The following is a 121,548-nucleotide window of genomic DNA, read 5'->3' as shown; positions in this document are numbered from 1 at the left end:
AGTGGGATGCGGCCCATTTAATTAACTGTTCAATAAAGCTGTGAGATCTTACATTGCACAGAAAGTTTTTCTTTTATCAGATCCTAAACTACATCAAATCTTTTTCTTTTTATCAAGATACTTGTATGGCAATATCATTTATTTAATAGGGAGAAAATGAAGGGGTCAAGCGAATGGAGTGCTCCCAAAGTTGAAGAACAAATATGGCAGATATTAGACTGTGAGAGAGAAAGTAAAGAAGGTTCTCTTTAGAAATGGGTAGGATGCAGGACTTAAGTGGTGGGAAAAGGTCACTGGAGATGAGGAAGTCAAGGAGCGAAGAAGCCAGGTGCTTTAAGGATTGTCCCTGAGAATGTCAATGCCTCCCAGAATCCAGGGCGACACGTGAATCACGTGACAGATCCCGCATGATTGGTTGAAAGTGAAACAGAGGTGAGAAGATGGCGGCCCAGCAGGAAACTAATAGGAGCAGGTCTGTACACAGTGACACACAGTGTACAGGAAAGTGATGAGGAGCAGGGGAATTGCTGACCCTTCCTCCTTTTTGGGTAACGACAAAGGGGATGTAAGAAGGGGAGAGAGTCTGTGTGGTCTGCAGAAGCTGGCTCCATCTCTGCACTAACAGCGAACTAGGGAAAGGGCTGTAGTGCGGCAGCCCAGATTGAATTGATCTCTTGCCACAAAATTGTTCCGTGACCCCTGTTTGAACCTCGGTTTCCTAATATGTATGAAAGGGGCCGGGTTAGAGGTTTTAAGGCTCCTTTCAGTGACAGTAATCGAGAACCGCAGGAGGGGTAAAAATGGCGGATGCAGGACGCCAACACTTGACCGGCTGGGCAAGACCAGGCAAGGCCCGGTTGGAGGCGTCGCTCGTCTCCATGACGACGGCACGTGTGGCCCGGAAGTGGCGGTGCTCCTCGGGGGGGCGGGGCGTCTCTGTGACGCCAGGGGCTGGGCCTAAATGGCGAAACCCGAGCGGCTCACGGGGGGGTTTGAACTGGCCAATGGGCGAGCTGCCGACCGGGTGTCGGAAAAGGAGGCGGAAGCGGGCTGGAGCCGCCGCTGGAGCTGGACTGCATCCGCCGCGGCGTCTCCATGGCACGACCCTGGCCTCCGACTTCAACGACTTCATAAGGAGGCGTTTCTGGGCACAGCCGTGTCGCTCCTGGTGAGAGGCCGCCGGCAGGCAGGACCCAGGGCGCTCCGGGCGCCCCGCGGCCGCCGCCGAGCCCAGTCCCCACGGGCGGAACCGCCCTGCCTCCCGTGCCCCGGCGAGGTCGCCCCCCGCCGGAGTCACCCGGTCCTCCGGTCCCCACCGGGTCGCCCCCTCCTCCAGCCCTGGCGCGCTCGTCCGCTCCTGTCAGAATGTGGCCCCACCGCCCCGCCCACTGGCGCGGGCCTTCTTCTCCCGCTAACGGGCGGGCCGGGCGGCCTCCCTCCTCTCCCGGCCACCAGCAAGGCTCTGCTCCCTCCTTTGCTGCCCTCGGGCAGGGCTTCGCCCTTCTCTCTATGGGCAGAAAGTGGCCCCCACCTGCCCACTGGTGGGTGGTCGTCCCTCCCCTTCGCCGACGGAGATTGGCCCCAGGCCCTCTTGCTCGCCGGTGGGATTCGCCCCTCTCCGCTTCTTCCACCCTGCTGGCCTGCGGCCCGGATGTTATCTTCGCACAGCAGTTATTTGCCCGCTCCTCCTGGGCAGCGCTGTCCCCCGGGAACCGCCTCTGGGAGCCCCAACCCCGCCTCACCCGGGGAGCCTCACCCGGGAATCCCGCTCCGCTCCCTGCACAACCCTCTTTAACTTGGGTATTAAATCCCAGCCGGCCCCTGCTGCGCCCGGGGCAATTCGCTTCTGGTCGGGGGTGCCCACTAGCTGCCGAGTGCCCATTTCCCCTGGAGCCGCCGCTCCTCTCTCCTCCAAATACTATTGGTTCTATTCTGCCGGGAACGCCCCTTCTCCTAGGAGACAGTTGCTCCGGCCCCGCCCCCAAATCCCTCTGGTTCCCTGCGCAGGTTCCGGCCCCTGGGGGCCCACTTGGGGGCCTATCGGTTCTCACCGGCCCTCCAAGCACGCCTGCCAGCACCTCAGGTTTTCCCCTGGTAGCCATCCACCTTCCCTCCTGGGTGGGGCCTGGGCGTGGGAGTCCTTTTCCTCTCTGCTTGACCCGGTCCAACCCTGGGGAGGGAACTCCCACCGCACCCCCCCCCACCCCCCCCCCCGTCTCCCAGCCGCCCTCCCACCATCCCGCAGGTCGCTCAGCTTCTCCTATCTCCCCCCACTTTGGCAGGACAGTTGCTGTGCGACTTGGACAGTAGAGGAGCGCCTCCCAAGTTTTCATCCAACTGCCACCCCCAAAGCTTCCACCCTCCTCCCCTCAGAGAGGACGTTTGATGCCCGGCCCCTGAGATTCTCATTGACAAGCCCCTCTGGGTCCCCCTGAGCAGAGCCTGCTGACCCAATTGCCCACCTTTGCGGCTTTGATGCCTAGCCATGTCTGCCTCATCCTCAGGCGGCTCCCCCAGGTACTGCCAAGGTGGGGGGCACCTCTGCTGTAGGGCAGGGAAAGGTGGTCAGGGGCCCCCAGGCCAGGCTCACTGGAAGCTTCTCTTTTCAGCTTCCCTGTTCTGTGTTGTGAAAATTTGGACCAAAACATTAAAAAGTCATATTTTAAAGGGAAGAAACACACATGCACAATCCCAGGCCAGCCTCCCTCCCTTCCTCTCCAATCTTCCTCTCCATCCACCCTCCCCAGGTACCACAGCTTCCTGAGAGTAAACAGAGTCACCAAGGAATGGCTTGTCTCAATAGAGTATTAGGCTTAGTTCCTTTTTGAAAGGAGGCCAGGTGTAGATAAATAAGAATGACGTAGGAGCAATCAGCAGGGTATTGATGGAATCAAGGTGGCTTGATGGGAAGCATATTGAAGGATTTACCAAATTATTGACTTAAATGAGCAGAAATGTTATGAGAGAAAAAAGCAAACAAAACTTCTCAGATTTGGTATCCTTTGACTGAATTATTAATAGGGTTCAAATAAATTTTCTCTTTTTCTAAAGGTGTATATATATATATATATATATATATATATATATACAGCAAAGTGCATGATGTATTTAAGTATTTTTGTGTTGCATTGTTTTACCCAAGCAGTTGTGGGGAGGGTTGGATGATATATGGAGGCTATGAGGAGGAAGAAATAGATGATCTTTCCACAAGTCCCTTCCCAAACTGGAATTCTTAGATGTATTACTGCCAAAATTTTGGAGCAGTTTATAATTTTGCTATATTTACAAGTTTGGTGGAGCCTGTGTATGCATAAGCAAGGTGAATTACACATGGCATGAAAACAAAAAAGGGCAGCAAATGGTATATCTTGGGAAATAGGTATTATTTTTCATGCTCTTAACTGAATACTTAGACTTACTTCTTAGGACTTCTAGACACAATAACATTCTGTTCCTGCGCCTAATGCTCTCTTATGTTAACCATTCACTGATCATTCTCCAGGGCCTCCTCTGCCCCAGGCACTTTCTGGGTTGTTCCCCAGCAGATAGGATGACAACTGGGCTTTTCAGCAAAAGGTCACAATATGTGTGATGCGATAGCAGGTTAAAAGGCCAGCCATGCGAAAGCTCATCACCCCGTTTCCATCCCACAGCTGGGCACACCATGCGTGTTTATTGCTCATTTGAAGGGAGCCAAGTAATTCCAGACTGGTTCTCCTAGCCGTGAACTTATTAGCCGTCATATGCAGTGTGTAATTTAGGGACATCTAAGAAAAAGGAGAACCTTACTTTTCTGCTTATAATCTGGTTCTTGTGCCCGGATGCAGGTTTCCATCGTGTGGGAAGAACGGAGTAACGAGTCTCACGCAGAAAAAGGTCTTGAGAACACCTTGTGGCGCGCCCAGTGTAACTGTGACGGTAGGTGACGCACACACATGGACTGCCGTTCTCCAATCTGTGCCCTGCCATAAATGTTTGTGCACATTTTCTCCGGGCACTGCCTTACCCTGCGGGCATCTGGTGTGGCCTGGGTTGCTGTCTTGCTCAACCTTAATTTTTTTTTTTTATGCGTGGTAAGCTGTTGCCATTTATGAGGAAGTTGTCTTCACCTTATCCTCCTAAACAAATTCCAAAAATCTTTAGCATTTAAATCTTTAGAATAAAAAAGGAAAGAAAAAGAAAAGCAATGGGAGTAGGGACTGGCAAGGGTGGGGTTGGTGGTTGTAGCTGGGTTTCTGTGCTGCCTCCTTATGTTTTCTTTAGAATTTTTAAGACCTTCTCATTCTTGGCATTTCTTCTAGCTTTGATTTCATCATCTTTTTTATCTGCCTGCTGCCTGATTTATTTTGCACCTTAACCATTTTATGTGTTTCTCACACTAATCTGCATGCCCAGGTCAGATTACAGTGTAGAAGCCTTCACTCGCTCTCCAACTATGCTGCACTAAATCCAAGGAGGAGCTATGCATTCCAGCAGGCTTGAATGGAGATTCAGCTCTGAGTCCCCTGGTTCCTGGGTTTTGGCTCCTGTAGAACCAGTGAATCTTGCAGACCCCTCTCTAGAGTGGACCTCGCTCTCCCTGGTGGCCCTCAGCTGGGATCTCTGCAGGAGCCTGCTGAATGACACTCTCGCCTTGGTTCCCGCCTGCATGTCTTTAGTTGGTAGCTGTCCTGCTCGCTTGGTGGCTAGGCTTTCATTAGTCTCCAGAGGCCATGAGCTCTGTTTTTTATGCCCAGTTTACTCATCCACAGATCAACCTTTTTTGTGTTGTCCTTCCCTGCCTGCCAGAAGCGAATCATGAAGGACCGCTCTTCAACTCCCCCCTTACATGTTCACGTGGATGAGAACACCCCTGTCCATGTCCACATAAAAAAACTCCCGAAACCATCAGCGACCAACAGCCAGGTAGGAGCATGCCAGTGGGGCAAAGTAACGGCTGTGAATTAGGGCAACACCTCCAGCTCAGCCTCCTCGCACTGCTGACTCCAAAAGTTTGGGAGACAAATGCACTGCCTTTTGGAAGTCATTTGCTCAGTTAGAAGGTAGGCAGGCCTGAAGCGGCAGCAATAGCCTTAGTCATAAGAGGCTCCCCTGTGGAGTTGGAGGTGGATACCACCAGAGTGACGCCGTGGCCAGGTGTGCATGGAAGTGACCCTGGGTTTCTCCCTTTCCCCAGAAATCGCATAAGCGCGGAATGAAAGGGGACACCGTGAATGTACGGCGGAGTGTCCGGGTGAAAACCAAGGTACCTTGGATGCCCCCTGGAAAATCATCTGCCCGGCATGTGGGATGCAAGTGGGAGGTAGGCTCATTCTTGTTCAGGCTTTTCTTCTCGGACTGGTCAGATTCTAGCAGGCTTCAAAACTCGGTATGATTCAGGGTTGGCTGTAGCTATTGGAGACATGCTAATGGGCCCCTATTCACTGAGCACCTTGCTAAACCCTAAATGTGTATGAATCTTGAGTTCTTACAGCCCTGTTCTGTGATAGGTTCTGCTATTCCAATGTACAGATGAGGAAATGAAGGCTCAGAGAGGTGAAGTCTCAGAGCTAGAAAGTGGTAGGGCTGGGATTAGGACCCAAGGGTATTTCATTCCATAGACTGTATTCTTAGCCACTCTGATTTTATGTGAGGAGCCATCTGTCTTTTCCCATGTGACTACTAAAGGATTTGAAGCATACTTAAAATAATATACCAGAATGTACATGTCCAAGAAAGCATTGCCTCTTTTGAGGTAGTCCCCATAAGAGACCATGCACGTATTTCATAGATGCCATCAGAACTAGTTTTGGCACAGTCTGCTGGGGAATTATTGCCTTCAGTATTGTCAAGATTTCCAAAAGAACTGGTGTCTTTTTTAGCCACATTTCAACACATATTACTTGTCCATTCATCTATCCGTCCATCCATCCATCTACCCATATATCCTAAGCCATGCAGCATATAGTTATTGAATCTTCTATGTGGCAGACACTGCTGGGCACTAGGTTTACAGATGCAGACCAGGCTGACTTGCCCTCATTTTGCTTACCTTTCTAGTCAGTTATCACGCTAAAATTCAGTGATGAAACAAGCCTGAAAGCCTTTAGGCCATGTTTTATATGAAGATCTCATTACTGGGACAAGTAAAAGACTCTGGCCTACTTTAAAAATAATGGTGCTTGGTCTCTTTTGAAAGATTTAGTCTTTTTTCTTATAATACATTACCTTTAAAAGTAGAAATAAAAAATAAAAATAATTTCCCTGAAATGTATAGTCACACTTCATGGCTTACCAATTTATCCCTGAGAGACAAAGGGATTAGGGAGTATTCTAGGGAATAAATGGAAAGTGTTTGACCACAATATAAAGTACAAGAAAGAAAGACTGGAATGAAAATGCTCATAGACATTTTACATGTGAACTTCACTAATCATCAGTGAAATGTAAATGAAAGACAACAATAAATATTTTATAAACACAATGAGCTATCATTTTTATTGAATGGGTAAAAGTTTAAATGATTACAATTATCTTATGTTGGCAAGCATATGGGATGACAACAAACCTTTTAAGTCATTTTAGGTAGGACCATGAAACCTGTTCAACTGTATTAGAGGGAGTTTGGCAGCAACTGTCTTATCGTTGATTCTGCAGTTGTACATCTAGAAATTTATCCTAAAAATGTCACAGGACTGCGTAGATCTGTGTATACAGATGTTTACTGCTGCATTGTTTGTAATACAAACTAGCAGCAACCTAAATGTCTATCAGGAAGGTATTGGTTAAATTACAATACATCCATACAATGGAATACCATGATATTTATATATGAAAATGAAGCGTGGAGCTGTGTAGCATGTAGAGTTTGGGTCTGCTTGCACAAAAAAGGATATCTTTGTGAACTTATGTGTGTATGCATTTGCTTTTATTTGCACAACAAATTCTGGAAGGATATACAGAAAATGATAAACAGTGATAGCCTCTGGAATGTGGAATGTGGGGAAGGTTTTTATGACCTGTTTGAATTTGTAAGAAGCATACATTTCATAATTTAAAAAGTGAAAAGACTTGGTAGTTTCAAAGTGTAAAATCGAAATTGACTTCCTGTTGATTTGGGTTGCCAGAAGCTATAGTCTCCTCCGGAGGCTCAATGCCCATCCATTTCCAGTCCTGAGGTCACAGAATCCTAGAAATGGAGGGACCCAGAGAGGTTACTTGTCCAAGATCTTTCAGCAGTTCATCCAGTAACTATCTTTTATGCTCGCTCTCTTGGGGCAACCCCTTCATTTCCTAGTGGTTCCCTGTGTTCCTGAGAGACTTTAGCCTGACCCTTTCCATAATGTAGACAAGGAAAAAAAGGTCCTAGGAGGTGGAAGTTTGGAGTGGAGCTGGAAATGGAGCACAGAAGCTGCATGTGTGTGATTCTCGTTTGATATGTAAGATTGTCTTTGGGAGGAAGAAAGTCTAGGTTTTTTCTTCTCCCTCTTATTAAAGGCCATCTGTTTGAAAAGTTGGAAATACAGGAAAATAGACAATCCCTGTAATCCTGTTACTCAAATCTGGCTGCTATTAAGTTTTAAAAATGTTTTGTTGAAAAGTACAGAAAAGTACATGCATCATAAGTGTATTGCTCAGTGAATTTTTATAAATGAAATACACTTGTGTAACCACCACCCAGCTCAAGAAGCAGAACATCGCCACCTTCCCCAGAAGCTCTCCTCTGGTCCTGTTCCTCTGACTACCTCTATCCTTCCTCCCTAGAGCATAACCTCTGTTAAAATTGTGGTATATTTACTAGCACACTTTTTCCTACACACAGCTTTTTTTTTCCTTTAATATAATTGTAATCATACTGGATATAGCTATGTTATGTATAATTTTCCTTGTAAAATGTTAAAATAACCTCTTTTCTTAGAAAAGCAATACATAGTCATGTTGAAAATTTAGAAAATCCAAATCAGCACAAAAAAGAAAGTAAAAAATACCTCTAGTCCCACCACCCTGAAGACCCATGTAAACTCGACGTGGAAAGCCTTCCTGATCTTTTCTTATGAATAGACTCATTCTTTTGATTCTTGTAAAAGTGGGATCGTATTTTACTTATTGTATAACTTTTTTTTTTAATTTAGCATATTTTGGTTATATTTACATTGCACATTGTTTTTGTAAAGTATTCCATTGTGTGTATCTTGGTAATATTACATACTCAACCAATACTGCCTTGTGATACATTTACCTATAGCTTTGTCTATAAATATAAATATAGCTTTGTCTATTATAAATTTGTCTTAAATTAAAATATTGATTCACATCCTTATTTTGAATAACTCCCTAGAAATAGAATTGCTGGGACAAAAGGCACATGCTTTAAAAAAAAAATTTTTTTTTAGTTGCATCCTATGAGTCCTACTTGTTAAATTTAACAGTTTTATACCCTTATTAATTTTTCTTTTATTCCTTATAGGCAACATATTCCCCTGGAATTTTTACACAAGCTCAGCAACTTCAGCTTAAGAGGGGCAAAGAACTGTACAATAAGATGTGTAAAAATAATAAGAATAAATTTATAGAATGAGAGAGTCAAGCTCAATATATCAGAAAATCAGTGGAAACCCTGGTCCCCAGATTATAATATCTTTCTTAATGGAGTAAAAAACATACCATTTTCTTTACACCAGATTTGTCCATGCTTTAACCCATTATCATATTCATGTTCATTTAAAAAAATTCTAATGACCTTCCCGAGGTATATGAAAACATCTCTTTACCTCTTCTTTTGCCAAGTATGGGTATTGCTACTATTTTAACCAATTTGTTATATCTTTTTTTAAAAAAAACAACACCATTACAACACAAGCTTTTCATTTCTATGCTAGAAATTCTTCAAAAAGATCACTTAAAAATGGATAGGTATTGTTCCTTCAAGTAGGTGCAGTGTATCCTCCTTCCCTGGGTCCCTGTCTTTGGACATTTAGCTGTTTTTAATTTTTTCCTGCTTAATAAATAAATACATTTCCAGCGGTCAACCAGGTATCATGGAACTGATGGTTGAGGTTTTTCCTTTGAGTTCATGTGTCTCTCCTTCCTCTATGTCAGAATCCAACTCATTGCCTAGAGATCACTCCACCATCTTCAGAAAAATTGGTCTCAGTGATGCGGTTGAGTGACCTCTCTACAGAAGATGATGACTCGGGTCACTGTAAAATGAACCGTTACGATAAGAAGATTGACAGTCTAATGAACGCGGTTGGTTGTCTCAAGTCTGAGGTGAGGGCGGTGGGAGACTGGGACAGCTAGTGCCCTGAGGCTGTGTGGGAATACCCAGGTGGATCTCTGGTGGATGCATTCCTCAGTCTGCCTCTCTGCTGGCATGCCCAGAACTACAGATTCCCCAGGGAGGAAGCTGGGGAAACCTGGGGTACCACCACACTGGTAAAGAGGCCCTTAAGTGAGCACTTACCTCAGGGCTTACACTTTACCCTGCCTGGTGCTCTAATGGATGGCCTGGTTTGATTGTTTCATAAGAGCAAATGGAATCAGTGGTTTTATTGTCCCCATTTTAGAGATGATATGGTTGGGAAACTGGGGTCTATATTTTCCTATTTACAGAAAAGTTTAACAACAGAAAAGCTCCAAAGAGGCAAAAGAAGTTTGTTCTAAGTTGCTTAGCTGTGTCTTTGGGTGGGATATAGTGACGGAATTGGAACAGAACCTGCAAGTTCAAGGTCCCCAATTGGGAAGTTGGTAGGGCTGGCACTAAAATCCAAGTCTTGACTGGAAACAAGGCCTTTGTCTTTAATTCTCTACTCTGTGGAGATTCTGGGACTGGCTGCTTGATAACAGTCCCTCTTTTCCCCATAGCTCGAGCTGCAGGGGCCTTTTTTGCCATCTTTCCTCCTCTGGTGTCAGCAGAACATGGTTTGCATTCTAGCTCTGCCCCAGCCAGTCACTCAGCCTCTCTGGATTCAGTTTCCTCATCTATAAAACAAGGAGAGAAATAGTATCTACCCAGAGGGTCTTTATGAGAATTAACTATGCCATATAGCACCCCAGCCCAGGGCCTATGTAGCTACATAGCTCTCAATTGGAGGTGCCCTTATACTTTGGTCCCAAGCAATGGACACAGCAATGTGGCAGAGAGGAAGAGCTTCCCCTTAGTGGCCCTTGCCTGCATGCCCTTGCGTAGGTCAAGATGCAGAAGGGTGAGCGCCAGATGGCTAAGAGGTTCCTGGAGGAGCGGAAGGAGGAGCTGGAGGAGGTGGCCCATGAGCTGGCCGAGACTGAGCATGAGAACACAGTGCTGAGACACAACATCGAGCGCATCAAGGAGGAGAAGGACTTCACCATGTAAGGCAGCGCCTGGTCCTACCCTGCCCCACCACAATGGAGTTTATTCCTCCTGCTAGGCTGCCTAAGCCCTGAAAATGTAATACAATGGAGAAGGCAGGGACGGGCACTGGCCTTATGTTTTGAAGCACAATCTAGCCTGGGAGACACTGGTCAACACCGTCACACAATTACCTGATTGCGCTTGTGATTCACACTGAGGAAAAGAACCCCCCAGAGTGCAGTGGCCGGGAGGGGTGGTCAGGGAAGGCTTTCTGGAAAAAGTAATATTCAAGTGGAATACTGTAGGATGGTTACAAGTTAGGCAGGTGGGCGGAACATCTCGTATGAAGACCCCAAGGTGGGAAGGTGTTCATGATTGAAAATTGAGAGCAGGCCAGAGTAGGGGGTGGGCAGAGAACAAGGGGTGACACATTCCAGGGGCAGGGGCCAGCTCTTCGAGGCCATTTTAAGGAATTTCCTTTGAGGGCAGCCACTGAAAGGTTTTAAAAGCAGGGGTATGGCATGACCGGATGACTTGTCTTCAGTGTGGAGAGCAGATGAGAGGGTGCAAAAGCAGATTTGGAGGTAGTGTTCAGGAGGCCGTGGCAGTGGCTGGGGACAGAGGTGACGGTGTGAGGACTAGGATAGTGGCTCTTTGAGGGACCAGTAGGGCCACAGGTAGGATAATGTCACCTGGAGTAGAGGCTTTGGTCTGGTGCCCACATGGGGGTAACTTCTGGCTCTCATCCTTCCAGAAGGCCCCTCGGGCCAGAAGGATTGTCCCTTTCCCCTCCCCCACTGCTCCCTGACCAGGAGGTGAGCCTCGCAAGGCATTGTGAGGCGAGCCTCGGAGCTCTGGGCAGGCAGGGGCCTGGGAGGGCTCACAGAGCCCTGTTCTTTCTGGCCCCAGGCTTCAGAAGAAACACCTCCAGCAGGAGAAGGAGTGCCTCATGTCCAAGCTGGTGGAGGCTGAAATGGATGGAGCTGCCGCTGCCAAGCAAGTCATGGCCTTGAAGGACACCATCGGGAAACTGAAAACAGTAAGTGGCAGCAGAAAGACCCCAGCCCTGGGCCTGGACCCTATGAGGAGACAGCCCAGGCTGGGGTGGGGTCTCTATGCAGTCATCAGGCTGACTTTATGACATCTCAGGGCCAGGGGAGGGCATACAACTCCTCAGCCCCCCTTCCCCCCATTTTTAATCTCTTCTCTGGATCCCTGACCCTCAAAGATGACCTCTGGTGGCCAGGGCATCTGAGGAGACCTCAGGATGGTCACCTGGGTTCACACTGAGTCAAGGCATGCAGTTGATTCCTGCAAGTATCAGCCACCATGTGTCTTCCCCCTCCCTCACCTCTTCTAGGAAGCCTACCCCAACTGCACTTGTCCACACTGAGCTCTCCAGCCCTTTTTCCCACCTGCTGCTCTCAGCAGGCTTTGATTCTGCCCATCCTTCCAGTTCCAGCTCCTTCAGGATGCCTGCCCTTGACCACCTTAGCTCTGTACACAGTCCACTTTTGAACTGCCCTGGCTCTTGTCTGAGCTTTTTGGCACCAGCACCTCTTAAGGCCCCCATGGAGCCTGCCTCTGCCCTTTTCCTGCTGCACTCGTAGAGACTACTTGATTGTCTTTCAGGAGAAACAAATGACCTGCACGGACATTAACACCCTTACGAGGCAAAAGGAACTTCTCCTGCAGAAGCTGAGCACATTTGAAGAGACCAACCGCACCCTCCGAGACCTGCTGAGGGAACAGCACTGCAAAGAGGTGGGCTCTTGGCCTCTGCCCCCACCGGGGGGGAAGGTGTGCTTGAACTCGGCTCTGCCCTTCCAGCATTGTGTGTCCATCCTCTCTGCCAGCCCCCGATCTGTAGAATGGAGATTATTTTGTAAAAAAAAGAAAGAATATTGGCACCAGATCCAAGAGGGCCTTAGAGTTAATGAAATCATTCATATAAAATACTTGGCACCTAGTGGATGAGGACTTGTCTTAGTGGTTATTGAAGCTTGGCCCGGTGCCACGTGAAAGACCTTAGAAACCAGGATAAAGGCAGACACAGATTGTGTGGGATCATTTTGTTTTCTTGAAAGGTGTTCTCTGAAGTGTATTTTATGCCAGCAAATGATTCTGAAAAGACTTGACAGTATAAACAATCATATTCTTGTTTGGTTCAAATTGAAGGGATGCCAAGTGCTTCAAAATGCCAATGTTGGTTTTTTTTTCCAAATAACATTTTCAGCCTCTCGTTTTGTTTTTAAAAGTTATTTAAAATAGGTAATATAATGCAAAGTGAAGTCCACTGCCCAGCTTTCAAAATAAAACATTGTCCTCATAGTTAAATCTCTCTTGCATCTTCTTTTGTGATAATTTTATCTCCCTCCCCTCAGATAGAAACTTTGTCTTGAATCTGATGGTTTTATCTCTTATATATGAATCCTTAAGCAACTTAGTCTTTTTTAGCATATTTCTTAAACTTTATGTAAGTGATATTGTTTCATGTATTCTTGTGTTTGTCTTTTTTCACTCAACATTATTAATATTAATATTTTTTAAAGATTTATTTTATTTCTCCCCACCCTGTTTGTTTGCACTTGCTGTGTCTATTCATTGTGTGCTCATCTTCCTTTTTTTCTTTTTAAGGAGGCACTGGGAACTGAACCTGGGACTTCCCATGTGGGAGGGAGATCACTACTTGCTTAAGCCACCTCTGCTCCCTGCTTTTTTGGGTCTCTCGTTATATTTTCCTCCTTGTGTCTCTTGTTGCATCATCTTGTTGAATTATCTCATCATGCCAGCCCATCACGTCAACTTGCTGTCTTGCTCGTCTTCTTTAGGAGGCACTGAGAACTGAACCTGGACCTCTCATGGGGTAGGCGGGGGCTTAATTACTTGAGACATATCTGTTTTCCACTCAACATTATTTTTGAGAGTCATCCATTTTTATCTTTGAGATCTAAGATAATTTTCGCCACTATATTTCATTTTCTGACTATATCACAATTTATCCATTCTTCTGTTGATGGACAATTTATATTTTTCAATTGTTTGCTGTTGTAAGCAATGTTACTTGAAGCTTTCCTGTACACTGACCTGGTATACTTGTTTGAGAGTTTCTAGAATAATATCTATCAATTCTACTGGTTATGGCCAAATTATTCTCTTAAATATTTATACTTATTTCATTTCTGACTTGATGATCTTGGGCACGTGCTTTTTACCTCTCTGGATCTGTTTCCTCACCTGTAAAATGGGATTAGCATCTTCCACCTGGGGTTTATGTAAGAATTAGAGATGGTCTGTGGACAAGGGATCTGTGTGTTGCCTAAGACATAAAAGGTGCTTGCTAAATGGCAGGTGCTGCTGCTCTTTATCCTGGGACTGGTTACTTCAGGAAACCTCTCTACCCAGTTTTTCTCCTTTTCAACCTTTGGCTTCTACCATCCTGGAATCCCACGGTCTCCAGTTGCAGATGAAGGGTCCACCAGTTAGGACTCCCCCCACAACAGGTGTTCCCTGTTCAGGTCACGGCTCTCTTATTAATGCACATTTAGCACTTGGCACCTTTGCCCCACCATCTTGGTGTTCATTAGGGAGTGTTCAGCCTGGTGGAAAGTTGCTCAGGCTCTGACCCTGTTGGTGTCCACCTGGCACTTGTACATACACCCTGTCTCGGTGTTCAGAAGCAGCTCTGTTAAGGCCTGGCTCTGACATTTCCACGTGTGTACCTTTAGGCGGCTTGGGTCACTTTTCTGACCTTGCTCTTCTCATCTAAAATCAGTTGGTGATAGTGCATGACTCTTAGAGTAGGGGGATTTGGTGAAGACATACAGGACAGCAGAAGAGCCAGGCGGCAGTTTGGTTGTTTAGTGTCCCTCTGAAGCACAGGAAGGGCATGGTATAAGGGACAGTGAGACCAGCTTTAGGCTCTTGTTGTTGGTAGAGAAACCACAATGCTGTGTTCTGTCAGTTCCTACATCCCCAAGAAACTTTGGGAACCAGGGAGCCTTTTTCTCTTGGCTTGTGAAGGGACCTGTGGGACTGAGAGGGGAAGGGTGGGTGTGTCTCCTTCAAGGAATATTCTGTTTAGGTGCCTTGGAAGAAGACCAGGCACTGTTCCAAAGGTGTAGCCCAGTAGGAAATGGTCAAGGATGTGAGCAGACAGTTCAGTGAGAGGGAAACTCAAATGGCTAATAACATAAGAAAAGATGGTGAGCCTCACTGGTTGTTAGAGAAGGGCAAATTAAAACAGCAGGTGGAGCACAAAAACTGGCAGTAGTCTTCTGTCCTTTGCTGGTGAGTGTGGGGAACTCAGACACTCATGCCCTGCTTATGGCCATGTGACCTGGTAGAGGCATTTGCAGGGCATTTCAAAAGGTTATAGTACAGTCACAAATCACAAACCTTCCAATCCAACCATGCTAGAAAGCAGTGTCCTTTGCTGCAATATTTGTAGCTGTAAAACCTAACAATAACCTCAATGCCCATAAACAGGGGAGATGTGAGAAATGCAAGGATCTATCCATAGGCTGGAAGGCTGTGCAGCAGCAAACAAGAATGAGGTAGATCAATTTTTTTTTTTGATATGGAAATAGCTGCAGACATATCATTAGGAGGAAAAGTCAAGTTGTAGCACAAAAATACTGTATGAAATAATTTTTATAAAAACACACATTGGGAAACGGATTTGGCTCAACTGATCGAGTGTCCGCCTACCATGTGGGAGGTCCAGGGTTGGGGTGAGCTGGCCCATGCTCAGTGCTGATGCACACTAGGAATGCCCTGCCACACAGGGGTCCCCCGCGTAGGGGAGCCCCACGTGCAAGGAGTGCACACTGCAAGCAGAGCCACCCTGCATGAAAAAAAGTGCAGCCTGCCCAGGAGTGGCGCTGCACACATGGAAAGCTGACATAGCAAGATGACACAACAAAAAAAAGAGACACAGATTCCCAGTGCCACTGACAAGAATGCAAGTGGACACAGAAGAACATACAGCAAATGGACAGAGGGCAGAAAAGGCTGGTGGTGGGAGAAATAAATAAAAAATAAAAATCTTAAAAGAAAAAGAAACAGAAAACACACATTAATCCCTCCCCAACCCATCCAACCCCACCCCCCTAAAAACGGTATTTCTCTAGGTACAGCCATATGTAAATGCATAGCGAAAGGATGGGAAGGAGGCTCATCAAACTAACTGTAGGGTAGGATTTTGAGGTGAATGTGAGAGTGTTCGCTTTTTTCCAACGTTCAATAAATATTTTATAATGAATTTTTTTTCTCTTTTATAATTACAAATAATATTTTTAGAAAAGGAAAAGAATCAATAGAATGTAGGCATCTGGGTTTATGGCTTGATGACTTGGCTTTCCTTTTGCCTTCCCTCAAAGGATTCTGAAAGGCTGATGGAGCAACAAGGAACATTGCTAAAACGGCTGGCGGAGGCAGATTCAGAGAAAGCGGTAACAAAATTGTCCATTGCCCCCTGCCCTCTCCACCACCCGACTCCCCCAACCCCAAACCCCCACTTTAGTTGATGGGTACGGGTGTCAGGAGGGCTTGGTGACAAAGCATAGAGGTGCTGAGTTGAGGCAGGAGGGCTGATGCAGAGCCCCTGCTCTGGCATTTCTCTGGGTCTTAGTTTCATGATGGATTGGTTTTACAAGCCCTGCTCTACTGGGCTTGTCTAGTTGATAACTTGAGAGTTTGAACCACAAAACTTGGGTGTTGATAATGATGATGGATTTATGATGATCAGGATATTGTTACCTCAGTTTTCTTATTTGTATTATGGATTAAAAGCCATAAAAAAATACATACCTTTTGGCTCATCAAATTCCGATTCTGGGAATTTCTACCTAGGCAGCCTGTTCTAAAGTCTATTCTGTGGAACTCCAAGTTCCTCAAGATGTTCGTGGGTGCAAGAAAGAAAAATGGGTTCTGCATGACATTGCAATGATGGATACAGGCCATTATACATTTTGTCAAAACCTATAAAATTTTGCAGGGCAGAATGTAAACTATAAACTATATTCTGTGTTAGTAGCACTGCTTCAATATGTGTTCATTAATTGTAACAAATGTACCACACTAGTGAAAGATATTGTTAATGTGGGAAAGTGTGGGAGGAGGTGGGAGTGGGGCATATAAGAATCCCCTATATCTTTTTTTGTTGTTGTTATAGCACAACTTATATATTTCAAATGGACAAAAAATTAGTAGCATTTACAGTATCTTAAAATAAAATGCCTTTGAATGGGAATTTCCTTTGCAGAACTTTGAGGCCTATAAGACGTATGTAGAAAATTTACTACTGTGCAAAATGAAGACTGCTTAAATCAAATGGGGTGTGGGGAGGGCCTGTGGTTTTTCTTTTTGATTAATTGCTGGAAAACTGTCCTTCAGGTGGCTGAGGGAATTTCATATATTCTTTAGACATCATTAGGCACTGAAGCTCTTGCAGGACACCTTTGATGCTATATGAATTCTGCCATTTTGCTAGCACTGATATGGCTCTTGGGTCTACCACTCCATTAGAACTATTAACTCCATTCATATTAATTTTCGTTACAAATCTTACAAAGGGAGGTGCTTCTGGGTTTTAGGTCCACATTCTATTTTAAGGCTGTATATTCAGTTTTCATAAATTGTCTGAGCCTGTGGTGGCTGCCATCATGCATTGCTGGTGCCCCTTATATCTTTGATGTAACATTTATGTAATCTAAAGCTTCTTTAAAAGTAAAAAAATATATATATTAAAAAAATGGAGTTCCATGGCCAAATAAGTTTGGGAAACTACTGGCTGACCAGTAGTTAACATGTAGTTAACATGTTTCTTAATTATAAGACGTTTTGGAACCTTTGATGTATTAATGCCTATTATAAATTTCTAAGATGGAAGGAAGATGAAGGCCAAGTTTCCCAAGGTTTGGCCTTTGGCCCTCAATGCATGGCTAAACTTCAGAGTGGGAAATGCCAGCCTGAGGAAGGAGTGGAGATTGAGCAGTAATGGTGATAATTCCTAAATCTGCATTCCCAGCTCAAGAGGCCTTGTTAAACTATGATAACATCAGTAAATCAAAATATTAAGCAGCTCATTCAAAAGTGTAGAAGATTTAATCACATTGTGGTAAATGTGAGATTGTAGGTTATGGAACAGAACATGCATACTACTTTTTAAACTTGGATTAATTGTGATTACCTCTGTGGGGGGGAATTATAGGGATTTTTTAGAATTTTGCTTGTGTGTTTTCCACAATTAACATTACTCTTTGTTGTTGTTGCAAAATAAATACATGCTCATTTTAGGGAAAAAAAAAATTAACAAAGACATTAGGTGCTCTCTAGTGGGTCTCAGTGGTATAGGCCAATGTACTTGGGATCTTGGGCCTTGGTGGCTACCCCACAGGAGTCTTCTCTCTGGGTAAGGCCTGCTTGCCCTTCCCAGGGAGTACATGATGTTGTGTATTCTTTCCCAGCGCCTGCTGTTACTCCTGCAAGACAAGGACAAGGAGGTAGAAGAGCTACTCCAGGAAATTCAATGTGAGAAGGTACCATCCCCTCTGTTTGCTCCATTTTATGATCCAATAGAACACAATGGTTAGAGATTATGTTCTGGAGTTGGAGAGCTGGGTTCTAACTCTGACCGCATGCCTTTCTCTGTCTTTCCGCAGGCTCAAGCAAAGACAGCATCTGAGCTTTCTAAGTCCATGGAATCCATGCGTGGACATTTGCAGGCTCAGCTTCGGTGCAAAGAGGCTGAGAACAGTCGCTTGTGCATGCAGATCAAGGTACCTGCTGGTCCCACAAGTGAGGAAGGAGGAGGAGGCGAGGGCCTGGCAAGCCAAGGCGAGCTTCTCTGCCTGGCCTGGTCGTGGGTATTACAGGTTTATGGGGCAGCTGCTACCAAAGCACTCATGCTTCAGAGAGACTCTGGGGGCGGTGGCCAAAGCATAAACAACCTTGGGTGCCATACCTCGGGGCAGTCACTTAATTCCTTAGGCTCTTAGTCTAGTTAACTAATGTGGAAAGGGTATGATTTTAAATATCCCTTACATCTGTGAGCCCAGTGATCCTCTGAGGTCACAGCCTCTGTTTTTTGACTGATGCTAGCCCTGCTGAGTGAGAGGCAGGGCAGGCAGCTGGCTCTTGAGTTGGAATCTTTCCTTCATCCTTGCCTTCATCCCACACACTCTCATTGTAATTCCTGCCTGGGCTAGGTGGGCATTCACATGTGGACAAGTCAGTCATGGCACATGCCCTCCCCTGGGGGAAACAGAACATAAGCCAGTGATTACAACTCCGTGTGAAAAGTGCTGTGAAGGAGAGGAATGCTTGGGGGCTTTCCTTGTCACCCAGCCCAGAAGATCAGAGGATTCTGGAGAAGCTCTGTCCTAACATTAAGACCCAATGAGTTGGGAGCAGATGTGGCTCAAGTGGATGAGCGCCTGCTTACCACATGGGAGGTCCTGGGTTCTCAGTGTCTCAAAAAAAACAACAACAACAAATAACAAGCAAAACAAATGAAAAAGAGGAGACAATGATGAGAAGCAGCGCCGAATTTAAAAAATGGCCCCAGGAATGAGAGCAGTGCAGAGCCCACAGGAATGTAGGAAACGGGGAGTAATGACTCAGAACTGGAAGCTGTTGTAAGTTAGACCTCTCAGATAGGCTGTAACCCCTGAAGTACCCAATCAGTGGGGAATGGGAGGGATCTGCACGTCAGGTTTAGATTATAAATACCATTGTTTCTTGTTGTTTGGTACACCAGCCATTTTATCCAAGTCAAGCGCCTGTTCTTGGAAGATGATTAATAAAATTCTTTTCTCTTCCACACACAAAAAATGAAAAAACCAACTTGGGAGAGCTGATGTGGCCCAATAGTTGAGCACCAACTTCCCACAGACAAGGTCCTGGGTTCAGTCTCCAGCCCATGGTACCTCAAAAAAAAAAAAAAAAAGGACCTGGTGGGTTAAGAGATCTGGGAAATCCTCTGATCTTTTGTAGTTTCTCTTAAGCTTGAATTGAGAAAAAGAGAGATTGGGGGAGGTGCTATGGGGAACCGTATCTGTGGTCCACATCAAGGGAGCCCAAAGCCTTCATGTGTTTGACCTGTTCTGTTTTCTCTCCCTCCCTCTGTCTCCTCTTTCCCCTCTCTCCCCTTTTCTCCCTACCTTACCTTTCCCCTGCCTTTTTCGTCCTGCTCTCACTCTCTCTTCTCTTCTCTCCCTCCTCCCTCTCTCCCCCTTTGTTCCCTCCCTCCCCAGAACTTGGAACGCAGTGGGAACCAGCACAAGGCGGAAGTAGAAGCCATCATGGAGCAGCTGAAGGAATTGAAGCAAAAGGGAGACCGAGACAAAGAGACCTTGAAGAAGGCCATCCGAGCCCAGAAGGAGCGAGCTGAGAAAAGCGAGGAGTATGCTGAGCAACTGCACGTGCAACTTGCTGACAAGGTAGCAGCCTGGGGATGGCCTCAACCTCTCTCCCACTGAGGAGTATTAGATGATGATGGAGGTGGGGAGGTGGGGGGGTAGAACAGATGGGGAGTGGGTGAGTGGATGAACAGAGGTGGTTTGGTGGCTGGGCAGTGGGTGGAGGTGGCAAAGCTGGATAGAGGTGGCCACGTGAATGGATGGAGGGACAACGGTTGTGGAAAGAGTGAAAGAACTGGTAGGATGGAATGGTCAGGTGGAGAGGAAGGGAGTTGGGGGCATTAAATGGATGAAAGGATAGACACAGGAGAGGGTAGGTAGATAGATGGCTGGAGATAACTAGAGGGTTTATTGAGTAATTTAGCCATGTAAATATTAGAATGGTGTTAAGGAAGGATTTGCAAAACAGGATGTGTAAGTGATTGCTGGAAATCTATAAACGACAATTGGGTTCCACTATTATTCTTTGTGCTCTCTAGAAAATATGAATTCCAGGAGTGAAGTTTCAGCTATTAGGGTGAAAGATTGTTTAGGTTGAGCCCTACTCCTGTCTCTGAGTCCTCGGTTCTGACCACCAAGCTGACAAGCCCTATCATCACCTTTATTCTAGGATCTTTATGTTGCTGAAGCTTTATCCACTCTGGAATCATGGAGGAGCCGCTACAACCAAGTTGTGAAAGATAAGGGAGATCTCGAGTTGGAAATTATTGTCCTGAATGAGTAGGTCTTTGTGTTAGGAGAGGGAGGGTGGGACCATTGAGGGACGTGGCCAGGTTGAAGGAGACTGGCCATCTGAGGCAGGCTCATGTGGCTCTCAGTCTCTGCCAGGCAGGGGCTGTGCTGGGCTGAGATGTGAGCTGGACTTCTGGTTGGATCTGGGGTGCAGGTTCTGGCCCCTGCCCCTGGTTCCTACCCCACTGGCAGTCACCATGGAGGGGCCAGGTTTTTCTGGTCACAGAGGCCGGGGCCTGCTTCCAGGCTGAGGTCTGAGCCTGACTCTGAACCTGTTGCCTTCTATCCCCAATCTGCACAATTTGGGATATGGGTATACTGGGGTTCTCATTCCTGTTTCTGGGGGATGGGACAGCTGGTGATCCCTGTGTCTTCTAAACATTGTCTATGGTGACAAAAGCTGTTTTGTGAATGCCAGCCAGTCAGTAGGTCAGTGCTATGGCATGGGAATAAGGTGGGCAAAAGTGGCCTCAAGTTGCCCTTGACTGAACTGATATCTTACCACTTGTGAACAGTCAGCAGTGACCAGTCATTCTCAGTGTCATTCCTAGACTGACTTTTGGTCCTTCTTTCATTCAAAAAATATTGAGCAAGCAGGGTAGCAAGAAGTGTGACATGATTTTGGTAGGAATACTTTTGCCCCTCCACACAAGACTCTAGCTCCACAGAACCTGAGTAATTGGGTCTCTAAGTCTGTTTTTACTTTGTGGTCTTCCAGCCGGGTGACAGATCTTGTAAACCAACAACAAACCTTGGAGGAGAAGATGCGAGAAGACCGGGACAGCCTGGTGGAGAGATTGCACCGTCAGACTGCCGAGTATTCTGCATTCAAGCTAGAGAATGAGAGGCTGAAGGTCTGTAGTGGGATCTAGGAATGGTGTGGTTGGATGGAGATAGTCTGATGGCTTTGCACACACGGTTTCCCACCAGAGATGGGCAAGAGGGCCTGCAGGATGAAGAGGGAGGCTCTTGAGTCAGAAAAGCCCAGAGTCAAGTCCTGACTACTTCCTAGCTCTGGGACCTGGGCAAGACCTTCTTTCTTTCTTTCTTTTTTGAGGTTCGGGGGCCAGGGATTGAACCCAGGACCTTGTAAGTGGGAAGCCAGCATTCAATCGCTGAGCCACGACTCGCCTAAGTTGGTTTATTCATTGTTTGCTTATTGTTTGTTTTTAGGAGGCACCAGGGTACAAAATCTGGGACCTCCCATGTGGGAAGCAGGCACTCAACCATTTGAACCAGATCCACTCCCCAACATTTCATTTTTTGTTTCTTCAGTTTCCTTATGGTGGGAGGAATGAGATCCCTGTTAGAATGTGGTAGGGCCTGTGAAATGCACTATGAGTTTGAGGTTAATGTTTATGCTCCTGGGACACTCTTCGCTCCTGTCACATGCATTAATTCTCATTTCAACCTCCCGACCTCCTAGTAATGTGATTCTCATCTCCATTTTTTTTTTTTTTAAGATTTATTTTGTTTATTCCCCCACCCCACCCCCTGTTGTCTGCTCTCTGTGTCTATTTGTTGTGTATTCTTCTGTGTCTGCTTGTATTCTCATTAGGTGGCTCCAGGAACCGATCCTGGAACCTTCTGGAGTGGGAGAGAGGCGATCATTCTCTTGTGCCACCTCAGCTTCTTGATTTGCTGCTTCTCTTATTATCTCTTCTCTGTGTCTCTTTTTGTTGCATCATCTTGTTGTGCCAGTTCTGCCTGTGTGCCAGCTTGCCACATGGGCTAACTTGCTTTCACCAGGAGGCTCTGGGCATCGAACCCTGGACCTCCTATATGGTAGATGGGAGCCCAATTGCTTGAGCCATATTCGCTTCCCTCTCATCTCCATTTTATAGAATAAGGAAACAGGCTTAGAAGGAGGTCAGGTTTCTGGCTAGACTCCGCCTTAGGAAGTTGGGATTGTAATCCAAGTCTGACCTGGAGCCCTTGTTCTTAACCACTTGGTTTACACCCTTCCAGCATGCCAGGGGCATGCCAGGATTGATCTTGTTTTTTTTTTTTTTATCTGTACAGTAACATTTAGGCTTAATTTTTAAATGAATTTTTTGGTAACAAAGATTGATTTTAAGGAATTGCAACATTAGGAAAAGTTCACAAATTTTAGAATTTTCATTAAGTGAGCACATTTTGTATATCAATCACATTGGTCAAAAATAAATCCTAACTTGTTAAAGCTGTATACCCCAGGACAGTTTAACCTAAGGGCTAAGTGTACCATTGATCTTTTTTTTAATCCAGTGCTACTCATGAATAATGTAAATGCTTGTTTTCTTTATGAGATAAAGAGAGCCCTAGGGTGCTCTGAATCTGTACGTGTTATTGTCATAAAATGCATACTGTCAAAACAAAAAAAAATAAAAAATAAACCCTAACTTTTGCCTAAGCTCAGCTTTGGTAGACATTGCCGAACAGTAGAGTATTTGTGCCAGCCCCACTCCTGCTGAGGTAGCTCTCACCCTTCTATCACCATGGATTGGTTTATTTCTTTATAGACAGATTTTTATTGTAGCTACATTTGTATAGTTTATATACTCTTGTTGCTGGTTTCTTTTGTTCAACAATACGTTTGTGAGAGACATCTATGTTATCTGCAGCAGTTTATTCATTCTCATTGCTCACTGATATCCCATTATATGGATACACCATAATGTATTTATCCATTCAACTATTGCTGGACATTTGGGTTTTCCTCATAGTGCTGTTATGATTATCTTTTACATCTTTCAGTACAGGGTATATATATGCATTTTAATTGGTTATATACTTCAGAGTAGAATTGTTAGGTCATTAGGTAGCATGCATAAGTTCAAATTTATACACCTTTCAGCAATTTGTGAGAGTTACAGTTGCTCCGTGTCTCCTCAGCAACACTTGGTGTTATCAATCTTTTTATTTAATTTTAGCCATTCTGGTGGGAATGTAATAGCATCTCATTTGTATAGTGCAGTTGGATAAATTGAAAACAACCCTCAAGTCTAACAATAGAATATTATTCTTTTCACATCAGTGAAGTGTAATGTATTGTGGCCATACAAAATGACACTTGTAGAAGTGTATTTTCTTAAGTATTATAATTGTAAAATGTGCTTGTGATAAAAGTTTAAAACACTATAGAAACATATAGAAGTGAAGGTCTCTGGCAATCCCATTTCCTAGAGATAGGCACTGCTAACAGTGATGTGTATTTTTCTAGTTTTTTTTCCTCTCCAATACTAAAATACATACATACTCAAGCACATACATATCCATCCATCCATTATTCTGTAGCTTTTTCTCATTTAACCACATTTAATGGTCATATCTCTTAAATGACTGCTTATTGTTGGTTGCACTGTATTGAAATCCTATGATTTATTTATTTATCCATGTGCTAAGGTGGGCCTTTTGGGTTATAGGATGGTATATTTTCACTTGCGTAGAAGCTCATCACATATTTTTCTTTTAAGATTTTATTTATTTATTTATTTCTACCCCCCCACACACACACACAGTTGTCTGCTCTCTGTGTCCATTCTCTGTGTGTTCTTCTGTGACTGCTTCTATCCTTATCAGCAGTACCGGAAATCTGTGTTTCTTTTTGGTGTGTCATCTTGTTGTGTCAGCTCTCCGTGTGTGTGGCACCATTCCTGGGCAGGTTGCACTTTCTTTCATGCTGGGCAGCTCTCCTTACGGGGTGCACTCCTTGCATGTGGGGCTCCCCTACACGGGGGACAACCCTGTGTGACATAGCACTCCTTGTGCACATCAGTACTGCGCATGGGCCAGCTCCACACCAGTCAAGGAGGCCCGGGGTTTGAACTGCAGATCTCCCATGTGGTAGGTGGACGCCCTATCCATTGGGCCAAGTCCGCTTCCCACATATTGTTATAAAAATAAAAAAACAGCTACATAGCTATAGCTCTATAGCCTTATAACAACGCATTATGTATTATGATTTGTTTTTCTTGCTCTCATCTCCATTTTCTTTGGTAATTATGTATTGTTTTTGTAATAAGCTAAAAAGAAACTGATGTCATTTACTTTTATCTATCTTTACTTGAGTTGGTCATTTTTGGAGTCTAACCCTGTTGCCTCTCTGAGGAAAAACGTTGGTGTGGATTTGAATAGGGGGTGTTCCTCTGACAGCCTCTTGGGGTTGAGGGTGGGGTGACTACCTGATGCCAAACCTTCCTGTTGGTTACTCATGAGCCACCTCTTCTAGGCTAGTTTTGCCCCAATGGAGGACAAACTCAATCAGGCGCATATCGAGGTCCAACAGCTGAAGGCATCGGTTAAGAACTACGAGGGAATGATTGACAACTATAAGAGTCAGGTAAGCCTTTCAGGTACCCCGGTCCTTTGAGGACGGCATTACCCCTTGTTCTCAGGCTGGGATGCTCACCATGATTCCTCTCCCAGGAAGGGGGGTTAGGTGTAGAAGGTGTTTTTCACCAAAACTTGGCTCTGCCCAAGATGGCCTGATGCATTGTTGGTCCCTAGGTGATGAAGACCAGGTTGGAGGCTGATGAAGTGGCTGCCCAGCTGGAACGCTGTGACAAAGAGAACAAGATCCTTAAAGATGAGATGAACAAAGAGATTGAAGCGGTACTGTTAACCTTCCTTGCTTTCTTCCCCTACCTGACAGAACTGAGTCTGTCCCTTTTGTTTGCCTTTGATCCTCCCGGATTCAGATAACAAAGATTTAACTGATTTTCTTATTGGTGTGCTGATGCACTCTACCAAGTGGGTGCTTTCTCCTTTCTCTCTTTCTTGTCTCCTCTCTGGTCTCTCTCATGTGGCTGTATCACATTTTTTCCCTCATGGTTTTCTTCTTACTTTAGTTAAAAAAAAACAAAACAAAAAAACTCTGCTTAGATCATCCAAGTGGATTCACTTCCTTAGGTACGCCAGGTCTTAGGTGAGTCTACTTAATTCTGTGTTGTGCCTTTATTTTGTGCCAACCAAAAAATATGCCTCCCATTCCTTTCCCCAAAGAGGCTGCTTCTTCCAGAGATAGTTTGGTTGTCCAGAATCAAAGGGCTTATCTTCATAGCAACCTTAGAGATGGGTTGAGTCCAGATGTGACCACTAACGTATTGCATAACCTTGGACAAGTTATTGCCCCTTATTAGTCTTTGGTCTCCTTGTAAGTATGAGAATGGAATAAGATCAGCTATTGTTTCTATCTTCGCCTCTGACATTCAATTTGGAAACACCATAGCATGGTGATTGTGTTCCTAGGGGTTTTGGAGTTAGAATAGATTTTAACCCTCCTCCTACCAATTTCTAGCATTTTTAGGTGAGGGAACTTGGGCAAGTGACTTTGCTTCCTTGATCCTTAGTGTCCTTAGATATGGTGATAACAGCACTTATAAGTAGATCTAAAAATTAATTGACACAATGCCTGGGCCCTGGTGTTTACCTCATGGGTTGTTATCTGATGACTGAATGAGTGCCAAGTGGCAAGTCAGGCCCAAGTATGTCCCCTCAGAGCAGCTGGATACCTGCTCCTGGCATACAGGGAGCACAGGGTACATTCCTGCCTGTACATTTCATAGGATCCCCTTCTCAACACTGAGGGCAGCCTTGCCCTAATGCCAATGGACTCTGCCTAGCCCCACCAGCAGCTGGGCCCTTCTCACCGGTGGGCTTTTCTCCCTTAATCCAGGCACGTAGGCAGTTCCAGTCCCAACTGGCTGACCTGCAGCAGCTGCCTGACATCCTCAAGATCACGGAGGCCAAGTTGGCAGAGTGCCAGGACCAGCTGCAGGGCTATGAGAGGAAGAACATTGACCTTACAGCCATCATATCAGACCTGCGCAGCCGGGTAAGGGACTGGCAGAAAGGGTCCCACGAACTGGCCCGAGCAGGGGCCCGCTTACCAAGATGAGCTGCTTGCACCCCAAGGGAGGACTACTTCCTTTTTCTTGGCTGCCGCTTTCTGAAAGGAGTGAGCTATCATCAGTGCTGTGAAATAAAAGTCTGGTGTGCCAAATGTTTTGTGTTTGCACATAGTGATTATAGTTATAGAAGCCGTCACTCGTTTGGAGTTCTTGGGCCCAGCCCTCCTGCTTTTGTCCCACCCCAGAGTGCTCCAAGTCTTCACTTGCCCTCCTGCCTTTTATAGCATTGCTGCTTTTCTCAGCTGCATACCCCCGGGCCATAAGACACAGCACACACCAAGCCATAGATCTTTTCTTCCAACTTTCCTCTTGCTTTAACTGCCTTTACTTACTCTTAACAGATCCATTGCCTGAGATTCTGTCCTGAAAGAGGACTCCCTTTCTCCCAGAAGCAATCTGCCTGTGGGTTACTGGAACCATGTCTGATTTGTCTAAGAAATTATTTGCCATTCATTCACAGTGTAACCTTGGGCAAAGCCCTTCTCCTCTCTTGACCTGTTTCCTTGTAATGATAATAAAGTAGCTACCAATTTTTGAGCACCTACACTGTACTTCATACTGAATAAACAGTTTACCAGCATTATCACATTTAATTCTCCCAGGAACTTTGTGAGGCGTAGGTATTTTTATCATAACCATCTTGTAGAAAGCAGCCCAAGGCATAGAGAGGAGAAGTAATTTCCTAAGGTCACAGACCTAACTACTTAATCAACAGGGACTAGAACCCAACCGGCTCTGTCTGGTTCCGAATCCCATGCTCTCAGCACTCTTAAATTGCCTGCCGCCTTTGTTGAACTTGAGCATTCCCAGGGCCTTTCAACTCTATTGAGACTTCTGCATAAAGATTATCTGGATATCTTCAAGATTTATTTTTTATTTCTCTCCCCTTTCCTGTCCCCCCCCCAACAGTTGTCTGCTCTCTGTGTCCATTTGCTGAGTGTTCTTCTGTGTCCGCTTGCATTCTTGTCAGAAGCATCAGGAATCTGTGTCTCTTTTTGTTGCGTCATCTTGCTGCGTCAGCTCTCCGTGTGTGCAGCGCATTCCTGGGCAGGCTGCACTTTTTTCACGCTGGGTGGCTCTTCTTACGGGGTGCACTCCTTGCGCGTGGGGCTCCCCTACGCGGGGACACCCCTGCGTGGCAGGGCACTCCTTGCATGCATCAGCACTGCGCATGGGCCAGCTCATCACACAGGTCAGGAAGCCCTGGGTTTGAACCTTGGACCTCCTATGTGGTAGGCGGATGCCCTACCTGTTAGGCCAAATCTACTTCCCTAGATATCTTCTTAAACTTGTTAGTTTAAAAGTATCAACATATTTCCTATTGCCTTGCCTGTAGTTGTCCCTAGTTAAAAAAGAATGAAATCAGCAGTATTGACACATAATCAGTAAAGACACAAACTTCATGGTGTGTTGTGGGCTGGTTAGGTCTACCATCTGCTTCTGCCTTCTTGTACCTGTCCTGGGAGGCCTCTGAGTGGCCTCACCTGATCAAGAAAGTATCATCGGGGTTCCCCACCATCAAACCTCACTTCTCTTGCTGTGGGAAAGCCTTCAGTCTCGGGAGTTGGGCCTAACCTATCCCTGCTCTCCTCTCTCCTCTAGGTTGCATTGAGACTTGGATGCCTGCTGAGGGCAGCGTGCCTCTTGCCTGGGTGTGGATAACAGGTCATAGGGAAAAGGGAGGGCTGTACTGGGAAGTTCTTTCAAAAACCAGTCTGTGTTCCTGTCATTTTAGATCGAACATCAGGGGGACAAGCTGGAGATGGCGAGAGAAAAACATCAGGCTTCCCAGAAGGAAAATAAACAGCTGAGTCTGAAAGTGGATGAATTGGAGAGGTTAGAGGCACTTGGTCCCATCTCTGTCATCTTCCTAGGACCTGAGACTTTCAGCCACTTAGCTGCTTTGTGCTTAGTGTGCTAAAGTATTTGAGGGACTCAAGGCCCTGGAAGGTACTAGGCAGACCTCAGAGGAAAAGCTGTTTCCATTTCAGTGGTAAGCATTATGGGAGAGTGGATGGTGGTGTCTTGGCTGGGGGGAACGCTCCATACAGTGTCATCAAGATCAGACCACCTTTAAGCATCAGAGAGATGTGCTTCGTCCAAGCAGGGCCTGATTTGAATGGAGCAACCAGAACACTGTGGTGGGGACAATTCCCACTCATTCTGCCCTTTGTTTCTGATCCTTCTTCCCCAGGACCTTTTGGTTCTGACTCTTCTCTGTTACTTATGGATTGTTGGAGGCAGTCCAAAGTGAAGAGTACATCTTTAGTAATCAGAAGCCCTGGCCTTGAGTCCCAGCTCTGCCACCTAACCTGCGTTGTGATCTTGAGCAAATCATGTAACCCCTTTTTGAATCTTGGTTTCCTCATCTTGATAAAGGGATCAAGGTAGGAATAGTAATGTAGCTCATGGGATTATTATGAGTCTTCAACTTATATTCCTTGTAAAGTTCTTAGCCCACTCCCTGACACAGAGAAATGCTTAATATATGTTATCTGATATTATTTCAATTTTAAATATGAGGAAACAGGCTCCAGGGGAGGTTATGTGACTTGCCCAAGGTCACACAGCCAATACCTGTCAAAGCTGCAACTTATACCCATGCCTCTCTTCCTTAAAAGTTTGTGTTAGCATCTGTAAAATAAGGGCTAGAGACCTCTGACACAAATCCCTCCCTCAGTTTCAGAGCTGAAGGGCTTGAGGTCCTAAGCGACTCACCACACTGTCCAGGATAGTGTGTACTTGAACCAGGTGATCTCTTTCTGGACTCTACCTCTACTCTACACTGCAGGCTTTGAGGATGCAGCTGGATACAGCAGAACTTGCAGAGCTCCTTAAATTAGAAGGTGTTCTAGAAGCACAGGGGTGGGGGACAGTGTGTGCACATTGGATAGTCACCATTGCTCCATGGCTGGCCATATAAGATGCTGAGTGGCCTACAGAAGTCCCTTTGCTGAGGGTGGCAGCAGTGAATGGTAGAAGTTGAGGGCATGGGTTTTGGAGACGACCTACCAATTGTGATGAACCTTGGGCCAATGGCTTCACCGTTCTGAGGCTCAATTTCTTCATCTGTAAAATGGGGAAAATAAATAGTACCCATCTCCTTGAGCTGCAAGGTATATTCCTTGTAATGTTTTGCATACTTAGCACAGTCCACAGTAAGTTTATGCTTGGTTTTCCCACTCTTCATACTCTAACCAGCTGCTCCAGTTGCACGGTTCCTTGGCTTTCTTGCTGATCTGCTGATCTCTTTGGATTATTCCTCTGGCTCCTTGGAGATTGTCGGCATGATGAGAGCCCCAATCCAGGGTGGCTGGTGGCCCCCTGATGGGGTGGAACAGGACAGGTGGGGGCTGTGAGGAAGATCTGATTGAGTGCTTTCACCTAGGAAACTGGAGGCGACCAGTGCCCAGAATATCGAGTTTCTACAGGTGATTGCCAAGAGAGAGGAGGCAATCCACCAGTCCCAGCTGCGGCTGGAGGAGAAAACACGGGAATGTGGAGCCCTGGCAAGGCAGTTGGAGAGTGCCATTGAAGATGCCAGGAGGCAGGTTAGTCTCAAGTTCCTAACTAACAAGCTCTGTTACCCTGTGTAAGTTATCTAACCTCTCTGAGCCTTTTTTCCCCATCTGAAAAATGGGCATAGTGCCTCATGAAATTGTTGTAAGGACCAAATGAGTAACTATTTTAAAGCATTGGTCTCTTTAGTTTCCTCCTGCCATGAGCTTCCAGAGGAATTTTTTCACACTGAGATATGCAAATCTGTGAGGCCAGATAGAGTGGCCCAACTTCCTTTTTGCAAGGTGCTCCCCATATTGGGTAAGACAGCCCCACTTCTTGCTTTCTATATAGGTGGAACAAACCAAGGAACATGCACTCTCCAAGGAGCGAACAGCCCAGAACAAAATCCTGGACCTTGAGACCCAGCTGAGCAGGACCAAAACTGAGCTCAGCCAGCTGCGGCGGAGCCGTGACGATGTGAGTCATCCTGGTAGGCTGGGGACTGTAAGACAAGGAAGAGGACTAAGATTTTAGCCATCTTTGGGGTCTCAGAGCAATGTATTTTGTTGTTGCTTTTATGACTATGACATGCTTTTATGTTCCTCCAATTTCTGTTGCTTGAGGTTATCTCAGGCAGATCATTCCATTTTTTTTAAACAGCTTTTTAAAGATACCATTTTCATATCATAAAATTTACCCACTTAAATTGTACAATTTGGTGACTTGTAATATATTCAAAGTTGTGCAATTATCACCACAGTCTAAGTTTAGAATGTATTTATCACCCCAAAAAGAAAACTCAATTTCCATTAGCAAGCACTCCCATTTATTCCCCCAGGTGTTGACAACCCTCTTTTTTTTTTTTTTTAATGTATTCATTTCTTTAAAAAGTTTATTTATTTTTTATTTTTTTGGTCTTGAGAAAATTTGATCCATAACTTTAAATAAAGCTAACATTTTTTTTCCACTTCTCAAGTAAATGTACTGCATACATATAAAATTTTTTTTGACTCATACAATATGTTACACATTATATTTGGTTCATAGTAACACATATAGTAAATCATACAGTATTTGTCCTTTTGTGTGTGGCTTGCTTCACTTATAATATCCTCCAGGTTCATCAATGTTGCCATATGCTTTACGATTTCATTTCTTCTTACAGCTGGTGAGAATACACCACAGTTTGTTTACCCATTCATCCATTGATGGACACCTGGGTTGTTTCCAACTTTGGGCAATTGTGAATAATATCTCTTTGAACATCTGCATGCAGATGTCTGTTCGTGTCACTGCTCTCAGTTCTTCTGGGTATATACCCAGTAGTGGTATTGCAGGGTCATGTGGCAAGTCTATAGTCAGCTTCTTTAGGAACTGCTGAACAGTCCTCCATAGTGGCTGTACTTCATCATTCCCACCAGTAGTGAATAAGTGTTCCTATTTCTCTACATCCTCTCCAACACTTGTAATTCTCTGTCTTTTTAATAGTGACCATTCTTTTTTTTTTTTTTTAAAGATTTATTTATTTAATTCCCCCACCTCTCCCCCAGTTGTCTGTTCTCTGTGTCTATTTTGCTTCGTCTTGTTTCTTTGTCCACTTCTGTTGTCGTCAGCGGCACGGGAAGTGTGGGCGGCGCCATTCCTGGGCAGGCTGCACTTTCTTTCGCGCTGGGCGGCTCTCCTTTCGGGGTGCACTCCTTGCGCGTGGGGCTCCCCTACAAGGGGACACCACTGCGTGGCATGGCACTCCTTGCGCGCATCAGCACTGCCCATGGGCCAGCTCCACAGAGGTCAAGGAGGCCCGGGGTTTGAACCGCGGACCTCCCATGTGGTAGACGGATGCCCTAACCACTGGACCAAGTCCAATTTCCCCAATAGTGGTCATTCTGATAGGTGTGAAATGATATCTCATTGTAGTTTTGATTTGCATTTCCCTAATCATTAGTGATGTGGAGCATTTCTTCATGTGTTTTTTTCCATTTGTATTTCTTATTTGGACAAATATCTATTCAAGTCCTTTGCCCATTTTTTAATTGGGTCATTTGTCTTTTTATTGTTGAGTTGTAACATCTCTTTATATATCCTGGATATTAAACCATTATAGGATATATCATTTCCAAATATTTTCTCCCATTGAGTTGGCTGCCCTTTCACCCTTCTGACAAAGTCCTGTGAGGTGCAAAAGTATTTAATTTTGAGGAGGTCCCATTTATCTAATTTTTCTTTGTTGCACGTGCTTTGGTTGTAAGGTCCAAGAAATCACCACCAGTGTTCTGTATATGCCTGTTAGGTCTAACTCATTGATCATATTGTTCAAGTTCTCTGTTTCCTTGTTGATTTTCTGTCTAGTTGTTCTATCTAATAATGTGAATGGAGTGTTCAAGTCTCTAACGATTATTTTAGAGATGTCTATTGCCCCCTTCAGTTTTGCCAGAGTTGTCTCACGTATTTTGGGGCAGCCTGGTTAAGTGCATAGATATTTATGACTGTTATTATCTTCCTGGTGGATTGTCCCTTTTATTAATATATAATGGACTTCTGTATGTCTTATTACTTTTTTGCATTTAATTTGTTTTGTCTGATATTAGTATAGCTACCCCTGCTCTTTTTTGGTTACTATTTGCATGGAGTATCTTTTCCAACCTTTAACTTTCAGTTGTTTTTTAATACCTGAGTCTTAAGATGAGTTTCTTGTAAGCAGCATATGGATGGTTCATGTTTTTTTAATCCATTCTGTCAGCCTGTATCTTTTGATTGGGGTGTTTAATCCATTTACATTCAGTGATATGACTGTAAATGCACTATTTACTTCCACCATTTTATTCTTTGGTTTTCATATATCATATCATATTTTTGTCTATCTTTTTACTCTTTCAGTTATCTTCTGAGGAATTTGGACTGGAATCCTTTTTTTTGCACTACAGTATTTTTTATTTAGTTTACAGATAGATTCTATGAAGTACAGTTTGCAGAAAGAAAATGTTTAGTGCTATTTACATTTGTTTTAAAACTCTGCTCCATATAAACCTAATTCTGATCAGTATAAACATGTATTTTCCTAGGTCTACTGCATATAAAGCCTTTTCATCAAAGCATTAACAATGAATAACCTGATTACAGTTAAACAAAGCTGACTGTCTGAAACTATTTATGCTGACTGTTCGCAAGGGCCATGGACACTCAAATACAGAACATAATGTCAGCCTGTAACTTCATTTTTATAAAGGTTAAAGTTATTTACATGGACTATTCTATATATTACAATACTACATGCCAATCTGTATTTATGTTCTATAGTTAGGTATGTTCTAAGTTTTTCATTAAATATATTCTACACATATTTTAATTTCACTCAGGAAATATCCTCGCCAACACATTATTATTTCATAGCCATCCTAGTGGGTATGGAGGGGGTGACATCTTGTGGTTTTGATTTACATTTCCCCAGTGACTAATGATGTTGAGCATCTTTTCATGTGCTTACTGATTATTTGCATATCTTCTTTGGAGAAATGCCTATTCAAGTTCTTTGTTCATTTAAAAAATTGGGTTATCTGCCTCTTTATTGCTGAATTGTAAGAGTTTTTAAAAATATTCTAGATACAAATTTCTTAACTGATACATGATTTGCAAATATTTTCTTCCATTCAGTGTGTTGTCATTTCACTTTCTTGATGATGTCCTTTGATTTTTTTCTTTTGTCATTTCTGTTTTTAAAGTCATTGCTAAGAATCCATGCCTAACTTCAGGTCACAAAGATTTATTCTTTTGTTTTCTTCTCAGAGTTTTATATTTTTAGCTCTTACATTTGGGTCTGTGACCCATTTTGAGTTAATTTTTGTTTATGATTTGAGATCGGGGTCCAACTTCATTCTTTTGCATGTGGTTAGCCAATTGTCCCAGTACCAGTTCTTAAAAAATTATTCTTTCTCCACTGAATTGTCTTAGCATCCTTGTCTAATATCAATTGACCATTAATATATAAAGGTTTATTTCTAGACTCTCAAATTTATTGCATTGATCTATATGTCTGTCTTTATGCCAGTAGCACAGTCTTGATTATTGTAGCTTTGTAGTGAACTTTAAATTGGTTAAGTGTAAAAAAAAAAAAAAAAAAAAAATTGGTTAAGTGTGAGTCCTCCAAATTTTTTTCAAGATTGTTTGACTATTCTGGGTCTCTTGAATTTCCATGTGAATTTTGGGGTCAGCTTATCAATTTCTGGAAATGAGCCAGCTGAGATTTTGATAGGGATTGTATTCAATCTGTAAATCAGCTGGGGACTATTGGCATCTTAATAGTATTAAGTCTTCTGATCCATGAACACAGGACATCTTGATATGTATGTAAGTTTTCTTTAATTTCTTTCATCGATGTTTTATAGTTTTCAGTGTAAAAGTCATGCATGTCTTTTGTTTAATTTATTCCTAAGTATTTTATTCTTTTTGATGCTGTTTTAGTTTTCTGGCTGCTAAAACCAACACCATGCAGTAGATTGACTTGAACCACAGGAATTTATTGGCTTATGGTTTTAAGGCTAGGATAAATCCAAAACCAAGGCATCATCAAGGTGATGCTTTCTCCCTAAAGTGTGACAATGGGGGTCTGACTGCCAGCACTCCTTGGTCGTTGGCTTTTCTGTCCCATGGCAGTGCTCATGATCAGTTTTTCCTGGCTTCTCTTTTCTCTTCAGGGTTCTGTTGACTTCTAGCTTCTAGTTATTCCCTATGGCTTTCTCTTCTCTCTGTGAATGGGCCATATCTTAACTGAAGTAACCTCATCAAAAGGTCCTATTTTTAAGAGTTCCCACCCAAAAGATGAAGTTTAAGAATATGTTTTTTTTTTAAGGGTACATAGCTCTAAGTCACCACAGATGCTGTTGTAAGATCCTATATTATCATTTCAGTTTAAACCTTAATTTCATTTTCTCTCATCCCCTCAGCTCGGGCTTGACCTGAGACTTGAGATACTTGCATGGCAGAGGTTCTATGATTCACTCTGCCTCTCCTGTTTCCTCCTGGTTATAGGTCCTCCAGGTGTGGGGATTGGAAGGGTGATTGTTTTACCACTACACTCTACCCTCTGGACCTCAAAAAGACATGTTCTTTCTATATGCAAAATACATTCACTCCATCACAGTATCCCAAAGCCATTTCAGTAACAATATAAGTAAAATAAAGTCTCATCAAAATCGGTTATAGGTGTGGGTCTCTCCTGGAGCACATTTCCCCTCAGTTTCTAATATACAATGGATGGACAGTCATAGGATAAACATTCTCATTCCCATAGGGTCCCAAACAATTCTGAAACCCTGTTGGGCATATCCATTAGATTTCAAGGTCTGAGAGTCATCTATAGATGGATGTTTTGTCCTTTGGGTCTGATGGAGTGGCAGCCCCCACCCTTTTCAAGTGCTTGCTTAGCTGCCTTGCCTTCCCCAAATACTGGGATGAAGGTTCTATTCTCTTCAAGCATTGGAATGGTGGCCAGACTCTAGGCTCTACTGTAATCAAGGCATCTGAGAAAACTGGGTAGTAATACTCTTCCTGAATAGCACAGTGAAAGACCCACCCTCTCCAAGTACAGGGACATACTCACCCTTTCCACACATTGGTGGGCTCACTCTCTTGGCCTGAGAAGATGTTTTTGGTTCAGACCTCAGCTTCCATGGTTCTGCCTTTGAAGTCATTTTTCCAGTCTGTCCCTTTAGTCCAGGCTAGCAGTTAGGTTCGCATGTAGTACACAGGGGTCCAAATCATCAGAAAAAACTTTCCACAAATACTTTCTGGATAATTGCATTTCCAATCCTGACTTGCACTAAAAAGTCTGAATGGATCTATGTTCAGTTAAAGCCTCAGATGGAGCACTATTCTCTGGGGACTTGCTTTCCCAAGTGGCACTTTTTATATTTAATTTGGAAATTTCACCTAAATACCCAAGCTTATTACATTCAAATTCTACTTTCCATCTGACATCAAGGGCTCAAATTTGCCAAGTTCTCTGCCATTTTTAAAACCAGGATCACCTTTCATCCAGTGTACAATGATAGATTCATCATTTCTGTCTACAGCCTCATTGGAAGTACCTTTAGCATCCCTATTTCTACCTTCAGAGCAATCCAGACCTTTTCTGTGAAGTACCTCTTATTCTTCCAGCCTTTACCTGTTACTGGATGACTCTGGTTTCTGGGCTTCTAGGTTCTTGGCTTATGTCACATAAAAGAATTTAAGGACACATTATAGGGTAGGCAACAGAGTGAAGAGTTTATTAAGAAACAAAATGAGAAAAGTACACAGTCTGAGGCATGGACTGCAGGTGCACTGCAGGTGCACTGCAGGATGAGTTGCACACACAGGGCCTTTTTTTTTTTTTTTTTGCGCTGGGTGGCTCTCCTTCCAGGGCGCACTCCTTACGCATGGGGACACCCCTGCGTGGCAGGGCACTCCTTGCGTGCATCAGCACTGCGCATGGGCCAGCTCCACACGGGTCAAGGAGGCCTGGGGTTTGAACCATGCACCTCCCATGTGGTAGACGGATGCCCTAACCACTGGGCCAAGTCCGCTGCCCACAGGGCCTTTTTAAAGTCTTTGGTCCTCTCCCTTGATGATGTTGAAGGGAAGCCCCAGCTGTTTGCTTTTCTGATTGGTTGCCTCACCTGTCAGTTCTAAAGTGCCAATGGTGAGGCCTTTTAGGGTATCTGGGGCTTTCCTTCTTGTTCCAAATGAGAGCCTCATGGCTGAGGTCTCATGAGATCCCTCAGGAGGTTTCCATGAGAGGTTTCACAGACATATGGTTTGTCAGCCATGTTGTCTGTCAACCTCAATTGCCTTCCCCCTTTCACTATACTAACTTGCTTCATACCCATTACCCAATTACAAAGCCATTTCTACATTTTTGTTATTTGCAATAGCAGCATTCCGCTCTTCTGGAATCAAAATCTGTTCTAGTTTGCCATGCTGCTGAATGCAGGTAACATGAAATGGGTTGGCCTAACAATGGGAATTTTTTTTTTTAATTAATTTATTTATTTCTTCCCCCTGCCCCCATTTGTCTGCTCTCTGTATCCATTCACTATACGTTCTTCTGTGTCCACTTGTATTCTCATCAGGCGGCACTGGAAATCTGTGTCTCTTTTTGTTGTGTCATCTTGCTGTGTCAACTCTTCGTGTGTGTGGTACCACTCATGGGCAGGCTGTGGTTTCACGCAGGGCAGCTCTCATTGAGCAGGGGCCACTCTTTGCGTGGGGGGTACCCTTACGCAGGGGCATCCCTGCATGGGCTGGCATTCCTTGCGTGCAGCACACTGCGCGTGGCCCCGCTCGCTACACAAGCCAGGAGCCTCTGGGTATCAAACCTTTGGCCCTCCCATATGGTAGGCAGACACCCTACCTGTTGAGCCACATCCACTTCCCAACAATGGGAATTTATTAGCTATAGTTTTGAGGTTGAGAACAACATCCAAATCAAGGTATCATCAAAGCGGTTCTTTCTTCCCAAGACAGGCTACCAGCAATCCTTGATGACTCTGCTACATGGCAAGACACTTGGTAGCATCTCCTGGCTGGTCTCTACCTTCTCTTTCTGGTTTTGTTGCTTTCAGCATCTTGCTCCCATGGCTTTTTCTCTATCTGAATTTCGTTCTCTTATAAATGATTCCAGTAAGAGAATTAACACCCATCCTGGATGAGGTTGGTCACACCTTAACTGAAGTAGCCGGATCAAAAGATACTACTTATAATGGTCCACACCCACAGGAATGGATTAACTTTAATTAAGAACATGCTCTTCTGAGGTACACACAGTTTCAAACCATCATAGAAAATAAAGGGGACTGCCATGTCTATATTTCACTGATCCTACAATTCACCCCTCCAGTGTCTACTACTGACTGCCATTGATACCCTCCATGTGGCTTAGCTCCTTGGAGACTCAGCAGGGCCTTCCTATTCTACCTTGTTGTGGGAGATTCAACCCTGTCCTGATTATCTCTTGCTTCTCTCCTGCTGTTACTCTCATAACCTGTCCTTCTGGCCTCCCTGGCAGGCAGGGTTTTCACCCTGTTTTTACATGAGGACATGGACATAGTGATTATTAGGAGCTTGAGTGTTTTAAATGGGGTGAGTACAAGTAATATCCCCTTTTTACAAATGAGGAAATTCAGGCTAGAGAACCCAGATAGTGTGATTGAATAATTTACATGAGTTATAACTGTATAATATATAATAGCTCATTCAACTATATGTATTGAATATTTTTACCATGGTCTTAACCTTTCTGACTGTGAGGCAGGCCCATTTGAGAATCTGATGAAGTATGGTGCTTACCTCCATCCCAAGTACCAGTTGGAATGGAGGTAAACACCAGTTTTGCTTGTAATTTCAGAGGATTATACATCCCACATTAAAAATCCCTGGTAGGCCAGGCCTTGGGAAACATGGAAGTTAGAGGTGAAGAAGCCCACTATCTATGGGAAGGGCCAGAAAATGAAACTGACCATGCCAATCAGTGGCTTAATGAATGCTGTTATGAGGGCAGGCACCTGACCTATGCCCACATCCCTTCCACTCAGCCCATACTCTCATGGTTTTTCCTCTTAGGTGGACCGCCGCTACCAAAGCCGGCTACAAGACCTGAAAGATCGCCTGGAACAGTCGGAGAGCACCAATCGTAGCATGCAGAACTATGTCCAGTTCCTTAAGTCCTCATACGCTAACGTGTTTGGAGATGGTCCCTACACTACTTACCTGACTAGCTCTCCCATTCGTTCCCGCTCTCCTCCTGCCTGAGAATATCTGTGTTGGGCCAGGAGCCCTGATTGATGCAGTGGAAACCATGGAGTTGCCAAGTCATACCTGGAGAACCTATTGGTTTTCCCCTCTCTTTCAGTGATGAATGTTTTCAAGGCCTTACTGGTTCCAGATAAGTCCCTGAAGCAAACGGGGATGAAGCAGGAACCTTTGTTTCTCTCCTCTCTGAATGATAAAGTCACCTGATGGGAGTTTTTAAATTACCTTGACAGGGTTTACATTTACTACAATTTAGGTACCAGATTTTAACACACATGATGTTGCTCATTTCTTTTCTGAGAGAACCTTTAGACTGGGTCTATTCCTCTAGTCACGGCCCTGCCCTTTTTAGGAATCTCTCCTGGGTTTTCTCTGACCTGAACCAGCAGGAACTATTTAGCTAGAGGCCTGCCTTCTTCCCCATGACCCCTCTTGAGCTGTGAGCATCTTCACTTTTTTTTTCCCCCCTTATTTTATGGGTGCTGTGTTTTCTCCAAGGGTTCTTTCCCAAGCTCAGTGGAATCCTCTTGGGCCTGAGTTTTCTTAATGTCATTTGCTTCCAAAGCACTTCAGAATAGATATTTGAGGGCTTATGTATAGTTGGTCTTGTAAAAGTGTAATCCTAATCTCATTGAATTTTGTTTCTCTTTGCCTGTTTTGTATCTATGGAATGTTTTTGTTCTTGAAATATTTTACAAAAAGCTTTTATAATCAATATTTAAGGCTCCTTTGGATGATTTCCATTACCTACCCCCCATCTTCTTTTAAAAATAATAAATAAAACCTTGGGAACCCTATAAAGAGCAGTAGGAGAGCCAGTAAACATTTGTAAAGTACTTGGTACATGGAACATTTAGGCTTGTCATTTATCTTGGCCCAGGTTGGTTCTTTCTTCTTTATGTGCTTTTACATTAACTCTGTGAGATGTCTGGAGGAAACAAATTTTGTAAGGCATTGCTCAGTATTTGGGGGCCGACCACTTTAGCTGTTAGAAGGAAAATATATAAATAATATATATATATTTTTTAATTTATTTATTTTAAAGATTTATTTATTTAATTTAATTCCCTCCCCCTCCCCCGGTTGTCTGTTCTCTGTATCTATTTGCTGCGTCTTGTTTCTTTGTCCGCTTCTGTTGTCGTCAGCGGCACAGGAAGTGTGGGCGGCACCATTCCTGGGCAGGCTGCACTTTCTTTCGCGCTGGACGGCTCTCCTTACAGGTGTACTCCTTGCGCGTGGGGCTCCCCTACGCGGGGGACACCCCTGTGTGGCAGGGTACTCCTTGCGCGCATCAACACTGCGCATGGGCCAGCTCCCCACGGAGCAAGGAGGCCCGGGGTTTGAACCGCGGACCTCACATGTGGTAGATGGACGCCCTAACCACTGGGCCAAGTCCGTTTCCCTATATTTTATTTTTAAATGTTAGTTTCTGATAAGAGTATAAGCCATTTTTGTTCCTGTCACACTTTCCTGTATGTAAAAGTTGAAACAAATTCTTTACAGAGAGAACACATTTGGTAAGCTTTCCATTCTAGTTGATTTCCAGTCTTGTCCTCTCTCAGCCACTCTAACCCAAGTCCAAAACTGATCATTCCTCTATGTCCTTGAAACCAAAAGGTCCCACTATAGGATCAGTGACCAGACATTTGGTTTTCATGGAACAGAAAACACATACACCCTTCCCCCCATTTTAGGGGCATTTGGAGTTTCTAAGCATTTAATTTTGCCAAAAAGTCATTTAAAACAAAACAACTACCAGCTACTGTTACCATAAAATCAGTCACATTTTCACACCTTTAAGTTAAATGGCCTTGAACTTATATCTGAAAGACCTACCCAAGAAAGGAGAGTTGGCAAACTTAAACCAACATATATGTATATGTATAACTAATTCTTATTTTCACCAAATTAGTAAAAACTTCCACAGCAAAAGGCATTGGTATATGACTGCATGTGTGGGAAACCTTTCTTGGAGTATCATTGCTGGGTCTTTTCCAACAATGTTCTATTTTTCTTTGTCAAAAATTTTGTCACAAAAATGTCTGGGGAGTTTGTAAAAAATCAGAGAAGATTGAAACACGTTTATATTGCTTCAAGCCCTGGAGAACTTTCCTACCTCAAACCAAGGTTCCATGAAATGGTGGACAATAGTAGGGTCAGAAGGTCTGAGATCCTAGTTAAAGTTGCTTCCAGGAAATTGTGAATTATTTCTTTTTATTGAGATATTATTCACATACCATAAAATTCGCCGTTTTAAGTATATATTCAGTGGTTTTTAGTATATTAAGTTGTGCAACCATCACTGCTGACTAATCCAGAACATTATCACTCCAAAAAGAACCCCATATGCATTAGCAGTCATTTCCATTTCCTCTTCCCCTCTGCCTTCGGCAAAAATAAATTTACTTTCAGTCCCTATGGATTTGCCTTTTCTGGACCTTTCCCATAAACGGAATCATGTAATATGTATCCTTTTGTGACTGGCTTTTCACTAAACACAATGTTTTCAAGGTTCATGTCACACCGTGTTATAGTATTTTGGTCCTTTTTATGGCGGAATAATATTCCCTTGCATGGATAGTACCACATTTCATTTATCTACTCACCAGTTAATGGATATTTGAGCTATTTCCGCTTTACTATTATGAATAATGTTGCTATAGACGTTCGTGTACAAGTTTTTGTGTGACGCATATTTTCATTTCTCGGGTATATATACCTGGCAGCGGAATTGCAGGGTCATAGAACTATGTTTTACCATCTTGAGGCACTGCCAGACTGCTTTCCACTGCGGCTGCGCCATTTTACAGTGTATGAGGATTCCAATTTATCCACATGCTTCTCAACACATATTCACGTTTATACTACCTGGAGGCTGGATCCTTCAGAAACCCGCTTGCTACTGAACGCTTCCTCACAGCGAAAACTGCGCCCGGAAATTGACCGGCTGGCGGTTACGCCGGTGGGCGGGACTCCTAGCAGGAGGCGGAGTCGCGCAGCTGTTACTGAGAGGCGGTGCCAGGTGCGCCCCGGAAGCGGAAGCTGGTGCTTATCTCCGGGCGGCTGATTCGAGGGCTTGTTTGGTCACAAGCGACGCCTCTGAGGGCCTGGAGCTGGAGGCGGTATGCCGTCGGAGGGTCGCTGCTGGGAGACCCTGCAGGCACTGCGTAACTCCGACAAAGGCCGTCTCTGCTACCACCGTGACTGGCTTCGAGACGAGGTGAGCGGGTGATCCTTGAGGGTGGTAGGCCCACCTGCCGCTCGTGACGCTTCCGCCCTTAGCGCAGGACCCTGCCCTTTCCTAGACCTTGGCATGTCCTGTTCAGGGGATTTCGTGCGTTCTTTCTAACAACTCACATTTACGTCTTGACTCCTGTGTTTTCAGCTCCCTGTTCTAGGGTTCCGGACCCCAGCCTATTCTAGCTGTTCGGGAAACTCCCTTAGTTTTGAAGGCTTCATTGCCTTAATCTAGTTCGGTGACTCCTATGTTCTCAAAGCAACCTGGCCACTCAGGAGCTCAGTTAATTTAGTGCGCGTCTCATTTAACAGGTTTTGTGCCAGGAGGGGTGAACGATTAACACGGGGAAACCTATTGCTAACAGTGAAATGACCCCATTCCTTTTTTTTTAATTTTTAAGTTGAACTTTGGGCGAGCCTGAGAAGTTCACGAGGCGCGGCCCCTGTACCTACTGTATTCAAAGCCCTTTACTAGACAGCAGGGGCGAGAGGTTATAGAGACAGTTAAGGCATAACTCCTTTTCCCGAGTTGCTGGTAATCTAGTTATAGATATGACATTGTCTATTAAGACTTGTAAATGGAACAGTTCTAAAATATTTCCGTCTTTTATGTCATTGACCGTTTTAAAGACCAGTTTGGGCCTGTCTGATGTGTTCAAACAAGCAGACTCAGATTATGCATTCTTGGCAAGAATACCACAGAAATGATTCTGTGTTCTTAGTACCTTATATCAGGAGGCACACAGATTCTAACCTTGATCACCAGGACACGTTGGTGTATTCCATTTAAAATTCATCATTTTTCCCTGTGGTTGATCAGTATTTTGTGGGCATGTATTCTGAGATTACACCAATATCCTTTTCTCATTAAACCTTCACCCACTAGCCTTAGTATTCATGGGCAACTTCTGTCTAAATTAGTCGCCTCAGTGATGTGGCAAACGGTGTTTCTTTATATCCATCATTACTTCTGCATTTGTTGTCTTTCTACTATAAGAAAAGACTTTCTTTTCTCCACTGTTTAGTTATTTATATCAGTGGGAATTCATGGGTTCCTGTTACTTTCATTGAATTGTAATCTGTTACTCTTTTTTTTTTTTAAAGACTTATTATTTATTTCTCTCCCCTTCTCCTCCCCCCTCCCCCAGCTGTCTGCTCTCTGTGTCCATTCGCTGTGTGTTCCTCTGTGTCCGCTTGTATTCTTGTCAGCAGCACCCGGAATCTGTGTCTTGTTTTGTTGTGTCATTTGTTGCGTCAGCTTGTATTCTTGTCAGTGGCACCCGGAATCTGTGTCTTGTTTTGTTGTATCATCTTGTTGCGTCAGCTCTCCATGTGTGTGGTGCCATTCCTGGGTAGGCTGCACTTTTTTTCACACTAGGCCACTCTCCTTACGGGTGCACTCCTTGCGTGTGGGGCTCCCGTACATGGGGGACACCCCTGTGTGGCATGGCACTCCTTGCGTGCATCAGCACTGCACGTGGGCCAGCTCATCACACGGATCAGGAGGCCCTGGGTTTGAACCAGAAGCCCTATCTGTTGGGCCACATCCGCTTCCCTCATCATCATTTTGGTGCTCATATAATGTCCAACATTTGGCCACTAGGAACCTCCTCAAACTTGCTCCTATGTCTCTTTGACTTAGTTCTGTTATTCATTAATTTGTACTTTTCCTGTCCTTGAATCAACTATTTCCCCAAAAAGCCCAGTTCTTTTAAAATGGAGGATGGTATTTACAAACCAAGACCTGTGAGCTCAGTGTGCTCAATATCTATATGTACATATATGTTATGAAACCATAAGTTCATGCTGATAACTGCCTGTTCCAATATAGTACCCAAAGATTCTTTGTAATCTTCTAGCCATGTTTGTAAACATGTTAACTGGCATTGAGAAATTTGCTCCCATTATTTTCAATGTGTTTACTTATTTCCTGTCAATTTACTTAATTTATTTTAGCAATCCTCCAATCACACTGGTTATTTTCTCTACCAGCCTCTTCCATAGCTCCTTCTTCTTCTTTTTTTTTAAAGATTTATTTATTTATTTAATCCCCCTCTCCCCCGGTTGTCTGTTCTCTGTGTCTATTTGCTGTGTCTTGTTTCTTTGTCCGCTTCTGTTGTCAGCGGCACTGGTAAGTGTGGGCTGCGCCATTCCTGTGCAGGCTGCACTTTCTTTCGCGCTAGGCGGCTCTCCTTACGGGCGCACTCCTTGCGCGTGGGGCTCCCCTACGCTGGGGACACCGCTGAGTGGGGCAGCACTCCTTGCACGCATCAGCACTGCGCATGGGCCAGCTCCACACGGGTCAAGGAGGCCCGGGGTTTGAACCGTGGACCTCCATGTGGTAGACGGACGCCCTAACCACTGGGCCAAGTCCGTTTCCCACCATAGCTCCTTCTTATCCTACCCACCCACCTTCCTGTACCTCAGCTGCCCTGCTGAGTTTTCCATGCCAAGGGAAAGAGGGAAGGGCCTCATTCTTTGAGCACTTCTTACTTTCTGGCACAAAAAGATGTTCCAGACACATCTTATATTTTTCAGCCCCAGTTCTGTAACCTGCCATTTCTGCGAGGACCCCTAGTTTCTTTTACTGTAAAATGTTACTTAGAAGCCAAGATCCAGGTATTAGATGTGTTTGTTGCTATTACTAAGATGCCATTGCTTCCAGATCCTCTGAGGGTCAGAGTTACAGGGGCACACCTATATCTACTTCTATATCTATGTATATGTGTGTATATACACACACCTGTATTTCTATATATTGAGATACATACATATCTGTATTTCTCATATCTGTATATGTAAGTATATAAATGTGTGTATATATATAAACATGTCTTAATTTCTATATTAAAAAAACCATAAATTCATGTTGATATCTTCAATTTTTATTTAAAACCACTGGGTTCATTTTACTCTTCTCCTTTTCCTTTTCTAACAGTGAAAAACTTGGCTCCCCTGTTCATAATATATTTATTTCCTTCAGTCTAGAACACATAGAAAATAGTTTCTGAATTTCAGAATTTAGAATACCCCTGTGAAAAACAAATTTACTAACTAGAGTTTAGTATTTATTTACATTTCTCTTTGTCTTTAGTCTCAGAGTTTATAGACAAAATACTGTGCTCAAAAGTTATTTATGTTAGTTTCACTGCCACTCCCACCAATGTGGTATTTATTTTGAGCATGCAAAACATTAAGATGGTGGGAAGCAGATGTGGCCCAATAGATAGGGTGTTCGCCTACCATATGGGAGGTCCAAGGTTCAAACCCAGGGCCTCTTGACCCGTGTGGAGCTGGCCCACGTGCAGTGCTCATGCATGAAAGGAGTGCCCTGCCATGCAGGGGTGTCCCCCGTGTAGGGGAGCCCCACGCGCAAGGAGTGCGCTCTGTGAGAGCCGCCCAGCATGAAAAAAGTGCAACCTGCCCAGGAATGGCGCCACACACATGGAGAGCTGACGCAGCAAGATGACACAACAAAAAGAGACACAGATTCCTGGTGCCACTGATAAGAATACAAGCAGACACAGAAGAAAACACAGTAAATGGACACAGAGAGCAGACAAGTAGGGGAGGGGTGGGCAAGGGGAAATAAATAAATAAATAAATCTTTAAAAAACAAAAACATTAAGATGGTTACAACATTAGAACTATACCAGAAAGTTTACCCAGAGAAATGTTACTCCCCTCCTCCCTTCCATATGATCTCAGCCACTCACTCACTCAATATAGATAACAATCTCATTAGTTTCTGATTTATCTTTCCTGTGGGTGGTTTTTTTTTTTTTTTGCATAAATGAGCAAATACATATATGCTTTCTTATTTCCCCTTCTTTGCACACAAAATATTTTAGATAACTCTTTTGCACTTGTAATTTTTTTACTTCATATATCCTGGAAATCACTCTATCCATATTTTTCTCCAATTGTATAGTATTTCCCTAAGTGGAGATACCATTGTTCGCTCAACTACTCTCCTATGAATGGGTATTTAGATTCTTTCTAATGTTTTACAATTACAAGCAGTTTTACAATTAATAACTCTATGTGAATGTATTTTCATTTTATGGTAAGTTATCAGTATTAACCCCTAGAAGTGAGATTGCTAGGTCAAAAGATGAACACAGGGAAGCAGATGTGGCTCAAGTGATTGAGCTCCCGCCTACTGCATAGGAGGTCCCTGGTTGGATTCTCAGCCTCCTAAAGAAAACAGGGAGCTGGCGCGATGGGCAGGCACAGCAAGCTGGTCCAACAGGAAACACAAGAAGGAAAACATAATGAGAGACACAACAAAGCAGTGAGTAGAGGTGTCCCGGGCCCCTAAAAGAGAATGTGCAAGACAGAGGGTTGGCATGACAGGCCAGGTGTGGCAAACCGACGAAACAAGATGACACAACAAGAGACACAAGAAGAAAAGCACAATGGGAGACATAACAAAGCATGAACAAATTCCACTCCATAATGGATGAACCAGTTTGCATTCCAGTCAGCCATGCATGATCATGCCTGTTGATCCACAATTTTGCCAACAGTATATTGTCATCTTAAATTTTTGTGACTAAGAATGGAATCTCAGTATAGTTTTTTTTTTCCTTTCTTATATATTTTCAAACTTACAAGATACTTGTAAAAATAACATAAAAACCCATGCAGAGAACTCCAACATATCCCCCACCCAGATACCCAAATCCAACAACTTTTAATATTTTGCCATATTTGCTATATCATTCCATCTATATGTCTGTCTATAGATCCATCCATTTATTTCTCTTTTCTAAATATTTAAGAGTAGGTTGTATACATAGTATTCCTCGAGCCCTTAATACTTCCATATTTATTTCCTAAGAACAAATTTATTCATGTATAGAATCTCATTGTAATTTTCTTGTGCATTTCTCTTACTTTGAGTGAGGTTGAACATCTTTTCAAATGTTTAAAAGCGAGTCTTGGGAAGCGGCTGTGGCTTCAATTACTTGGGCTGCCTGTCTACCATATGGGAGTCCCTGGGTTTGTGTCCCAGGGCCTCTTTGTGAAGGCAGGCTCACTCACATGCCGTGGAGTGCCCTCTGGCCCACAAGCGCCACAGAGAGCCGACTCAGCAAGGTGGTGCAACAACAACAACAAAAAGGAAGAGAAGCAAAAAAAACACAGAGGAGCATGCAGCGAATGGTCACAGAGAGCAGATAGCAAGCAAGCTGCAAGGGGGGAGGGGAAATTAAATAAATAAATACAGACACAGAAGAACACACTGTGAATGGACACAGCAGACAGCATGCAAAAAAAGCCATGGGGGGGGGAATAAAACATTTTTTTAAAGCCAGTTTTATGTCTTTATTTTGTGAATTGCCTGTTTATGTCTTCTGCCCCATTTTGCTACTGGAGTTTTGGTTGTGTTTCCCTAATTTTTAGGAATTCTTTATGTATTAGAGATAATAGCCCTTTATCTGTGATCTATATTACATTTTTTTTCCAGTTTTTTAATTGAAGTTTTTCTTTGTTATGGGGTTCTTTTACAGTGTGGGTTTATTTTTTACATTTGAAACCTTGCCTCAGGAACTTATTTTGGTGTAAGGAATGAGTAAAAGATACTATCCCAACATTATTTCTAATACTTTCTTTTTTTTTTTTTTTGATCGCTTGTGCTACATCCACTCTCCTCATTGAAGTTTTTGTTTTTTTGTCTTTTTTATTTCTCTCCCCTTCACCCCCCAAGTTGTCTGCTCTCTGTGTCCATTCGCTGTGTGTTCTGTGACCGCTTCTATCCTTATCAGCGGCACCAGGAATCTGTGTTTCTTTTTGTTGTGTCATCTTGTGTCAGTTCTCCGTGTGTGCGGCGCTATTCTTGGGCAGGCTGTACTTTCTTTCGTGCTGGGCGGCTCTCCTTACGGAGCGCGCTCCTTGTGCTTGGGGCTCCCCTACACGGGGGACAGCCCTGCATGGCAGGGTACTCCTTGCGTCATGCATCAGCAGTACATGGGCCAGCTCCACACGGATCAAGGAGGCCTGGGGTTTGAACTGCGGATCTCCCATTTGGTAGGCAGATGCCCTATACATTGGGCCAAGTCCTCTTCCCTCTAATAAGTTTTTTTTTCTTCTCCCCTTCCTCCCCACCAGTTGTCTGTTCTCTGTGTCCATTTTGCTGCGCGTTCTTCTTTGTCCGCTTCTGATGTTGTCTGCAGCAGAGGAATCTGTGTTTCTTTTTGTTGCATCATCTTGCTGGGTCACCTCTCCGTGTGTGCGGCGCCATTCCTGGACAGGCTGTACTTTATTTCGCGCTGGGCGGCTCTCCTTATGAGGCGCACTTCTTGCGCGAGGGACTCCCCTATGCGGGGGACACCCCTGAGTGGCAGGGCACTCCTTGCGTGCATCAGCACTGCACATGGGTCAGCTCCACACGGGTCAAGGAGGCCCGGGGTTTGAACCACGGACCTCCCATGTAGTAGGCGGACGCCCTATCCACTGGGCCAAGTCTGCTTCCCTCCTCTAATACATTTTTAAAACTAACTTCATTACTGTATAAAGGGTGCATATCAATGTTTGCTTCTATGCCCAGGTTGTAAACTATGGTTTGCCTATCTCTTGACTTTTTTACTAATGTATACCTATGATCTAGATCAGGGTTTCTCAACCTTGACTGTAATTGGCATTTTGGGCCAGACCAAATAATTCTTCGTTGTGGGGGACTGTTGTCCTGTCCATCATAGGATTTTTAGCAGCCTCTCTAACTTCTACTCATTAGATGCCAGTATCACCTTCCCAGGTTACAACAAAAAATGTCTTCAGACATTCCTAACTGTCCTTGCTTTAGAACCACTGATCTAGATAAAATAATAGCTTGTGGTTTTTGAATACTTAATATGTGCAGGGCACTGTAATAAGTCCTTCACATAAATGGCTTATTTAATCCTCTCAGAAACCTTTGAGATTTTGAAAAAACAAAAACTTCAAGGTGGGTCCTTTATTATTCCATTTTAGAAGTGATAAAACTGAGGCATATGGAAGTTAGATAACTTGCCCACAGTTCAACGGATAAGTGGAATTCAAACCAAGAAAGACTGGTTGCAAACTCAGTGCTCTTAACCAGTATTAAACTGTTTCTTCTTAATGTTCCTAATATTCTGTTTTCCTGTGGTATTTCCTGACATTAAATAAAGATCCCTGCCAAAATTTGCCGTACACTAAAATGATATTAGCTTCTCTGGTTTTAAAAGCACTGTGCATCAAACATATAAAGATAATAGTTAATGATACAGTTGAATAACTTGTCCACACAGATGTTGGAGAGTGTCTAGGACTTGTTTTGTAGTCTTTCTAGTATAAATCCCATTTTATTTATTTATTTTTAGATTTAATTATTTCTCCCCCCCAGTTTGTTTGTGCTTGCTGTTTGAATCGCAGACCTCCCATATGGTAGATGGACGCCCTAACCACTGGGCCAAGTCTGCTTCCCTTAAACTTTATTTTAAATTCTTCTAGTGTTCTTTTCTATTCCATTGTTTATTTAGATTGCTTTTAAATATGCCTTAACAATTTTTGTGCATTGTTCCTTTTTTTTTCTGTAGTTAGGGTTATTTAGTGTGATATTCTTCAAAAGAATAAAAATTAAGGTCATTAATTAAAAACCACTAATTTTTTTTCATCTCTGATTATTATGATGATTACTTGGGGTCTTAGTATTTATTTAGGTCCTCCTCTTTTCAATAAGGCATATAGTGAATTGTAAGGAGAAAATTATTTTTGATTGCTTAGAATTGCTTGACATGCAGATTGGGCTTAACCTTTGTTTTCTCTCTAGGATGTTTTAGAAGAATGTATGTCTCTCCCCAAGCTCTCTTCTTATTCTGGATGGGTGGTAGATCATGTCCTACCCCATATGCAAGAGAACCCACCTCCCTCTGAGACTTCAACATCATCTGGCTCTACCTCAGTCCTAGACCAACCTTCATTTTTTCCTAAATCTCCTGTCAGAAACCATGCATTCTCATCAGGCATCCCTGCAGCACCACCAAATGGAACCAAGGTAAGGTTTTAATCAATTTAACACAAAAAGACATGACTGCAAAATTGAAGGATTTAATATTATCATATGGCCATTAATTTATCTCAGGGAAAATTAGGATTGCTTTTCATTGCAGCTGTCTATAGGAACACAGCATCCAGTACTCTTTTATAAAGACCCAGAGGGAGAAATTTCCCTCGTCTTAATACCAACAATGGCAATAAATTTCATGAGTAATTTGGATTGCTTTTTCTCGTGAACATTGCAACTACTTAAGTGGTAAGATCTCCCTTTTTGTGTTGGTTGCTGGAAGGCTGACAGTTAAGTTTATAGCCTGCTTTAAAATGTAAATATTTTATCATTGGTTCTGTATAAGTTTTTACCCTATTGCTGGCTCTCTTGTTCTGGCCCTTGTTTGTTGATTCCTCCTTCTGCATCCCCACTGCCCACCTCTGCTTTGCAGGCAGAGTTACAGAAGTGGTGTACATTTGTTTTTAGGCATAATCAAAATGTATGTACACTCTTCATATTCTCCTTTTTCTGCCTGATATTATTATTATTTGTTCATGTTATTACCTTTGTAAAAATCATATTTAGTGGATATATATTACTCTGTAATTATGAACTTGCCTCTTATTAAGCATTTAGATTATTTCATTGCTTTTAAAGATATATAGTGAGAAACTTTCTACAGATACACATTTTTTTCTTTTAATACTGTTATAAATTCTTAAGTAGATGACTGTGTCAAAGATTAAAAATTATTGAATGGGGGGAAGCGGACTTGGCCCAGAGGTTAGGGTGTCTGTCTACCACATGGGAGGTCCGCGGTTCAAACCCCGGGCCTCCTTGACCTGTGTGCAGCTGGCCCATGCGCAGTGTTGATGTGCACAAAGAGTGCTGTGCCACACAGGGGTGTCCCCCGTGTTGGGGAGCCCCACACGCAAGGAGTGCGCCCCATAAGGAGAGCCGCCCAGGGCGAAACAAAGTTCAGCCTGCCCAGGAATGGCGCTGCACACAGGGAGAGCTGACACAACAAGATGACGCAAGAAAAAAAGAAACACAGATTCCTGTGCCGCTGACAACAACAGAAGTGGACAAAGAACACGCAGCAAATAGACACAGAGAAGAGACAACTGGGGTGGGGGGAGGGAGAGAAAAAAAAATTATTGAAGGGGAATAAAATAATTAAAGACAAATAAAAAGAAAAAAGGAAAGAAAAAGTACTAAAGGAGAACCCCATGTGTTCTCTGGGTCCTTAACCCAATGCAGAGGGTAATTATACATCAAGATTGATCATACAAGAGGGAATGTTTATTAAGAAGCCAGCTGAGGCTAGGAGACAAAGTCTGAAATCTTCCTCCTCGAACAGAGGGGGCAAGGGTTTTTATTAGATTCAGACAAAGAGAAATGGGGATACAGATGCCACCTTATTGTCTGAGTCCACCTGCAAACTGGGGTCTCTAAATGTGTATCAGGAGGGGGAGAAAGGGTGAATTCATAGGTGTTGTTTTTGTGCACTTTGTGCTCCTTGGAATGTCCTGGGTTCCCAGGCTTTTCTGACCGATGAATGATTTATTAGGTTTCAGATAAGAGGAAAAAGAAAAATAGGAGCTCTTTAAGGAATGGGAAAAAGTCAGAAACCTGCTAGGGAGTGAAAAATAGGAATTGCTATGGGAGTGAAAACAGGAACTTGCTTTGTTTACTAAAGAAAGTTTTCATTAATAGGTAACAGCGTACAGCTATGTGCTGTGGGTTACAGGAGTGACTGTTCATTAGTCAAATTTAAAATTAAGGCTAAGGTATACCATATATCCTATGATTGCTTACATGTACTATATGGCTTTGTTAATATATATCATGACTGTTTTAGTTTCTCTCTCAGTATGAATGTGTTTTATGGCTCTTGATTTATGTTGTTAAATTGCTTTCCAAAGGGATTATTCCAATATATTGTTTACATACTTCTTTTAGATTGGGATTTCCAAAGATCCTGTAATAGACTTCTTTCTGACTTGCTGTTGTAAAGTATGTTTTAGATAATAGAGTATAAAATGCTGTATCCTTCCTTTAAATTTTGAAAATGTGAAAATAGATACCTTAAATGTCATTTAAATAATATGGATTTATTCAGTCCATTATTCATTCATTAACTTAACTGAGTTTAGTTCTGCTAGTAAGTGCCAGTGCCTGTATTAAGTGCTGGGACTACGACAGTGAGCAAGATTAGCACTGGTCCACATTAGAGTTTACACTCTCCCCCAGTCGACCCAGTGGGCCATGGGAGGACATGCAATGTCCGTAACTGTCTCTGCAATACCACCCAGGACACCTCCAAGTCCTGAAAATGCCCCCACATCACATCTCCTCTTCCCGTTCCCACCCTCAGCAGCTACCATGTCCACTTTCTCCATCTCAGTGTTACATTTACTTCCACTACTAATCACATTAGTTCCAGAATAGAGTATCAGTAAGTCTATTCTAATCCATACTCTATTCCTCCATTCTGTGGACCCTGGGATGGCTATGTCCACTCCACCCCTCTATCGAGAGGGTGCCTCGACTCCACTTGGATGATGGATGCAATTCTCCTGTTTGCAGTTGTAGTCACTCTTGGCTCCCTGATGTGGTGGTTGACCTTTTTCACCTCCCTGTTGGTTGACTGGGGTAAGTCCAATAAACCAGAGGGTAGGAGTTGCAAGTCTCTTGAGACTCAGGGCCTGGCTATCACATGGACAGTACAGAGATTCAGGTCCCCCAAGGATACACTAAACCCCAGCGCCAACCACAGGTTGGGTAAAAGTGACAGGAGAGGCTTGTGAACAAAGATCACACCTGAGTCCAACTCCATCACACTCAGGACCACAAACTCCAAAGTAGGCCAGCTGACATGGGAAGGAAAACAATTTAAAGAAAACTATAATACACTCCTTAAAGACATGGCATATTGAACAAATGGGAACATATACTGAATTCTTAGGCAGATTCAATATTGTAAAGATAACTTTTCCTAAGTTAATTTATACATTTAATATGATCCCAAAAAATAATTCCCTTTTTTTTGTGGTTGTAAACAAGTTGATCATAAAATTCATAGGGAAGTTTGAACAGAATAGCCAGGAACACCTTGGAAAATAAGAACAGTACTGAGTTCTGGCACATTATAAAATCTTTATAATTAAAGCATTGTGGCACTGGCACATAACAGGCCAAAAATTAATAGAAAATATAGAAATTTAGTTCATGATACAGTGGCATTTCAGATTAGTGGGGGAAGAAGAACTTTCCCCCACTAATCTAAAATAGTGTTTGGGCAATAAGATATGGGAATGTTTTCCATATGGAAAAACATAAAATTGGATCCCTTCCATACATCATATACCAGGATAAATGAAAAATGGCTCAGAGATCAAATGTAAAATTAAACAATAAATGTACTATGAGAAAACATGGGTGAATTCACTTATGTCCTAGGAATCAAAATACTTCCCCAATTATAACTTCAAATTGAGAAACACTAAAAGATAAATCTGATTACATTAAAAATCAACTTCTACATCACATACATACACAAAAGCTATAAGCAAAAGCACATATTAAACAGGAAAAAACATTGCAACTTATATAAAGAGAAAATATCCACAGTATATAAAGAGGTCCTGAAAACTGAGCAAAGTCCAATGTCCCATTTTTTAAAAAGTAACAAAAGAAATATATATAATGGCTCATATAAAAGAAATACAAATGGCCCTTAATATATGAAAAAATACCTTCAGCCTTCTAATAATAAGAGAAATGTTAATTAAAGCCATATTGTCATCCATTTCTCATCTTTAAAATTGACATATCGAAACGTTTGATACCATATTTTGTTGGTGAGGCGAAGGGGCATGCATTATTGTATATTATTTGTAGGAATGCAAAATGAAATAGCACTTATTAAGGGAACTTTACACTATCTAGCAAAAATTACATGTGCTTATATTCTTAGACGCAGTAAACGCACTTTTAGATATTTATTCCAAAGATACAGTGGCAGAAAACAAAATAATACATACTTAAAGCTATTCATCATTAATTGTACTAGCAAAAGGTGGGAAGTAACCCAAGAGTCCATCAATAGGGAACTGGTTAAATAAACTTTGGTACTTCCACAATGTTGGAGTACTGTACAACTGTAAAAAGGAATGAGAATAGAGGCAGAAATTAGATTCAGGCTTACCAGGTGCTGAGCACAGGGATGAGGAGTTGTTGCTTAATTGGTCCATAGTTTCTGGCTTTGGTGATGAAAAACTCCAGAAATAGATGGTGGTGGTGGTTTTTCAGCATTGAGAATGTGATTAATGTCAATGAATTTTGCATTTAAAAATGGTTAAAATGGCAAATTTATGCTATATATATTTATCACACAAAAGGAATGAGAAGGGTACTACATATTAATATGGAGTGATAATGTAGAGTGAAAAAAAGCAAGGTGCAGAACAGTATTTTTAGAATTATACTTCCTGTGCCAGAAGGGGTTGATGTATGAACACACACACAAAAACACTCATTTGTTTATTTTAAATAATAAAGTATCAACAATAAAAAGACAGACAATCCAGTTTTAAAATGGACAAAGGACTAGAATGGATATTTCTCCAGAGAAATACAGATGGCTAATAAAAACACATGTAAAAATGCTCAGATTCATTAGCCATTAGGGAAATGCAAATCAAAACCACAATGAGGTTTTCCAACAATGAGCTCTTGATACTGATGACTATGCTTATGAGTCTGTGTACCTGAAATATGAACTAAGCCTAGAGCTGCAGGGTGCCTAAGAGTTACCTCCTGAGAACCTCCATGTTGCTCAAATGTGGCCACTCTCTAAGCCAAACTCAGCATGTAAATGCATTACATTCCCCCAGCGTGGGACATGACTCCTGAGGATGACCCTCTCTGGCGCCGAGGGATTCCTAGCAAGCATCAGCTGGTGGTGTAAATAGAAAAAGACCTTGAATAAAAGGGTCAACTCAGACCAGCAGAATATCTCAGCCCACATGTAGGGTCATGTGTTAAAAACTGCTTTTTGACCTTGAATAAAAGGGGGAAATGGCAAATCAAATGAGTTTATATGGCTAAGAGTCTTTAAAAAAGAGTCAGAAGGTCATCAGAGATCATGCTTACGTACTCCTCAGGAGGATCCCAGAAACAGCCAAAGAGGATACAATCCCACATATGGTTCTCCTGAGGGCTACGGAGACCCACAGGGATATTGTCATGGCAGATAGCTCTGGAGCTCAGTACCATGTCAGTGGTCCCTACTTTGGAATTTGTGTCCTTGAGTGTGATGGAGTTGGACTCAGATATGACCTTTCTACATGCCTCTTCTTTCACTTTTACTGACCCTTTGGTTGGTGCTAGCATTGGTATATACTCAGGATACTTGAATCTCTGGACTGTCCATGTGCCAGCTGGGCCCTGAGCCTCAGCAGAGTTGCAACTCCTGCTCTCTGGTTCATTGGACTTACGCAGGTCAGCTAACAGGGAGGTGAAGATGGTCATTCACCACACCAGGGGACTGAGAGTGCCTACATCTGCAAGCAGGAGAATTGCATCCATCATACATGTAGAATCTAAGCCCCCTCTCAGTATAGAGGTAGAGAGGACATCACCATCACAGGACCCACAGAATGGAGAAATAAAATATGGATTAGAGTGGACTTACTGATATTCTACTATAAAACTTTTGTGACTAAAAAAATAACAACTGAAACAAAGAAAACAAAAACAAAACACAATGAGGGGAAGCAGCAGTAGCTCAATCAGTTGGGCTTCCGTCTACCATGGGAGGATCAGGGTTCACGTCCCGGGGCCTCCTTGTGAAGGCAGGCTTGCCTGTACGCTACAGAGTGCCGCCTGGCCTGCAAGCGCCACGGAGCACCACCCAGCCCACACAGAGAGCCAACTCAGCAAGGTGACGTGACAAAAAAGGGAGACAAGCAAAAAAAACACAGACGAGCACGTAGCAAGTGGACACAGAACAGACAGCAAGCAGTTGCAAGGGGGTAGGGAAAATAAACGCACAGAAGAACGCATAGTGAATGGACACAGAGAGCAGAGAGCATGCACAAAGCCTACAGGGGGGCGGGGAAGGATTAAAAAAATACACAATGAGATACCATTTCACACCAACTAGAATGGCTGTTATTAAAAAATGGAAAATAATGTGTTAGGATGTGGAAAAATAAGAATACTTGTTCATTGTTGGTGAGAATGTTAAATGGTGCAGCTGCTATGGTTCCTCAGAAAGTTAAGTATAGAAGTACCACATGACCTGGCAATACCATTTCTTTGTATATACAAAAAAGAATTAAAAGCAGGGACTGGGAGAGTGGATGTGGCTCGCGCAGTTGAGTGCCTGCTTCCCACATGGGAGATCCTGGGTTCGGTTTCTGGTGCCTCCTCAAAACAAAAAAACAACAAGCAAACATGAAAAACAACTCAGGGGAGCCATTGTGGCTCAGTGGTTGAGCGCTGGCTTCCTACATACAAGGTTCTGGGTTCAGTCCCCAGCCTAGTATCTTAAAAAAAAGTAGGGATACGAACAGCTCTTTGCACGTTGACCTTCATGGCAGCCTTATTCACAATTGCTAGAAGATGGAAGCAACTCAGGTGTCCATCAAATGAATGGATAAACAAAATATGGCATATACCTATGGTGAAAGGGGGAAATTTGGGGTTGTGTTTATGTTACTATAATAATTTTTTAATGTGGCATTTACATACAATGGAATATTATTCAGCCATAAAAAGGAATGAAGTTCTGATACATACAACATCCTGGATGAACCTTGAAGACATCACATTGAGTGAAATAAACTAGACACAAAAGGACCAATATTGTATGCTTTCACTTATGTGAAATAATTAGAATAAGCAAATTCATAGAGTCAGAAACTAGAATACAGGTTGTCATGGGCCATGGTAGAGGTAAGGAATGGGAAGTTAATGCTTAATTGGTGCAGAGTTTCTGTTTGGGGTGATGGGAAAGTTTTGGCAGTGAAAGGTGATGATGATAGTACGTTATTATGAATGTAATTAACACCACTGAATTGTGTATTTGAAAGTGGTTAAAAGAGAAAATATTAGGTTGTATGTGTTACTAGAATTAAAAAAAAGATCCGTACAACATAAACAGTGAACTCTAATGTAAACTGTGGGCTATAGTCAGTAGTATAATTAAAATAATATTGTTACATTAATTGTACTACAAGTACCACACTACTGCAAACGTGTTAATAGGGAAAACTGTGTGTGAGGGTGTGTGTAAAATGGTATTTGTATTAGTCACAGTTCTCTAGGGAAACAATCAACAGGAGATTTTTAAAGATTTATTTTTTTAATTTATTCCTGCCCCATTCCCCCCATTGTCTGTTCTCTCTGTCCATTCACTGAGTGTTCTTCTGTGTCTGCTTGTATTCTCATTAGGCAGCTCTGGGAACCAATCCTGGGACCTTCTGGAGTGGGAGAGAGGCAATTACTCTTGCGTCACCTCATCTCCCTGTTCTGCTGTCTTTTTATTTTCTCTCCTCTGTGTCTCTTGTTGTGTCATCCTGCCACACCAGTTCTCCGTGTTGGCAGGCACTCCCGTGCAGGGCGGCTTTCACATATGGGGCATTCCCATGCAGGGTGGTACTCCTGCATGGGGCCGCATTCTCACGTGGGCTGGCATTCCATGTGGGCCAGCTTGTCGTATGGGCCAGCTTGCCCTCACCAGGAAGCCCTGGGCATCTAACCCTGGACCTCCTATATGGTAGATGGCATAGTATGAGGTTTTATAAGTCTGTCACATGATTGTGGGGATGCAAAAGTCCAGGTTCCGCAGGCAGGCTGCAAACCAGGGACTCTGATGAAAGTCCAGTGAAGGTCCTTGAGAAGTATCTGGGAGACATTGGCTGTCCAAAGACAAGCTGGGAAATTCTCTGAATGCTGAAATCACATCCCTTTTTAAGGCATTCAACTGATTGGATAAAACGTCACTCATTGCTGATGACAGTCTCCCTGGTTGATGGTAGATGTAATCAGCCATCTATGCGGTAAACTCGCTGATGACTAAAGCCCATAAATGTTCTTGTATTGCAGTTATCCTAGTGCTTACTTGACCAAACAACTGGGCACAATTATCTGGCCAAGTTGACACATTAGCCTAACCATCACAGTATCTCATTACGCTTTCTGGTTACCTTTTTTCCATCACCCCTCTCAGTCCAGCAAAACCACAATGAGATTATCACTACATGCCTAAATAGTGCTAAAATAGTGATGACATTAAATGATGGTGAGTTTTCAGGGAATCTAGATGATTCATACATTTCATGTGGGAATAATAGAATGGTACAGCCACTTCAGAATATAGTGTGGCAGCTTCTTGTATAAGCAGCACTTACTGTACAGCCCAGTCATTGCATTCTTGGACACTTATCCCAGAGGAATCAAAACTTAAATTTGCACAAAAACCTGTACATGAATTGCATAGCAGCCTTATTCATAATATCATCAAAACTAGAAATAACCCAAATGTCCTTCAGTAAGTAAATGGCTAGACAAACCATGGTACATGCATACCATAGGAATACTACTCAGAAATAAAATGGAATGAATTACTGATATGTCCCACAAATTGGATGGATCTCAATGGCATAATGCTAAGTAAAAAAACACTAATATCAAAAGGTAGCATACTACATGATATCACTTATTTAACATTTTGGAAACAACAAAATTATAGAAATTAGTGGTTGCCAAGGATTAGGACAGGAGTTGTGTGTGACTATAAATGAATAGCATGAAAGAGCCTTGTGATGGAATGGTTTTGAATCTTAATTATAGTGGTGTTTACACAAATTTACACCTGTGAAAAAAATTGCATAGAACTATACATATATGTGAATAAGTGCATGTAAAACCAGTGAAATCAGAATACATATCAATTGAATATTTTTTATATTTATGAAAGATGTTACTATTGGGGGAAACTGGGTGAAGAATACACGAGACCTTCCTGAATGTTTTTTTTTAATATATATTTTTATTGAAGTATATCATTCATACCTGAAGTGCATAAACAGTAAGTGTGTAGTAGAGACTGTGAACTTAAAATAAACATATATAACATCATACAGGGGTCTTATACATCACCCCTCCACCAACACTTTGCATTGTTGTGAAACATTTGTTACAACTGTGTAAGAGCATCATCAAATTATTGCTACCAACCATAGTCGTTACCTTATATTCGGTGTATTTTTCCCCCATCCCACACTGTTTTTTAACAATTTATTTTTTTATAGAGGCTGTGAACTTGGAAAACAATCATACATGTGTTGATTTCCCATACACTACCCCTTCACAAACACACCACACCATGGTGGAACATTTGTTACAGATTATGAGATAGTATCATCAGACTGTTAACACCAGCTGTGGTCTATAGCGTGCATGTGGCACTCTTTCCATACACCTCCATTATCAACACAGTACATGTTTGGCATTGATGCAAAAGTATTACAGTATTGCTGTCAACCAGAGTTGATAGGTCACACCAGTCATAGTTTTCCCATGCTTCTCCATATTCCCACCACCTTGCAATAGTGATGCACATCTGCTCTAGTTCACAGAAGGAAACTCTTGGATTTGTACTCTCAACCACTATCCTAATACACCTCTGGGTTCATGTGTTATTCAGTCTCTAGATTACTCTTTTTTTTTTTTAGATTTATTTTTTTATTATTTCTCTCCTCTTCTGTTGTCTGCTCTCTGTGTCCTTTTTAAAAAAAATTTATCCCCCCCCCAGTTGTCTGCTCTCTCTGTCCATTTGCTATATTATGTTCTGTGACCGCTTCTATCCTCATCAGCAGCACCGGGAATCTGTTTCTTTTTGTTGCATCATCTTTTTAAAAGAATTATTTATTTCTCTCCCCTTCCCCCCCACCCCGGTTTTCTGTTCTCTGTGTCTATTTGCTGTGTCTTCTTTGTCCGCTTCTGTTGTCAGCGGCACGGGAATCTGTGTTTCTTTTTGCTGCGTCATCTTGTGTCATTTCTCCATGTGGGAGGCACCATTCTTAGGCAGGCTGCACTTTCTTTGGCACTGGGCGGCTCTCCTAACGGGGTGCGCCCCTTGCGCATGGGTCTCCCCTACACGGGAATACCCCTGCATGGCACAGCACTCCTTGTGCGCATCAGCACTGCGCATGGGCCAGCTACACACGGGTCAAGGAGGCCCGGGGTTTGAACCACGGACTTTCCATGTGGTAGACGGACACCCTAACCACTGGGCCAAGTCCGCCGCCTGTTGCGTCAGCTTGCTCGTCAGTTCTCCATGTGTATGGCGCCACTCCTGCACAGGCTGCACTTTTTTCACGGGGCGGCTTTCTTTACAGGGTGCACTCCTTGCGCATGGGGCTCCCCTACATGGGGGACACCCCTGCATGGCAGGGCACTCCTTGCAGGCCAGCTCATCACGAAGGTCAGGAGGCCCTGGGTTTGAACCCTGGACTTGGACTTCCTGTGTGGTAGGCAGATGCCCTATCCGTTGGGCCAAATCCTCTTCCCTCATCCTGCACATCTTTACCTCACATGCACATCTGGTAGCTGGACTAAACTGCGAAGGTCCTCTCTAGGTGTAAAATCTCATAATCCTTGGATGGTTTTATATAATGTGTTATTGTTACCACCTAGGAATTTTTGGTGTTTAAGTGACAGAAGCACAATTTACATAAACTTAAAGCCAGGGTGCGGGGTGTGTGTGTATGAATTGAAATCAGGCAGAGCTAGCTCTAAAAAGTCTACCTTCTTTTTGTCTCTGCTTGATGTTATTTCTAACTTGATCTAGTGATGATGCAAACTCAGGGTTTTGCCTGTTTTTGCCTTGTTTTGCCTGTTTTGCCTTCTTCAGCTCTGCCTTATACTTCTGGGTTTAATTTTTCCAGATAGACTCTATGGTAAAATGGCTCTTAGTTGACATTGTTTTATGCCTCATTCCTAATAGATACTGGAAAGACTCCTTTGATTGCTTGGCTGGTTACATGAGGCTATGAGGGTAGAAGAATTGGGGATGTGTGGATTCAGCTTGACTCCATCTAAACTACTCCAGGACAAAATGGGCCCAGAAGAAAGGGGAAAGATATGCTGACCAGAGCAAATAAGCAAGGGAATAAAAAAACAAACAAACAAAACAATAACAACAAAAAATACCCCAAGCAACAAACTTTAATTTACTAAGGGAAACAATTAGAACAAGGTTAATATTATAAAACACACACTAGTTCTAACCTTAATTGTTTTTGGGTGTTATTGTTTTTCATAAATAGGGGTATAGTCTTTGTCTAGAAGGGATAACACTAACTTTACCACCTTAAAGTATTTAATTCTTTTTATATCTTCTGTCTGTATAGAGCAAACATAAGACCCAACCTACAGAATCTATGGTACTTCAGTCCTCCCGAGGGATCAAAGTGGAAGGCTGCATCCGAATGTATGAGCTGGTACACAAAATGAAAGGAACTGTAAGTAAACCATGATGTAAGGCAGGCTTAACCCTGATAAGTCAGGGTTCTCCAGAGAAACAGAACCAAAAGGAAGTGTGTGTGTGTAGGGAGATTTGTTTTAAGGAATTGGCTCCCATGATTGTGGGGGTTGGCAAGTTCAAAATATGCAAGATGGGCTGGCAGACTATAACTTCAGCTCTAACTCAGATTAGAGTTAAAGTTGTAGTCTTGCAGCAGAATTTCTTCTCCAAGAAACTTCAGTTTTTGTTTTTATGGCGTTCAACTGTTTGGATGAGGCTTATCTAACATTATTGAGGGTAATCTCCTTCATGTGAAATCAACTGTACATGTTAATCACATCTACAAAATCTATAAAATAACTTCACAGCAACATGAAGACTAGTGTTTAAATAAATGACTGGGCACCATCGAAAGCCCAGCCACATTGATATAAAATTAAACACCCCTGATTGGGATGTGAGAAAAAGGCAGGAGTGAAGGATAAATGAATGACTATATGTTTTTGGCCTGAGCACCATTTATTGAGATAGGGAAGACTATAGGAGGAACAGCTTCAGAAATCTTAAGTTTCTATTAGATTTCTGAGTAGAGATTTAGAATAAGGTAATTGGATATTTGCATCAGGTTTTCAGGGACTACTATACCCAGGCTGCAGGTACATATTTTAAAATAGTCATAAATGGTATTTATAAGCTGTGAGATGGATGGTATCACCAAGTAAAGGAATTTAGATAGAGAAGAAAAGAGGTTAAGGGACTGAGCCTTGATACTAACATTTAGAGGTGTGTTTGGGGGTAGGGGGTTGGGAAAGGGGATGATTAGTATCCTGAAAATGTGACTGAGAAAGAATCGTAGTTGTGAAATCCACATTATAGCATGTAACAGAACTTCATTCCTTTTTATAGCTAAGTAATATTCTGTTGTCTGTCTGTATAGACCACATTTTGTTTATCTGTTTCTCTTGATGGACACTTGAGTTGCTTCTACCTTTGGCTACATGAGTAGAGGAGTAAGAAGGAATGTGTATAGCATGTTTATGGAATTAGAATAAGAAATTACCAGGATTCCCTCATAAGAATACACCAGATGAAGGCTTAAAGTGCATGGCTGTTCTAAGTGCTATGTTCTAAGTGTTTGTCCATTCCCAGCTTATATTGTAGTGATATAAGCCATGTGGGACCAATTGTAAAAAGCCTCCTAAAACTGAATTAAAGATTGGCCAAAAGAGGAGGGATTACTCCTGCAAAGGTTCTGAGATGGAAGCAGATGGTTCCATGCCTTTGAGTATCTCTGTTGGTATTAAGAACTGCTAGGGGAAACAGATGTGGCTCATATGGTTGAGCTCTTGCTTCCACATGGGAGGTCCCGGGTTTGGTCTCTGGTGCCTCCTAAAATAAAAACAAAAACCAAAAAAAAACCATAAGCAAACAAATGAAAAAAACAATTCAGGGGATCTGATGTGGCTCAGTGGTTGAGCACTGGCTTCCCACATACAAAGTCCTGGGTTCAATCCCTGGCCCCAGTACCACAAAAAACAAACACCCACTAAGAGGGTAGTCCACAGGGTAAATGAGCAAGATGGTAAGTGTGTGATGGTCCTTTTTAGGAGGGCCTGAGACAGTGGCAGGAGGAGCAGGAGAAGAAGGTGCAAGCCCTTTCTGAGATGGCGTCTGAACAACTGAAGAGGTTTGATGAAAGGAAGGAACTGAAGCAACATAAAGAATTCCAGGACTTACGGGAAGTGATGGAAAAAAGGTCAGTCACCCTGAATTATGACTGGGAATGTTGGTGTGTTCAAGGGCAAAGAGGTGAACATCTGAATCCTTATATAGCAAAATAAAATAGCTCTAGAGTTTATAATCTAGATGTTGCCAACCTTGGAAGGATGACCAGTGTGAAACAAAGAGAGAACTTTTTAGGAGAGGTAGAACAATTTTAGGAAGTATTACTGACTATTCTTCCCTGTTGTTTCCTTTTTTCCTTTTTTTCTTTCCAATTTAAAAACAGTTTATTGAAGTTTATCATTCATACATGAATGTACAGAAACAGTAGTGTATAGTAAAAGTTGTAATCTTAGAAAACAAACATGCATAACAGCATACAGGGCTCCAATAAACCACCCTCCCACAAATAGCTTGGATTATTGTGAGTCATTTGTAACAAATTATAAAAAAGCATTGTCAAACTATTACTACTAACTATAATCATCTTACATTTGGTGTATTTTTTTCCCCAAACTCACCCTATTATCTGTTAATAAACCATATAATTTCTCTAAAGTGTACAATCATTGGCATTTGATATAATCACCATGTTGTTCATTCATCATGTCAATCAATATTAGCGCATTTTCATTACTCCAACAAACTAAACTACTGTCATACCCATATGTTAGCGCTACTAATTACAAATCCTATAATGTGCTTTCACCATTTACAAATAACTTTTTACCAATTCTGAACAGAGTAAACCTCAGCCTTCTCTAACCACATTCTTCTGTTCTCCAGTAACTTAATATTCTAGCGAGTAACTTCATGAGTTTGCTTGTTATATTTAGTTTATAATAGGAAAATCATACAATATTTGTCCTTTTGTGCCTGGCTTGCTTCACTCAACATAATGTGTTCTGGGTTCATCTGTGTCGTCATATGCTTCACAACTTCATTTCTTCTTCTTTTAACTTTTCCATTTCTTCTTACATCTGCATAATATTCCATCGTTTGTATATACCACAGTTTGTTTATCCATTTGTTAGTTGATGAACAGCACTTGGGTTGTTTCCGTCTTTTGGCAATTGTGAATAATGTCACTGAACCAGTGTGCGGATGTCTGTCTGTGTCACTGCTCTCAGTTCTTCTGGATATATACCTAATAGTGGTATTGCCTGGTCAGATGGTAGATCTTAATCTTACTTCCTTAGGAACCACCAAACAGACTTCCACAGTGACTGTACCATTCTACATCCCTGCCAACAGTGAATATGTGTTCCTGTCTCTCCACATCCTCTCCAACACTTACAGTTTTCTGTTTTATTGATAGTGGCCATTCTAGTAGGTGTGAAATGATATCTCATTGTAGCTTTGATTTGCATTTCCCTAATATTCAGTGATGCTGAGCATTTTTCTTGTGTTTTTTTTTTTTGTCATTTGCATTTCTTCTTTAGAAAAATGTCTACTCAGGTCTTTTGCCCATTCTTTAATTGGGTCATTTGTCTTTTTTTTTTAAATTTATTTCTCTCCCCTTCCCAACCCTCCCATTGTCTGCTCTGTGTCCATTCTATGTATGTTCTTCTGTGTCTGCTTGCATTTTTGTCGATGGCACTGGGAATCTATGTCTCTTTTTATTGCTTCATCTTGCTGCATCAGCTCTCCGTGTGTGCACCACCACTCCTGGGCAGGCTGCACTTTTTTTACGCTGGGCGATTCTCCTTATGGGGTGCACTCCTTGCCCGTGGGGCTCCCGTATGCAGGAGACACCCCTGTGTGGCACGGCACTCCTTGCGCACATCAGGACTGTGCGTGGGCCAGCTCGTCACACGGGTCAGGAGGCCCTGGTTTTGAACCCTAGACCTCCCATGTGGTAGGCGAACACTCTATCTGTTGAGCCAAATCTGCTTCCCTCATTTGTCCTTTTATTGTTGAGTTATAGGATCTCTTTATTTATCATAGATATTGGACTCTTTTTGGATGTGTGATTTCCAAATATTTTCTCCCATTGACTAGGCTGCCTTTTTACCTTCTTCACATGTTCCTTTGAGGTGCAGAAATGTTTAATTTTAAAAAGATCCCATTTATCTATTTTTTTTCTTTTGTTGCTCGTGCTTTGGGTGTAAGGTTTAAGAGACCCCCACCTACTCCAAGGTCTGGTAGATCTTTCCCTGCATTATCTTGTAGGAGTTTTATGGTCCTGGCTTTTATGTTTAGTTGATACATTTTGAGTTGATTCTTGGACAGGGAGTGAAATAGAGGTCTCTTTCATTCTTTCGGTTATAGACATCCATTTGTCCCAGCACCATTTTTTTGAAGAGTCTGTTCTGTCCCAGAAAAATGGACTTGCGGACGCAGATGTGGCTCAAGTGATAAGGCCTCTACCTCCTAAATGGGAGGACCCAGGTTTGATCCTGGGATCTCCTAGTGAACAAGAAGAAGAGAAAGCGTGCCTATGCAGTGAGCTGAGTGCCCTTGTGGTCAGCCAAGTGCCCATGTGAATGACAGCATGGTGAGCCAGTTCAGTGCAGTGAACCAGTGTCAGTGCGTAGTGAGTCATGGAGCAAGATGATGACACAACAAAAGAGAGATAAAGGGGAGTGTCAAAGTGAAGCACAGCATAGACCACGAGGTGAGGTGGCACAATTAACAGGGAACCTCTCTCCACATCAGAGGCCCCCAGCATCAAATCCCTGTGAATCATAGAGGAGAAAGATGAGAAGACAAAAGAGAAATAGATACAGAAGATCTAACAGTAAATGGACAGACAGCAAAAACAGCAGGGGAAGCGGACTTGGCCCAATGGATAGGGCGTCCGCCTGCCAACTGGGAGGTCCGCGGTTCAAACCCTGGACCTCCTTGACCTGTGTGGAGCTGGCCCATGTGCAGTGCTGATGCACACAAGGAGTGCTGTACCATCCCTGGGTAGGGGAGCCCCACGCGCAAGGAGTGCGCCCCGTAAGGAGAGCCACCCAGAGTGAAAGAAAGTACAGCCTGCCCAAGAATGGCACTGCACACATGGAGAGCTGACACAGCAAGATGATGCAACAAAAAGAAACACAGATTCCCAGTGCCGATGATAAGGATAGAAGCGGTCACAAAAGAACACACAGCGAATGGACAGAGAACAGACAACTTGGGGGGGGGGGGGCGGAGGGAGAGAAATAAATAAAAAATAAATCTTGGTGGCAGACTTGGCCCAGTGGTTAGGGCATCCGTCTACCACATGGGAGGTCTGCGGTTCAAACCCCGGGCCTCCTTGACCCGTGTGGAGCTGGCCCATGTGCAGTGCTGATGCGCGCAAGGAGTGCCCTGCCACGCAGGGGTGTCCCCTGCATAAGGGAGCCCCACATGCAAGGAGTGCGCTCCATAAGGAGAGCTGCCCAGCGCGAAAGAAAGTGCAGCCTGCCCAGGAATGGTGCCGCACACGGAGTGCTAATGCAGCAAGATGACGCAACAAAAAGAAACAGATTCCCATGCCGTTGGCAACAACAGAAGCGGACAAAGAAGAAGCTGCAAATAGACACAGAGAACAGACAACTGGGGTGGGAAGGGGAGAGAAATAAATAAATCTTTTAAAAAAAAAAATCTTAAAAAAAAACAGGGTAGGGGTGGGGGAAGGGAAAATCTTTAAAGAAAAAAGAAAGAAAAGTGGACTTGGTAGGCTTATCAAGGAAATCATTTGACCATAGAGGTGAGGGTTTATTTCTGAACTCTAAATTCCATTGATCAATGTTTCTATCATTATGCTAATCCTGTACAGCTATTTGTTTATTATTGTTTTTTAGGAGATACCAGGGATTGAACCTGGGGCTTTATATATGCAAAGCAGTTGCTCAGCCACTGAGCTTTATTGCTCCTCCCATGCTGTTTTGTTTTTATTTATATTTCTCCCTTTGTGCTGTTTTGACTTTTGTAGCTTTATAATACTCCTCAGGGTCAGGAAGCTTGAGCCCTCTGACTTGCTCTTCTTTTTTAAGATGTTTTTGGTTATTCAGATGTCCTTTCCCTTCCAAATAAATTTGGTAATTGACTTTTCTATTTCTGTAAAGTAGGCTGTTGGAACTTTGATTGATACTACATTCAGTCTAAATCACTTTGGGTCGAATTGACATTTTCAGTGATATTTAGTCTTCCAATCCATGAACACAGAATGTCCTTTCATTTGTTTAGGTCTTCTTTGGTTTCTTTTAGCAGTGTTTTGTAGTGTTCTGTATACAGTTACTTTACATTCCTGGTTAAATAAATTTCTAGATATTTAGTCTTTTTGTTGCTATTGTAAATGGAGTTTTATTTCCTCCTCAACTTGCTCATTTTTAATAGAAATGCTGCTGATTTTTCCATGTTGATCTTGTAATCTCCCACTTTGCAGAACTCATTTATTAGCTCTACTAGCTTTGTTATAGATATTTCAGGATTTTCTAAATATAGGATTGTGTCCTTTGCAGATAGTGAGTTTTTCTTCCTCTTTTCCAATTTGGATGCCTTTTATTTCTTTTTATTGCTTAATTGCTCTAGTTAGAACTTCTAGCACAATGTTGACTAACAGTGGTGACTGACTTGGGATCATTGTCTAGTTTCTGATCTTAGAGGTAAAGCTTTCAACCTTTCCCCTCTGAGTACAGCATTGGCTCTGAGATTTTCATGTATGCTCTTTATTATGTTGAGGAACTTTCCTTTCCTTTTTTTTTTTTTTTAAAGATTTATTTATTTTTATTCCTCTCCCCATCCCTCCCGGCCCCAGTTGCCAGTTGTCTGTTCTCTGTGTCTATCTGCTGCGTGTTCTTTGTTTGCTTCTGTTGTTGTCAGCAGCATGGGAATCTGTGTTTCTTTTTGTTGCGTCATCTTGCTGTGTCAGCCCTCCATGTGTGCGGCGCCATTCCTGAGCAGGCTGCCTTTCTTTCGCACTGGGCAGCTCTCCTTACAGGGCGCACTCCTTGTGCATGGGGCTCCCCTACGCGGGGACACCCCTGCGTGGCACGGTACTCGTTGCGCGCATCAGCACTGCGGATGGGCCAGCCCCACATGGGTCAAGGAGGCCTGGGGTTTGAACCGAGGACCTCCCATGTGGTAGACGGACGCCCTAACTACTGGGCCTAGTCCGCTTCCCTCTTTCCTTTTTTTTTTAGGAGGTACTAGGGAATTAACCGGGAACCTCATACATACAAAGCAGGCATTTAAGTACTGAGCTATACCAGCTCCATTATACTTATCTTTTGAAATGTTTTTATCAAGAAGATATGCTAATTTTGTCTAATGCATTTTCTACATCAATTGAAATGATTATGTGTTTTTTTCCCACTTCATTTGTTAATGTGGTGTATTATGTTATTGATTTTCCTATGGTGAACCACCCTTGCATACCTGAAAAAAAACCCTACTTGTTCATGGTATATAATTCTGTTAATATATTGTTGGATTCTATTTGCAGGTATTTTCTTGAGAATTTTTGCATCTTTGTTCTTTAAGGAGATTTGGTGTGTAATCTTTTCTTGTAGTTTATCTCGCTTTGGTATTAGGGTGATGTTGGCTTCATAAATATGTCAGGGAAAAAAACAAGGGAAATAAACCTGGAGAATGTATATGGAGTATAGCTCAGTGATTGAGCACCTGCTTTGCATGTATGAGATCCTAGGTTCAATTACCCTGTTACCCACAAAAAAAGTTAGCAAAAATAAAATGTGTTGGGTAGTTTTCCTTCCTTTTCAGTTAACTGGAAAAGTTTAAACAGGGTTGGTTTTTTGTTGTGTTTTGTTTTGTTTTTTGTTTTTGATTTATTGAAATATATCACTCATACATAAACATACATAAACAAGTGTATAATAATAGTTGTGAACTTAAAAAACAAACTTATATAACATCATATAGGACTCTCGTAACTCACTCTACCACCAATAATTTGCATTGTTGATAAACCTTTTTAACTAATGATTAAAGAGCATTGTCAAAGTACAACTACTAAACAAAGTATTTTCCCCCCAAGCAATCCTATTATTATTATCTTTATATCATTTATATATGAATATACATAAACAATTAAGTGTATAATAAAAGTCATGAACTTAGCAGACATGCATAACATCACACAGGGGTCGCATACATCAACCCTCCACCAACGCCTTGCCTTGTCATGAGATGTTTGTTACAAATTATGAAAGAATATTGTCAAAATCTTACTACTAATCATAGTCCTTATCTTATATTTGGTGTGTTTTTCCTGCAACCCACCCTATTGTTATTTTTAAAATATATTTTTTATGACAGAAGTTGTAAACTTATAACACAGTCATGCACATGTGCAGAATTCCAAAGCAACACCCCTGCATCATCACAGCACAATGTGTTGTGTCATTTGCTACAGATAAAATGGTATCATCTGATTGTTACCATGTCCATAGTGTACATTTGGCTCATATTTTCCATACTGCCTCAGTATCAACACAGTACATCTTTCACATAGATGCAAAAATATTATCTTATTACTACTAACCACAGTCCGTAGGTCATTCCAGCTATATTTTTCCCATGCTTCTCCACATTCCAACACCCTGCAGTACTGATATATATTTGCTCTAGCCCACAAAGGACACTCTTGCATCTGTACATCAACCACAATTCCCATCTACCTCTTGGTGTACTGTGCTATCCAGTTCCTAGATTATTCTCTAGCATTCTGTCAATTGGCATTTACATAACTAGACTACCATCTTCAGTCACATCCCCATTTATAAACTAGCTGTTATTCACTGTGTTACCATCCACTCTATACATTTCCATACTTTTACAGTAAAGCTAATGAAAACTTCTACATAAACATCAGTAGTCCACTCAGTCCTCCTCTTATCTCCTTTAAGAATCTACCACCTAAAACAAGGGCTTGAAGTTATTTTCTGATAATTTCTTCAAGAAGTTTTATGGTTCTTTTATTTTTAGTTTTTTGATCCACTTTGAGTTAATTTTTGGATAAGGTGTGAGATAGGGGTCCTCTTTCCTTCTTTCAGCTATGGATGTCCAATCCTTTCAGCACCATTTGTTGAATGGATTGTTCTGCCCGAGCTGTGTGAATTTGACAGGCTAGTCAAAAATCACTTGACCATACCTGTGAGGGTCTGTTTCTGAACCATAAATTTGGTTCCATTGGTCTATTGTGTCTGTCTTTAGGTCAGTACCATGCTGTGTTTACCACTATGGGTAGGTATGATTTAAAGTCTGGAGATAAGGGTTTACTCTTCCTTTTTATAGTGTTTCTGGCTATTCAGGGCTCCTTACCCTTCTAAATAAATTGAATGATTGTGTTTTCAATTTTTCTTTAATGCTTGTGGAATTTTTATTGGGATTGCATTAATTCTGTATATCAATTTGAGTAGAATTGACAACTTAAAGATATTTAGTCTTCCAATCCATGAGCATGGAATGTTCTTCCAGTTATTTAGGGCTTTTTAAATTTGTTTTAACACTGAGTTGCAGTTTTCTGAATACAGTTGCTTTACATCATTGGTTAAGTTTATTCCTGACTGTTTGAGTTTTATCTGTCATATTTTATTTTCACCACTCTTTTGACACTTTTAATTACTTTTATTGATATAATCTTCATTTCTAGACTCTCTTCCAGGCCCCTCTCTCCTGTCTTTTCTTTTCAGTCTCTAGCACACCCTTTAGTATTTCCTGAAAATCTGGTCTCTTGCTTAGAAATTCTCTCAGTTTCTGTTTATCTGTGAGTATTCTAATTTCACCCTCATTTTTGAAAGACAGTCTTGCTGAATATAAAATTCTTGGCTGGAAGTTTTTCTCTTGTAGTAACTTAAATGTATCAGACCACTGTCTTCTTGCCTCCATGGTTTCTGGTGAGAAATCAGCACTTAATCTTATTGGATATCCCTTATATGTTATGCATTGCTTTTCTCTTGCTGCTCTCAGGAGTCTCTCTTTGTCTTTGGCATTTGACATTCTGATGAGTATGTGTCTTGGAGTTGGTCTATTCAGATTTCTTTGGGAAATTTTCAGTAGGGTTGGGAAATTTTCTACCATTATTTCTTCAAATATTCCTTCTGCCCCTTTTCTCTTCTCTTCTCCTTCTGGGATACCCATGACATGTATGTTTACGTGCCTTTTGTTGTCATTTAGTTTCCTGAGACCTTGTTCAATTTTTTCCATTCTTTTCTTCATCTGTTCACTTTTTGGAGGCCATTTCTTCAAGCTCACCAGTCCTTTCTTCTGCCTCCTCAAATCTGCTATTATATGATTTCAATGTTTTTAAAATTATATTTATTGCACCTTTCATTCCCATAAGATCCACTGTTTTTTTATGTATGTTTTCAAATTTTTCTTTGCGTTCATCCAATGTCTTCTTAATATCCTTAATCTCTTTAGCCATCTCATTGAATTTATTAAGGAGATTTGTTGGAACATTTATAATTAGTCATCCCAACTCCTTTATGTCATCTGAAGGCCTATCTTGTTCCTTTAACTGGGCCATAGCTTCTTGTTTCTTGGTGTACATTATAATTTTTTCTTAGTGTCTTCACATCTGGCTTACTATTTTTTTCTGGGCGCAGTTTTTCTCTTTAGTTTAGGGATTCCTATCCTTTCTCCCTTGCTGGTTATGTAGTAGGACCCAAGCATGTAGTTGGTGCTGTAAGCTGTGGAGGCTGAAAGTGCCCTCATTACCCTAGGGACCAATGAAACTTCTTCCAGTTTTCTCCTTTGCCAGGGGTAGGAACAGAGTCACAGCTGTGTGGAATAATCCAAGTGCAGGCCTAGACTGTAGTTGCCCAAAGAGACTGATCAAGCTTCACATCCCTTTCTCCCCTGCCTGGGGCAGAGATGGAGCTGCAGGTGTGGGTTGCAATCTATGCATTGCAGGTCCAAGATGACCGCAGTTGCCCTTGTAGATTTCTGATTTTCAGTCTGTGCCAGCCAAAGTTACCTGCAGTTACCTGTATAGGCTGGTGCAGGGCTCCTTAGCCTCCTCCCTGCCAGAGGCAGGGCTGAAGCCTAGCCTGGGGCTGCAGGCTGATCTGTGTGAAAGAAACTGGTTCCTGTTACACTGATAGTTACAGTCAGCCCGGCTTCCCCTCATGCTGGAGTCCAAGTCAAAATGGCAGCTACTGGCCTCTTTCTGACTTGAGCTGATTCACACCCCAGCTGTTCCTAGGGTTATATCTTAGCCAGCCAAGTCTGCTAATCAGTAGCCGAAATTGGCAGCCAACTGTTTCCTCCTCCTGTTTTTGGGAAATGGAACTTCTGATTCCAGCCACAGAATAGCTCTTGGGGCGGCTCATGTCGCCAGAGTAGGGTAGTCCCCGGCCTCTGTGGCTTGACCAGTAACCTCCCAGAGAGGTTGGCACAGGTCCCCGCAGCTTCTTCCCTGCTAGAGGTGACACTGGGGCCTAGGCTAGAGCCGCAATCTGATCTGGATGGAAAGAAACCAGTCCCTACCAGCACTGGGATTTTCGGTCTGCCCTGTTTCCCCTCGTGCCAGGTGCAGAGTTAAGATGGTGGCCCCCAGCCTTTCTGACTTGGACAGGCTCAAACTTTAACTGTTCTCAGGATTATACTGGAGCTCGCTGAATTTACTCATCAGTAGCTGAAATTGTTGCCCAACCCTCTCTTCCCTGACCTGTATTGGGGAAGTGGAGCTTTCAATTCCAGCAGCGGAACAGCTCCCGAGGCGGCTTGTGCCTCCAGTGGAGGATGGGCTCCGGCCTCCGGGGCATGGAGCCCTCTACTTATGAGTCTTCTCTGTAGATGGGCATTCTCCTCCTTCCACTCCTTCAAGGATGTTGCAGGATGTTCTTCTGGTCTCCTGGAGCCCCCAAACAGGTGCTTCAGCTAGCTCCAGAGAGCTCTGGGTGTTTGCTAGCTGCCCTGTAGCAGGAGCTGACTCTAGGAGCTCCTTACTTTGCCACCATCTTGCTGGTTCTCTTAAACAGGGTTGGTTTTAATTCTTCTTGAAATGTTTGATAGAATTCACCTGTCAACCCATCTGTTCTGGACTTTCCTTTCTTGGGAGATTTTCGATGATGTTTCAGTCTTTTTAAATATAATTGTTAGAGCCAATGTGGCTCCGTGGCTGAGTGCTGGCTTCCTACATAGGAGGTCCCTGGTTCAGTCCCTGGCCCCGGTACCTCAAAGATCAAAAGAATATAAGAATACAAAAATAAAAAATTATGATCCTTTTTATTTCTGTGGGTCATTTGTAATGTCTTCCCTTTCCTGATTTTATTTTCATCTTCTCTCTTTTTTCATTGTTAGTCTTGCTAAGGGTTTGTTGATTTTATTGATTTTCTCAAAGAACCAGTTTTTGGTTTTGTTGATTTTCTCTATTGTATTTTGTTCTCAGTTTCATTTATTTCTACTCTACTCTTTGTTATTTCTTTCTTTCTGCTTGCTTTGGGATTGGTTTGCTGTTTTTTTCCTAGCTTCCCAGTTGTTCAGTTAGATCTTTGATTTCAGCTCTTCTTTTTTAATATAGGCATTTAGGGCTATAAATTTTCCTCACAGCACCGCTTTCTCTGTATCCCTTAAGTTTTGATAAGTTGTGGTCTCGTTTTCGTTTGTCTTTGAGATATCTACTGATTTCTCTTATACTTTCTTTTTTGATCCATTGATTGTTTAGGAGTGTGTTGTTTAGCTTCCGTGTATTTGCAGTTCTCTTTTCCGCCTGTTATTGATTTCTAACTTCATTCCATTATGATCAGAGAAAGTACTTTGGATAATTTCAGTCTTCTTAAATTTATCGAGAGCTGTGTTGTGGCCCAACATGTGGTCTATCCTGGAGAAACATCCCTCTCCTGGGTGGTGTCTCACCTTCCCCTGGTGTCCTCAACTCCACAGCAGCCCTCCAGATAGTCTCTACCTGTCCTCTAGCTATTTTTTTCTGGGAGAGAAGTGATCCCTTTGCCTCTCTAATACTCTGTCTTCTCCAACACCCTCCCAATTGTTTTTCATTTAGTTCCAGAGAAGCCCTGGGACACCAGGAGAAACTAAAAGCTGAGCACCGTCACAGAGCAAAGGTCTGTGGGAGATTTGGTGTGGGCGTTTTGATGTCTTTGTAACCTGCTTGAAGGGTCAGGCTCTGTCAGATAGTGGTCATGGAGGATATGGCCCATATCATGCGTCTTTGTTCTTGCCCTTGGGAAGTCCCATTTCCCTCCTTCCCCCAAGATGGCTCCCTTGTCTGTTGGCTCATTTTTTTTTTGCTCATCATTTTTTGTTTTTTTGTTTTTGGGTTTTTTTGCTATATTGTTTGTGCTTGTTGTCTGGTTGGGTTTTTTTGCTCATTGTCTCTTTTTTTCTTTAGGGGGTACAGGGAGTTGAACCTGAGACCTACCATGTGGGAGACAGGCATTCAAATGCTTGAGCCATATCCGCTCAATTTCCCTCCTTTAGAAGCCCATCAGCCCATCTGTGAAAATGTCTAGCCCATATAGGATTTGAGAGATATAAAAAGAGAAAGTCCAGGACCCCATTAGAGAGAGGTAACTTGATTGCTCTTCCCATAGATTCTCAACCTGAAGCTGCGAGAGGCAGAGCAACAGCGCCTGAAGCAAATGGAGCAGGAGCGTCTTCGGAAGGAAGAAGGACAGATCCGTTTGCGGAACCTCTATGCCCTGCAAGAGGAGGTACTGCACCTTAGCCAGCAGTTGGACTCCTCTGACCAGCATAGAGACCTGCTTAAGATAGACCTGTCTGCCTTCCGGACCCGAGGCAACCAGCTGTGCAGCCTCATCTCAGGGATCATTCGGGCTACTTCCGAGGTGAGGGGAGCTTCAGAGCAGCTCTGTTCAAAACAAAATCATTTCCTGATTTAAGAGTTATGCATCCTTGTTGTAGAATATACCGAACATTACTTGTCATCTCTTTACTTAGAGGTAACCACTGTTAACATTGCGGTATGTTTATTTTCTGGCAGGCATGTTTATGTGTGTGTCTGTGTATGCCAGTGTTATCCCCACCTCAAATTGGACTCATGAAATTTCAAATCTTGGATTAAAAAATATTTGTTTCTTCTGATTGCAAAATAATTTAGTTTACCCAATAATGTATGCCGAATATCTAACGTGTATTATGAAATTAAAATTTCACAGAAAGGTATATCACTTTTTTCAATTAACATTATATTTTGAATATGTAACTACTATAATCATTAAAAATATTTTGATGTTTTTAAACTAATGCTAATAGCTGTAAGTGATTGCCTTGACACATGGTAGGTATTCAGTAAATATTTGATGAACAGATGAAATTGGATGCTTCCAACGTATAACCATACAGAAATTTATTGGGGGAAAAAAACTATTGTTGAACTTTGTTTCCGTATTTTCACTATCATGCATAACACTGCAATGATACAATTTTAAATATATTTTATTTGTATTTCTGGTGATTTCCTCGAGAGAAATTCCTAGAAACAGATATACTTAGTAAAAATTTTGAAGTTCTTGATTAAAAATCGCTTTCCAGAGAAGTTGTACAGTTCATACTTTCAACAGCAATGTCTGGGTGCCGTTTTTATTGTGTATTTGATAGTATTGGATCTTATAAATTCCTTATATCTTTGCTCATTTAATAATACTTTTTTGGTTATAATATACATGTCTTGAATTACTAGTGAGGCTGAAATATTTTTCATGTTTCATTAGCCTTTTATAGGCTAATAAACATTAGCCTATACGTTTATGTTTTTAAAAATCAACATGAGTTTTATATATTAAGCACTGTAAGCATTGATCATGTTTATGGCAGAAGTTTATTTTTATAGTTTATTTTTCTCTTTGAATTCTTTTTAATGGCTTTTGTTATCCTTTTTTTTTTTTTAAGATTTATTTATTTATTTACGCCCCCCCCCCCCCCCCCCCCCCCCGGTCTGTTCTCTGTGTCTGTTTGCTGTGTCTTGTTTCTTTGTCCGCTTTTGTTGTCGTCAGTGGCACGGGAAGTGTGGGCAGCGCCATTCCTGGGCAGGCTGCACTTTCTTTCGTGCTGGGCGGCTCTCCTTACAGGGCGCACTCCTTGTGCGTGGGGCTCCCCTACGCGGGGGACATCCCTGTGTGGCAGGGCACTCGTTGCACACATCAGCACTGCACATGGGCCAGCTCCACACGGGTCAAGGAGGCCCAGGGTTTGAACTGTGGACCTCCCATGTGGTAGACGGACGCCCTAACCACTGGGCCAAGTCCGTTTCCCTTATCCTTTCTTTTTGTAGAATTTCAAACTATACAAAAGTAAAGAGACTAGCCTAGTGAACTTTTTTTTTTTTCATAATGAACTTTTATATACCTATTACCAGCTTCAACAAGAATCAACATACAGCAATCTTATTTCTTATATACCTCAACCTGTGCTCCTTGCCCTGGATTGTTTCACAATAAATCTCAGATGTGTTAATTTATCTGTAAAATTCTTTGGTATTTTGTCTAAAACATAAAACTGTTAACATAACCAAAATGCCCATGTCACACCTAAAAATTAATTTCTTTAATACAATCAAATACCTAGTCAGTTTTTACAGTCAAATACCTAGTCAGTTTTCTTTTTTTTTTTTTTAAGATTTATTTTTTATTTATTTCTCTCCTCTTCCTTCCACCCCCCTCCATTGTCTGCTGTCTGTCCATTCACTGTGTGTTCTTCTGTGTCCCCTTGCATTCTTCTCAGCGGCACTGGCAATCGTTGTGTCTTTTTATTGCGTCATCTTGCTGCATCAGCTCTCCGTGTGTGCAGCGCAAGTCCTGGGCAGGCTGCGCGTTTTTTGCGTGGGGTGGCTCTCCTTGCATGAGAGGCTCCCCTACATGGGAGACACTCCTACATGGCACAGCACTCCTTGAACACAGCAGTCCTGTGCATGGGCCAGCTCACCACACAGGTCAGGAGGCCCTGGGTTTGAACCCTGGACCTCCTCTGTGGTAGGCAGACACTCTACCAGTTGAGCCACATCCACTTCCCCCTAGACAGTTTTCAGACTTCCTAGATTGTCTCAAAATTTGTTTACAATTGGTTTGAAAATTAACATCCACCCAAGGTTCAAAATACTGTGTTTGATTGGTATATTGCTTCAATCTTTTAATCTTTAAACTCTGTCTCCCTTATCTTTATCTTTCTTGCCATTTGTTAGTTATGAATCTTGGTTATTTGTTCATGTAAAATTTCCCACATTCTGGAAAATTGCAGAATGCAGTTGCACCCCAGTGATCTTTTTTAATATGTTCCTTTATTCCCTGCATTTCATGTTAACTGGTAACTTTATGGCAGTAATGTCCAATAGAATTTTCAGCATGATGGAGATGTACTATGTCTGTGTTCAATATGCAGCTGTTGAACACTTGAAATGTGGCTAGTATGTTTGAAGAACAGAATTTTAATTTTTAAAAAGCATTTAATTAAATTTAAATAGCAACATGTATCTGCCTTATTGGACAGCACAGATCGAGAGCCTGGATCAGGTTCAGGTTCCATTTTTTTTCTTTTTTTACAGTAGTATATCATAGTTGGTGCTGTATACTTGTTTTTGCATCACATCAGGAGGTGCTTAATACCTGATTGTCTTTCCATTTGTGTTGTTAATTAAAATTGACCAGTGGCTTCATGATTTGTCATCCTTATCTCTCATAATTAGTATTCCATAATAATTACGCTTTTGCTAATGGTTTAGCAACCACTACTGATCTTTGCTTATATCTGTTATTTTATTAGGGATAGTAAAATTTCAGTTTTTCTAATCCTGTCATTCTCTCTGCATTTAGTAGCTGGAAATCTACAAAAAAGAAAATTTCCCCATAAACCATCTTGAGGTACACTTTGTACAAGAAAGGTAGAATGATTGATTCTTCATCAGTTTTCAGCATAATAAGTTGGTTTTATAAGCATTCTCCTAAGGGCTCCGATGAGGGTTGTGTTTTGTTTTTTTTTTTTTTTTTCTCTTTAAAATGACATTAAGAAATAAGGGATTTTTATGTATTTGATTTATAATATGTTTCACTCTATTACAGTTTTGTTGTTGTTTTGATGTCCCCAGGCCAGTAGGAGGCCTTTCAATTTGGCCCTTCTCTCCTTTTTTTTTTTTTTAAAGTATCCTGATTTTATTACTTCTACATATTTTAGAGTATTTCATAGTTCATAGTTAGCATGGCAATATTACTTATTAACTCTAGGCTTTTTGGGGACCTAGGTACAAGGAATTAGAATTTACGGTTAAGTATTATTCACTCAATAATTATTATATTGTATTATCTTTAAATTTATTTGAGGACAATCCCAAGTTGGTTTGTTTATTTTAGTCCAGATTATTCTATCAATGCTTGAAACTAGGTGGTTTACTCTATATGCAACCCAGTCTTGGATATTGCTGGTGGCCAGAGTTTGTGTCACTTTTTTTTTAAATCAATTTTATTGATACACTTATTTACTTTTGCCTTATTGTCACATTCCCAGGCTCTTTAGGAATAACAGGATGAACAAACAGTTGCCTTTTCTAGGTCTCAGTATTACAGAAGAGTCATCTCTGAAAACAAGGAAACCCCCACCTTTCTCACACTACTTCTGCATAACTCTCAGATACAAGACCCTTTAAACCTGTGAGAGAATTATTAATAAAGACAGGAGGACCTCCTCCTCTGCCCTTTTGACATGGCCTCGGTAATATTTGTTGTAGTAAAAAGCAAATAAGCTAAAATGTTCCTACCGGATCTTGTACATTTTCTCTTCCAGACCTTGATCAGGTATTTCTTCAAAGACCCTTAGTATATTTTAGTATGAAAAGTTGTTTAGAGACCATAGCGTAGTTGCTAGGGTTGTTGTATTTTTCTAAGCCATTTCAGTGGACAGAACTAGGAAATGTGTATCTTTTTAAGTGAAAGTACATCATTAATTCATACTGACCTTTTCCATTCAAATATAGGGTTACACTGTTTTTTATTTAACTTCTTTGATTTTTATATTTGTATCACTTTTCTCCTACACCAAAAATTTTAGTTCCTAAAGACATTAACATTATTTACTTTATCCCATTATATAAAGTATAATTATATACTTATATAACGTATGTGTGTGTGTAAATGTATAATAAAAGTATATGTAACTTTTGAATAGTAGTAACTATTATCAGTTTGATTGCTGAAAACAGTTTAAGATTTCTTTGCAGTTCCTTTTGCTTTATGACTATATCCCACTAGGAATGTACAATTAAGTTACAGTTTCATTTCATTTGAAATAATCCTTTTTCTTGTTAAACCACCAATTTGATAAATAGTTGAATTCATTTGTTTCATTTTTGCTTTTGATTAAGAATTTTTTCCCACTGGATTTAATTTCTTTTTTTTTTTTTTTTTCACCTAGCCCAGCCCCATAGGCCTGAGCTCCTGGATTTAATTTTTTAAATTAGGTAAAACATTTACATGGCTCCAAAGTCAGAACTACAAAATAAGGTATATTCAGAGAAGTCTAGCTTTCACCACTTTTGCCTCCAACCCTATTCTTGTCCTTTATAAATGATGTTTCTTTTAGCTTTTGACTTTTGTGTCCATTGTAAATGTATACATGTATACATTTATCTCCCCTTCCCAAGTGAGATAAAAAGTACCTTACTAAATGCACTATTTTTGGCACTTAACAGTATATCCTGGAAGTCATTTTTTTTTTTAAAAGATTTGTTTTATTTATTTCTCTCCCCTTCCCCGCCCCAGTTGTCTATTCTCTGTGTTCATTTGCTGCGTGTTCTTTTTGTCCACTTCTGTTGTTGTCGGCGGCATGGGAATCTGTGTTTCATTTTGTTGCATCATTTTGCTGTGTCACCTCTCCGTGTGCATGGTGCCATTCCTGGGCAGGCTGCACTTTCTTTCGTGCTGGGCGGCTCTCCTTACGGGGCGCACTTGTTGTGCGTGGGGCGCCCCTACGTGGGGGGCACCCCTGCGTGGCACTGCACTCCTTGCACGCATCAGCACTGCGCATGGGCCAGTTCCACATGGGTCAAGGAGGCCCGGGGTTTGAACCATGCACCTCCCATGTGGTAGACGGATGCCCTTTCCACTAGGCCAAGTCCTCTTCCCTGGAGGTCACTTCTTAACAATATATAGTTTTTCTCATTTCATGTAGGCACTGCATAATTCTTATCTGTAGTTTATGACATTTTTGATGTAAAGAAGTTATGGTTTTTTCCCCCTTCATAAAATAAGATAAAGATCTATCATTGCATTTTATGCATTGCCTTTTAGATCCTGTAGGAAGTAAAAAGTGGAGTTACAAACTAAAAATACAATAGTGCTAGCTTTTTTTACATCCGAATTTGAAAGTTCGTACTCACTGTGTATATATATATATAGCATCTCTGGGGTTAATTGAAGTCTAATGAGTATATTGATGTTCCTAAAGAGCAGCCTCATTTTGAATGAGGCATAGCTGTCTTTTGAGAGGCCAGTTGGCTATGAAGTTCCTTCCTGAAGGCTCATGCCATGAGGTTATTTTTGAAAAACTGGCAACGAAAATCAACCAGAAAAAGCCCTTCATTTTACAGGCATGGAAAGGAAACATACACACGTGATCTGTTTTTAGTAAAGACATTGATTTTTTATTTTGTAAGTGGACAATGAAACAACCTTATGCGGATTAATATGTAGATAAAATTCAAACCTTATCTATTAACACTACCCTAGAGTCACAAGCTATTAATTTGGTAAAGGTGAGAATCTAGTACATATATTGCCACTTTAAAATTCTAGTTTGAATAAATTTGAGATGCATGCAAAAAAAAACACAAATACAATAGTGCTGGCATTTATATTTACCACATCATCACCCTTACTGGAGATTTTATTTGTTCATGTCACTTTTGATCTATTGTCCTTTCAACCTGCAGAACTCTTATAGGGTCAATCTAGCATTTCTTATAAGGGCTGGTGTAGTAGTAATGAAGTCCCTTAGCTTTTGTTTATAGGGGAATGTCTCCCTTATTTTTTGAAAATTTGTTGGGTATAGAATTCTTTGGTGGCAATTTTTTGCTTTCAGCTCTTTAAATGTCATCCCACTGCCTTCTTGCCTGCTTGGCTACTGATGAAAAACCAGTACTTATTGAGGCTCTTTTTTACATGACAGGTTTCTTAGGTTCTGTTCACTTCATTTTTTTCTTCTTCTCGGGCTGAATGAGTTCAATGGTCTTATCTTCAAGGTCACTGATGCTTGCTTTTGCCAAATCCAATATGCTCTTGAACCCCTCTGGGAAATTTTTAATATCTATTACTGTATCTTTGGCTCTGTTTGCGTCCTTTTCATTATTTTCATCTCTGTTCTCATCTTTCATTTTCCTGATTTCCTTTAGCTCTTTGAGCATATTTTGGACCATTTTTTAAATGTCTTTGTCTGGTATATCTCAGATCTGGTCCTCCTCATTGATGGTTTCTAATGCTTTGATCTTATCATTTGCCTGGGCCATTTATTCTTGTTTCTTTGTATGTATGCTTTGTAACCATTTGCTGAAACCTGGACATTTTGATATTTAATGTGTTATCACTGAAATGTAGACTCTGGAGCATCTGTTTCATAAGCTTGTATCCAGCTTCTCTATCTATTAAGACTGAATTTTCTGCATGCTAGGGGCTAACAACAAAAAAGAAGGAAAAAAAAATACCTTTACTGGTCTTCTCAGATTGACCTGTTCAAGTGTTCTCCTTCAGGGTTTATCCATACAATGGGTTGTATGATAGTATTTCCAGGCCAACGTGCAGGCACCTTCTTGATCCTTTCTGCCCCTTAGGCCTCTTATCTTGGGCAGTCACTTGTGGCCCTAGGAATTCCCCCCTTTTATACAAATACAAATTTCTCCTCTTCCTTAGGAAACAGCTTCTTCCCTTTTATGTCCTACAACCAGCAATTCCTGTCCCAGGCAGGGCAATTTGACTGCTCTCCCACAGTGTTCTCTAGGAGAGCTCAGTGAGCTACCATCTATTCACAAGCCAAGTTCTGGAACAGTGAGTCCCTCAAACCAACGACAGATTGCACCCAGCATGTCCTCTGGAACCCAGACTGGGGATCTATACTGGGAGCATGGGCCATCTCTGTGCTGAGTGGTGAGGGGATGAGGGAGGGCCAGCCAGGGCTCCATGAGATCCTAGTCTTTTTTTTTTTTTTTTTTGCTTTATTTATTTTTGTTTGTTTTCTCTTGATCCTATTTTTTTAAAGAAGGCTTTTTCTTGATTTGGCACACACCCTGTTACTCTAGTCCTTTAACTGTTTTCTGGAGCCCTGAAAAAGATATTACTGCCAGATTTTTTTCTGGGTTTTACAGAATGATCCTATTTTAATCAATGTGGCTTTATAATAAATTTTAATATTAAAAGGAAGAAGGCTTATCATGAACTAATAGACCAATCCACAGACTAGAATTATGAGACTAGAATTTTTTTTCTTTGTTTTCCTACTACCTTGGACAAGTTGTTTTAAAATGAGGGGCCTTGGTGACTTAACAGGCAAAACTATCAAACAGCATTTATAGAACAGAGTGTAGAAAACAATGAGGACTTCTTGGTTCATTTTAAAATCCTGATAATTAAATTCTGACAGAATAGTACACTAAAGTCAACCTTTCTTATGTACCATCTCATTTATGAGCAGAATTTCTAAATAAAAGATCAGGAAATCAAATTTTTCAGTGCATCAAAGAATAATACACTATAACCAAAGAGTTGTTCTAAGAATAATGTAAAGCTCATTCAATTGTTATGATATCTATGTGTGAAATTCATTTCACTTATAGGATAAAGGAGTAAAGTCATCTGTTTTCCTCATCAGATTTTGTAAAAGTATATGCTAAGATTGAAAAAACAACTTGTAAACTAAGATTAAATCTCATTAACAAGATAATGAATATGTATCTAACACTGTATTTAAGGTATCCCATTAATGTTGTGAAAGAAAAATATGTCACATTACTGCTGCTGTTCAATGTTGTTAGAAAAGTTTTAGATAACAGAGCAATAAAAAAGTGACAAATATTTCAGTGAAGAAATGTAATTACTGTTATTTGATGACAATGTGATTGTCTACCTAGAAAGCTAAAAGAAAAAAAGTTGGAAACTTTGTTTTGTTTTGTTTTTTAGGAGGTTCCAGGTTTGAACCCAGGACCTTGTACATGGGGAGCAGGCACTGAACCACTGAGCAATATCCACTCCCCCCTATTAGATTTTTTAATGAGAATTTAGTGATGTTGCCAGAATTCAAAATATGCCATCAAAAATAAGTTAAATATATTGTGAAATAGAAAATACCTAGAAAAAGAAGCCCAAAGTCAGTGTGATTTATGTGAAGAAACGTACAAAGCTTTATTGCATTTATAAAGTGATACTTGCATAAATAAGAATTTATCATATTCTTGAAACTTTAATAAACTGTTAAGTTTGCTCAAATAAAAAACGGTGAAATTCTGATAAAAATCTATTGGACTGTTTACAAAAGAAGAATAGTAAAAAAATAATTTATAAAAGAGGACTAGTGTTGGGAACTACGTTATCAAATTAAATCCATTTTCTAACACTTTAGTTAAAGGAGTTTGTACTTGCCTAGGAATAGACAGCAAGATTAGTGAAAAAGAAGAGAAAATTCAGAAAGAAATTTTATGTGGCTAATTAATGAATTATAATGGTATCATTCCAAATCAGTGGTGAAAAGATGGATTATTTAGAAAAAGGGCTAAGCATAAAACTTAAGATGAAATTTATACCATATCTTCATTTTATTAATTCCTTATTACTTAGATATTTAAATGTACAGCAGAGGGACAAATGAAATAAATTACGGTCAATAGAAAAATCTACATGAATATTTGAATTAAGGTAAGGAGAACCTATGTGAGCATATAAATAAAGGCAGAAATCATAAATGGAAAAGATGGATAGATAAGATTTCATAAACGTTAAAAACATCACCAATTAGGAAACATTTTCAACATATATAGAAGATCAAATTTTAATATCCTTGGGAAGCAGATGTGGTTCAACAGATAGAGCTTCTGCCTACCACATAGGAGGTCCAGGTTTCGATACCCAGGGCCTCTTGACCCATGTGGCAAGCTGGCCAATGTTGGAGTGCTGCCCCATGCAAGGAGTGCCACCCTGCACAGGGGTGCCCCCCACATAGGAGTGCCGCCCCACGTAGGAGTGCCCCCCACACGAGTGCTGCCCATTGCAGGAAGTGCAGCCTGCCCAGGAGTGGTGCCACCCACACGGAGAACTGACAGCAAGACCGCAACAAAAAGGGACAGAAGAGACAATATGGGACACAATGAACCAGGGAGCCGAGGTGATGCAAGAGAATGATCACCTCTCTCCCACTCCGGAAGGTACCAGGATGGGTTCCCAGAGCCACCTAATGAGAATACAACAGACATAGAAGAACGCACAGCAAATGGACACAGAGAGCAGACAACTGGTGGGAAGGGGGTAGAAATTTTTTTTTTTAATTTAATATCCAGGAAGCGGTCTTGGCCCAAAGAATAGGGCATCCGCTTACCACATGGGAGGTCCGCGGTTCAAACCCCAGGCCTCCTTGACCCGTGTGGAGCTGGCCCACGCGCAGTGCTGATGCGCGCAAGGAGTGCCCTGCCACGTAGGGGTGCCCCCCGCATAGGGGTCCATGCGCAAGGAGTGCACCCTGTAAGGAGAGCTGCCCAGCGCGAAAGAAAGTGCAGCCTGCCCAAGAATGGCGCCACACGCACGGAGAGCTGACACAACAAGATGACACAACAAAAAGAAACATAGATTCCCGGTGCTGCTGATAAGGATAGAAGTGGTCACAGAAGAACACACAGCAAATGGACCCAGAGCAGACAACTGGGGTGGGGGGGGGAGGGGAGAGAATAAATAAAAAATCGTTAAAAAATTCAATATCCTAGTTAAAAAGAGATAGCTTACAGTTATGGGGGAGAAGAAGTAGTAAATAAGTCACTTTTTATTTCCATCCCACTAGGGGAACAATGTGCAAAGGACAACGATAGGCAGCTTATAAAAGGAGAAATGTAATTGTTTAATACATTCGAACATAAGTTCAAGATCCCCATTAATATATGGAATGTAAATTAAAGCAGTATTGTTGTAATCTAGCATGTTTCAAATATATATTTAAATATAATCATTCATAAAATTCAGGATCCCTATATGCAACCCAAGTAATACTGACCATCTATCTATCTATATCTATATCTATATATATAGATATAGATTTTTTTTTTAAGGTACTGGTGGCTGGGGATTGAACCTAGGACCTCAGAAGTGGGAAGCTGAGGCTCAGCCACTGAGCCACACCCATCTGCTTCCCTGAGTTGTTTTTTTCATTTGTTTTTGTTTTTTCAACAAAACAAAGGACCTGGGAACTGAACCTGGCTCCTCCCATATGGGAAGTGGATGCTCAACTGCTTGAGCCACATTTGCTCCCATATTTTAAAAAATTACTCATCTCAGTATTGGTGAGAACATAGAAAAATCCATACTTGGATACTGTGGATGTGATTGTAAATTGGTATTACTTTTAAGAGAACAGTAAAGCATTAAGTATAAACATGAGTAGTCCAACAATTCCAAAATTCCTTACTTTTGGAATTTTTCTTAAGGAAATAAATATGCCGAAAGTATATGAAGATTATTTGTTTTAGTGGTATGGTAACAAAAATTAGGGGAAAAAAAGATTGGAAACAAATGCTCATCAGTAAGGAGTTTTTTAAGTCAGTTTTGGTATATTCATACAATGACTTACAATGCAGCCATTAAAAACTATGGTGGTGGGAAGCAGATGTGGCTCAAGTGATAGAGCTTCTGCCTACTATATGGGAGGACCTGGGTTCAGTCCCTGGGGCCTCCTGGTGGAAAAGAAGAAGAGAAATCGTGCCTGCCAGGCAAGCCAGTGCCCACACAAGTGCCTGCATAATGAGCCAGTGCTCGCATGAGTACCCATGTGGTGACCCAGTGCCTCAGGCAAGTGAGTCACACAGCAAAATGATGATGCATTAAAAGAGAGACAAGGGAAGAGTCAAGTTGAAGTGCAGCAGAAACCAGGAACTGAGGTGGTGCAATTGTCAGAGTACCTCTCTCTCCATCAGAGGGATCAAATTCCAGTGAATTCTAGAGGAGAGAAAATGAGAAGAGAAGAAAACAGCATAAACAGGAGGGGGGAGGAGGGGAAGTGGGGTGGGGCGAAGATAAATCTTTTAAAAACTATGGTGGTGGTAGTGGTGGTGGTGTTGTGTATGTATACAGTACGTTTATTTTCTTATCTTTGAATCTGCTTTTTAATAATTTAAAAAGTTACAAAAATTATCATTGGTACACATACACTCCCAGTTATCATTTACATCAAACTTCCCCCTCCCTCACACCCCCTATTCTTCTAAAGTCAAAAATTTTAAAGATTTTTTTTCCTGGAATACATGCACATCTTTAAAACCTTAACAAATTCACAACTTCTCTAATAAAAGATTAAAAATTAAAAACGAACTTTAGCAAATAAAGGTATGCACAAAAGCCAGGGGTAGGAGTGTATGTATTTGTGTGTGTGCACACAGATAGAAAGGCAATCAACCCATAAGTTCTGTTCCATGATTTGTGTTTCAGTTAAAAATGTTTTTGACCATCATATATGGATAGTCCACAGAATTTTCTTCAGTGATTACATGGTATCCCTTAATTGTGCTATGTGATATTAACCAATCCACTATTTTACAGGCTGTTTCCATTCTTTTTTGCCCTTATTTTTAAAAAGCCTGTGGTAAACATCTTTGAAGCTAAATTTTGGCACACAGCCAGTATTCCTTCCACAGGGTGAGTTCTTGGATGTAGACTTGTGGGATCTAACAGAATTAACATTTTTTAAGAATTTTGATTTCTTCTGCTGGATGGTAACCCTACTACCCACTCCAAAAGGCTGTATCCCTGCTTCTTTCCCAATTCAGTCACAAACATTATGTATTATATGTTTTTCATCTTTGTCAATTTTACCCATGAAATTCATAGCAATGCTTGTGAATGTCGTATTCTGAAGACTATACATATATAAAAAGCTTGTGTTTAAAAAAATCATAGATCTAAATGTAAAGGCTAAACTTAAAAGCTTCTGAAAGAAAACATGACCTTGTGATTTTAGGGTAGGCAGAGATTTCCCAGGATACAAATGGCACAAACCAAAAGTGAAAATTGGATAAATTTGACTTAACAACAAAAAAAAGTGTAGCTGTGTATACCATCACTAAAGTGAATATGATAAGCCACAGATTGGAGAAATGTTTGCAATGTTTTTTTTTTCCCAGTAATTATATATATATATATATTTTTAAAGATTTATTCATTTCTTTATTTATTTCTCTCCCCTCCCCCCTACCATCCGCTCCCTGTGTCCACCCGCTGCGCACTCTTCCGTATCTACTTTCACTCTTGTCAGCAGCACTGGGAATCTGTGTCTCTTTTTGTTGCGTCATTCCACTGCGTCAGCTCTCCGTGTGTGTGGCGCCACACCTGAGCAGGCTGTACTTCTTTTCACATGGGGTAGCTCTCCATGTGGGGCACGCTCCTTGCATGTGGGGCTCCGCTATGCGGGGGACACCCCTGCATGGCAGGGCACTCCTTGCTCACATTAGCACTAGCATGGACCAGCTCACCACATTGGTCAGGAGGTTCAGGATTCAAACTCTGGACCTCCCACATGACAGGCGAATGCTCCATCAGTTGAGCCAAATCCGCTTCCCATATATATTTTTTTAATTTGATAAGTTGTGAGTTTATAAAACAATCATGTATACCTCAGGATTCCAATACGTTACCCTCCCACCAACAACTTACATTGCTGTGATACATTTATTACAATTGATGAAAGAATTTCATTATATTACTGCTATCTATAGTCCATAACTCATATTTTTCCCACAAACCATTGTCTTATTAACACCATATATTAGTATTGTATATTTATTAAAAGTTCATGAGAGAACATTCTCATATTTGTATACAGAACATTTATTGACTTGTATGAGGTATGAGTGAGCCCCACAAGGCAGCCTAGGAAATGGCCACTAAGTTCTGCCTGTCACTCTGACAGAATGGCTTTCCTACAGCAGAGGACCACGCTGTGGCTGAGGGAGCTCGGCAGGAAATGCGAGACCTCCTTACAGATTTGCAGCAGGAAATCACCCAAGCCTGTGAAGACAAGCGGAGGCGGGAAGAGGAGGCCCAAGTAAAGCAGAGAGAGTCACAGACACACCAGGAGCCAGAGGCCCACAAAGAGTCCCTAGCTCCCAGCCAGGGCCCGAAAGGAAAACAAAATGAAGGTAGGTTTTGGTGTGGATGCTGGCCTTTAAATCCATGTAACTCAAAATGTAAAAAAAAGACAATATATTTTGAATATCATGTTAAGCTACAAGGCAATTAAACAGGTCTTTTACATAATATATTACTTTCAGTTTTGGTTGATGTGGAACCTGACCAGATTCCAACACTTTCCATGAGGACTGAGATTCTGTATAATTCCAGTAGGATGTAATATTTTAAAATCAAATAGATAAATAAATAGATATAAATGTATTTTAAATAGAGTTACATGTTCATTTAATACATATGAGAATAAATATAGCATAGTGGTTGAGAATACCGGCTCTGAAAATAGTTGAGAATCCCAGATCAGTAAGAAACCAGTTTTTCTTATTAGCAGTGTGACCTTGGGCAAATGACAACCTTTTCTGTAAAATGAAGATGATTATATTATCTATCTGATAGGGTTGCTTGTGACAGTTAAAGCATCTAATACATCCATAAAGTGATTAGAATAGTGCTTTGCCTATATTAAGTGCTCAATAAATGCTAGCTTTTATTAAAACCTCTCTTGTTTCTCAGACCTCCAGGTGAAGGTACAAGACAGTACAATGCAATGGTACCAACAGCTGCAGGATGTTTCCAGTCAGTGTGTGTTGTCATTTGAGGGACTGACCGGCAGCCTGGACAGTCAGGTAGAGAGTGGTATAGCAAGAATTCTTTGAGACTAATGGTACTCCCCACAGCCTTGTGCCCCAAAGGAATGTAACTAGTGTGTCACATTCCCTTAACCTAAGTAGCACCTGTTCATCTCTTCAAAACACTATCTGCCTTCTCACTGTTCTCTTCTGGTAGGTCAAAAAGATAAAGATGGACCTACAGAAGGCTGCCACCATCCCAGTAAGCCAAATCTCCACCATTGCAGGTTGGCCCTTCTTCATTTTGTTCTCTAAGACTCTAAATCTGCTTATCTGTAATGTTCTTATAAACAGTATATTTGAGCAAGTGTAGACAGTTGGAACAGGTACTATAAATAATACATTCTATTCTCCTTTGTGTCCTCTTCAGCACATAAAAGGTAATCAATATGTTTGTTGATTCATTTTAATAAGCTGTATGTTAATAAATTATTTAGGATGGCTCTTAACTTAGAAGTTGAAAGTTACTGCTGAAAACATAACTAAGGGTACCTAGGATATATTTTTCGCTTTTTTCCTACAACATTAACTTTTCCAACAAGCCTGCCTTTTTATTTTTATTTTTTTTAAAGATTTACTTTATTTATTTTACTCCCCTCCCCGCCCCCCCGCCCCCCCGCCCCCCGCCCCAGTTGTCTGTTCTCTGTGTCCATTTGCTGCGTGTTCTTCTCTTTTTTTGTCTGCTTCTGTTGTCAGCGGCATGGGAATCTGTGTTTCTTTTTGTTGCGTCATCTTGTGTCAGCTCTCCGTGTGTGCGGTGCCATTCCTGGGCAGGCTGCACTTTCCTTCGCACTGGGTGGCTCTCCTTACGGGGCACACTCCTTGCGCATGGGGCTCCCATACACAAGGGGCACCCCTGCGTGGCACAGCACTCCTTGCGCGCATCAGCACTGCACGTGGGCCAGCTCTACAAGGGTCAGGGAGGCTCGGGGTTTGAACCGCGGACCTCCCATGTGGTAGACAGACGCCCTATCCACTGGGACTTGTCCAAGCCTGCCCTTTTAAAACATTAGGACTTACTTCTTTTCTCTCCAGAAACTGGGGTTTAGGGAGTAAAAACTAGACAGGGGAAAGATCCTTCTTCCTCTTCTTTAGAATGAAAGGTTTATTTTTTTCCCGGAGTTCTAGATGTGAAAGCCTCCCAATTCCTGACTATGCTGCCAGGTGGCTAGGGGAGTATATAAACTGGAAAGCTTCTCTGACTTACTATGGATCCCAAATCCTTGTTTAATTTGCATTTGTTTTTGCCTGAAAAGCATAGGAAAGTTGCAGTTCCTTCCCTTAAGTGTCTATATGACAATACTTACATATTTCATTTTACTGCCTGAAATTCTTTCTGGAACAGGGCAAGGTATAAATAAATAAATGTATATCACTTTCTGGAATTTAAAGTGCAGTGTCCTTTGATTGCAACAGCATAAGGGGAGATGATGACTTCATAGCCACTCCAGATGTTCACTACTCTCCTCAGGCTTATCCTCAGTATTTAGTCCCTTAGTTGACAGTACACAACCTTACCTCCTATATCATCAGGAAAATTGAGACATCAAGTGAGAGAGATCATCAGGTGCCTGCCCCTTCCCACTATACCCAGCTGTATTTTCATACCATCTGTTTTAAAGCATGAGGTGTTCCCTCCTGCCCTTCATCACTGCTCTTGATCCTATCCCATCCCTTTTTTTTTTTTTTTTTTGGCTTAAATGACAAACATTGTCTCACAGTTTCAAAAGCTACAAGTCCAAAAGAAAAATGTTGGCAAGGCCATGCTTTCTGCTTTTTTTTTTAGTTAGGCCAGTGAAAAGAATTTATTGGGAAATGGGGGGAAAGAAAAGAGCTTGCTGAGAAATGGGAGAGAAAGATGGAAAGACACCAAGATTTGGTACAGGCTCCTCTGGACAGAAAGCCTACAATTACTCCTTTTAACAGATTCCTTTCCTTCTTCCTTTAAACATATTCTAGATTATGATTGTATCTCTTTTCATTCTATTCCAATCTCCCTCATGTTTGCATTTGACACTATTGATAATTCCCTTCTTTTTGAAACTCCACTGCTTAGACTTCTGTGGCTATATTACTTTTCCCAGTTTTCTTCCTACCTCTCTGACTCTTCTTTTTCCTTCTTCATATAGCGGCCTTGGTGTCCTTCCCACACCTTAATTTTAGGTGTTTCCTGTGGATCTGCTTTCACCCTACAGTTTTTCATTCTACATATCTCCGAGCTTCAAACATTACCTGTGTACTGACAACTCCCGAATCTGTCTCTACTTCATTCCTTTCTTCTGAACTCTAGATTCTCTAGCTCTAGCTGCCTGAATGTCTCTCAGATACCCAAAGTTAATGTGTTCAAACCTGAACTTACCATCTTCTTTTTATTGTATTGTATTTTTTTAAGCTCATCTTCTTTTTTTGTTTGTTTTTTAAAGATTCATTTTATTTATTTACCTTCCCTTCCCCACCCCGTTGTCCTTGCACTCGCTGTCTGCTCATTGTGCACTCATCTTTTTTTTTTTAATGTTACATTAAAAAAATATAAGGGGTTCCCATATTCCCCCCACCTCCCTCACGCCACTCCTCCCACATCAGCAACCTCTTTCATCATCATGGGGCATTCACTGCATTTGGTGAGTACATTTTGGAGCACTACTACACCACATGAATAATGGTTTACATTGTAGTTTACATTCTCCCCCAGTCCACCCAGTTGGCTGTGGCAGAACATACAATGTCCAGCATCTGTCCCTGCAGTACCACCCAGGACAACTTCCAAGTCCTGAAAATGCCCCCACATCATATCTCTTCTTCCCTCTCCCTACCCTCAGAAGCTACCGTGGCAACTTTCTCTATATCAATGCTACAATTTCTTCCATTACTAATCACAATAGTTCCACAGTAGAATATCAGTAAGTCCACTCTAATCCATACTCTGTTCCTCCATCCTGTGGACCCTGGGATGGTTATGTCCACTCCACCTCTATATCGAAAAGGGACTTAGATTCCACATGGATGATGGATGCAGTTCTGCTTGCAGTTGTAGGCACTCATGGCTCCCTGGTGTGGTGGTTGACCTTCTTCACCTCCCTGTTACCTGGCTGGGTAAGTCCAGGAAACCAGAGGGTAGGAGTTATAATTCTGCTGAGGCTCAGGGTCTGGCTATCACATGGACAGTCCATAGATTCAGGTCTCCTGAGTATACACCAACCCCAGCACCAACCACAGGTCCAGTAAAAGGGATAGAAGAGGCATGTGTAGAAAGGTCACATCTGAGTCCAACTCCATCATACTCAGGAACACAAACTCCAAAGTAGGGCCAACTGACATGGCACTGAACTCCAGAGCCATCCACCATGACTGTAGAACCTGTAGCCCTCAGGAGAACCAGTACCTGGGGTTACATCCACCTTTGCTGTCTCTGGGACCCTGCTGAGTCGTGCATAAGCGCGACCCTCCCAACTCTTTTTGGTGATTCATAGCCATATAAACTCATTTGTCCTTTCCATTTCCCTCTTTTATTCAAGTCAAAGCAGTTTTTAACACCTGATATTACATGTAGGCCGAGATACTCTTCTGATCTGAGTTGACCCTTTTATTGAAGGTCTTTTTCTAGTTACATCATCAACTGGTGCTTGGTAGTAACCCCTCGGGACCAGGGAGGCTCATCCCCAGGAGTCATGCCCCACACTGGGGGGAAGCAATGCATCTACATGCTGAGTTTGGCTTAGAGAGTGGCCACATTTGAGCAACATCGGGGCTCTCAGGAGGTAATTCTTAGGTACCCTGCAGCTCTAGGCCTAGTTCATATTTCAGGCACACAGGTTCATAAGCATAGTCATTGGTATCAAAGGCTCATTGTTGGACCATCCTTTATTGGTCTTTGCCATTACACGTGGGGGATTGTTGCTGTTACATTGAGAAATGTGATAGAGCTCCCCAGGCTAGAAACTCAGCACTCCCTCTGTTGTCATTTTTAACTGTAACTACTATGAAAATATCCAAACATTTTTATGTACTCTGTGTACATGCCCTGGAGAGCTCCCTCCCAACCATGTGCCCCCCATCAATAACACCGCACACCAGTGTTCCTCCCCTGCCATAGTTGAACCTCTTTGTGATCCAAAACTTCTTCAAAAATGAAGCCTACTATATTGCCAAATTCCATTAATAGTAAAATGGGATTTAGTGTTGGGTTTAAAGGGTATCATCTTCTTTTTAGGAGGCGCTGTGAACCGAACACAGGACCTCCCATGTGGGATACAGGTATCCAATGGCTTGAGCCACCTCCACTTCCTCATTACCTTTTTTCTTTTTAAAAGATTTATTTATTTATTTACACCACCTCCCCCCCCCACAGCTGGTTCCATTCTTTGCTGTCTCTTCTCTGTGTCCGTTTGCTGTGCGTTTTTTCTGTATCTGCTTGTCTCCCTTTGTTGCATTAACTTGCTGTGCCAGTTCTCTGCGTGAACCCAGGCCCTGCCGTACAGTAGATGGGAGCCCAACTGGTTGAGCCACAGCTGCTTCCCTCCTCATTATCTTCTTTATGCTTTATATTTCTTCCCATTATCTACTCTGTCACTTTATTTAGAAACCTGGGAGTCATCCCAGGACTGCTTCCCTCTGTTTCACTTGCCACCTTTAATTAATCTCTAGTTTTGCTGTTTTTTATTTCTTTACATATTTCTTGACTATGACCCTTTTGCCCCATTATTACTTTCTGTAAGAGCAAGGGCTAACATGGGAGGTCCGCAGTTCAAGTCCCGGGCCTCCTTGACCCGTGTGGAGCTGGCCCATGCGCAGTGCTGATGCGCGCAAGGAGTGCCGTGCCATGCAGGGGTGTCCCCCGCGTAGGGGAGCCCCACGCGCAAGGAGTGCACCTGTAAGGAGAGCCGCCCAGCGCGAAGGAGGGAGCAGCCTGCTGAGGAATGGCGCCGCCCACACTTCCCGTGCTGCTGACGACAACAGAAGCGGACAAAGAAACAAGACGCAGCAAAAAGACACAGAAAACAGACAACCGGGGGAGGGGAGGGGAATTAAATAAATAAAAATAAATCTTAAAAAAAAAAAAATTAAAAAAAAAAAAAGAAAAGAAAAAAGAGCAAGGGCTAGACCTTATCTACCTTTTTAGTCAGTGCCAGATACAGAGCACACTGGAGAGTTAGTGATCAGTAAATACTGAATAAGTGAGAGAAAAATGTGATTTGTTTCCTATTTCCATTCTTTTTAAGAAAAGTGGGCATCCATGAGCAGATAAATTTGGAGGAGAATTTAAATAAGGATACAGTATTGATGTGACAGATGGAATGTGGGAGGCCATTTCATGCGTAGAGCTGGGAGATGAGTAGAGAGAGGCACTGGGTGGGGAATTCAGCCAATGAAGTCCTTTGAAAGCATCTGTAAACTCCTAATAGACTGTAACTTAGCAAGAATATGAGCTGGGTAAATCTTTATGGAAATGAATACCTATTTTTAACATTTCAGTGAGATTGGGTCTCTGTTTCCATTTTTCTGGAATTCTTAGCCTTCTTGGAGTTTCTGTGGAGTCTAATTATTCAATTCTTCGTTCCTTCCTGCTTTTCTTACTTCCCAAGAAATGTCCCTGGCCTTTTCTTTTTGTGTGTGTGTGCTGAATGGGTGGCTTGTGGAGGATATTTCTGAGATTTTTATAACATTTCTTGAAGTTATTAGGCACTTGGCAGTCTTTCTAAACTGAAAATGTATTAACTATAAATTTGATTTAGGTAATGGAAAATAATTCAAGTCTGCTTAAATTAAAAAGGGCATTTATCCTAAAGATAAAGGTATTTCACAAAACTCAGTGGTAAGAATGGGCCAGGTCTCAGGCGCTAAAAACTTGAGAACCTTTTTCCCCTCTCATCTCATCTTCCCTCTGTATACCTCCATTTTTATTATATATAAACTGTTCTTTCATTCCCATGGCAGACTGCTCAGGAGTGTACATGTTTCAGGGCCAGCCACTTCAAGTTGATGCTCAGTCAGTTAGTTGATTGACTTAGCTTTACTACTTCTAATCTTAACTGTAGTAAGTATGAGAGTGGGATATGGGTGTGGAGCACAAAGGATCTTGTAAAAACAAATAAAGCTACTAGGAATCCCTGTATTTCTTTTTTTTTTTTTTTAGATTTATTTATTTATTTTCTTTCTCTCCCTTCCCCCGCACCCTATTTGTCTGTTCTCTATGTCTATCTGCTGCATATTCTTTGTCCGCTTCTGTTGTTGTCAGCAGTACAGAAATCTGTGTTTCTTTTTGTTGCGTCATCTTGTTGTGTCAGCTCTCCGTGTGTGCGTCGCCATTCTTGGGCAGGCTGCACTTTCTTTCGCGCTGGGCAGCTCTCCTTACGGGGCGCACTCCTTGCACGTGGGGCTCCCCTACGCAGGGACACCCCTGCGTGGCACAGCACTCCTTGCTCACATCAGCACTGCGCATTAGCCAGCTGCACATGGGTCCAGGAGGCCCGGGGTTTGAACCGCAGACTTCCCATGTTGTGGAAGGACGCCCTAACCACTGGGCCAAGTCTGCTAACCAGTCCATATATTTCTTCGTGTGTTTCTGATGATGGAGGAAGGCAGTGTCCAGAGAAATGGGGGTGGGGGTGGGGGAGGGAATCATTGTGACTTAGGTTAAGTTCCTCTTCCTTTGAGTATATCAGTCACAGTCCTTGGTATCAGTTACGTACAATTTAACACCTATTTCTATACTGTTTATCTCTTTGTTTCATGTGTCAGAATTATTTCATTCCCAAATAGGTTGTAACCTTCTTACAATTATGTACTTACACATTCCCAACAGCATATATTTGATTGTCATATATTTTTCTGCATTACTGTTTTTGGTTTTAGGCCCAGAACTTCTATCGGGCTACATAGATACCTTGCTGTTATTTGGATAGATACCTTGTTATTACAAGGATGAAAAAGAGATTGATTTGGAATTTTATCTTTTAGTTAACTTTGTCTCTCTCTTATCCAGGCTCCAAGCTAAAGGAAATCTTCGACAAGATCCACAGTCTTCTCTCTGGAAAACCTGTTCAATCTGGTGGGCGCACAGTGTCTGTCACACTTAACTCCCAGGGATTGGATTTTGTCCAGTATAAACTGGCCGAGAAATTTGTGGTGAGAAACCTTGTTGCCAGAGGTGTGGGAAGAAGAGGTTGGTGTACAAAATTTATACCTTTCACTGGTATTAACTTAAAATGTACCTATTTCTGTGTTCCCAGAAACAAGGAGAGGAGGAAGTGGCCTCTCATCATGAAGCAGTGTTCCCCATTGCAGTTGTGGCATCTGGGATCTGGGAGCTCCATCCCAGAGTGGGGGACCTTATTCTTGCTCATCTACATAAGAAGTGTCCTTACTCTATTCCTTTCTATCCAGCTTTCAAGGAGGGAATGGCCTTGGAAGACTATCAGAGGTAGAATTGTTTTTTTTCCTTACTTGCTATCCCTAGAAATGTAAATAGAATTCAGATTTTTTTTCCTTCCTTCTTACAGGTTCTCTTATGTACCTTGAATGTTCTCTTAGAGAATACAACATCTTTCATGCATATTTGACAGCTTTGGGGATTTAGGTAACAGTAATCAATGTAATTCAGTGGAAAGATACTTATCTAGGATCCAAGCATCTTGGAATTTTAACCCTGCCTCATCATTTCATAGCTTTGCAAACAGCTAAATCATTTAGCCTCTTTGAGCATCAATTTTCTTATTTATAAATGACAATGATACCCATACATGTACCCATATATGAAGCATAGATTAGATTGTGGATATGAGTACTTAGTAAGTAAAATAAAAATGTAATAATATATAATAAGTATAATTATATGTAATAAATGTTTTCATACGTAAGGTAAGTATAAAAATATGTTGCTTCTTTTAGCCATAAAAAGTAATCTGGGGAAACAGATTTGGCCCAATGGATAGGGCTTCTGCCTACCATATGGGAGGTCCAAGGTTCAAACCCAGGGCCTCCTGACCCATGTGATGAACTGGCCCACACGCAGTGCTGATGTGCACAAGGAGTGCTGCGCCACGCAGGGGTGTCCCCCATGTAGGGGAACCTCTCGCGCAAGGAGTGCACCCTGTAAGGACAACTACCCAGTGCAAAAAAAGTGCAGCCTGCCCAGGAGTGGCATCGCACACACGGAGAGCTGACGCAGCAAGACAACGCATCTAAAAGACACAGATTCCGGGTGCTGCTGAAAAGAATATAAGTGAATACAGAAGAACACACAGCGAATGGACACAGAGAGCAGACAGCTGAGGAGGGGGAGTGAGTGGGGAAGGGGAGAGAAATAAATAAAAAATAAATCTTAAAAAAAAAAAGTAATCTGATAGGTCATCCTCATTTTGGCCATGTAACATTGCATATTTTCTTCCCATGTAGAATGCTTGGCTACCAAGTGAAGGATTCCAAAGTGGAGCAACAAGACAACTTTCTAAAACGCATGTCTGGGATGATCCGTCTCTATGCTGCCATCATCCAGCTCCGGTGGCCATATGGAAACCGACAAGAGGTAGGAGCAAAAGGCTTGATGAGAGGGAAGCACACTTGACACAGTGGATAGGGCATCTGTCTACCACATGGGAGGTCCGCGGTTCAAACCCTGGGCCTCCTTGACCCGTGTGGAGCTGGCCCATGCGCAGTGCTGATGTGCGCAAGGAGTGCCCTGCCACTCGGGTGTCCCCCACGTAGGGGAGCCCCACGCACAAGGAGTGCGGCCCATAAGGAGAGCCACCCAGCGCAAAAGAAAATTTAACCTGCCCCAGGAATGGCGCCGCGGATATGGAGAGCTGACACAGCAAGATGACGTAACAAAAAAGAGACACAGACTCCCATGCCACTGATGACAGCAGAAGCGGACAAAGAACATGCAGCAAATGGACACAGAGAACAGACAACTGGGGTAGGGGTGGGGAAGGGGAGAGAAATGAATTTAAAAAATAAATAAATCTTAATTTAAAAAAAGATGAGAGATTGGATCTAAGTCCATATTAGTGTACTCCATCCACAGGAAATGCTGATCTTTTAGAGTCAGTCTAGTTAAGTGATATGGTAAAGTATATTGCTGCTTCATAAGTGTTCTTTAGAGAAATTGATGTTGATTATTAGAAAAAAATTTTGGATCATCAGAACCATTTGTTTTCAAGGCCGACTCGGCTGAAATTTATAATATAGTCTACTGGAGGAGAATCTATTATGTATCAATCATTGAGGCTAGAAGATTTTACTAGAAGAGAAATGAGTAAGAAATTGGCATATTAGAGCTAGATGGGACCTTAGAGACCACCTAGTTCTCATTTTATTTCACATATGTACTAGTGGAGACTCAGAAAGTTATAGTGATACACACTTTTAATGGCAGAACCATGATTGGGGTTCAGGCTTTGACCTGCCAGCCTAGTTCTTTCAAGGATTAGAGAATAGAGGGATTGAGAAGATAACGGATTTAGAGACCTGAGGAGAAAGAAATATAAGTGTATCGAAGTCAGGAAGTTTCTGTTGTGTACCTGATATGCCCCAGGTTCTGTCCTAAAGGTGCCATGAATAAAAATAAAAATAGCTAGAGGACAGGCAGAAAAAGATTGGAAAAAAAGTGCTCTAGGGTTTAGGGCACCAGGAGAAGACGAAACCATCCAGAAGAGAGAAAGGCAAAGGAAAAGAATCTTAGGAATACTCTAAGAGCTGTGGCTACAGCTGTTGGCACCCATCTCCCCACCTTCAGAATAGACAGCCTTGAATTCTCCAGCCTCTGGCCAGCAGCTAAGGACAGAGGAGGCCACAGGGGTCCAACTCCCCAGTAAACAGGAGAAAGAGAGAGACAGAGAGAGATGCAGCCTAAGTCTGGTTCAGCTTTTAGCCAACACATTTGGTCTTCTCTGTCTCAAGATTCCTTTCAAGCTGTGTGGGACCACACCATTGTTTGCCCTGGGAGTCAGCAGGGGAGTAGAGATCCAACCCTCTCTGTCACACTCCCTATCGACCTGGACTGTTTCTTCAGGACACAGAGGGAAGGCTTCTGGCAAAGGTTGGAGAACAGCCTCTAGGAAAGTTGATTTGTGAGGTGCTGAATAGCCTTAAGGCAGAATCCTCTGTAACATTGTTGCGGTCAGTGTTGACATACCCTGACCAGGCTTTGAACTGAGAGGGCTGTTGAAGAGCGCCATCTGCTGGTGGACCAAGGAAGTGCATGTGAGGAAATTAAAAAGAAAATACGAGGCTTCTTCCAGCCTCTACAACCTCCTTCCCCAAGACCCCTGGAAGCAGGTCAGCAAGATTTGAGCAGCTAACAGGGACAATCCTAAAGCCCTAAACAGGTTGAACCAAGAATCGAAGAATGGCAATAGCATACAGCCCCCCACCATGGAATCCCTATGCAAGAGAAAGAAATTGAGCATCTAAGTAAACTCACCATACTAATTAGATGCCTAGACATCAGAAAAAAATTACAGGCCATACTAAGAAAATGGAAGAAATTGCCCAAGCAAAGGAATACATCAGAGCCCCAGAAGAGACACAGGATTTGAGACAGCTAACCAACGAGGTTCATACAAATCTCCTAAATCAAATCAAGTTGAAAGACAATATAGCTAAAAAGATAAAGTATATCAAGAAGACACTGGACAAGCACAAAGAAGAATTTGGAAATCTGAATAGAAAAATATCAGAGCCCATGGGAATGAAAATCACAATAGGTGAGATCAAAAAGACATTAAGGTGCATGGCCTCATTCATATGAACTAAATACAAATAATAAACACATGGAATTAGAACCTAGAGTATAGATTATAAAAAGATAAAAGGAAGGTTGAGAAGAACTATGATGCTTAATGTACACAGAAGTTTTAATTAATTTGACTGTAAAAGTGAGGAGATGGTAACTGCAACACTGACCACAACAATGTGACAGAGGATTCTGCCTTAATGCTAATCAGGGGATAAATAAATAAAATCAGTCTTTGAAGTAAAAAAGACTTTAAAGGAGCAGGGGTAGCGCAGTGGTTGAGCACTTACTTCCCATGTACGATGTCCCAAGTTCAATCCCCGATACATCCTAAACACATAAACACACACACACACACACAAGAGGCATACAACAGCAGACTCAAAATGATAGAAGAAAGAGTAAGTATAGAAGACAGAACAGCTGAAATTGAAGCATGAAGAACAGAGAGAGAAAAGAAAGGAAAAAATAGAGCCAGGGGCTCAGGGAGTTGAATAACATGAAGCACAACAATATACACGTCATGAAAATCCCAGAAGGAGAAGAGAAGGGAGCAGAAAAAGTATTTGACGAAGCCTGCTGTCATGTAATGAGGTGGCCCTGTAGAGAGGTCCCATCTCTTAATACACCAAGGCCTGCCAATCTCGAGTGAGATTGGAATTGAATCCCTTCCACCCAAGCCATCAGATGCAGTTGGCATCACATCTGACAATTACAATGTAACTTCATGGGTGAGCTTGAACTAGAGGCACTCAGCAATCCCACACCTGGATTTCCAGTTCTTAGAAACTGTGAAATAATATGTGTTTGTCATTTAAAAGCAAAAAAAAGGAAAGAAAAGAAAGAAACCATGGAGGCAAGAAGGCAGTGATATAATTTAACTAGAATACTGAAAGAGAAAATTTTCCAACCAAGAGTTCTATATCCAACAAAATTGTCCATCAAATATGCAGATGAGTTTAAAATATTAGGAAAAGAAACTAAGTCTGTAAAAAAAGAATCCACCTTTGCATGAAGTATTAAAGGGAGCCTTACAGTCTGAAAGAAAAAGGACAAGAGGCTTGGAGGAGAGTATAGAAGGCAAGACTATCAGGATAATCAAAAAAGTAAAAAGACAGGTGAAAATATGATATATGAAAGACAAAGAATAAAATGGTGGAAGTAAATAATGCATTTACAGTAATGTCATTTAATGGGAATGGATTGAACTCCCCAACCAAAAGATACAGGCTGACTTGCAGTGTGGATGTGACTCAAGCAGTTGAGCACCTGCTTCCCACATGGGAGGTCCCGCATTCAGTCCCTGGTGCCTCATAGAAACAAAAACAAACAAGCAAACAAATGAAAAAAAACAACTCAGGAGCTGATATGGCTTAGTGGTTGAGTGCCGGCTTCCCACGTACAAGGTCCTAGGTTCAATCTCTGGCCCTGGTACCTCTGAAAAAAAAGGGAGAAACAGATGACAGGTGTGGCTCAAGTACTTGGTATCTGCCTACCATGTGGGAGGTCTGAAGAAGATGAGCAAGACAGTGAGCTGACAAGATGGCCTGGCGCAGTGAGCTGATGCAACAAGATGACACAATGAGAAACACAGTGAGAGACACAACAAGCAGGGAGCGGATATGGCTTAAGTGATTGGATGCCTCCCTCCCATATGTGAGGTCCCGGGTTCAGTTCCTGGTGCCTCCGAAAAGACAAGCAGACACAGAAATCAGACAACAAGTGCAAACAACAGGGTAGGGGGCAGTCAGAAATAAATAGAAAAGAAAAAAGGCATAGACTGACAGAATGGATACAAAAAAATGAGCCATCCATATGCTACCTACAAGAAACTCACCTTAGACGCAGGGATATAAATCAGATGGAAGTGAAAGGATGGAACAAGATAGTCCATACAAACAGTTACCAAAAAAGAACAGGGTAGCTATACTAATATCAGACAAAACAGACTTTAAATGCAAAAAAGTTATGAGATACCAAAGGCCATTGTGTATTTATAAAAGTGACAATTGACCAGGAAGAAATAAAAGTCATATGGGAGTAAATATGGCTTAAGCAGTTGGGCACCTGTCCCCACATACAAGGTCTTGGGATTGGTTCCCAGTGCCTCCTAAAGACAAGCTGATGCAATGAGTTGACTCAACGAGCAGATGTAACAAGCACGGCGCAGATGTGGCTCAAGCAATTGGGTGCCCATGTCCCACATGGGAGGTCCCTGGTTTGGTTCCCAGTTCCTCCTAAAGAAAACAAGCAGACAGTCAGTGGATACAATGAGCAGATACTGCGAGCAGTTACAGCGTGCAGACAGTGAGCAGGCAGACGAGGGAGCCATCGGTGGGGGGAGGGGATTAAAAAAAAAAACAGTCATAAATATCAGTGCCCCAAAATACATGTGGCAAACTCTGACAAACTAGAGGGAGAAATAGACATTTCTACAATAATATTGGAGACTTCATACCACTCACATCATTAGATAGAACAACTAGGCATAAGATCAACACTGAAGCAGAACAACTGGAGAAATTAGAAAAAAGAACAGCAAACTATTCCCAAAGCAAGGAAAAGGAAAGAAATAAAGATTAGAGCAGAAATAAATGGAATTGAGAACAAAAGAACAATAGAGAAAATCAACAAAACCAAAAGCTGGTTCTTTCTTTGAGAAGATCGATAAAATTGACAAACCCATTAGACTAACGAAGAAGAAAGAGAGAAGATGCAAATAAAATCAGAAATGAAATGGGAGAAGTTATGGCTGACACCACAGAAATAAAAAGGATCATAGGGAAACGGACTTTGGCCCAGTGGTTAGGGCGTCCGTCTACCACATGGGAGGTCCGCGGTTCAAGCCCCGGGCCTCCTTGACCCGTGTGGAGCTGGCCATGCGCAGTGCTGATGTGCACAAGGAGTGCCCTGCCACACAGGGGTGTCCCCCGCGTAGGGGAGCCCCACGCGCAAGGAGTGCGCCCATAAGGAGAGCCGCCCAGCGCGAAGGAGGGAGCAGCCTGCCCAGGAATGGTGCCGCCCACACTTCCCGTGCCGCTGACTGACAACAGAAGCGGACAGAGAAACAAGACGCAGCAAAAAGACACAGAAAACAGACAACTGGGGGAGGGGAGGGAAATTAAATAAATAAAAATAAAAAAATCTTAAAAAAAAAAAAAAGGATCATAAGAGGATATTATGAGAAACTGTATGACAGTTTATTATGACAACCTAGATGAAATGGACAAATTCCTGGAAACGCACAAACAACCTACATTGACTCTACAGGAAATAGAAGAACTCAGCAAACCAATAAAATTTAAAGAGACTGAAATGGTCATCATTAATCTCCCATTGCAATGTTCTACGTGATCTATTAACTTTAAAAAATTAAAAAATTTAAAAAATAAAATGGCAAAAAAAGAGAGAAAAATCTCCCAGCATAGAAAAGTCCAGGACAAAATGGTTTCACAGGTGAATTCTACTAAACATTTCAAGAAGAATTAATAGCAATCCTCTTCACACTTTTCCAAATAATTGAAGAGGAGGGAAACTTATCCAACACATTTTATGAAGCCAACATCACCCTAATACCAAAGCCAGATAAAGACACTACAAGAAAAGAAAATTACAGACCAATATCTCTAATAAACATAGATGCAAAAATTCTCAACAAAGTACTTGCAAATAGAATCCAACAGCATATCAAAAGAATTATACACCACAATCAAGTGAGATTTATTCCTGGTATGCAGGAATGGTTCAACATAAGAAAATCAATAGCATAATATTAATATACCCCATTAACAATTTGAAGGGAAAAAAAACAGATAATCATCTCAATCAGTACAGAAAAGGTATTCAACAAAATCCAGCATTCTTTCTTGGAAAAATACTTTGAAAGATAGGAATAGAAGGAAAGTCCCTTAATATGATAAAGGGGATATATGAAAAACCCACAGCCAACATCATATTTAATGGGGAAAGGTTGAAAGCTTTCCCTCTAAGATCTGGAACAAGAGTTAATAAGTAGAGTTTAGGTCACCAAAAATAGAATGTTACAGTATGGAAAGTTGAGGATTAGTCTGTGCAGAATTGGTTAAAAAAAAAAAAAGGGGTTTTTGCTAATTGTTGAAAATGAATAGAAAAGGTGAAAGCACACTGAAATGTTTGTAACTAGCAGTTCTTTTATATGGGTATGATAGTGGTTGGAGGGAAAAGTATAAAGTCATGTATATTATTAGAAGGAAAGCTAAAATAATGTAACATGGGACTATATAGCATAATGAAACCTCATGTGAAATATGAATGTGGGTAATACTGCGTTTTTAAGACTGGTTTTCTTCTAAATTGAGCAATTGTGTTTTTTTTTTTATTTTTTAATTAATAGAACGCAAGGAATTTATATTAAGAAAACATTAAAAAAACAAAAAACATAAGAGGTTCGCATATAACCCACTTCCCACCACATCATTTTTGTAAATTGTATTTTTTTGAAGATATATACCTCACAAAAAAACGTACACTAAAAAATATAAGAGGTTCCTTTATGCCCCCCACCAATTGTATGTTAATGTTACAAGATGTTAATATCAGGCAAAAATATAACCAAAGCCAACTATGGATGTTAGTATATAGCAGGGGTTCTTAACCTTCTGTCCACACTGTACTGTGTATTATTTAATAAATATATCACACCCGCAGCAACACGTGCCCACAAGAATTATGTTTTTATGAATTTCAATTCAAGCTTACAGACCCCTGGTTAAGAACCCCTGGATATAGTAATATTAATAATCTAGTAAGGGTTAAAAAAACAACAACAAAATATACTAAGAGAAAGAAACTAGACATAAGGTACTGCAGATTATTTAATTCTGTCTATATAAAATATAATCACAATAGAACAGCATGGGGAACATAGAGAGACTGAGAGGTGATGACTTTTTTGTTTGTCTGGTTTTTTGTTTTTCAGTTTTGTTTTTGGAATACTGAAAATGCTTTAATAATGATTGAATTAATGGATGCACAACTGCTATTATACCAGATACCATTGATTATACATGGATTGTATGCTTTATTAATATGTATCAGTAAAATTGATTTGTTTAAAAAAACATATCACAATCCCTGAGATGGCACATTGAGGGGATCCTGTAAGGAGTTGAACAGGTGTTCACGGTTGTAGCTCAGTGGTTGAGCACCTGCTTCCCATGTACATGATTCTAGGTTCAATCCCTGGTACCTCCTAAAAAAAAAAGAAATGGGAACCAATATATTAGCACACCTGAAAATAATTCAGTTAGCTTGTGTTGTTTCTAACTTCTGGCTCATGCTTGGATTAATGATCTAGGAGTTCATATCTAGTTGGTAATAGCTGGATGATGACAGTGGAAAAATGCAAGTTATGACCAAGCTTCTCTTCTCCCAGGTTCACCCCCATGGCTTAAATCATGGCTGGCGCTGGTTAGCACAGATCTTAAACATGGAGCCCCTGTCTGATGTGACAGCCACCCTCCTCTTTGATTTTTTGGAGGTATGTAAGTCAGTGATCACACAAGAAAAAGCCAATGGTTGAGGCAGACTTGGGCCACTGGGTGACATGAATGGGGAAGCAATATAGAAATAGAGGCTGAAATGCTAAACAGTGTTAGGATCCAGAGTCATACATTTTTTACTAGCCCTAAGACAAACCTAGCTTTTTCTTTTCTTCCTGGTGTACTTTCCTTTTCTCTGTGGATGTCTTTTCATGGCAAAGAACAGAAAACTGTATATCCTAGCACAGGTAAAAAAGTGAATTGGCTTTAAGAATTATAGAAATGTCTGCCAGAACCAGAGGTGGGATGTGCAGTTGATGCTCATGCAGGGCTGGAACCAGGAGAGGCATGTCACCAGGTACCAACATAGTCTTTGATACCTGTTTTCCCTGCAAGTTGCCTCTTTTTTGCTCTGTAGGCCAGTTTTCTCTCTTCTGTGTACAGCGAAAAAGGTGACCACTCTAGGCAATATCTTTCTCAGCCTCAGAGTAGTCACCCAACTGGCTAGTATACACTGTTTTAAGTCCTAATTCCCAGGAGAGAAAATATTAGCCAGCTTGGGTCATTTATCTCCCCTGTCCTGAAGGCCCTATACAATCCTGTTTATGGTGGCTTACCACATGGGTGAGGGTAAGAGTTTCTGTGGATAGGGGCACATGCTGTAATAAATCTGGGACCATTTAGCCTAAAGTGCCCACAGTTCCTAGTCACCTTGATAGCACCTGAAATGACAGTACATCAACAGTGATCCTGAATCATTGAGAAAACAAGTGGTATGCTTTATACTTTGCTTACTAATTTTGGGAGGTATAGTAGACCTTTAGAAAGTTTTCCATTCAGTGGAGTTAAATAAAAATAGCTAATTCAATTTGCCTCTAATTTCTGATTTTCTGAAACACCTGGCTATCTGGCAGGCTAAAGGGAGGTATTGCCAGATACAGAGAAGTGCTATAGAAGAGTTGGATTTTTCCATTTATCTGCATTTTGGCAGATATTCTTGATAGGAGTGAAGGGCAAGGGGCTAGTTGTGCTTTATGGATCTCTCCTATGAATGTTAATTTTTGTTCTCTGCAAAGACAGTGCCTATCTTTCCCTCTAGGTGTGTGGGAATGCTCTCATGAAACAGTACCAGGTCCAGTTCTGGAAGATAATACTTTTCATCAAAGAGGACTACTTCCCCAGGTATCAGGTTTATTGAGCACACAATAGGAGAGGCAGTACTCATGATTCAAAACTCATGACCCAAGCATCAGATACCCTTGGTACTGTTACTTGCCATGTTTAACTTAGGTCAGAAACACCTATATTAAGTATGAAATCTTCCTCCTCCTGCCCTCCTCTGCCTCTTTGATATTTGAATAAATCTTTTTGAACTCTAATAAGAGTATCTTTTAAACACTGTTGGCTAAAACAAAAATAAGTAATTAAGAATTCCTTGGATTAAGATAACTGGAATTTTTTAATTCTCTGCTCTTTTATGAACTCCCCACCTAATAATCTGGAATGATGAACATGAATTACACCAGAGTCAAGTCCCCTCAACAAATCCGTTGATAAAGCAGATGGCTCTAGTAAGGCATTTACCTCTGTACCCTTCTCTTTCTCTCAACTTATTTGCATTTCAAGTGGGGGTAAGGGAAGGCCTTGACAAAATCTACCCCACCTCACAAAAACTTTGGAAAGAAACAGTGTTTTCCTTTTCTTAATCCCCTTGTTTGAAAAGAAGGTTGGGGGCCATTTGGAAGAGCAACAGCATTTTTAATCTGGAAGACATCTCTTGAGTCGTTTGATCTGCCCCTTCACTCCAGATCAACAATGTACCTAATGCGTCTCCAGAAGATAAGTATGTACCACAGGTGTAATTGATGTGTCTGCTTTCTCTCCCTGTAGAATTGAAGCCATTACAAGCTCAGGACAAATGGGTTCCTTCATACGCCTCAAGCAGTTCTTGGAGGTAAAATTTCCTTAGACCAAACATGTCCCAAATTGTTGATGGCCTGGAGTACACCTGTGTCTGACAAGTGTTAGATCTCCAGACTCTGATTGCAGTCTCTTCCTCTTGGTTTCTCTAAACCCTATGTTTTCATCTATAATTCCTCCTTAATCTCTGGATAAGGGTTGCCTGTTCATTTTCTTCCTACCTTTCATTCTCTATACTGCCTATGGGGAAGTCATCCTAAGATGTATTGGCCAGGGTTCTTTTCTCAGATTCAGGTCTGGGAACAGCTAAATGTGGTCACCTTTTCAATGAGAACAGACTGCACTTTGAGCCAGATTCCTCTCCTATTTCTAAGTGCCAAGGTTAATTTTGAAAAATAATTTAGAACACTGTAGTAGGTCTGCCAAGGCAACCCACTGACTTCCAATTTCCAGTAACCCAATTGGGAAAATAGTGCTGGTGAAAAATGAGGCCAGGCTCTGGGGACACAAGGGCAGAACAAGCATAATAATAGCATTTCATTTGTTTTCTACTGCAATTCATGCAGAAGCAGAAGTCTAAATCAGAACCACCAGTCTTACTGGCTTATTCCTTTTTGTACACTGCTTCATAGGACTTAAACATAGTGCCCCTCAAAATTCTTCCAACTGTTAAGGAAGGAAGCAGTACTATCATAAAATCATTGTTTCTTCATCTTTTCCTGACCAGAAATGTTTGCAGCACAAGGAGATTCCTGTCCCCAAGGGCTTCCTGACTTCTTCCTTCTGGCGCTCCTGATGTCAGCTCTGTCACCCACCAGAGACAATTGCAAAAGGCAGTAATAAAGCAACTGAAGACAGCTGTTTTGGGGAGAAGTTATGACAGACTTAGAAATCTGCCAATAAGTGTTTTTATGTATTTGTACTGTGTGGCTAGGAGAGAAGATTTTCATGGGTCACAAAATCTAAGAGGTCCCTTAGTAGATTCGGTAGCTACTCAGGGGGTTTGCCTGATGTAAATGGAGTTGGCCTTACCCATTTCTGCGAAAGTTGAGGTTTTTAGCATTTGGTTCCATCTTTTCTTTGTCTCTAGTATTTTTTCAGAAAGTGACACCTTAACCATTTAACTCTGAGCTGAAGTGAGCCCACTACTTGCATTCTCCTCCCTCAACCCCTGTTCAAATGAATTCCCAGAAGAAGCAAGCACTCATGAACTCATGAGGTCCCCTTTAAAGTATCATTTAATAGTTGAGGCCCAAATCTTTGTTTTCAAGTCTAGGTTATGGTTGGTTTGCTTTTCTCAGCTTGTGAAGTAGTTATAAATCCAGAGGATAAATGTTATGTAGACATGGACTGAGTTTCAAATTGCATCATAGATGAGTGAGTGTCTGGAATTAAGACTATTAATGCATTATAGAGAACTAAGAAGCAGTGTTTGTCCTCTTTATTTGTAATTAAGAGGATAGTTAGAGATGCTTAACCTAGGGAAAGTACCTTTTTTTTTTTTCTAGTTTGAATTAAGATAGGCTGAGATGGAGCTTATAACATTATACATGAGCTGAACATCCATAAGCAATGAATCAGGTTAAATAAAGATGTTAGGGAGAAATTGAGAACTGCATTGTAACTTTTCATATGTTCTAATTAAATGATGATAGATTTGCCTCACTTAAGCCACTGCAAAAATGCAGAGCTTGTCTCTTCAGATAAGAGTTGAGATTTGTTTTATGGAAAGATTCATTCTCTTTTACACTTCAGAGACAGTAGCCATGGATCTCTTCTGTGCTAAATGTCATGAGGGTAAGGGGGAGTGTTCACTGGTATTATTGAGTGGCTTGAAGTGACCCATTCTATGAATTGTTAACTGTGGTGCCAAAAAATAAATAATAAAGCTTGGCTTTTTAAAACCCATTGCTAACTCTCTACATGTTGTCTACAAGAGACCCACTTCACATGTAAAGACACAACCAGGTTAAAATTGAGAGTTTGGGAAGATATTTCATGCAAATAGTAACCCTGAAAGAGCTGGAGTAGACCAGATAAATGTAAAATAACAATATTATGGCATATGAATAATAATTACTCAGTGCAACTAGTAGACTTTTCCTGTGATCAGTATTCTGTTGCTTTATACAAAATAAACACTTGCTTTTAATTGAGAAAATAAATAAATGAAATTCATTGCTTTTATATAGTTAGTTCAATATGATCATTTCTGTACTTTGGGCTAATAGGGTTACAGAAGTACCCAAGATTAGGTACAGAGTAGTATAAGGTTTTTCTTTGTTGTCTTCTTGATCTTCCCCTTGGGAAAATTGACCCTTTTCCTGTCATTCCTTGTTCAGTCCATTACAAATAATTGACCCTGTTGAATCTCGAGATCTAGAGATGTGAACGTATTTGTCTTTTAATATAGACACAATAGAATGAACACTGGAGAAGGAGTCAGGGGATCTGGGCTCAATTCACTTTCAGATTTTGTGAGCTTGGCTAGGTCATTACCCTCTCTGAACCTCGATATCCTGACCTACAAAACAAAAGAATTGGCCTAGTCACTAGATCAGTAGTTTTCTATCTGGGCACTGTAGCCTTGTGTTAGTGCAGAGCTCCCTTGCTAGTGTGTCATGGCACACTCACCTTAGCTTATGAGGCTGCCAAATGGAGCCCCCAGGACGAATGACTGTTTTCTCTCATTATCCCATGCCTTATAAACAGCACCATTTTTTATATGTCCCATGAAGGAACAAGTTAGGAAGCACTTCAAGACAAAAGGCATGCTGAGTGGACAGGGCTCAGCCCTGCCTTCATTTAACATATGGAAGCTTTGTGTAAATTTGAAAAAGGCATCCTTTCCTTCAAGATGCTGTTGTCTTCTTGAAAATTTTTCTATTAATAACTGAAAATCTATGATGACTTGGAGGTGAATGGTGCCCACTAGAGTTGTACAGTTCATGTCTTATGCAGCCATTAAGTTGAAACCCTAATGGAGCTCTAGGATTCTCTCCAACATAACATTTTTGCTTTATGTGCTTTATATATTGGGGTCCCATGTAAAATTATATATGGCACAAGTTCCACTGTTAAAAACAAAAAAATCACTGGACAAAATACTTCACCTTTGAATTTCTAGTACCCCATAGAAAATTTGAAATAATTTAAGAACTTCAGTATTCTTTCTCTAAACATGTTTGTCTTGCATATGTTATTCAGTGCCTCAGTGGCAAACCAAGAAAGGAGAGCGTTGGGGAGGCTAGGTTTTTGATACTCACTGGTAATGTCACCTTAAAGATAATGATTTCTAGTGGATAGATGCAAGTCCTGATGGGCGGTAGCATCAGATTCCTTAAAGTAGAATACTAATGACTGTATTTATTTTATTTTATTTTATTTTATTTTATTTATTTATTTTTTATTTTATTTTATTTTAATTTTATTTTTTGCATCTTCTTGTTATGTCAGCTCTCCATGTGTGTGGCTCCATTCCTGGGCAGGCTGAACTTGCTTTCGCCCTGGGCGGCTCTCCCTAGAGAACATGCAGCAAATGGACACAGAGAACATACAACTGGGGTAGGGGGAGAAATGAATAAAAATAAATCTTTAAAATAAAATGAAATGAAATATGTGATGGGAATAACTTTAATGCAATGGAAAATGTGGTTTAAGCTCTTGGGACTGCTTGGCAGTTTCAGCTAAAAGCTATAGAATCACAGAAAATAGATTCATTTCTATCAATAAGAGTAGTTTTTCCCAGAGCTTTTTGGTAGGCTCCTAAAAAAGGGTTCTATAGTCAAACACATTTGGAAAATACTGTGTTACAAATGAACTGAGGAGCAGATGTAGCTCAAGTGGTTGAGTGCCTGTGTCCATATGGGAGGTCCCAGGTTTGATTCCTGGTGCCTCCTGAAAAAAAAAAGGGAGCAAAACAAATGAAAAAACCAACTCAGAGAAGCCAATGTGGCTAAGTGGTTGAGTGCTGGCTTCCCACATACAAGGTCCCAGGTTCAATCCCCAGTGCCCAGTACCTCAAGAAGAGGGGAAAAAAAAAAAGTAAACCGGATACCCTTACCTCACACCATTTACAAAAACTAACTCAAAATGGATCAATAACCTAAAAAGAAACTAAGAAGAGCTAAAACTATAAAACTCTTAGAAGATGATGGAAAATCTTCAGGACCTTGTATTTGGCAATGGTTTCTTACATATGACACCAAAAGCACAAGCAACTAAAGAAAAATAAACAGGACTGCATCAAAATTAAATACTTTTGTGCATCAAAGGACATTATCAAAAAAGTAAAAAGAAAACCCTAAGTATGGGAGGAATAAGGGTTAATATCCAGAATATATAAAGAAGTCTTGCAACTCAACAACAAAAGACAACCCAATTAAAAAATTGGTCAAAGACTTGAGTATATGTTTCTCCAAAGTAGATAAACACTGGCAATAAGCATATGAGAAAATGCTCCAACATCATTAGTCATTATTGGGGAAATGCAAATCAAAATCACAATGGTACTATTTCACACCTACTAAGATGGCTATTTTTAGAAAATGAAAAATAAGTGTTGGCAAGAATGTGGAGAAATTGGAACCCTTGTGCATCGTTTGTGGGACTGTAAAATGGCGCAGCCAATGTGGAAAAGAGTTTGGCAGTTCCTCAAAATGTTAAGCATAGAACATAGAATTCCATATAACCCAGCAATTCCACTCCTGACTATATACCCCAAAGAACTTAAAGCAGAGACTCAAACAGATACTTCTACACCAATGTTCATAGCAGCATTATAAACAGTTCCCAAAAAGTGGCAACTCAAGTGTCCCTTGACAGGTGACTAGAAGACCCATTTGATAGAACATTATCCAGCAGTAAAAAGAAATGACGTTATGATACATGCTACAACATGGATTGATCATGTTGAGTGAAATAAGCAAGATGCTAAAGGACAAATATTGTACAATTTCACTTATATGAGACAACTAGAATAAGCAAGTTCATAGAGTAGATTAGAGTAGATTAGAGGTCAGGGGAAGGGGTGTTGGGAAGTTATTTCTTAATGTGTTTGGGTTGATGAAAAAGTTTTGGATGATGATAGTGGCACAACATTATAAATGTAATTAATATCACTGAATTGTATACTTTAAAAATGGTTAAAATAAAATGTATGTTAATAGTAGATGTTAAAAAATAAATAAAATGGTGGTATTTGGGCAAAAAAATACACCTAAAGCAAACTATGTACTCTAGGGAATAATAATGTTTTTCCATAAATTATTTTTAAAAAAGAATTATGCTAAGTCAAAGTAACCAGACAGAAAGTCCTACATATCGTTTGACTCCATGTATACAAAATGTAAATATGAATTAAAATAGCAAATTTTATGTTACATATATGTTACCACACCACAAAAACAAAAGTAAATCATGGGAGGTAAAGGAATAAGAATGGCAGATTATTGATTATTGTTGAAGCAGGGTGATAAGCATATGGAGGTTTGCTGTACTATTCTGTTTACTATATTTATTTTTGAGAGCTTCCATAATAAAAAGTTTAGAGGGAAGCAGAAGTGGCTCAACTGATAGAGCATCTGCCTACCATATGGAGGGTCCAGGGTTCGATCCCCAGGGCCTCCTGACCCATGTGGTAAGCTGGCCCACACACAGTGCTGCTGCGCGCAAGGAATGCTGTGCCACACAGGGTTGCCTCCCACACAGGGGTGCCCCACACACAATGAATGCACCTTGCAAGGAGAGCCGCCCCGTGTGTAAAAAGCACAGCCCACCCAGGAGTGTCGCTGCATACACGGAGAGCTGACACAACAAGATGGTGCAACAACAAAAAAAGACACAGTTTCCCAGTGCCACGGGATAATGCAAGCAGACACAGAAGAACACTCAGCAAATGGATACAGAGAGAGAGCAGACAAAGGGGGGAAGTAGAGAGAAATACATTAAAATAATAAATCTTTTTTTAAAAGTTTAGAGATTAAAGGAAAAAAAAACTCTGGCTTGCATAAATTCTTGGTTCCCTAACTGTGCTACTTTGAATATATTTTTTTAAATTATTTATTTCTCTCCCCTCCCCCCCACCCCAGTTATCTGTTATCTGTGTCTATTTGCTGCGTCTTTTTTGTCAGCTTCTGTTGTTGCCCAGCGACACGGGAATCTGTTTCTTTTTGTTGTGTCATCTTGTTGTGTCAGTTCTCCGTGTGTTCGGCACCATTCCTGGGCAGGCTGCACTTTCTGTCGCGCTGGGCGGCTCTCCTTACGGGGCGCACTCCTTGTGCGTGGGGCTCCCCTACGCGGGGGACATCCCTGCGTGGCACGGCACTCCTTGTGTGCATCAGCACTGCGCATGGGCCAGCTGCACACGGGTCAAGGAGGCCCAGGTTTGAATCACAGACCTCCCATGTGGTAGACGCCCTAACCACTGGGCCAAGTCCACTGCCTACTTTGAATATTAATCTCCACGAGTCTGCAGTGTTTACCAAACAGGAACTTCCAGAGTTTCTCTTAGGATTAGTGTTTCTGGGAATACACTTTTCCAATGCTTTACTGGTGGATTGGGTGGTCAAGAAGGTATTTTGTGGATAGTATTTGATCCAGGTACCTAACATTTTTAAACAGAGAATTAAAAAAAAAAAAAAAAGCCAGCAAGATGGCGGCAGAGTAAGTAGTTCCTAGAGTCAGCTTCTGCTACAGGGCAGTTAATAATCATCCAGAGCTATCTAAAACACCTGTTTGGGGGGGCCCTAGGAGACCAGAAGAGCATCTTGCAACATCCTTGAAAGAATGAAAGAAGGAGACTGCCCATTTGTAGAGAAGATTCATTAGTTGAGGGCTCCACGCCCCAGATGCCAATGCCCATCCTCCACTGGCAGCACAAGCCACCTCAGGAGCTATTACGTGACTGGAATTGGAAGCTCCACTTCCCAAAAATGGGGGTGGAGAGATGGTGGGGCACGAAGGTCAACTACTGATTAGTACATTCGGCAGGATAAAGTATAATCCTAAGAAGAGCTAAAATTTGAATATGTCCAAGTCAGAAAGGCTGGGAGCCACCATCTTAACTTCACGCCTGGTACAAGGGGAAGCAGGACAGCCTGAAAATCACAGTGCTGGTAGTGACCGGCTTCTTTCCATCCAGATCGGATTGCAGCTCTAGCATAAGCCCCAGCCCCCCCTCCGGCAGGGAGGAAGCTGGGGAGACCTGCGTCAGCCTCCTCGGGAAACTACAGACCACACCGGGGAGACCAGTGATCATCCTATTTTGGCAGCGCCAGATGCCCCAGGAGCTATTCTGTGGCTGGAAATTCCCATTTCCCAAAAACAGGGAAGGAAGAGACAGTTGTCCACCAATCTCATCTACTTATTAGTAAATTTGACTGGCTAAAGTATAACTCCAAGAACAGTTAAAGTTAGAACCTGTCCAAGTCAGAAAGAGGTCAGTAGCTGCCATTTTGGCTCCACCCCAGCATGAGGGGAAGCTGGGCTGACTAAAAATCACAGTGATGGTAGAGACCAGTTTCTTTCACCTATATTGGCCTGCAGCCCTAGCCTAGGCTTCAGCCCCACCTCTGGCAGGGATGAAGCTGGCAGGCACTGTACCAGCCTATCCAGTTAACTGCAGATACATTTGGCTGGTACAGACTGAATAATCGGAAGTCTACCGGGGCAACTGCAATCATCTTGGACCCGCACTGCATAGACTGCTGCCCACACTTGCAACTCCATCCCTGCCTCAGGCAGGTGAGAAAGGGGCATAAAGCTTCATCAGTCTCTCTGGGCAACTACAACCTAGGCCTGCACTCTGGATTAGTCCACACAGCTGTGGCTCTGTCCCTACCCCTGGCAAAGGAGAAAATTGGGAGAAGCCTCACTGGTCCCTGGGGCAATGAGGACAGCTTGAGCCTCCACAGCTTATAGCACCAAAGTACATCCTTCACTCCTACTAGACAACTAGCAAGGGAGAAAGGGCAACACGCCCTAAGCTACAGAGAAAAACTGCACCCAGAATAAAAATTCTAGAAAGCCAGATGCCAAGACTCCAACAATAAATTACAATCCACACCAAGAAACAGGAAGATATGGACCAGTTAAAGAAACAAGATAAACCTCTAGATGACATAAAGGAGTTGAGACAACTTACCACAGATGTTCAAACAAATCTCCTTAATAAATTCAATGAGATGGCTAAAGAAATTAAGGATATTAAAAGACACTGGAGAGAAGTGGATGTGACTCAAGTGATAAAGCTTTACCCTATCATATGGGAGGACCTGGGTTCGATCCCTGGGGCCTCCTGGTGAAAAAGAAGAAGAGAAAGCATACCTGCACATTAAGCCAGTGCCTGCATAAGTGCCAGAGTGGTGAGTACAAGTGCCCATGTGGGGTGCCAGTGCACACATGAGTGCCCACGTAGTGAGCCAGTGCCCGCGCAAGTGAGTCATGCAGCAAGATGATGACGCATCAAAAGAGAGACAAGGGGAGAGTCAAAGTAAAGCGCAGCAGAAGCCAGGAACTGAGGTGGCAAATTGATAGCGAGCCTCTCCACATAAGGGGTCTCCAAGATCGAATCCTGGTGAATCCTAGAGGAGAGAAAATGAGAAGAGAAGACAACACAGACAGCAAAAACTGCAGGGAGGGAGGAGGGAAAGGGGGGACATAAATCTTTTGAAAAAAAAAAAAAAGACATTGGATGAACCCAGAAGAATTTGAAAGCACACATAGAAAAAGAGCAGATCTTATGATAATGAAAGCCTCAATAAATGAAATTAAAAACACATTGGAATCAGGGAAGCAGCTGTGGCTCAATCTATTGGGCTCCCAACTACCTTATGGGAAGCCCTGGTTTCACATCCCAAGGCCTCCTTGTGAAGGCAAGCTGGCCTGCACCTGCAGACAGGTGACAGCCCATGCCCATGGAGAGCTGGCACAGCAAGATGATGCAACAAAGGGAGACACACAGACACAGAGAGCAGACAGCAAGCAAGCTACAAGGGGTAAGGGGATAAATTTTTAAAAAAACACAAAACACACTGGAATCATATAATAGTAGATTTGAGGAGGCAGAAGAAAGGATAGGTGAGCTTAGAAAAATGCCTCTGAAAATGAATATACAAAAGAATAGATGAAGAGAAGAATGGAAAAAATTGAACAAGGTCACAGGGAACTAAATGACAGCAAGAGACGTGCAAACATGTGTAATGGGCGTCCCAGAAGAAGAGAGGGGAAAGGGAGCAGAAAGAATATTTGAAGAAATAGTGGTAGAAAATTTCCCAATCCTATTGAAGGACATAGATATCTATGTCCAAAAAGCACAATGTGGGAAACAGACTTGGCCCAGTGGTTAGGGCATCCATCTACCACATGGGAGGTCCGCGGTTCAAACCCCGGGCCTCCTTGATCTGTGTGGCGCTGGCCCATACGCAGTGCTGATGTGCACAAGGAGTGCTGTGCCACGCAGGGGTGTCCCCCGCGTAGGGGAGCCCCACACGCAAGGAGTGCGCCCCGTAAGGAGAGCCGCCCAGCGTGAAAGAAAGTGCAGCCTGCCCAGGAATGGCGCCGCCCACACTTCCCGTGTTGCTGACGACTACAGAAGCAGACAAAGAAATAAGACGCAGCAAATAGACACAGAGAACAGACAACCAGGGGAGGGGGGGTAAATAAATAAATAAATAAATCTTAAGAAAAAATTAAAAAAAAAAAAAGCTCAATGTACTCCCATCCAAAAAATTCTGCATAGACCAACTCTGAGACACATACTAATCAGAATGTCAAAGACCAAAGACAAAGAGAGAATTCTGAGAGCTGCAAGAGAAAAGCAAAGCATAACATATAAGGGATACCCAATAAGATTAAGTGCTGATTTCTCACCAGAAATAATGGAGGCAAGAATATAGTGGTATATTTAAGATACTACAATGAGAAAAATTTCCAGCAAAGGTTGTCTTTCAAAAATAGGGCGAGTTTAGAATATTCACAGATAAACAGTAACTGAGAGAGTTTGTAACCAAGAGACTGATTTGCAGGAAATACTAAAGGGTGTGTTACAGCCTGAAAAGATAGGAGGGAGAGGCCTGGAAGAGAATCTAGAAATGAAGATTATAGCAATAAGAGAAACTAAAAATGTCAAAATAGTGGTGAAAATAAAATATGACAAATAAAACCAAAATATTCAGGAATAAACTTAACCAACAATATAAAGCATTTGTATTCAGAAAACTACAACTCAATGTTAAAAGAAATTTTAAAAAGTCTAAAAATCCGAAGGACATTCCATACTCAGATTGGAAGAGTAAATACCATTAAGATGTCAATTCTACCAAAATTGATAGGCAGATTCAATGCAATCCCAATAAAAATTCTACCAGCATTTTTTAAATAAATGGAAAACATGATTATTAAATTTATTTGGAAGGGTAAGGAGTCCCAAATAGCCAGAAACATCTTATAAAGGTAAAGTGAAATTGGAGAACTCCCATTTCTGGACTTTAAATCATATTACCTAGCTACAATGTTAAAAATAACATGGTACTGGCATAAAAACTGACACATAGATCAATGGATTGTTCAGAAACAGACCCTCACATGTATGGTTAAGTGATTTTTGACTAGCCTGTCAAACTCACCCAGCTCAGCCTGAATATTCCATTCAACAAATGGTCCTGAGAGATCTGTATATCCATGGCCAAAAGAAGGAAAGAGGACCTATCTCACACCTTTTCCAAAAATTAACAAAATGAATAAAAAACTTAAATATAAAAGCAAGAACCATAAAGCTTCTAGGAGAAAATGTAGGAAAATATCTTCAAAACCTGGTGGTAGGTGGTAGATTCTTTTTTTTTTTTTTTAAAGACTTATTTTATTTATTTCTCCCCCCACTCCCCTGTTTGCCCTGTTGTTTGCTCTCTGTGTCCATTAGCTGTGTGTTCTGTGTCTGATTGTATTCTCATTAGGCAGCTCCAGGACCTGGGACCTTCTGGAGTGGGAGAGAGGCAATTACTCCCTTCGCCTCCCCAACTCCCTGTTTTGCTATGTCTTCTTATTTTCTCTCCACTGTGTCTCTTTTTTTTTTTTTTTTTTTTTTTTTTTTTTAAAGATTTATTTATTTATTTTAATTTCCCCCCCTCCCCTGGTTGTCTGTTCTTGGTGTCTATTTGCTGCGTCTTGTTTCTTTGTCCGCTTCTGTTGTCGTCAGCGGCACGGGAAGTGTGGGCGGCGCCATTCCTGGGCAGGCTGCTCTTTCTTTTCACGCTGGGCGGCTTTCCTCACGGGCGCACTCCTTGCGTGTGGGGCTCCCCCACGCGGGGGACACGCTTGCGTGGCACGGCACTCCTTGCGCGCATCAGCACTGCGCATGGCCAGCTCCACACGGGTCAAGGAGGACCGGGGTTTGAACCGCGGACCTCCCATATGGTAGACGGACGCCCTAACCACTGGGCCAAAGTCCGTTTCCCTCCACTGTGTCTCTTGTTGCATCATCTTGCTGTGCCAGCTTTCAGCATCAGCCAGCACTCCTGCTTGGGGCAGCATTCCAGCATGGGCCAGCACTCTACGTGGGCCAGCTTGTCCTCACCAGGAGGCCCTGGGCATCAAACCCTGGACCTCCTATGTGGTAGACGGGAGCCTAATTGGTTGAGCCACATCCAATTCCTGGTGGTGGATTCTTTTTTTTTCCTCTCCCCTCCCCCACCCCCAGTTGTCTGTTCTCTGTGTCCATTCACTGTGTGTTCTTCTGTGACCTCTTCTATCCTTATCAGTGGCACCTGGAATCTGTGTTTCCTTTTGTTGTGTCATCTTGTTGTGTCAGCTCTCTGTGTGTGCGGTGCCATTCTTGGGCAGGCTGCACTTTCTTTCATGCTGGGTGGCTCTCCTTATGGGGTACACTCCTTGCGCGCGGGGCTCCCCTACACGGGGAACAGCCCTGCGTGGCAGGGCACTCCTTGCACACATCAGCACTGCACGTGGGCCAGCTCCACACGGGTCAAGGAGGCCCGGGGTTTGAACCACGGAACTCCCATGTGGTAGGCGGTAGCCCTATCCATTGGCCAAGTCCACTTCCCACGGTGGTAGAGTCTTAAAAGGAGATAACAGGAGGACTGAGATGAACCACTGATGTTTAATGTATGTAGAAGTTTTAATTAGCTTTACTGTAAAAGTGTGGAAACGTACAGAGTTGATGGTAAGACATTATTGTGGGTAACAGCTGGTTTATAAATGGGGATGTGACTGAAAATGGTAGTCTAGAGATGTAAATGCCAATTGAAAGAATGCTAGAGAATAATCTAGGGACTGAATAGCACAGTAAACCCAGTGGTGGATGAGAATTGTGGTTGATGGTACAGATAAAAGAATGTCCTTTGTTAGCTAGAGCAAATATACAACACTACTGCAAGGTGATGGGAATGTGGAGAAGCATGGGAAAAATACAACTGGAGTGACCTTGGACTGTGGTTAGCAGTGATAATGTAATATTCTTACATCTGTGCCAAGGATGTACTGTGTTAATAATGGGGGTGTATGGAAAATGTGTGCCAAATATACATTGTGGACCTGGTAATAATTGGACGATACTATCTCATAATCTGTAATAAATGTTCCACCACAGTGTGGTATATTGATAGAGGGATGTTGTTAGGGAATTCTTCATATGTACCTGATTGTTTTGCAAGTTTACAGGTTCTGTCATAAAAATATATTTAAAAAATAAAAAGAGGGTGGGTTGGGGGAAAAATACACCAAATATAAGATAGGGAAGCAGATTTGGCCCAGTGGTTAGGGCATCCGCCTACCACATGAGAGGTCCGCGGTTCAAACCCCGGGCCTCCTTGACCTGTATGGAGTTGGCCCGTGCACTGTGCTGATGTGCGCAAGGAGTGCCCTGCCATGCAGGGGTGTCCCCGTGTAGGGGAGTCCCACGCGCAAGGAGTGCACCCCGTAAGGACAGCTGCCCAGCGCAAAAGAAAGTGCAGCCTGCCCAGGAATGGCACCGCACACACGGAGAGCTGACACAACAAGATGACACAACAAAAGGAAACACAGATTCCTGGTACCGCTGATAAGGATAGAACCGGTCACAGAGGATGGCACAGCGAATGGACACAGAGAGCAGACAACCTGGGGGGGGTGGGTAAGGTAAGAGAAATAAATAAAAAATAAATCTTAAAAAAAAAAAGATAATGACTATAATTAGTAGTAAGATTTTGACAATATTATTTCATAATTTGTAACATATCTCATGACAATGCAGGGTGTTGGTGGAGGGTTGATGTATGGGGCCTGTGTATAATGTTAGGTATGTTTGCTTTGTAAGTTCCCAGCTTTTACTATACACTTATTGTTTATGTATGTTCATATATAAGTGATAACAAAAATAATGATGATGGGGTGGGTTTAGGGAAAAATACTTGGGTTGGTAGTAATATTTTGAGGATGCTCTTTAATCATTAGTTTAAAACGTTTATCAATAATGCAAGGTGTTGGTGGTGGGGTAAGTGTGGGATCCCTGTATGATGTTATATATGTTTGTTTTGTAAGGTCACAGCTATTACTATACACTTATTTTTTACATGTGTTCATGTGTGAGTAATATGTTTCAACAAATTTAAAAAACAAAGAGTTAAAAAGTCCAAAAATCTATTCATTTCTTGTTACCCATTGTGAACATCCTTTTAGTCATCTCTATGCACATATACAGTTATATGTATATGATACTTAAGTAAATGGAATCAGTACCCATGTTGTTATGTAACCTATTACTATCATTCAGCAATATCTCATATTTTTTCAAATCATTCCATATGAATTTCATAACCATTATAGTCTCTTGAATTTACAAATCATAATTAAATAGTTTTCAGCTAATGACTATGTTGTTTCTAATTTCATATAATTGTTAACATTCTTGAATATATATCTTGTGGGGAAGCAGACTTGGCCCAATGGATAGGGCATCCTCCTATCACATGGGAGGTCCGTGGTTCAAACCCTGGGCCTCCTTGACCCGGGTGGAGCTGGCCCATGTGCAGTGCTGATGCGCGCAAGGAGTGCCCTGCTATGCAGGGGTGTCCCCCGCATAGGGGAGCCCCACGCACAAGGATTGTACCCCATAAGTAGAGCCACCCAGTGCAAAAGAAAGTGCACCCTGCCCAAGAATGGTGCTGCACACATGGACAACTGACACAATAAGATGACGCAACAAAAACACAGATTCCTGGTGCCGCTGATAAGGATAGAAGGGATCACAGAATAACACACAGTGAATGGACACAGAGAGCAGACA

The 121,548-nt window shown here is 41.8% G+C and overlaps 2 protein-coding genes across 22 annotated transcripts; both read left to right on the top strand.

The window, feature by feature from the left end:
• Positions 1-399: 399 nt before the first annotated feature.
• ODF2 (outer dense fiber of sperm tails 2) lies at positions 400-39,357 on the top strand. Of its 20 annotated transcripts, none has more exons than XM_071216949.1 (22): positions 1,000-1,168; positions 2,283-2,517; positions 3,828-3,918; positions 4,752-4,905; positions 5,177-5,245; positions 9,079-9,249; positions 10,169-10,329; positions 11,222-11,351; positions 11,945-12,076; positions 15,694-15,765; positions 17,782-17,853; positions 17,977-18,093; positions 19,570-19,755; positions 20,345-20,454; positions 21,185-21,320; positions 24,677-24,787; positions 24,955-25,059; positions 26,123-26,281; positions 28,093-28,193; positions 29,746-29,908; positions 30,210-30,335; positions 38,454-39,357. In XM_071216949.1, exons 4-22 carry the CDS (start codon positions 4,798-4,800, stop codon positions 38,640-38,642), a joined length of 2,418 nt encoding a protein of 805 aa, XP_071073050.1. In that variant the 5' UTR covers positions 1,000-1,168; positions 2,283-2,517; positions 3,828-3,918; positions 4,752-4,797; the 3' UTR covers positions 38,643-39,357. The 20 variants fall into 20 exon arrangements, with proteins under 20 accessions (XP_058158289.1, XP_004476487.1, XP_071073051.1 ...); XM_071216945.1 differs by having other exon boundaries at positions 1,006-1,168; positions 2,288-2,517; positions 5,177-5,302; XM_071216944.1 differs by having other exon boundaries at positions 1,006-1,168; positions 5,177-5,302.
• Positions 39,358-39,844: 487 nt separating this feature from the next.
• Positions 39,845-110,934, top strand: GLE1 (GLE1 RNA export mediator). 2 transcript variants are annotated; one of them, XM_058302312.2, is made up of 16 exons: positions 39,845-41,862; positions 49,672-49,896; positions 61,314-61,424; positions 63,034-63,182; positions 74,088-74,148; positions 74,638-74,892; positions 88,193-88,421; positions 88,984-89,096; positions 89,257-89,326; positions 96,082-96,224; positions 96,329-96,519; positions 97,494-97,623; positions 105,245-105,349; positions 106,450-106,532; positions 107,241-107,304; positions 107,998-109,439. In XM_058302312.2, exons 1-16 carry the CDS (start codon positions 41,767-41,769, stop codon positions 108,064-108,066), a joined length of 2,094 nt encoding a protein of 697 aa, XP_058158295.1. In that variant the 5' UTR covers positions 39,845-41,766; the 3' UTR covers positions 108,067-109,439. The 2 variants fall into 2 exon arrangements, with proteins under 2 accessions (XP_058158295.1, XP_058158294.1); XM_058302311.2 differs by lacking the exon at positions 107,998-109,439 and adding an exon at positions 110,727-110,934 and having other exon boundaries at positions 41,647-41,862.
• Positions 110,935-121,548: the final 10,614 nt, after the last annotated feature.

The sequence above is a fragment of the Dasypus novemcinctus genome, chromosome 8 (assembly GCF_030445035.2).
Source record: "Dasypus novemcinctus isolate mDasNov1 chromosome 8, mDasNov1.1.hap2, whole genome shotgun sequence".
NCBI classification, from domain to species: domain Eukaryota; kingdom Metazoa; phylum Chordata; class Mammalia; order Cingulata; family Dasypodidae; genus Dasypus; species Dasypus novemcinctus.
This window is presented reverse-complemented; position numbering and strand designations above follow the sequence as displayed.

What these genes read in the sequence shown, in the direction of transcription:
- ODF2 (XM_023584078.2), top strand. Translation starts at nt 1,005, where the DNA reads ATGGGCGAGCTGCCGACCGGGTGTCGGAAAAGGAGGCGGAAGCGGGCT. An exon ending in ATGTGGGATGCAAGTGGGAG is followed by an intron (nt 5,303 to 9,078) that starts GTAGGCTCATTC and finishes CCTCTATGTCAG; the next exon opens with AATCCAACTCATTGCCTAGA. An exon ending in TTGAAGATGCCAGGAGGCAG is followed by an intron (nt 29,909 to 30,209) that starts GTTAGTCTCAAG and finishes CTTTCTATATAG; the next exon opens with GTGGAACAAACCAAGGAACA.
- GLE1 (XM_058302311.2), top strand. Translation starts at nt 41,767, where the DNA reads ATGCCGTCGGAGGGTCGCTGCTGGGAGACCCTGCAGGCACTGCGTAAC. An exon ending in GAAAGGAAAACAAAATGAAG is followed by an intron (nt 88,422 to 88,983) that starts GTAGGTTTTGGT and finishes CTTGTTTCTCAG; the next exon opens with ACCTCCAGGTGAAGGTACAA. An exon ending in CATATGGAAACCGACAAGAG is followed by an intron (nt 97,624 to 105,244) that starts GTAGGAGCAAAA and finishes CTCTTCTCCCAG; the next exon opens with GTTCACCCCCATGGCTTAAA.